General features: G+C 41.4%; 1 protein-coding gene across 2 annotated transcripts; it reads right to left on the minus strand.

Annotated features, from left to right (window-relative positions):
- Positions 1-19,113: 19,113 nt before the first annotated feature.
- On the minus strand, positions 19,114-114,867 carry waca (WW domain containing adaptor with coiled-coil a). 2 transcript variants are annotated; one of them, XM_078415899.1, is made up of 14 exons: positions 114,628-114,867; positions 114,323-114,356; positions 113,172-113,361; positions 109,211-109,317; positions 104,127-104,242; positions 103,925-104,040; positions 101,944-102,252; positions 59,877-60,122; positions 47,821-47,943; positions 41,772-41,920; positions 37,643-37,758; positions 24,350-24,527; positions 21,236-21,363; positions 19,114-20,544 (listed from the first exon to the last, which is right to left on the minus strand). In XM_078415899.1, the coding sequence occupies exons 1-14, from the start codon at positions 114,666-114,668 to the stop codon at positions 20,475-20,477; spliced, it is 1,923 nt and encodes a 640-aa protein (XP_078272025.1). In that variant the 5' UTR covers positions 114,669-114,867; the 3' UTR covers positions 19,114-20,474. The 2 variants fall into 2 exon arrangements, with proteins under 2 accessions (XP_078272025.1, XP_078272031.1); XM_078415905.1 differs by lacking the exon at positions 101,944-102,252.
- Positions 114,868-121,896: the final 7,029 nt, after the last annotated feature.

Here is a 121,896-nt window from a genome sequence, read left to right on the forward strand (position 1 = left end):
GTCACGCTGTGAAAACGGAGAGGATGAGACGGAGTTTCTTCCCACAGGCCATCAGGACTGTCAACTTTTATAACTCCAGAGACTAAATTTTTGTCTACACTATAGTAACTTATTAACTTTATTTATATGCTGTAACTGTAATTCTTTTTTGTGCACAATCCGCAGGCATTGCCACTTTCATTTCACTGCACATCGTGTATGTATATGTGACAAATAAACTTGACTTGACTTGACTTGAGGTCTCCCTTCAAAGTGAAAATAATAGAAAAAGCATCTTCAAATAACAGGAACGTATTCTAAAGATGCTTAGGACGACTGGTTTTGAGAATGTTATATGTATGTGTGTATTTACATTCTGACTTTGGACTACATTTAATACCCAACTAAAATACGTGCTTTGTCCTGAATGACCTCTCCATGTAATAGAGTGAAGAAAGAGCAATCTAATCACAAAGGTTACAAATATCCATGACCACTGACTACTTCCCTGTTCCCAATTGCCCTCAAGATAATTAAATTCCACCCCTGAACGACTAATTAAAAGAATTATGGTGGCACTTTCTTTTCTCATGCAGCCGATTTTCACAGTTTCAGGAGTGCTAATTCACACCAAATTAGTGGGTGGTGTTATGTTATGGACACATCACATGGAGCATTTTAATTCCATTCAGAACCTTTGAGGATGGCAAACCAAATGGATTGTATTCGGGAGCATCAGAGAAAACGAGATTTTGAAGTTTTTAAACCTACTTTAAATTCAAGTCTGTCTCCGCAAACTGTGATGTGACCATGTAACCTCCCATACAATCCTCACCTCCGCCTCACCGACTTATAAAGTCTGTAATGCAATGTAATGACTTAAGTGAGAACACGTTTTTCTGTAACTGGATGAAGCCTTGCAAAAAGAAAGCTAAAAAGGAATATTGCTTCATAAATACATTGTCGACAGTTCTCAAAATCAGAAGTGACTCTAAGTGGATTATTATTATGATTTCTTCCATCCAAGACAATATAATGGGTGTAAAAGTAGCTAACTTTGGTAAAGCTGAAACAAATTATAACCTCTGCCTTCTGGGTGGAAATGTAAAGTCACACAGTAAATGAACTTTGGAATTGTAAAAGAATTGCTTCACCTTTTCTAAATGTGCATGACAAATGCTAAAATTTAATTTGACACAATGTCAGAATATCTCCAACATCTCCTTCATTACATCTGCGGTTTGATTCCACAAATCTTCACTCAAGTATGAAGACATTTGGATCATTGGCCAAAGGATGGGGCACTGTATCCCTTGTTCTTAGCCTTTGAGGGTAACTTAACTCATGATGACATGGGAATTTCACACTGATGCCAAAATCTTAGATTTATTTTGAATGAAAAAAACGATGTAATGACATTTCATTTCTTTCCTTGGTTACCATTTTCTCTTAAAAACCAGTGTTGTTTCTTCCTTAATTAGAATGACCCCCTGTCTTCTTTTGCTCCTCTCACATCTTATATCTCTCCTTCCACAGTGTGCCATCAAATTTAACTCCACATCACTATCCCATCAGACTCTTCAAATACCAGTACCTTGCAGCTTTGGAACATAGAACAGTACAGGACAGGACAGGAACTGGCCCTTCGGCCCACAATGTTTGTGCCGAACAGGATACCATGTTAAACTGATCTCATCTGCATGTACACGATTCATACCCCACCATTCCCTGCACTTCCATGTGCCTATCCAAAAGCCCCTTTATGCCACTATTGTATCTGCCTTCACTACCACCCCTGGCAGCATGTTCCAGGTTTCAACCACTCTGTGTAAAAAATGTTCCTCTCTCAGCTTAAAGCTATGTCCTCTTGTATTTGATATTTCCATCCTGGAAAAAAGGAAGTGAATGCATACCCCATCTATGCCTCTCATCATTTTATAAATCTTTATCAGTTCTCCCTCGGCTTCCAACACTCTCCTTTGTCCAACTTCTCCTTATAGTTAATACCTTCCAATCCAGAAACAACCTTGTAAACCTCAGAAACTGATTGTAGTACTTATGAAACATTTTATCAGTTTCAAATTTTAAAGTCTGGTTGTAAAGATGATCCCAACTATCTTTTCTGTCAACCTTTGAAATATTTTTAATAATAATTATCACTAGAAAAGAGTTCTTTAGGAAGGAATCATATTGAACACATGGCAGACTCAATGATTTTTAAAACCATGAGGTTAAAAAATATATATTACAAAAAAAAGTGATCTTTCTTTGAAAGTATTTTTTCAAATATCTGCAGAACGGAATCAAAATTGATCATAAAATTATCAACTTCCATTTATACAACTTCTTTAACATAACAACTCTGAACGTTTGCAGATGATACAAATGTGGGTGGTTTTGCAGACAGTGAAGGTGGTTGTGAAAAACTGCAGGTTCTGGCCAGGTGGGCTGAGGAATGGTTTATGGCATTTAATACAGAAAAATGTAAGGTGATGCATTTTGGTAAGTCTAACATGGGCAGGACCTACAGCTTTGGGGAGTGCTGTGGAGCGGAGGGATTTAGGGGTGCAGGTGCATGGTTCCTTTGAAGGTGGAGTAGAGGTAGATATGGTGGCCAAAAAGACTTTTGGCACATTGGCCTTCATCAGTCAGAGTATTGAGTATAGAAGTTGGGAGGTCATATATAAGACATAGGTGAGGCCACAATTAGAATATTGTGTTCAGTTTTCATAATCATAATCATAACCATACTTTATTAGCCAAGTATGTTTTGCAACATATGAGGAATTTGATTTAGACAATAGACAATAGACAATAGGTGCAGGAGTAGGCCATTCAGCCCTTCGAGCCAGCACCGCCATTCAATGCGATCATGGCTGATCACTCTCAATCAGTACCCCGTTCCTGCCTTCTCCCCATACCCCCTCACTCCGCTATCCTTAAGAGCTCTATCCAGCTCTCTCTTGAAAGCATCCAACGAACTGGCCTCCACTGCCTTCTGAGGCAGAGAATTCCACACCTTCACCACTCTCTGACTGAAAAAGTTCTTCCTCATCTCCGTTCTAAATGGCCGTCCCCTTATTCTTAAACTGTGGCCCCTTGTTCTGGACTCCCCCAACATTGGGAACATGTTTCCTGCCTCTAATGTGTCCAATCCCCTAATTATCTTATATGTTTCAATAAGATCCCCCCTCATCCTTCTAAATTCCAGTGTATACAAGCCCAATCGCTCCAGCCTTAAACTGGCTTTCAATAAGATCCCCCCTCATCCTTCTAAATTCCAGGATTTGCCATACAGTCATACCAATAAAAAGCAACAAAATACACAAAATACATTTTAACATAAACATCCACCACAGTGACTCCTCCACATCCCTCACTGTGATGGAAGGCGGAAAACAAAAGTTCAATCTCTTCCCTTCTTTGTTCGGGGACCTCGAACCTTCCGTTGATGGGACAATCTCGGCTCCCGTAGCCGCCGGTCCGGCCCTCTGCGGTAGGGCGATCTAGCTCCCGCATCAGGGGGATCTCAGCTTGCTGCACCGGGCGATCGGAGACCGAGTCGGGACTGGTCAAACCTCTTGCGACTTTGGAGCTTCCCGACATCAGTCTCTACCCGAAACTGCGAGCTCCTCGGTGTTGAAACCTGCAGGCCACAGCTGGAGCGTCGATCCCAGGCAAGGGATCGCAGGCTCCGATAGTAAGTCCATGGCCCCGTGGTGGGGCTCAAAGTCAGTCTCGAGCAAGGGCCACCAGCTCCATGATGTTAGGCCGCAGAGCGACCGGAGATACGATCCGGAAAAAAAAATCGCATCTTCGGCAAGGTAAGAGATTGAGAAAAAAGTTTCCCCCAACCACCCCACCCCACCCCACCCCCCCCACATAAGACACGCCAGAGAACATTAACACATACTTTTTAAAACGCACTAAAAATAATAAAAAAGACGAAAAGACAGACAGACCGTTGGCGAGGCTGCCATCGCTGTCTGCGCCACCCAGTGGAACGGGGGACCATATAAAAGGAAAGATGTTGTCAAGTTGGAAAGGGTACAGAGAAGATTTACAAGGATGTTGCCAGGACTCAGGGGTCTAAGCTATAGGGAGAGGTTGGGAAGGCTGGGACTCTATTCCTTGGAGCGCAGGAGGATGAGGGGTGATCTTATAGAGGGTATAAAATCTTGAGAGGAATAGATAGGGTAGATGCACAGAGTCTCTTGCCCATAGTAGGGGAATCGAGGACCAGAGGACATAGGTTTAAGGTGAAGGGGAAAAGATTTATTAGGAATCCGAGGGGGTACCTTTTTCACACAAAGGGTGGTGGGTGTATGGAATGAGCTGCCAGAGGTTGCAGTTGAGGCAAGGACTATCCCAATGTTTAAGAAACAGTTAGACAGGTTTAGAGTAATGTGGGCCAAATGCAGACAGGTGGGACTAGTGCAGCTGGGACATTTTGGCTGGAGTGGGCAAGTTAGGCCAAAGTGCTAACTCCTGAGGTGCTTTATAAGGGTATTATTAAACAAAACTGGTACTGTGTCACACAAAGAGAGCACCTTTCTGGAGATCTAGGAGTACAGGTACATAGTTCCTTAAGTGGCATCACAGGTAGATTGGGTGGTCAAGAAGACTTTCGCTATATTGTCCTTCATCAGTCAGGACATTGAGTATCGAAGTTGGAATGTTAAGTTCCAAGAGAATGGTGAGGCTGCATTTAGAGTATTATGTTCAGTTTTGGTCACCTTGCTATTACAAAGAGTGCAGAGAAGATTTATGAGCATGTTAGAAACATAGAAACATAGAAAATAGGTGCAGGAGGAGGCCATTTGGCCCTTCAAGCCAGCACACCCATTCATTGTGATCATGGCTGATCATCCACAATCAGTAACCTGTGCCTGCCTTCTCCCCATATCCCTTGATTCCGTGAGCCCCGAGAGCTGTATCTAACTCTCTTTTAAATTCATCCCATGAATTGGCCTCTGCTGCCATCTGTGCCAGAGAATTCCACAAATCCACAACTCTCTGGGTCAAAAAGTTTTTTCCCATCTCAGTTTTAAATGGTCTCCCCATTATTCTTAGACTGTGACCCCTGGTTCTGGACTCCACCAAAATTGGGAACATTTTTCCTGCATCTAGCTTGTCCAGTGCTTTTATAATTTTATATGTTTCTATAAGATCATCACTCATCCTTCTAAATTCCAGTGAATACAAGCCCAGTCTTACCAATCTTCCTCATATGACAGTCCCGCCATCCCGGGGATTAACCTCCTGAACCTACTCTGCAATGCCTAAATAGCAAAGGATGTCCTTCCCCAAATTAGGAGACCAAAACTGCACACAATACTCCAGATATGTTCTCACCAGGGCCCTGTACAACTGCAGAAGGACCTCTTTACTCCTATACTCAAATCCTCTGGTTATGAAGGCCAACATGCCATTAGCTTTCTTCACTGCCTGCTGTACCTCAATGTCTACTTTCAGTGACTGGTGTACAAGGACACCCAGGTCTTGCTGCACTTCCTTTTTTCCTAATCTGACACCATTGAGATAATAACCTGCCTCCTTGTTCTTGCCGCCAAAGTGGATAACCTCACATTTATCTACATTATATTGCATCTGCCATGCATCTGCCCACTCACTCAACCTGTCCAAGTCACCCTGCAACCTCCTAGCATCCTCTTCGCAGTTCACACTGCCACCCAGCTTCGTGTCATCTGCAAATTTGCTAGTGTTACTTTTAATCCCATCATCTAAATCAATAATATATATTGTAAATAGTTGCGGCCCCAGCACCGAGCCTTGCGGCACTCCACTTGCCACTGCCTGCCATTCTGACAGGGACCCGTTTGTTCCCAATCTTTGTTTCCTGTCTGCCAACCAATTCTCTATCCATGTCAATGCCCTAGCCCCAATACCATGTGCTCTACTTTGGCCCTCAAATCTCCTGTGTGGGACCTTATCAAAGGCTTTCTGAAAGTCCAGATACACTACATCTACTGGCTCTCCTTCATCCATGTTACTTGTCACATCCTCAAAACATTCCAGAAGATTAGTCAAACAGGATTTCCCCTTCATAAATCTATGTTGACTTGGACCAATCCTTTTACTGTTATCCAAATGCGTCGTTATTACTTCTTTAATAATTGACTCCAGCATCAGACTCCAAACATATAAGATTATTAAGGGGTTGGACACGTTAGAGGCAGGAAACTATTGAGGCTAGTTAGCCATTAGAGGCTATTGAGGGCGTGCAGCATTGGTTTACTAGGTTAATTCCCGGAATGGCGGGACTGTCGTATGTTGAAAGACTGGAGCGACTAGGTTTGCATACACTGGAATTTAGAAGGCTGAGAGGGGATCTTATCGAAACATATAAGATTATTAAGGGGTTGGACACGTTAGAGGCAGGAAACATGTTCCCAATGTTGGGGGAGTCCAGAACCAGGGGCCACAGTTTAAGAATAAGGGGTAGGCCATTTAGAACAGAAATGAGGAACAACTTTTTCAGTCAGAAAGTTGTAAATCTGTGGAATTATCTGCCTCAGAAGGCAGTGGAGGCCAGTTCTCTGAATGCTTTCAAGAGAGAGCTAGATAGAGCTCTTAAAGATAGCTGAGTCGGTTGGTATGGGGAGAAGGCAGGAACGGGGTACTGATTGAGAATGATAAGCCATGATCACATTGAATGGTGGTGCTGGCTCAAAGGATCGAATGGCCTACTCCTGCACCTATTGTCTATTGTCTATCTTCCCCACCACCGATGTCAGGCTAACTGGTTTTTATTCCCCGTTTTCTCTCTCGCTCCTTTCTTGAAAAATGGGATAACACTAGATCCCTCCAATCCACAGGAACTGATCCTAAATCTATAGAACATTGAAAAATGATCACCAATGCGTCCATGATTTCTAGAGCCGCCTCCTTGAGTACCCTGGGAGGGAGAGATCAGGCCTTGGGGATTTATCAGCCTTCAGTCCCATCAGTCCACCCAATACTATTTCTTGCCTAATGCAAATTTCTTTCAGTTCCTTTGTCTCCCTTGATCCTCTGTTCTCTAATACATCTGGGAGATTGTTTGTGTCTTCCTTAGTGAAGACAGAACCAAAGTACCTGTTCAACTTTTCTGCCATTTCCTTGTTCCCCATAATAATTTCACCTGTTTCTGCTTTCAAGGGACCCACATTTGTCTTTACTAATCTTTTTCTCTTAACATACCTAAGGAAGCTTTTACTATCCTTCTTTATATTCTTGGCCAGCTTACCCTGGTACTTCAACTTTTCACCCCGTATTGCCCTTTTTGTTACCTTATGTTGTCCTTTGAATGTCACCCAATCCTCTGGCTTCCCGCTACTCTTTGCTGTGCTATACACCTTTTCTTTTAGTTTTATTCCATCCCTAACTTCGCTTGTCAGCCGCGGTTGCCTCTTACTCCCCTTAGAATCTTTCTTCCTCTTTGGAATGAAATGATCCTGCATCTTCCGGATTATGCCCAGAAATTCCTGCCATTGTTGTTCCACCGACATTCCTGCTTGGATCCTTTTCCAGTTGACCTTGGCCAGCTCCTCTCTCATGCCTTCATAATCCCCTTTGTTCAACTGCAACACTGACACTTCTGATTTAACCTTCTCCCTCTCAAATTGCAGATTAAAACTTATCATATTATGGTCACTACCTCCTAGCGGATCCTTTACCTTGACTTCCCTTATTAAATCTGGTTCATTAGACAACACTAAATCCAGAATTGCCTTCTCTCTGGTAGGCTCTAGTACAAGTAAGAACCCATCTCGGAGGCACTCTACAAACTCCCTTTCTTGGGGTCCAGAACTAACCTGATTTTCCCAGTCTACCTGCATATTGAAATCTCCCATAACCACAGTGGCATTACCTTTGTTACATACCAATTTTAACTCCTGTTGCAACTTGCACCTTATATCCAGGCTACTGTTTGGGGGCCTGTAGATAACTTCCATTAGGACGTTCGTACCTTTATAATTCCTCAATTCTATCCACAGAGACTCTACATCATCAGTCCCAATGTCACCCCTCGCAAGGGACTGAATTTCATCCCTTTTCAACAGCTACCCCACCTCCTCTGCTCACCTGCTTGTCCTTTCTACAGGACGTTTAACCCTGAATATTCAGTTCCCAGTCCCGATCATCCTGCAGCCATGTCTCTGTAATCCCCACAGTGTCATATCTACCAATCTCTAACTAAGCCTCAAGATCATCCACTTTACTTCTTGTACTTTGCGCATTCATATATCATACTTTTAATCCATTACTCACACCACCTTTCACATCGATTCCTATTTCACTTGGCCATATTCTCCTATCCCTTCGTGAGCTTTCTGTCCTGTTAATTCTGGTTTCTTTCTTAACTTTTCCTATACTCTCTTTCCCTTTAACTCAATCCTTGTATTTCCAATTTGTCTCCTCCTCCCCTATTATTTAGTTTAAACCCACCCGAGCAGCAGTGGCAAACCTGCCTGCCAGAATGCTGGTCCCCCACCTGTTAAGGTGCAACCCGTCCCTTTTGTACAATTCACCCTTAGCCCAAAAACCAGTGGTCTATGAATCTAAATCTCTGCCCCCTGCACCAGCTCCTCAGGCACACATTCAGATCATCTATCTCCCTGTTCCTGCCCTCACCAGCATGAGGAACTGGAAGCAAACTGGAGATAACCACCCTGGAGGTCCTGCTTTTCAGCTTTCTTCCAAGCTCTCTAAAGTCACGCTGCAGAATCTCTTTCCTCTTCTTCCCGACATTAATTGTGCCGACATGTTGCCGGGACTGGGAGAGGTTAGGCAGGCTTAATTTCTTGTCTCCCGGTTGCTAAACACTTTAATTCTCCTTCCTATTCCCATTTCTGTCCTTGGTTTCCTCCATTGTGAGAGTGCGGCTAAACGCAAATTGGAGGAACAGCATCTCATATTTTGCTTGGCAGCTTACAGCCACGTGGTATGAGTATTGATTTCTCTAACTTCAAGTAACCCCAGCATTCCCCCTCTCTCCATCCCTCCCCCACCCAAGTCACACCAGCTTCTCGTTTTCACCCAACAGACAGCCAACAATGGCCTGTTTCCTTTCTCATTGTTACTTTTTTGCATATCGTTCATTCATTGTTCTTGATCTCTCTACATCGTCTATATCTCTCATTTCCCTTTCCCGACTAGTCTGAAAAAAGGTCTCGACCCTAAACGTCACCCATTCCTTCTCTCCAGAAATGCTGCCTGTCCCACTGAGTTACTCCAGCATTTTGTGTATACCTTCGATTTCAACCAGCATCTGCAGTTCTTTCCTACACATCTGCAGTTTATTCCTTGGAGAGCAGAAGGCTCTATATCTTATAGAGATATATAACATCATGAAGGGAATGGATAGGGTGAATGCACAGAATCTTTTAATCAAAGTAGGGGAATCAAGAACCAGAGGCCATAGTTTTAAGGTGAGGGTGGAAAGATTTAATAGGAATCTGAGGGGCAACCTTTTTACATAAAGGGTGGTAGGTATATGGAGCTGCCGGATGAGGTACTTGAAGCAATTACAACATTTAAAAGACATTCGGATAGGTACATGGAAAGGATAGGAAGGGTTTAAAGGGATATGGGCCAAACATGGGCAGGTGGAACTAGCATTGATGGGGCATATTGATTGGCATATGAGCAGGTTTGGTCGAAGGGCCTGTTTCTATGCTGTATGACTCCATGACCAATTTTTTTGTCATCTGCCCTGACTGATGGACATTACAGCAAATGCCTTCTTGACCATCCTATCTACCTGTGACGCCACTTAAGGAACTATGTACCTGTACTCCTAGATCCCACTGCTCTATAACACTCCCTGGGGCCCTCTCATTTACTGTGAAGGTCTTACCCTGATATGACTTTGCAAAATGCAACACCTCGCATTTATCTACATTAAACTCCAATAACCATTCCTCAGCCCAGATGCCCAACTGATCGATATCCTGCTGTATGTTTGGATGACCAGCATTGCTGTCTACAATACCACCCACTTTAGTGTCCTAAACTATACACTTTGGTCAATACCATAAAGGGATAAAAGAGGAAAGAAACAAGAGATGGAAAAATTAAGGAACAAAATTTCAGAGCTTCTTACAGCCAAAGGCTCTGCCTCCAAAGGTGAAGTGATTAATGTTCTCCAGAGATGCCACCAGATCCACAGACTTACTCCAGCACTTTCTTTCTTTTTTTGGAGTGATTAAAATGAGGGCTACCAATGAGGCCAGGATTAGTGGAGCACAGATCATTTGATTTCGGGGCTGATGGAGGTGACAGAAAAAGGGAGAGGTAAGACTCGAGGAGGGAAGAATGAACTGGGCCAATTTAAATGGTACTTTTCATGTTAAATTCAGAATATCCCAAAGTACCTTGCAGTCAATTAAGTTATTTTGAAGCCTGATCTCTATGTGACAACCATTTTGCACAGAGCAAACTCCCACAAGAAACAACGTGCTACTAGGCAAGCAATGATGAACGACAGATAAATGTATGTCTGAACATTTTGGATTCATCAGATTTTCTTTCAAATAGTGGTCATGGCATGCAGGTGTCTTACACCTTCATGGTGGGGGGGGGGGGGGGGGCAGTTAAATGTCTCCTTGAAAAAATGGCCTGTTTTACCGTCTAGAGCTTCCCAAGTATATGCACACTTTAGCATTTTTAAATAACTGTTTTAGATTTTCTTAAAATATACAGCATCATCTTAGAAAGGAAATGTGAACACCTCTGTTTTCTCAGGAATTATTTACATGCGAATAGAACAGGTTTCCTTGGATCACAAGTTGTGGCAACCTGTCCTACACTGCCCCCAAGTGGATAAAGGGATGAAGTCAGAAATGTACTGTATTTTTCAATGCCACATTTAAAAGCAGAAGTTCTTTTTCAGAGTGAACATTTGCTGCAGCTTTTAAGTTATTTTATCCAATTTATTAAATTTAGTTGAAAAAAATTCAATTTCCTCCAGTTCCATTTATTGTTATCCAGTACCAAAAAAAAATTAGCACAAAAGTCTATGACTCTTAGATCATAGAGCTGTACAACATGGAAACAATCCCTTTGGACACATGTCTATGCCAAACAAGTTGGCATATTAGGCTAGTTCCATTTGCCTACATTTAATCTATATCGGTCTAAACCCTTCCTATTCATAATTTATGGAACTATTTTTTAAGGTCAGAAAGTTACTTTTGCAACATGCAAAAGTTGCATCCATTCCTTGGCCGTTAACCTCCTACATAGAAATGTGGAAATATTGGTTAAGGTCATTGCAGTCAAATCTAAAGCTGGCATTAACAACTATTTGACATTACACCTATCTTACCAGCAAAAGTGGAACTTGATTTATCCTGACTGCACTGGCACTGGAATGGCTGCATTCACAGGATATTCCAAGCGATGGAATAGGTTCCTTGAACACTATAGAGCATTCAATTTGGCTGATCTCTGTACTTGTTTGTCCCAAGAATAAGATGATCTTCATTTTGCAGTTGTATAGGATGTTGGTGAGGCCGCATTTAGAGTATTGTGTTCAGTTCTGGGCATCATGTTATAAGATATTGTCAAGCTGGAAAGGGTGCAGAGATTTATGAGGATGTTGCCAGGATTCGGCCCGAGCTATAGGGAGAGGTTAAGCAGGCTAGGACTGTATTCCTTGAGACTGCAGGAGGATGGGGGTGATCTTATAGAGGTGTACAAAATCATGAGAGGAATAGACCAGGTAGACACGTCTCTTGCCCAGAGTAGGGAAATCATGAACCAGACATACGTTTAACTTGAGGGAGGAAAGATTTAATAGGAACCTAACAGGTAACTTTTTCACACAAAGTGTGGTGGGTGTATGGACAAGCTGCCAGAGGAGGTGGTTGAAGCAGGTAGTATCGCAACATTTAAAAACATATGGACAGGTACATGGATAAGACAGGTTTAGAGGGATATGAACCAAACGCAGGCAGGAGGGACTAGTGTAGATGGGGCATGTTGGTCAGTGTGGGCAAGTTGGGCCAGAGGGCCTGTTTCCACACTGTATGACTCGATGATTCTATAACTATGGTCTCACCATAAAGAACATTTTTATTCTGTCCACACCTCTGCTCTTCTGTAGGCTCTTTATTGCCAGTTTACTGAGGGAATATAACATAATCAACATACAGGTGTGCATCTGCTTTACAATATGAAAAGACCACAGAACTACAACTAAATTGGTGTCTGAAATGTGAACATTTTTCTCGCTCCGCTAGTCAGTGGCATTAATGAAAAATGGCATGCTGGAGGATTTGTCAAAAGCATAGCAGATGAAGACATTTTATCAAGGAACTTAGTTTATTTTAATGGTTGTGATCAGTATTTTTCAGGAAGTTATTTTTGTTGAATCTTAAGTAAATTCACTACTTGGAAATAGAAAATTAATTCCTTGATGTGGCCTCAACAGTGGTTGCCATGAATAAGGCGCCAACCACAAAAAAAAACTCCCACATTTTAATACACTTCAGAAATACTTCAGTAGCTTGTGTTTTGAATCCTAAAAGGATAATTGAAGGATCCATTATAAATATCGTTTCGCTGAACACCTCTGCTCAGTCCGCCTTATCTACCTGATCTCCCGGTTGCTCAGCACTTTAACTCCCCTTCCCATTCCCAATCTGACTTTTCTGTCCTGAGTCAGACCTCCATGGTCAGAATGAGGCCCAGCGCAAATTTGAGGAACAGCACCTCATATTTCACTTGGGTAGCTTACACCCCAGAGGTATGAACGTTGACTTCTCTAACTTCAAATAGCCCTTCCTTACCCCCTCTCTCCATCCCCTCCCCCTTCCCAGTTCTCCCACCAGTCTTACTGTCTCTGACTACATTCTATCTGTCCCGCCCACTCCCCTGACATCAGTCTAAAGAAGGGTCTCGACCCAAAACTTCACCTTTCTCTCCAGAGATGCTGCCTGCCCCGCTGAGTTATTCCAGCATTTTGTGTCTACCTTCGATCCATTATAAATGCTGGCTTTGTTTTCTCTGTATGTTTTGAGGCTTGAATTGAGATTTTAAATTAAGGCGAGAACTTACACCTCACACACTCCAGGACTGGTCAGTCGTGCGTGGAAGTACTGGCTTTGACTCTTTGCTGCAATCCAGGGGTTAAACCAAAGGCAAGAATGCTACCAAATAAATCACAATGGGTCAGCAGGATGCAACAGCATTTTGGAAGAACTGTGGTGGGCTGAGGATGACAGTGTGTTCTGATGTTTGTTTTGTACCAATCAACACTTTCAGCAAACACTCTGATGAAGTTTACAATAGACAATAGGTGCAGGAGGAGGCCATTCGGCCCTTCGAGCCAGCACCGCCATTCAATGTGATCATGGCTGATTATTCTCAATCAGTACCCCGTTCCTGCCTTCTCCCCATACCCCCTGACTCCGCTATCCTTAAGAGCTCTATCTAGCTCTCTCTTGAATGCATTCAGAGAATTGGCCTCCACTGTCTTCTGAGTTTATATAAAGTGCCCTCCATAATGTTTGGGAAAAAGACCCATCATTTATTTATTTGCCTCTGTACTCCATAATTTGAGATTTGTAATAGAAAAAATCACATGTGGTTAAAGTGCACTGTCAGATTTTAATAAAGGCCATTTTTATACATTTTGGTTTCAACCTGTAGAAATTACAGCAGTGTTTATACATAGTCCCCCCATTTCAGGGCACCATAATATTTGGGACAGAGCAATGTCATGTAAAAGTAGTCATGTTTAGTATTTTGTTGCATACCTTTGCATGCAATGACTGCTTGAAGCCTGCAATTCATGGACACCACCAGTTGCTGAGTGTCTTTTCTGGTGATGCTCTGCCAGGCCTGTACTGCAGCCATCTTTAGCTTATGCTGGTTTTGGGGGCTAGTCCCCTTCAAGTCAAGTCAAGTCACCCATAGTCCAGCAATAGAGCAATAAAAATAAACAATTTCACACCCAATTACAACCAACACAGAACAAAAGAAAAAAAAAGAAACATCCATCACAGTGAGTCTCTTCCAGTCACCTCCTCACAAAGACCAGAATGTCTTTTTTCTTCCCCTACCGTCTTCTCCCGCGGTCAGGTTATTGAAGTTGCCACGTTCCAGGCCGCGCCGGACGGTGAAAGGTCCACAGCGGGCAGACCCAAACACCGCGATTCAGCATATAAAAGACCTGCTCAATTGGGTTCAGATCGGGTGATCATTGTTTAGCTTTGAAAAACTCATTTGTTGCTTTAGCAGTATGTTTGGGATCATTGTCTTGCTGTAGAATGAACCATCAGCCAATGAGTTTTGAGGCATTTGTTTGAACTTGAGCAAATAGGATGTGTCTATACACTTCAGAATTCATTATGCTATTACCATCAGCAGTTGTATCATCAATGAAGATAAGTGAGCCAGTACCTTCAGCAGCCATACATGCCCAGGCCATAACACCCCCACCACCGTGTTTCACAGATGAGGTGGTATGCTTTGGATCTTGGGCAGTTTCTTCTCTCCTCGATACTTTGCTCTTGCCATCACTCTGATATAAGTTAATTTTCATCTCATCTGTCCACAAGACTTTATCCAGAACTGTGGTTGCTCTTTTAAGTACTTCTTGGCAAACTGTAACCTGGCCATCCTGTTTTTGTGGCTAACCAGTGGTTTGCATTTTGCAGTGTAGCCCCTGTATTTCTGTTCATGAAGTCTTCTGCAGACAGTGGTCACTGACAAATCCACACCTGAAGAGTGTTTTTGATCTGTCGGACAGGAGTTTAGGGATTTTTCTTTATTATTGAGAGAATTATTGTGTCATCAGGTGTGGAGGTCTTCCATGGCCTGCCAGTCCCTTTGCAATTAGTAAGCTCACTAGTGCTCTTTCTTCTTAATGATGTTCTAAACAGTTGATTTTGGTAAGCTTAAGGTTTGGCTGATGTCTTTAAGAGTTTTATTCTTGTTTCTCAGCCTCATAATGGCTTCTTTAACTTTCATTGGCACAACTTTGGTCCTCATGTTGATAAACAGCAATAAAAGTTTCCAAATGTGATGGAAAGACTGGAGGAAAGACTAGGTGCTGAGAGCTCTCTTATTATACCTGCATTAAGTCAGCATTTAAACACACCTGAGCAATTACAAATACCTGTGAAGCCATGTGTCTCAAACATAGTGCCCTGAAATGTGGGGACTATGTATAAACACAGCTGTAATTTCTACATGGTGAAACCAAAATGTATAAAAATACCCTTTAATAAAATCTGACAATGTGCACTTTAACCACATGTGATTTTTTCTATTACAAATCTCAAATTGTGGAGTGCAGAGGCAAATAAATAAATGATGGGTCTTTGTCCCAAACATTATGGATCTCATTGAATGGCTCAAAGGGCTGAATGGCATCCTCCTGCACCTATTGTCTATTGGCACTATACATTTTCAATTACGAAAGTACAACCTTGAAGCAGCTATGCAATTGTCAGATTCACAAACTGGCTTAAAAAAACTTCAAAAATTTGGATCTAGAAATAGACATTTGTTCAATGTATACACCAAGAACAGAGTACAAAATGATACCCAGTATGGTATTCAATATGCTTTCTAGTGTGTTTAGTCCTTGTGGTTTAAACTACTGTAGTTGATTAGTACCGTACTGACCAGCCTTTGGAACGCATAAAATGGGATATTTAAAATCATTACGATTTTTTCATTGTATATTTCGGGCAAAAGCAGAATTCTAAAGTTAAAAAAAACATTTTTTGAATTCACATTTCTGGAAAAGCAAGCATTTGCTGACCAATCTAGCTGCCCTTGAGAGGACGGTACTGAACTGTAATCTGAGAGATGTACTTTACTGCTGTTAGATTGATAGTGATGCATGCCTGTTTTTCACAGATGGTGGCCTTTGCATGCACCTGATGCCCTTGTTCTTCCAACTGGCAGAGGTCAAAGGATTGGGCAGAGCTGTCGATGATCGTATAGAAGCTTCAGCAAGTAAATATTGTCCCTGCACAATAGGTATTCATTTATCAAATGGTCCAAATATATACAAGGTCATAAGGAATAGTAGAATTAGGCCATTCAGCCCATCAAGTCTACTTTGCTATTCAATCATGGCTGATCTATCTCTCCCTCCTAACCCCATACTCCTGCCTTCTCCCATAACCTCTGACACCTGCACTAATCAAAAATATACCTATCTCAGAATATAAGAAGCTGCACATCTTTTACTTCTGCCTCTCTTTTTGATCCAAATTTATCAGCTCCCAACTTGAAAGAGTCTTCTGCTGGAAAAATACAATGACTAAATAATTTTCTGGATGTCCACTTCCAGAGTATGCTCATCTCTTTATCTCGATGAACAATTTTACCCTGTTCAAGAAAATGACTCATCTGCAGAATAAGTATAAAACAACTAATCTTCAGTTTCATAGCATTAATATCTAACTTTTAAGGTAGGAAAATGACCCAAGTTGCTTCTGGTTCATTTTGACATCAATATTTAATCAGGTGACCAAAACATTACTTAAAGGAGTATATTTAGTTTTGATTATTAGGTGGTGCTCCAAAATTTCAGGTGTTACAGATGAGGTCTCTGCTGAAGAGAGCAACACTCGGAGAACACGAGATTTCCAAAGCTACTCCAGCACTTTGTCTTTTTTTTGTTAACCAGCATCTGCAGTTCCTTTTTTTAAAAACTTAAATAGCCAGAGTAGAACACAGAAATGGTGAAAGGCACGGTCTTGTCAGACCATATGTCAATTCTAGCCAGAGAGTGTGCGACTTTCTGTGAATACAGAGGAGGTTTGAATGAGCCCAATATTTCTGAAAATCTAAGGTGGGATTTCTATAAGGCTCCACAACAATCCAGTCCAGATATTTTCAACTGTAAATAAATGGGTTTGCAAGGATGGCAGCAGATGAAGAAAAAACTGACAAAGCTATGCAATTTGGCAACTGATATGTTTTGATCAAAAATAAAAGACTGCTCCATCATAGTACAAATTGGATTTTGCATCCAATTTTTCAATCTGACTGCATCCATCAAAGATATACGTCTCAACCCGAAACGTCACCTGTTCCTTTTCACCAGAGATGCTGTCTGGCCCTACTGAGTTACTCCAGCTTTTTGTGTCTATCTAAGGACATACGTCTCTTTGAGTTAAAAATGGATACTGGCTATGCTAAGAAAATAGTAAGTATTCAATTCAAGACAAAAGTGATAACGAAAGACAATATTCTTTCAGGTAATGAATGCTTTGTCCAAATGTCCAAAAATAAAAGACTGCTCCATCATAGTACAAATTGGATTTGATCAGCCATGATCACATTGAATGGCGGTGCTGGCTCGAAGGACCGAATGGCCTCCTCCTGCACCTATTGTCTATTGTTAGATCATATTAATTAGCATTTGCTTGCAATCTGCAAAAAGGATGAAATTTGTGGGATGAGTCAGGATATCGTGTATTAAATTCAAAACTGTCAGCAATAAACTAATGCCTTAATAAAAGTATTTGATTTAAATGGCAACTTAATGCCATAAAATTTGACAATTATCTTATTTTAGCCAGCTATTTTGAGATTTGGAACACATTTCATTTCCATGGGCTGCAATCAAAACCACATAGAACAGCAATTTCCAAAAGTATCTTAGAATTTTACAGATGATAGGTAATGCAGCAGACATCCAATAAAGCTAATAGCAAGAGCACTGTGGAACACCACAGCACAACACCCAAAATGTAGTTTTAGATACACAGGATATCATTGATAATTTCATAGTGATATAATGTACAAGTGAGATATTGGGCACCCAAACATGCATCACTTATGTTGTGCCAGCTGTGGGGCATAACAGAAGTAATGTACTCATTTGGTTCTGCTATCGTTATTTGAATATCAGAAAACAAATTCAATAATGATCAAGAAGTTGAAGCTATTCATCACTTTCCTCCTTACAAATCTGAGACATGTGTAATAAAACAATGTTTTAAACACTTAAACAAAAGGCTGTCTAAGTGCTTCTCTAAACTTTAAAAACACACATATTTTAAAAATGATTTAAAAAAGTGCTTATACTTCCCTGACAAACATTTTCAGTCATCAAGATCAAAAATCTGGGGAAATTGGTCAAATATGGTTGTAGGAGCCACTTATGCTTAATTCAGTTTTGTCATTGTGTTACGGCTGTTTTAATATTTCTAGTTTATGTCTTTTTTGCCTGCTTGTGGGTGTGACTTAATGCGTAATGGGGAGTGTCTAGATGGGAGGAGGCTAGCGTGTCGACAGAGGTTGTGGGTCAGTTTAGACTCGGAGGATGGTGAGCATACAGTTCTTTACAGAACTTTATTGTCATTCGGTACCGAGATACCGAACAAAATTACATTTCCAGCAGTCACATAACACAACAAAAAAGAAAAGAACAGGACACACGACCCCAACACAAACATCCATCTGATTTCAGTGCCCTTCTTAATATAACTTTCCAGTACATCAAGCTTTCAAGAATGATAAAATGAATTTTAAAAGAAGTAAATGGAGCAATTTACAAGTTAACAGACACAAATGATTTCTCTTTGTCGGATATAAAAAGACTAATGAAAATAACAACTGCTCCTGACAAAGCAATTTGAGAGAATTGGGTATTATTGAATAGTGTTATCAATTGAATACCAATAAAGATTCAATTACAATAGCAGTATTTTTAATTAGTACCTTGTGTTCAAATTGAATTAAGTAATAAAGTTAGCTGTGTAATGCAATCATAGAATTATAGTGCAGAGCCTCACACAAGTTCTAAATCAATTATAATTTATAACAAAGCCAACACTTAAGAGCAAGTTAAACTTCAGGAAAGAACAAGATAAACTAACATCTTAACCTTTATAGAAACGCTTCTCTGAATTCAATTCCTTCTATACCACCTTCAAAACCCTTGTTCAAAACCAAAATAAAGTTAAGTGCTGGCACAAGAGTTATTGACGGTTAAATAAACCTGAAAGACAGTCATATTTGCGAGATAAAAACCGTCTTCGTAAATTATATAATTCAATAGGTTTTTTCATTAATCAAACAGAAATTTTAGAAAATAAAACTGTGTGGTGAACCCCATGTAAACCTGCACATGAAAGAAAAGGGAACATATCCAGTGGTAGCATAGTTTTATTTTTTTTATATACTTTAGGAAACAATATACAAAGGTGAGCTCTACCACCATTTTCCAATGATGGTCACGTGCTCAAATTACACAGATCTAGCGTATTGTGATGGCAAAAGAACAGCAGTCAGCACCTTACTTGCACAGTTAGCTACAACACAAACATCCTTCAAATTAAATGTGTCATTATAGTAATACAGGTAAACCAAGACTTTACACAAGCCAATTACAGGCAAAGAATCCCAAATCCTTGTTGAAGTTCTTGTTTTAGTCACAGAATCACTTACAAAAAGAAAAAAATCTGTCATTCAATTTTGCACAAAATGGTCTCTTCTTGAAAGCCAGGGTTCTATACAAAGAAAAACAAGCATCCAACAAGGATTACTCCCAATCAGGTTTGCCAGAGCAGTTCAGCTTCCTATATGCAGTAGCTGAATAAAAAGAAGGGTACCCAGTGCTTTAAACAAAAGTTTACTTTATTTACATACATCTTCTCATGAATGACCAGCTTTCTCCCACCATCAACAATGTTAGTAATTAACATTGAGCTTGTCACTATTTGTGAGTGGCTTCAGCCGCTTAATAAATACACACATGCCCTGTATCAATCTTTCTCTGCTCCCATTTTTGTTTTAAAACAGGGCACAAATGCAAATACACAGCAATTAGGTAGGCATACAAGAAATCAATCTGTACTGTACCTACTGCAACAATCTGTATTTTATTCATACAACAGCACACAACTATGAACTGCTGTAAGGAGGAATGAAAAGTTGGTGAACCCAAGTGCCTTGGCCACAATGTCTTAAGGAAAAAAATTGTAATTGCCTTGCAATGAAGAAAGCTGCCTGCAGAGCTGTGCCTGACTGGGTCTGTGGAATCTGAAGGTGCTCCATGCTAATTTGTATACTGACCAAACTGTTCCAGTTGTTGCAGCCCGTGATGCACACTGGCTGGTGCCAGCATTCTAAGAAATGCGATTCACTGAATGATGAAAATTACCAAAGCTAGTTTGCAGACAAGTTAACATGTAAAAGGCTAGGTATTTAGCCACCTCAGCATTGATTAGTTCAGATGTCAAAGCTCTGATACACATGGCTTCCCATGGCTTCACTCTACAAAACATATTTACAACGTGAAGAATACATCTACAAGAAATCTACATTTCAAGGGTTTACAAATTAACCACTTTATCTCCCCTGAATCAGAACCCTCCTTGTCCCCCTCCCATTCCACCCTTTTGCCCAGACCCACGGTCCAAAGCCTTCTCAAACGCAGCTCAAATTTTAGTTTAAGATTAGGCAAGCGTTTACAGTCCCTGGCTTCAAACCATGTGCAATTTCTTCACAAGCCCTCACACCATAAAGGAATTTTGATTCTTCAGTTTTTCAAGCTCTTTAATTTGTTGTCTCAAAAACAGTATCCTGTAAAAATGGAAGCAAAGAACTGACAGTTACCAAATTGTCAATGCAATTACGCTGATTAAGTTTACAATCGCAGCCAACCGAAAAGGTTTCATATTCTTCTGAACATACTTGTGTCTCTTGTAAAAAAAAATCACATTCTGATCTCCTTTGAATGCTTGAAATTAATTAATTTTAAATGTTGGGAACATTAATTAATTCATCCAAGTTTGTCTTCATCAGAGTGAAGGCAAATTTGCAGCAGGGAGCATACAAGCTCTGATCTACCACTTTTCTATATTTTGAAATAAGATTTGCCTTCTTCTGGATTCCTATTTGAACAATAGAGGCGTGTTTACTTTGCAAAATGCATATTTACTGACGTGCAGAATCAGACAATTCAGAAGCAAGTTAAAAATGCCCATCAATTCTGTTGATTACAGGAAGTTATTAACAAAAAAATTATGTTTATAAGTATTATGGGTTTTAAGCCAATGCCTTAAATATGGATCTCCATTGAATTTGCAGTTCTGAAAATAATGATTTAGACCTATAATCTATTGCTTCATTTTGGTAATGAAACTACAAATGGGACAGACCAAAAATCATTGATAGCCACTCAAGAAACTGAAATTATCCCAATGGTCTTAAAATCTGTAACACGATGGGCTGAACAGTCTAATCATACGTTGCTTACGTATGTGTTGCTTACCTTTGCTCACGCAAAGTGGCTTGGATTTCACATACTCGGACCAAAGATCTTAAATTTTTGAGCTCAGTACAAATTTCAGATATGTGAATACTTCCCATGTTGTGTGCTTCTTCTCTCAGCCGTGATGCCTAGATATTAAATTATGAAGATAATTAATTAGGTATAAAATATCAGTAATTGACAGAGAACAATATTTACACTTTGATTTTCTAAAATCAATTTAGTGTCAATTTAGGATTTTAATTGTATTGAATTAACACATCAAACATATGTTTAGTGTTGATCTATATTTAGATAAAGGAATTTACAAATAAACACACACAGATAGTATGTGAGACCAGTTATGAGAAATAACTCCTTCAAATCAAACAAAACAGCTGCTGAGGTTCAAATTGGCAGCTCAGCATCATATCTGTGAAGGCAATTGGGGTGGCAATAAATGTTGGCTTTTCAGGCAAACCCCTAAACCAGAGCATGAATCATGCAAGAGAAATATAGGACATACGCATTGAATGGTAGGGACCTGGGGAGTGTTGTCGAACACTGAGGCGTTTCCCAAAAGTGGCAGCTCAGGTGGACAGGGTATGAAGAAGGCTTTTGATACACTGGACTGCATCAGTAAGCACTAAGCATTGAAGTAGGTCTGTTATGCTGCAATTGTACAGAAGTTGGTGAAGCTACACTTTAAGTATTGTGTTGAGTTTTGATTCTAAACGCTAGATGCCATTAAGCTGGACAGACCGAGGTTGGGAAAGATATGACTCTATTCCTTGGAGCTTAGGAAACCAAGGGATGATTTTACAGAGACACATAGATCATGGGGGGCATAAATACAGTGAATGCACACAGTCTTATACAAGTGTTGGGGAATAAAGAAAGAGCGGACATAGGTTCAGGCTGGGAGAGGAAAGATTTAACAGGATCCTGAGAAATAACTGCTTCACACAGAGGGTGGAACCTATATTAACAAGCTGCCAGACAAAGAACAGTACAGCACAAAAACATGCACATTGGCCCACAATGTCTGTGCAGAACATGATGCTAAGCTAAAACTAATTTCATCTTGTAAATTGTCCGTGCTGTGTAGGATAGTGCTGGTGTAGGGGGTGAACGCTGGTTGGTGCAGATTTGGTGGGCCGAAGGGCCTGTTTCTATGCTGTATCTCTAAAGTCTATAGCAAATCTGCCTGCAAATGATCTATACCCCTCTAGTCCATGTGCCTATTTTAAAGTATCATAAACACACAATGATAAATGTCTCTACCACCCCCGTGCAGCACAACCCCTTTCATCTTCAGATATGCCCGATGGTCTTAGACATTTCCAGCCTGGGAAAAAAGTTCTGTTCTATGATTGGTTTCTACAATGCAGGATTCGGTAATGATTTTCCGTATTACACATTCCTATTACAATGAATTAATTCATTATTGTATTTAGAATGCTTTCATTACAATTCAGCAAATCCAGGCTTCATATTATGCCACCATTATATCTACCTTTGGTTTTGAACAAAGCTACAAACCAAGCATTACAGCCTCTAAAGAAAGTATTCCATTCCCTGAAGACACCTTATCTAACAGAACTTCATTTCCTCCTGCAAATGAAATGCACTTACATGCAAAGTCACCTGTGACCTTCACAACAAGACCACTTCCTAATCAGCTCCTCATGTTACCTCTTCAATATTTTTTCTTTCTCCATTATCACTGGATTATTGGGTTTATCACTGCTTCATATTTGCTTAATTATTCAGTTACAGTTTAGAGATACAGCATGGAAATAGGTCTTTTGGCCCACCGACCAGCAACCAACGAAAATCTGACACACTCGGAACAATTTACAGAAGCCAATTAAACTACAAAACTATAAAACCATGTTTAAACCTACAAAACTGTACGTCTTTGGAGTGTGGGAGAAAATCCAGGCAGTCATAGGGAGAGTGTACAAACTTTGTACAGACAGGACCCTTAGTCAGGGTCGAATCGCTGTGCCACCCTAAGCAGTTTTCATCTGCTTTTTAATTAAAATCTTTCTCATGACATTCCACACTGACTCTTTCCTCCAATCATAAATATAATTAATGCTGTTTGGTGTCCAGTTATTTTTCATTCTAAGAAAAGCTTTGGGAATTAGAATTAATTTATGATTTACTTAAACGTGAGCATATAATTTAAAACTTCATCTAAGGAAACCATGTGAAGCAATTTAATGCTATGTCCCAAAGCGTATCCTTTTAAATGAATAAAACTCTACCTCCGCTATATCGACGACTGCATTGGTGCTACCTCTTGTTCACATACAAATCATTGGTATAGATGACAAATAGCAATGGGCTTTGAGACACACCACTAGTCATAGGCCTCCAGTCTGAAAGACAACCTTCCACCGTCACCCTCTGCTTCCTCCATGAAGCCAATTTTCAATCCAGTCCGTTAGCTCCCCTTGGTTCAATTGCAATCTAACCTTCTAGTCAAGCCTATCTCGTGCAACCATCTGTATTCCGAAAGTCCACCTACCATGCCCCACATTACTTAACTTTATTGGTTAGGAAATATAATGATCTACTTAAATATTTTCTTTAAAAAGTTGTATTTTTTCAATGCTCGTGTAGAGGGCAGTAAAGTTGTGTTTTAATGAGGGTAGCACAGCAACTGCAATACATAAGTTGTACTTCAAGTCTTTCCTGACTGTCAATTGAACTCGGTTGAGTTATTGAGTTGTTAGAAATAGTTTGCCGAAAGATATTATATTGCCTGCTCCAAAACAGATGAAGTAGCATTTTACATTTTGTATCTGATTGCAAACATTCTGTATCCCATGTAAGAAAAGAAAATCGCATCAGTGTAAGTCTGGGATGAGAATATAGCTGCCAGTTTGGATTGTCGGTAAAGCAAAACAGAGTTTATTGAATGTATTTGACTGGTCTATTGATTTGTGCTGTTAATTGCGTGTAAAAATATTTTAACTGTACGGAATTTCTGTCTGGGAAATATTCACAACAGAACTCACAGCAAGATCAAACCAAACATAATCCAAAATTCCGAATGTCAGCTTCCTTAAAGTAATCCCAACATTTATTTTGATAATTTCAAAACAAAATCTGATATTCACTTACTTGCTTTTCCGCATGATCAGCAGGCCAACCCTGAACATGTTTAATAAGATTTTCACTGAAATGTGCGACTAGCGTCGGCGTCAATGAACACGAAGAACGTGCAGTTGTTGTTGATGGTACTGAAGTTGCACTGCTGCTTGGGATGTGATTTGAACTTGGTGATGGGCTTCTCTGGTTGCTGCAAAAATATAAGTATATTTCACACCAATGTTAACTTCCAAATGCGTTAAAATAAAAGATTTCCCTTTTGAGTAAAGGATGCTAACTTGCAACTGAACTGAAGAAAAAGTAAAAATTCCGAAAGCAAAAGTTGCGAATTACTTAAAGTAGTTGAAAATCATCTGAAGCTCACTGAATCACAAAGCCGTGCGTTCCTCGATACTTTTTCAAAGGACAAGATAAAGTATCACTTTGTTCTGGTCAATATTTATTCTTCAATCAACCTGCAGAGATGACTTAGTCATTATCACATCACTGAGTGAGCAACTTTGAAAAGCACAAATCTACGGTTGATTTTCTGTTATTACACTTCTTCAAGCAATTCAGGTGATTGCAAAGGAATTTAGGTGTTTATATCATTGCATCTTTTTCCTACTGAACAGCTATGTTACGTAAATTGATACATATTAGCTATCCTGAAGAATATTCAAGCAAAAACCAAAGGTTGGGTAACCCTTTGCACAGTACTTATTTTTACAGACCTCATCAATGAATTAGTTTCAACGGTTCAGTTTGCATCCAAACTTGCCAATTCTGATGAAGGATATCTTTCATCTGAAATATCTTTTTTTCCTCTCTTCAGATGCTGCTTGACCTATTTCTAATATTTTCCATCTTTATATTTTGATTTCAGCAAGTAGATTTTGTTTGCTTTTCAGCTTAAATCAATCAAGCTCTCATGCCTGCCATTCGATCATTGACCTTCCCCTTTGTCCTCGGCATCAATTCTTCCCCCTTCTCTGTAAATTAAAACCTGTTTTGTTTGGAGTCAGGTAACTCAACCTAGGTGTGTCGTTTCCGATCAGATTAGATCGGGTGTATATTTTGCTGCAACAATTGGGTTCACGGCATGCCATGCCAGCCTGGCTCATACCTTATCTAGGTCAATTTGACTTGGTGTCACTTGATGGTAGCTCAGCCCAGGAGCAGACCACTTGACCTGTAATGGAGAGGATGATTTTCAGCTATTAATTTAAGTTTTATTTGCTACCCAAGGCAATGTGTAATACTCAGGCAGGTAAGGGAGGGTGGGGTTCAGCCAGGCAGAGAGCTAATTCTCATGTGCCTGCGAAAAGTATGGGTAGTGGCAGGGGAATGGTTCACCACTTAAGCCAAAAGCAATTGTGTCTACCTTCTCAATATTTAGAGGGAGAAATCTGTGGTATTCGGGCAATGACCGCAAGACAAACAGTTCAATAAATCAGAGACAAACCCACATTTTTCTCTGCAAGGAATAAACGGAATATCTGAATTATTAGCATCATATATAATTTACACATTTCAAAGACCATAGAAGAATATTTGGCTGTGTATTACAAAAGCACACCTTTGATCTTCATCAATCCTTTAATATTTTGGAGTTGATGCGAGTCTGACATGTCCAGGGTTTGATTCTCATTTTGTGAAGCATATTTTGTTTGATAACACTAGAATCTTTCAAATGCCCAAGGACACACAAATCAATTAAATAGAAAGCTTTCTCTTTTCACATTCCCTTCAGGTACACCTGCAATTTCCTGCTCCTGCCCCAAATTGAACATTTTCAGCAACTTTGCTTCCAATCTCTGTACCTGTGCTATCTTTCACATGCTCCGTTTTAAACTTTCTCTTTTTTTCTTCAGTCTCTATTTCTGGGAGCACACTAGCAGCTAATATCTATCATAAATGCACGGAATTCCATAGCTAATCTAATTCTTCTCACCCACTTTCTGTATGGATTTACTCCTGTCTCCTAATCTCCATCGGAATAGGAATACTTTATTGTCACATGTGACTAGGCACAGTGAGATTCTTTGCTTACATACACAATGTCTCCATTGCACCCATTCTCTCAAAAACACCTTCCAAACATTAACACTTCCAGAGAACAGCTAAGTTGTTAAAGCATTTTTAGTTTTTGTGTTGACAATAAGTCCTTTTTTCACTCAACCAATGGTTCTTCCCTGCCACTCGTTAACAAGAGAAGAGTATTTAATTGTCATATCTACCGACAACAGAACAAAGAAATTCTTACTTGCTGCAACTTAACAGAGTAATGTGTTGTGTTCCAGAGCCTGATGGGTACAGGGAAGAAAGTGTTCTTGAACTGGTGGCCACAGCTTTCAGGCTCCAATGCTACTTTGCTCATGTTAGTAACAAAATGATGGTGTGGCCAGAGTTTTTGATGATATTGGCTGCCTTTTGCAGCAGTGCGTACGAAAGATCTCTTTGATAGCGGGGAGGTCAGTGCCTGTGAAGGACTGAGCAACATCTACCACCGTCTGTAGTCTCCAGTGTTCCTGGGTGTTTAAATTGCCAAACCAGGCCTTGATGCAACCGTCAGCATGCTTTCTACCATACACCTGTACAGATTCAATAGAATATTCATCGACATGCCAAATATCCTCAATCTTTTGAGGAAGTAGAGGCACTGATGAGCTTTCTTTACGATTACATGATCAATATGATGCGCCCAGGAAAGATCTTCAAAGATAAAAATGCCCAGAAATCTGAAGTTGTTGGCTCTCTACGGTACCAACCCGTCGATAAGAAGATATGTTCATTCATCCCTAGATTTCTCTTCCCCAAGTCAACAATCAGCTAATTGAGAGCGATTATTGTTCTGGGATCAGAGAATCAGATTATCATTCTCTCCCCTGTGCTCCGACTCATCATTACCCTTTATTCGCCCAATAACGGTGGCATTGTCATCAAATTTAAAGATGGTGCTGGGGCTGTGTCTGGCTACATAGTCTTGAGCATAGAGAGAGCAGAGTCGGGGGCTGAGCACAGTGTCTGGAGGTGCTCCTGTGTTGATAATAGAGAAGGAAGTATTGTTGCCTGCATATACTGATTGTAGTCTGCAGAGCAGTACTTGTTCTTATTGTCCAAGTCGCCCAGTGAAGAGGAGAAGAGCTTGATAGATCACATCCCCCGCTGATGTGTAGTGACAGTAAGTGAATTGTTGTGGGCCCAGGTCCTGATGATCCTCTCCTTACAAAAAAAAATTGAAATGAGTTCTCCTGTTTTCATCTTTCACAGCATTAGCCTCAGACTCCTCCCAGAACATGCAATGTGATTCCACCACAAAACAGCTTATTCCCTTTCAGCATTCTGAATTAAGTAACCTCTCCAGCACACCAGAATCCATCCGAAAACACTACAATTTTCCACATTGTAATCCCTGTCCTCTTACTTTCTTCCTTCACACTATCAGGTTCCAAAAAGATTCTGTCCAACGAAACCAGCTAGGTACATACTTTGTTCATTTAGTACACTGCATCTGTTGTTTACAAAGTAATTTCCTCTTCTCTGGGGAGAACACATACAGACTGGTTTGTGTGCCGATATTACAAACTATGTAATCACATATGCCTATTTTATACCAGTCTACACTTTACTTAGCTAATGGGGCAAAGGTGAAGTGCGTACTCAAAATTATGGGTGATTTTGAGATTTTTTGTTAATGTCCTCTAGCAGCCTAGCTGCAGGTTACATATTTACTATAAAGCGCAGAATAATGAGGCGAGAAAAAGATTTTTTTTCACATTGTGAAGATATAGTCCAAATCTTTCAAAGTCTGGAAGTATAAATAAACAACACCTGTGATAAACGGTAAATGAACTTGAAGAGGATTAATTTGGTGAACCGTCTGAATAAGGCCTGGATTTATGACATAGTGCAGAGTTCTTTCAGAGCACTGAGCACAATGGAATCACCTCCTAGACCATATGATTTTATGATTCTTGACACCAGTGACAGCATTTATTTGTGCTGGACATTGGTATTGCTGCCGAGATGCAATCGGAGAGAAAAATAAAATAAAGTTGCAATAATTTGTAGCAGCAGCTTTTGAAAGCCAGGCTAGTCAGCCCATTTTCAATTTAAATTTTATATTTCCATTCCTCTGTTGATCACTCAAGAGAATCATAGATTTAAAAGCAGGCTTGAACTGTGCTTGGAAATGCTGGTATTTAATTTTGATCTAGTTGGTTTTGCTGATGAACTTCACAGAGTCCAGTAGTATAGCTCGATCTTACCAGATTCATCAGGATTTACTTGAGACAGCACCGAATTGATTTCAGGGGGATTGTAGGGCTGTAGATATGAAACAAATGGGAAAGTTCCTTCAGCTATTCCAATTTACTCTGCCGATGACTGCGTAGCCAGACACAACCCCAATACCATCTTTAAATTCACTGACGATATAATGTGTGTTGGATGAATGACGGATAATAACGAGTCATTGTATAGGAGGGATATTGATAATCTGGTTGAGCGATGACAGAACAATAATCTTGCTCTTAACCTTAGCAAGTTCAAGAAGCTGTTTGCCGACTTCAGTATGGGAAAGCCGAGGATCCATGAATCTGCCTTTATCAGCGGAACAGAAGTGGAGAGAGGCAACAGCTTCAAGCTCCTGGCAGTAAACAGGGCCCAGCAAAATGATGCAAGCACAAAGAAATCTCCTTAATGCCTCCACTTCCACAGAAAATCAAGATGATTTGGCACAACAATGGATATTTTATCAAACTTCTACAGGTGTACAGTACAGGGCATACAATCTAGTACAGTAACTCAAACACCCAAGAAAGAGGTTACAAATTGTGGACATTGTTGGTCCATCACACTATTGATGCGCCACTATCGAAATAGTCTACAAGAACTATTGCCTCAAGGTATTGCCTTCAAGAACAGCTTCTTCCCATTAATCATCTGGCTCTGGACAACCCAACGTCAGTAATGAACTACTATGAACTTTTTAAGGTTGCATTACAAACTCTGGCTTGCACTATTATGACCTGGTTATCTGGTATAATTGACAATTTGTTTATTTGTTTATTTATTTGTTGTTTTTTTTTTTGCAATAAAGTGCTTGCGGAGCTGAAGCAAGTATGTAATTCGTTGTTCCTGGTTTGTATGACAATTAAACACTTGATCTGATTCTCTCTTAACATCACAAAGTGAGAAGTTCGAAGATCATGAGTCAGTAATTGTGTTCCAAAGCAAATATTGGGTGCAAACAATTATTAGCTTTATTCATTCAGAACCACTTTACAACTGCAAGTTTTACACTCAGTCGGAATATGAAAATATACAGTGGAAGTGCAATATATGGCCAGGACTTCAGTATAATAGTAAATTTCAGAAAAGTCAATGCACCTTCCCACTCTTCCTCAATGTTTGGAACAGAAACTATCCTCTAGCATTTAGTTTGTGTCCATGTTGACATCAAGGATAAAATTAAAGAAGTGAGGCATCGCCATAGCCAAGATAAATGTCAGGCATTAGATTGCTGGTCTAGAAAAACTGTTTGCGTGATTTACAATCGTTTATTTCACTTGCCTTATGATTGAGGAGACCCAATCTTGCAAACTGCTGCACCATTTGAGTAATCTTTCAATGTCAAGAAAGAGCAAGTCTAGTTTTAACAAGTGAACCTATCCAATGAGTACTTGTACACATACTTTCAGCGCAACAGTGAACTCCCAAAACAAAAATATAACAGGACATTCACCACATGGACTGCAATGGTTCAAGACAGATGGCTGACTGTCACCTTTTCAAGAGCAATTACAGGTGAATGGTATGGTTTAAATATTACAGCCAATCGATGAGAGACCAATGTGAGATGATCCCAAGAACTGTTTTGTTTACTTCAGTGGGAGCAAATCAAAGTACATAATTTTTTTTGGCAGTAAATAAACTGAAATAATAAGTATATTAATAAGGTACGGGGTGAGCCTTTTAAACAATTCCTTTTTATTTTTATTTTGAACAACACCGTTGGAAAAGATTGAGCTTCTGATACCAAGTTTCTTGCTAAATTGTGTAAATGAGTAAATGCAAACAAAAACATTTGAAAGGATGTATTTCGTAATGTATTATCAAAATTATGGACACAAACTAGAGACGCAAGTTCCAAATAATCTATAATCTTAGCGAAGATTAAATAACACTGGCAGTAGAATCCCATCAATAACAGTGGTAAAGCTATCGATTGGAGTTGTCAAAAGCCATTTGCTATGCTTGCTTTCATAGGTCGCAGCATTGAGTATAACTGTCACAAAGTCATGATGCAGCTTTATAGGACTTTGGTTCGGGTGCATTTGGAGTATTGTGTGTGGTCCTGTTCACCCCATTACAGGACGGATGTGGAGGCTTTGGAAGGATTTACCAGAATGATACCTGGATTAGGGGATATTAGCCACAGAGAGAGTCTGTACAGACTTGGATTGTTTTCTCTGGAATACAGGAGGTTGCGGAGAGATTCGATAGAAGTATATAAAATTATGAGGCATAGATAGGATAGACAGTCAGAAACTTTTTCCCAGGATGGGAAAATCAATAAAAAGAGGACATAGGTTTATGGTTTAAAGAAGATGTGCAGAGGTAAGGTTTTGTTTTATCACAGAGGGTGATGAATGCCTGGAATGTGCTGCCAGGAGTGCTGATTGAAGTAGGGGCATTTAAAAGACTTTTGAATGAGCAAATGGATATGCAAGAAATGGTGGAATCTGGGTAATGTGCAGGGAAATAAGTGATGGTCTTGACATCATGTTCAGAACAGACATTGTGGGCTGATGTGCCTGCTTTTGTGCTTTACTGCTCTATGTACCAGGGATAAAAACTATCCATCCAAAGTGAGTTGTACGATGTTCAAACCATTGCTGTGGTGGAAAATCCTAAGTGAATAAACAAGTACAGGCTCTGAAGAAGAGTGGTTAAAGAGCGATTAGATAACAATCATTTTTTTCTAGTTGAGAGTCCGAGTTCGAAAACAAAGAAACAAGCCCACTGACCAAATAGTTCACGATAACCAAATTGATTACTCGAGTTAATCCCATTTGTCTGCTTTTGGTCCATACCCCTCTAATCCTTTCCAATCAAAACCTATCTAAATGCTTTCTAATTGAAGCATCTAAAAACAATAACCGTGGAAAAATTAATATTGTCTGTGGGAATTTACATAATAAAAGGAGGCCAGCATTCATTTTTTTCAAAGCAGTGTTTGATTATTCTGAATGAATTTTTTTGGATGAGATAACAGAGGAGGCCAATGAAGGGATGCAATACAGGCTATGTGCCTGTATTTTAAGAATGTGTTTAATCAAATCCCACACAAAAGTTTGGTTACAAAGTTGAGGTGCATTTAATTAATCAGCATGGAAAGGAATTGTCTTAAAAGTAGATGCGAGTACCTTTTCTTCAGACTGGAGAATGATAAAATAGTGGGTACCCAAGAGTTAGGGCTGTGATTTCCTTCTGTGCTAAAGCAACAACCAAAGAAGTTGTACCTATTTCCTTTGAATATAGAGGAATAAGAGGTGATCTTATTGTAACATACAATATCCTAAGGGGACATAACAGGATAACTGCTGAGATGTTTCCACTCTTGGGAAAATCTTGCATGAGGGGGATATAATTACAAGGGACTAGTCTTTTAAAAAAATAGTGCTTCAGGGTTTTCTTTAAGCAAACAATGGTGGATCTCTGTAATTCTTTACACATTGACTGTGAAGACCTCGTGCAGATCAGCCAAGATAATACTGAAAAGCAGGAAAAGGTTGAAGGATGAATTACTGCTCTCCTGCTTCTAGTTCCTTGTGTGTTCATATTGTTGAATAATTTCAATGATTGAATCTTATTGTCATCTACAATTCCAGTGACTGATTCTTCCAAGTCACATTTGTGTCTTGTTTCCCAGACATCTTTGGTGTCATCCAAAGAATAAGACCAGTTAAACCTGCCAGCAGACTAACCAAGCATCGGCTAGCAAGTTAATGACAAGTACAACAGTGGTCAGGTGAATAGCAGGTTGATTTTTGCCTCTTTTATTCCAGATATTATCAATTATTTTCCCTTTATTTCCTATTGTAGTCTTTGGTTGTACAGGGCCTTGGTGAGACCGCACCTGGAGTATTGTGTACAGTTTTGGTCTCCTAATCTGAGGAAAGACATTCTAGCCTTAGAGGGAGTACAGAGAAGGTTCACCAGATTGATCACTGGGATGGCAGGACTTTCATATGAAGAAAGACTGGATAGACTAGGCTTATACTCGCTGGAATTTAGAAGACTGAGGGGGGATCTTATTGAAACATATAAAATCCTTAAGGGGTTGGAGAGGCTAGATGCGGGAAGATTGTTCCCGATGTTGGGGAAGTCCAGAACCAGGGGTCACAGCTTAAGGACAAGGGGGGTCTTTTAGGACCGAGATGAGAACACATTTCTTCACACTGAGAGTGGTGAGTCTGTGGAATTCTCTGCCACAGAAGGTAGTTGAGGCCAGTTCATTGGCTATATTTAAGAGGGAGTTAGATGTGGCCCTTGTGGCTAAAGGGATCAGGGGGTATGGAGAGAAGGCAGGTACAGGTTACTGAGCTGGATGATCAGCCATGATCATATTGAATGGCGGTGCAGGCTCGAAGGGCCGAATGGCCTACTCCTGCACCTATTTTCTATGTTTCTACGACTAAAAAAGATACAAAGTGCTGGAGTATCTCAGCAGGTTAGGCAGCATCTCTGGAGAAGATGGAGAGGTCAGCACCCTTCCTTGGTATGACCAGTCAGATTGAATGGAAGCGTGGAGTGAATTCTTTCCCCACTTCGCTCCAGCTAAATTTGAGTGCCTGTGCTCTTTAAAACGAACTAAGGAAAAGGATTTGAGATTATAGAACATAATTTGAAGATGCCACATAACTAAAACATTGTAAACAAAGATGATTTTATGGATGTCAGAAACAAATGTGAAAAGGACAGATGAAATTTAACACAAAATTACAAATTTTGGAAGAACAGAGAAATAATTAATAAGGAGAAAAAACTACAGATGGCACATGCCGATGGATTTGGGAACTTGTAAATCTTTAAAGGTGAGAAGAAAAAAAGGACACTGATTCCTTAGTTTAGAGATTCCAACTGGAATATTGTGGTCAATTTACTTAAGTCTGACACCATACTTTAAGAATGTCTTAGACAATAGACAATAGGTGCAGGCCCCTCGAGCCAGCACCGCCATTCAATGTGATCATGGCTGATCATTCTCAATCAGTACCCCCTTCCTGCCTTCTCCCTATACCCCGATTCCGCTGTCATTAAGAGCTCTATCTAGCTCTCCCTTGAATGCATTCAGAGAATTGGCCTCCACAACCTTCTGAGGCAGAGAATTCCACAGATTCACAACTCTCTGACTGAAAAAGTTTTTCCTCATCTCCGTTCTAAATGGCCTACCCCTTATTTTTAAACTGTGGCCCCTGGTTCTGGACTCCACCAACGTTGGGAACATGTTTCCTGCCTCTAACGTGTCCAACCCCTCAATAATCTTATGTTTCGATAAGATCCCCTCTCATCCTTCTAAATGCCAGTGTATACAAGCCTAGTCGCTCCAGTCTTTCAACATATGACAGTCCCACCATTCCGGGAATTAACCTTGTAAACCTAAGCTGCATGCCCTCAATAGCAAGAATATACTTCCTCAAATTTGGAGACCAAAACTGCACACTGTACTCCAGGTGCGGTCTCACTAGGGCCCTGTACAACTGCAGAAGGACCTCTTTGCTCCTATACTCAACTCCTCTTGTTATGAAGGCCAACATTCCATTGGCTTTCTTCACTGCCTGCTGTACCTGCATGCTTCCTTTCAGTGACTGATGCACTAGAACACCCACATCTCGTTGTACGTCCCCTTTTGCTAACTTGACACCATTCAGATAATACTCTGCCTTCCTATTCTTACCACCAAAGTCGATAACCTCACACTTATCCACATTAAACTGCACCTGCCATGCATCCACCCACTCACACAACCTGTCCAATTCACCCTGCAACCTCATAGCATCTTCCTCGCAGTTCACACTACCACCCAGCTTTGTATCATCTGCAAATTTGCTAATGGTACTTTTAATCCCTTCATCCAAGTCATTAATGTATATTGTAAATAGCTGCGGTCCCAGCATCGAGCATTGCGGTACCCCACTAGTTACTGCCTGCCATTCCTGAAAGGGACCCATTTATCCCAACTCTTTGCTTTCTGTCTGTCAACCAATTTTCTATCCATGTCAGTACCCAACCTCCAATACCATGTGCTCTAATTTTGCCCACTAAACTCCTATGTGGAACCTTGTCGAAGGCTTTCTGAAAGTCGAGGTACACCACATCCACCGGCTCTCCCTTCAATTTTCCTAGTTACATCCTCAAAGAATTCCAGAAGATTAGTCAAGCATGATTTCCCCTTCGTAAATCAATGCTGACTCGGAACGATCCTGTTACTACTACCCAAATGCTGCGCAATTTCGTCTTTTATAATTAACTCCAGCATCTTCCCCACCACTGATGTAAGACTAACTGGTCTATAATTTCCCGTTTTCTCTCTCCCTCCTTTCTTAAAAAGTGGGACAACATTAGCTACCCTCCAATCCACAGGAACTGATCCTGAACCTATAGAACATTGGAAAATGGTCACCAATGCATCCACAATTTCTAGAGCCACCTCCTTAAGTACCCTGGGATGCAGATCATCAGGCCATGGGGATTTATCAGCCTTCAGTCCCATCAGTCTACCAAACACCATTTCCTGCCTAATGTGGACTTCCTTCAGTTCCTCCGTCACCCTAGGATCTCTTGCCACGAGAACATCTGGGAGATTGCTTGTACCTTCCTTAGTGAAGACAGATCCAAAGTACCGGTTCAACTCGTCTGCCATTTCCTTGTTCCCCATAATAAATTTCTCCTGCTTCTGTCTTCAATGGACCCACATTTGCCTTGGCTATTTTTTCCTCTTTACATACCTAAAAACACTTTTACTATATATTATTGGCTAGTTTACCCTCGTACCTCATCTTTTCTCCCCGTATTGCCTTTTTAGTTATCTTCTGTTGCTCTTTAAAAGAGTCCCAATCCTCTGGCTTCCCACTCTTCTTTGCTTTGTTGTACTTCTTCTCTTTTATTTTTATGCTGTCCTTAACTTCCCTTGTCAGCCACGGGTGCCTCTTACTCCCCTTAGAATCTTTCCTCCTCTTTGGGATAAATTGATCCTGCAACTTCTGCATTATTCCCAGGAATACCTGCCATTGCTGTTCCAGCGTCTTCCCTGCTAGGGCCTCCTTCCAGTCAATTTTGGCCAGCTCCTGCCTCATGCCTCTGTAATCCCCTTTGCTATACTGTAATACTGACACTTCCGATTTTCCCTTCTCCCTCTCAATTGGTAGAGTAAAACTTACCATATTGTGATCACTGCCTCCTAATGGCTCTTTTACCTCGAGTCCCCTTATCAGATCAGGTTCATTACACAACACTAAATCCAGAATTGCCATCTCCCTGGTAGGCTCCAGTACAAACTGTTCTAAGAACTCGGAGGCACTCCACAAACTCTCTTTCCTGGGGTCCATTACCAACCTGATTTTCCCAGTCTACCTGCATGTTGAAATCTCCCATAACCACTGTAGCATTACATTTGCAGCATGCCAATTTTAGCTCCTGATTCAACTTGCACCCTATGTCGAGGCGACTGTTTGAGGGCCTGTAGATAACTCCCATTAGGATCTTTTTACCCTTACAATTCCTCATTTCTATCCATACTGATTCTACATCTCCTGATTCTATGTCACCCCTTACAAGGGAGTGAATATCATTCCTCACCAACAGAGCGACCCCACCCCCACTGTCCACCTGTCTGTCTTTTCTATATGTTGTGTACCCCTGAATATTCAGTTCCCAGCCCTGGTCCTCTTGTAGCCATGTCTCAGCGATTCCCACAACATCATACTTGCCAATGTCTAACTGAGGCTCAAGCTCATCCACTTTACTTTTTATACTTGGCTCATTTAAATACAACACTTTAATTTCGGTATTCACCTTCACTCTCACACCAGTCACAATTGGCCCTGACCTTACTCTCTTATCCCTTCTAGAACTTCCCTTCCCATTTATTTGAGAGTCCTTTGCATTTTCTCCGGTATTCGCTTCCGCTTTAACTCCATCTTCATATTCCCAATTTGTCAACCCCTCCCTCCTACTACTTAGTTTAAAGCCACACGTGTAGCACTAGCAAACCTGCCTGCCAGAATGTTGGTAACCCTGCTGTTAAGGTGCAACCCGTCCCTCTTGTACATGTCACCCCTACCCCAGGAGATATTCCAATGAATTGGCAATGAAGATAGAAATAATTTACAAGTACAGCACTGGAGATGTGGGACTTCAGTATGGAAAAACAAAAGATAGGAGTGTCCTCGAAAGGCAAAGATCAAAGCGAATTATGATAGATGTGTTCAAAATAATGAACTTTAAAAATCATAAAAGGGTTTTAATGGGTAGAATTACAGATAAAATGCTTCACTCTTCACTCGCACAAACAAGATGGACGCCGTTAGTGGAGCTGCCCGCCCGCAATCAGGGGCTCCCCTCTCCTCTCCCCTCGCTTCTCTCTCCGGTCTCCCCCACAACCGCCGCGAGTAATCCCAGCTCGGATAGGCCACAGCCGCCGCGCTGCTCGTCTCCAGTAGTCCGCCGCTCCGGGAGAGTAAGAGTGGGGAGGACGGGAAGGGTGCGAGGAGGAGTGAATGGGTGTGGGAGGGAGAGTGGGACTGGGCAGGGGGACAGCGGGGGTGGGGAGTGGTTGGGAGTGGGGGAAAAGGGGGTGGTGGGGAAGAGGGGGGTGGGGGACAGTAAGAGTGGGGCTGGGGGAGGAGAGAATGGGGGGGGTGAGGGGAAGAGATAGTGGGGGAGGGGGAGAGAGTGAGAGTGGCGGTGGGGGAGGAGAGAGTGGGGAAAAGGGGGGTCGTGGGGAAAGGGGAGGTGGGGACAGTTAAAGTGGGGGTGGGGGAGGAGAGAGTGGCCTCAGTCACACCCTCTCCCCTTCCCTGCCCCCCCCTCTACAAGGAATGGGCCAGTATTTACTAAATACTTGGTCCAGTATTTACTAAAAGCAAGCAGATATGAACAGAAGGGTGAAAAAAATCATTCTGGCTGCTCTACTCTCATGACATTTGGAGAACAAAGATTATATTTACTCAGGTCCTGCACATGTTGCAAAAACTTAAGTAAACATCCAAGTCTCAATAAATTTTACCCTCAGCCATCCAGATCAGATATCCTTACCTTGACCGTTGAACATGGCGAGGGGATTCAGGCTCATGCCCATGTTTGTCAGCAGTTGGAGTTTGCTGAGATACTTGCTGTTGTGCTGGTCCTTGTTTCACAACTGAAGCACTAGACTGAACAAAGGCAAACACAAACTTTCACCTTGGTATAAATACAACGCAAAATAATCTAATATACCCTCAAATGATTGTAATGCTCTTTACAGATAACAACAGTGCATACGATTGGCAGAACCTGGTGCATGAATGAATAGATAAAAATGCACAATGCATTTTATGGAATGTGTTATGGATACAATCCTTCTGCAAAAAAGCCCACCAAATCCACTGGAAAGTTAAGTAAAGCTCTCTTAATATCTCCAGTGTTTAAGTTCTACTTAGACTGGTCAAATCCACCAATCAGGAAAGTTGTTTGCATAACTGACGTTTTGTTCTGAGCTGATACAGGAAGAGATTCCCAAAAGGATTGTGATAAAGATAGAAAGATGTGCTCAAAGTTTCCTTGAAAAAAACAACATTCCTGCTGACGTTTGAGAGTTCCTGGCTCATGACCCTCTAAGTATCCAAGAAACATTTGAGATGGTATTGAGAACGGCAAAGTGGCACAGCTGTGGAGTTGCTGCCTTACAGTGCCAGAGACTTGGGGTCGATCCTAACCACAGGTGCTGTTTGTATGGAGTTTGTACGTTCTCCCTATGACCTGCGTGTGTTTTCGGGTGCTCCGGTTTCCTTCCACACTACAAAGATGTACAGGTTTGTAGGTTAATTGGATTGGTCAAATTGTAAATTTCCCTAGTGTGCGTAGGATTGTATTCGTGTGTGGGGATCATTGGTCAGTGCGGACTCGGTGGGCCGAATGCCTGCTTCCGTGCTGTATCTCTAAACATGCATTGAATGCACAAGAAATCCCGAAAATACCGCAAAATTGCCAGAAGGATGACACCAATTCACAAACTACCCATCCACCAATCCTTCAGAGTCTGAAGAAGGGTACCAAGCCAAAACATTGTCGGTTCATTCCCTCCACAGATGCTCACTAACTGGCTAAGTTCCTCCTGCACTTTATGTTTTGTTGTAGTAGCAAGTCATCCCTGGATCCCAAGAACTGTCTGATAAGAAGAAACAATTTGACATGTTCTCTTCCTGGCGTCCACAAACTTAGAGGCTTTGATATTTGTTGATATCAAATGTTCCCAGGTGACCAACGCAGTTCAGTTACATGGTTTTTCTATAATTCCCACATTTTTTCTCTAGTACATCTCTTCAATTGTATTTTGAGCATTTTTTTTACATTTTAATTTGGATATGTCTCATTTGAGGATACATTATCCTCCAAAATGCATATTAATTATTGAGACTAAAGAGAGATAGAAAAAACAATAAAATAAATAAATAAAAAATTGCAATAGTCAAATTGCATGCATTGTCCAATTGTCATTCCATCAATGAAAAAAAGCCCATCATTTTAATATTCATTGCTGAGGACTAGAAAATATACATCTCTGATGACATATTTATGACAAAGATTCTACTTTTTAAAATCTGTATATGATGAAGAAAGAAGTTTTAAATTGGGAATTTCAGCCCTAAGGACTTAACATGCATGGACCATATCTTAAAAAGGGGAAATAATATTGAGTGAAATGACTGAATTAAGTGGAGGACTAATTATTGAGTGATAGAGTGTTGGATAGAGCTCTGGGGGCAAGTGGAATCAAGGGATATGGGGGGAAGTTGGGCACAGGTTACTGATTAAACAATAGACAATAGGTGCAGGATTAGGCCATTCGGCCCTTTGAGCCAGCACCGCCAATCAATGTGATCATGGCTGATCATGCACAATCAGTACCCCGTTCCTGCCTTCTCCCCATATCCCCTGCCTCTGCTATCTTTAAGAGCTCTATCTTGAAAGCATCCAGAGAATTGGCCTCCACTGCCTTTTGAGGCAGAGAATTCCACAGATCTACAACTCTCTGACTGAAAAAGTTTTTCCTCATCTCCGTTCTAAATGGCCTACCCCTTATCCTTAAATTGTGGCCCCTGGTTCTGGACTTCCCCAACATTGGGAACATGTTTCCTGCGTCTAATGTGTCCAATCCCTTAATAATCTTATATGTTTCAATAAGATTGTGGATGATCAGCCATGTCACAATGAATGGCGGTACTGGTTCATAGGGCCGAATGGCCTCCCACTGCATCTATTTTCTATGTTTCTAAACACAAGTGCGTTTGAAAAAGTGCATTAAGGGGAAGTGATAAAGCAATTATCAGAGCAGATTTCTGAAAGAGATTAGTCCAACTAGATGCCCATCGCAGTTTCTTAACCACCAGTCTCTGATATCAATATTAAGGCACAAAGGTTGAATAAAAAAACAGACCTTTCATTAATACTGGAATTTTACATCTTGTCAGCCTCATTTTCACACGAATGGCAAAATACACACAGTTTTATCTATTATAAAATAGCCCAGATGTACTTTTGCAACAGCAATAACATTTCCAATAGTAAATTTTATAAAATGTGAAATTGAATGCGTAAGTTTCATAAACAATATGGCACAGCAGTAGACTTGCTGCCTTACAGCGAATGCAGCGCCAGAGACCCAGCTTCGATCCCGACTACGGGTGCTGTCCGTACGGAGTTTGTACATTCTCCCCATGGCCTGCATGGGTTTTCTCCGAGATCTTCGGTCTCCTCCCACACTCCAAAGACGTACAGGGATGTAGGTTAATTGGCTTGGTAAACGTAAAAATTGTCCCTAGTGGGTGTAGGATAGTGTTAATGTGCGGGGATCGCTGGTCAGTGCGGACCCGGTGGGCCAAAAGGGCCTGTTTCCTCGCTGTATCTCTAAACTAAAATTAATCACCAGGAACACAGATCAAATTCAAAATAAATTCTTAACCCCTTCAACTTCAATGAAATTGTGCTGCTCATACAGAAAATTAAAAAAATTATACATTTATACTTAGAGTTGTGGAAATAGGCTATTTAGTCAAACATCCATGCCAACCAAGATGTTTATCTGAGCTAGTCCCATCTGCCTGTTATATCCCTTGAAACCTTTCTGCCCACAAACCTGTTCAAATGTTGTTTAAATGTTAATGTACCAGCCACCAGAGCTTAGGAGCTGCCTTGCTCGTTCCATATACCCATCACTACCTGTTTGGTAAAGGTCATCTCATTTTTAAAATCTTCCCCCATCCCCCACCTTAAATTTATGCCCGCAAGTTTTAGACTCCCCTATTCTAGGAAGGAGTCTATAACATTCCACCTTATCTGTGCCCCTCATAATTATATACATCGTTGAGTTCACCCTTTAGCCTTCTACGCTCCAGGGAAAAAAGCCACAGCCTCTCCATTACAAGCAGACTACCATGTTGGAACTTAAGAGCCCTGCTAAAATCCAAACAAGATATCTATCACCTTGCACTCATCAATCCTCTTAGTCATCTCTTCAAAAGGCTCAAAGAAATTTGAGGCGCCTGATTTCCCCACGGACAAAGCCATGATGACTATCCCTTTATGCAGGAAATATGTTCCTAATGTTGGGGGAGTCCAGAACCAGGGGCCACAGTTTAAGAATAAGGGGTAGGCCATTTAGAACGGAGATGAGGAAAAACTTTTTCACTCAGAGTTGTAAATCTGTGGAATTCACTGTCTTAGAAGGCCGTGGAGGCAAATTCTCTGGATGCTTTCAAGAGAGAGCTAGATAGAGCTCTTAATGATAGCGGAGTCAGAGGGTATAGGGAGAAGGCAGGAATGGGGTACTGATTGTGAATGATCAGCCATGATCACATTGAATGGCGATGCTGGCTCGAAGGGCCGAATGACCTACTCCTGCACCTATTGTCCATCTATTGTCTATCAGTCCTTGAATTTCCAAAAGTCACCATCCAGTCTTCTGGTAACTCTCCTCTGGCAAATATCTCTGCCATCCCTACTATTTCCACCCTAGCTTCCCACTATGGCCTCGATTTGCAATTCAAGTTAACTACAATTTAAAAGTTGACAGGGCTACAAAAACATGACAGCTTATATTTGACTTCAGCAACATATTATAAAACTACAATTAAAAGAAAGCCAAATATTCAGCAATTAAAATCAGACAAAAAGTGGCATTACATACCTTTGGCTGAGACGTTACTGGAGGCGTACTCATCAGCGGTTTAAGAGGAGCTGGATTAGTCTGCGGTGTACTAATCCGAGGGGACACATACGACCTTGGGGATGATGCATCTGATGCCAATGACATTGGAGACTGATTAGACTGAGGGGCTGCATTTAGAAAAAAAATCCATTTAAAATAATTTATCTGCCTAAATCTACTTTTTATCCAAAGGTTCTATTAAAGAAATAATAGGATATTAACTCTTTTGTAATACACTTAATCAAAGCTGTTCAAACTACAAAGTTTCTGTGAGTGCAGTTCCCTCAGCAGAAAAATTAAGCCCTATAGTTCAAAAAATCTTTAAAATAAAAATCTCAATATATTTAACTGCAATACATAAAATTGGTAATGATACCTGTCAGCATACCTTCGCTCACACATTTAAAGTAATCAGTGTAATTTTGAATGGCTGTCTATTTAGTTTGTTTTTCAGAAAGTGCTGACATGGAAGATGAGCAGACGCTATAAATTGAAAGTGTTTGTAAGTGCTGAGACTGAAGGATAGTAGTTTGAGATTCAACGGCAAGATATCTCAGAATTCATAATAAAACTTAATTTCAAATAAAAAGAAAATTAAAGAAAAACAAGGAAAACAAATTTCATAGCAATTTCTTTTCTTTGGAATAATACAACCTTTCTTTTCCCACTAAAAGGAGAACAAATGTAAAAGGGAATTTATTCACAAAATGCTGGAGTAACTCAGCAGGTGAGGCAGCATCTCAGGAGAGAAGGAATGGGTGACGTTTCGGGTCGATACCCTTCTTCAGACTGATGTCAGGGGGCGGGACAAAGGAAGGATGTTGGTGGAGACAGGAAGATAGAGGGAGATCTGGGAAGGGGGAGGGGAAGAGAGGGACAGAGGAACTATCTAAAGTTGGAGAAGTCGATGTTCATACCACTGGGCTGCAAGCTGCCCTGGCGAAATATGAGGTGCTGTTTGTATGGACTCTGGTTTCTGCCGAGGGCAGCCCGAGAGCAAGTGGCTTATCTGTTCCCATGGTTACAGGAATAGAACCACAAGAACAAAAGGCTGAACATTTTAGCAATTAACATGATTTATAATAATTCATTCCAAAGTTAAAGAGGGATAACAAAGAATTAGTGAGAAAGGGTGATAGATGCGCGACATTGACGTGGTGGGCCGAAGAGCCCATTTCCATGCTGCATCTTTCTTTCAATTCTTTAGTGTAAAATTTTAGAGTATCCGTAAAATTAATAATTGCTCAGCATGCCCTGGACCATTAACCTTCAAACAAGCCAACTATTTGTTTCCAAAAAAGCCCATTTACTTTGACGTTTTCCTGTAGATAGTCATACTGTGCAACACAGATGTCAGAACTGTAGTTTGTCTTATGAATTCATATGAACCTATTCTAATATTTATAATGTGTAATTCAAACGATGAAAAGGGTCAAGTGATGGAGTAGAGTTGCAAAAAACCGCAGATGCTGTAATCTTGTGTGGAACACAAAATGTTAGACTAACAGTATGTCAGGCAGCGTCTGTGGAGGGAATAGATAGGCAACATTTTGGGATACTACATTAGACTGATTCATCTTAACAAGGGTCCTGACCCGAAATGTCACCTATCTGTTCCCTCCACAAATATTGTCTGAAGTGATGGGGTAGGACAAGAATTGAGGACTGTTGCATTTATAAGAAATCATATCTAGCTCATCACAGTTCCATCGTGTTACCAAAACGTGTGATGGTTTGGCATGATCAAAGCAGCCAAAAACACACATGGACGTTGCTCAGGGATAGGAAGGGTACACGTACCATATGCAGGCAAATAGGATTTGATCAAATTTCCAGCATGGTCAGTGCAGATATGGTGGGCTAAAATATTATTCTATGTTCTATATAAAACCTATTATATGATATGTACGCTCATGACATTTTGTTTCATTACACTACCACCAGAGGGAGCTCTAAACTTAAACTGGCATATGCAAACTGAACACTGGCTTCAACCATGCCATATTCTTGAGAATTCTCACCTTGCAACCAATTTAGAAAAATAAAAATGTGAACTAGTGAGAATTAAGGGGGTCTATCGGACTGGTAAATCTAAGTATTGGTTAAGTGGATAGAAAATTGGCTACATGGAAGGAAGCAGAGGGTGATGGTGGAAGGTCGCTTTTCGGACTGGAGGTCTGTGACTAATGATGTACCTGGGGGTTTGGTGTTGGGCCCATTGCTGTTAGTCATCAAAATAAATTATTTGGATGAGAACGTACATGTTAGCATGTTTGCAGGCGACACAAGAGTGGGTGGTATTGTAGATAGTGAAGATGGTTGCCAAAAATTGCAGCAGGATCTTGATCGTTTGGGCAGGTGGAATGGGATGAGGAATGGTTGATGGAATTTAATCCAATTTTTGGAGCACTAACATGGACAGAACCTACACAGTGAATGGTAGGACTCTGGGGAATGTTGTAGAGCTGAGGGATCTCGGAGTACTGAAAGTGACATCTCAGGTAGACAGTGGTCAAAAAGGCTTTTGGCACATTGGCCTTCATCAGAGCATTCAGTTTCAAGAATCTATCTATCACTGCCTTAAAAATAGCCACTGACTTGGCCTCCACAGCCTTCTGTGGCAAAGAATTCCACAGATTCACCACCCTCTGACTAAGACATTTCTCATCTCCTTCCTAAAAGAACGTCCTTTAATTCTAAGGCCATGACCTCTAGTCCTAGACTCACCCACTAGGGGAAACATCCTCTCCACATCCACTCTATCTTAGCCTTTCACTATTCTGTATGTTTCAATGAGGTCCCCCCCTCATTCTTCTAAACTCCAGCGAGTACAGGCCCAGTGCCGACAAATGCTCATTGTCAGTTAACCTACCCATTCCTGGGATCATTCTTGTAAACCTTCTCTGGCCCTCTCCAAAGACAGCACATCCTTCCTCAGATATAGAATTTCTCACAATATTCCAAATGTGGCCTTACAAGCACCTTATAAAGCCTCAACATTACATCCCTGTTTTTGTGTACAAGCCCTCTTGAAATAAATGCGAGCATTGAGTTTGCTTTCTTTACTACCGATTCGACTTGCAGATTAACTTTTTTGGAATTCTGCACCAGCACCCCCAAGTCCCTTTGCATCTCCAATTTCTAGATTCTCTCCCCATTTAGAAAATAGCCTGTGCCTTTATTCTGACTACCAAAATGCATGACTACACACATTGCTACACTATATTCCATCTGCCACTTCTCTACCCACTCTCCCAACCTGTCCAAATCCTTCTGCAGAGTCCCTGCTTTCTCTACAGTACCTGCCCTCCCACCTATTTTCGTATCATCCGCAAACTTTGCCACAAAGTCTTTAATCCGCTCGTCCAAATCATTAATATACATCATGAAATTGTTCCGTCTTTTGGGAAGTCAAACCAGGACAGGACTTTCACAGCTAAAGCCCTGATGGGTGTTGTAGAGCAGAGCGATCTGGAAGTACAGGTGCATAGTTCCCTGAAGGTGACATCACAGAAGGATAAGGTGATCAAGAAGGCTTTTGGTACATTGGCCTTCATCAATGAGGTTTTGAGGATAGTGGTTGGGACATCATATTACGGTTGTACAAGACATTAAGAGTAATGCGTTCAGTTATTATAAGTCTGAAGAAGGGTCTCGATCCGAAACGTCACCCATTCCTTCTCTCCTGAGATGCTGCCTGACCTGCTGAGTTACTCCAGCATTTTGTGAATCAATGCGTTCAGTTATGTTCATCCTGCCGTTGAAAAGACGCTGTTAGGCTAGAAAGGGCCCAGATTTACAAGGATGTTGCCAGGACTTGAGGGGTTGTGCTATAGGGAATGGTTGGACAGGACGTAGAGTGCAGAAGATTGGGCAGGCTTGGACTTTATTTCTCGGAGTGTAGGAGGTTGAGAAGTGATCTTAGAGGGGTGTATAAAATCTTGAGGGGTATAGATAGAGTGAATGCACAGGTCTTTTATCCAGGGTAGGGGGTCTCAAAAACAAGAGGTCACATAATTAAGGTGAGAGGGGCAAGACACAACACGAACCCGAAGTGCAACGTTTTCACTCAGAGGGGGTGGGGATATGGAAGGAGCTGCCAGAGGAGATAGAGAATGAATGGTCTTTTCTGGGATGTTATATGCTGAGGTGTAGTCTTCATCACACAACAAACAGGCTGCAAACATTCATTAACACCTGCCTGAGGAGAATATTAAACATCTGGAGGAGATTCAAAGTAAGCAATGTGGACCTGTGGAAAAGAACAAGCCAGGATCCCATTGACTTACAAATTCGAAGGAGAAAATGGAGTTGGATTGGACACCCTCAGAAAACCTGCCACAAACATCACCCGGCAAGGCTTGAAATGGAACCCCCAAGGAAAAAGGAAAAGAGGTTGCCCCAGGAACAGCTGGAGAAGAGGTGTCCAAGCAGAAATGTCTGGGAGTGGGCTCAACTGGGGAGGTCTCGAAAGAACCGCCAACAAACGAGTGAGGTGGTGAACATTTGTCAATGGCCTATGCTCCCTAGAGGAGCAAAGGGCTGAAGAAGAAGAAGATATGCTGAGGTGTAGTCTTCATCTTCCAACCTCCCTCATGATGGGCCTTGAACATTTTCTCTGAAGCTGTATTGCTTTATGGCCTTACCACCCCATTGTGCACTCCGATATTTTTCTCTTTGCGCTACTTGTTGCAGTGTACTCATGGATAGTACGGGTTGATTGTAGAGCATGCAAAAATTTTCATGGTATTGGGGAGATGTGACAATAATAAAACAGTACCAATATCAAAGTATGGTCTCAGCAATGACGTGTGGTTACCACAACTATTCCCTTGATCAGTGAAGTCAAATGTACCAAACGCCTTCTTTGTCACTCTGTTTGCCCATGTCAAAGACTCCCAGGAATTATGTCCTCAAACTCTCAGTTCCACAAAAGTCTTGAGGACTCTACCATTTATAGTGCGAGCCCAGGCCCAGTTTAACTTTCCAAATTGCAACATCTAGCACTTCCGTCTGCCATTCCTTGGCTCATTTCCCCCATTCATCTAGATTCCAACATAACGTTACCAGACCTTTTGTATTGTCCACTACACCACCAATTTTGGTGTCTTCCTCAAACTTACTAACTATGTAAACAACTTTGTCATCAAGATCATTAATAAATACATGACAAACAGTGGAGCCAGAACCAATCACTGTGGTAGACTACTTGTCACACATTTGGTGCCTCTATTTTTCGTCGACTTTACATTCCAGTTACCTTTTAGGTAGGGTTAGGGAATGACTGTCAATAGAAATATCTGCAAAGAAAATACACCAACATATACAAATTTGTCCAAAGGAAGATCATAAAGATGGGCGCAGCGGTAGAGTTGCTGCCTTACAGCGAATGCAGCGCCAGAGACTCAGGTTCGATCCTGACTTCGGGCGCCGTCTGTACGGAGTTTGTACGTTCTCCCCGTCACCTGCGTGGGTTTTCTCCGAGATCTTCGGTTTCCTCCCACACTCCAAAGACGTACAGGTATGCAGGTTAATTGGCTGGGCAAATGTAAAAATTGTCCCTAGTAGGTGTAGCATAGTGTTAGTGTGCGGGGATCGCTGGGCGGCGCGGACCCGGTGGGCCGAAGGGCCTGTTTCTGTGCTGTATCTCTAAATCTAAATCTAAAGATCTCAAGTCTTGATGTCTCAACAGAGTATGGTAAAACAGTTTAGCCTCGTACTTGACGAGGAAAGCAAAAGTTAAATGCAGAACCTGGAGATTCATTTAGCTATTGTATAGCTGATGTGAAATGGTCAAATTACTGATACATGTAGGAAAAGGACCACTTTTCTAATTAGGAAATCATTCAGCTAATGGGAACATAAATTAAAATGCAAAAATCAGTTTCCAAAATAACCAATACAAAACAACATAAGTGATGGATTCAAAATATTTTCATTCCATCTTGGCAGTGTGCAGTGGCAGAGTCAGCTTGGCAATGCATTCTGAACTACTAAATAATGGCAATAGACCTTTTTTGAATCTTACCCTGAGAAGACAACTGTGCAGCTTGGGAAAGGAGAGTTGTAATGCTTAAAGCTGATGGTCCAGTCGTGAGGAGCTTATGAAGCATCGATTGCAAGGAAGCTTGTGTGACAGCAGCTGTAAGGACTGTAAGACAAAATTAATAAGTGCTTTCTTAAAATTCTGCTTTGCAATAGTAACACTTAAAATAAGTATAGTAGGTTAAGTAAAATTAAATTTCTTGAACCATATTATGATTTCTTGGGCTTCAACCCAATAACTTCAGCAAACGATCAATCCTGTCCCAATACAAAAATCCAGTTTAAGCCACATTATGATTATTGCTTGAGGCACAGAAGTCATTCGAAATACAACTCCACCTTCCCAAAGAAAGGCAATCAACTAAGAAAGTGAAAAGGCACACAGAGAAATAATGTAAAAACTCAAGACACAATGTTTGCAGACGTTGGAGTTGAGAAAAAATACTAAAGTAACTCAGATCAGGCAGCTTTTGCAGAAGGAAACGTTGAGCATTTCGGGTCGTAGACTGTCAATGGAGAATTGTAACGGGTCCTGATGAAGGCCACAAAAAAAAGATAAGTTACATGATGCTATTTCCCTGTCAAGTCATAGCTTCATAATAATAGAACAATCAACAAAACCATCTGGAACAACTTTAAAAAATAGATCAAGTTCATAAGATATTGTCTGACAATCAAGAGTCATTAAGGAAAACAGTTGTCAAGAATTCTTTGCTGATTTCTCCTCTTAAAATATAAAGCCTGTGTGTACTTTTCTGAAACTTAACATATTCATACCAAATTTGAACATGTGCACATTTTTTTAACTTTCCATGAACCCTGCTGTACGGTTCTACACTGAAAACTGTACGTTCTTAGCATCTTAAAACTCTCTTAAGGGCTGCAAGTAAACTGAATTGTTTGTTCCAAACTTCTATAAAGTTACAAGCACAACGACTCAATGCAGCATGACAATGGCTGGTGAATTATTTGCAATTAATGCATCTGGAGCTTGTCAAGCCAGTTTAATAGATCAAACACAACAACATTTAAGAAAAATCTCAGAAAAACAGTCATTTCTGAATTAAACCAGTTAAGTTAAACGCTGTGCAACTGTCACACTAACTGCTAAAATCCAAGGTCATGCAGGTTTCAAGACAGTTTGTGAACATATTGCTCGACATGAGATTGTTTGAAGTATTTGCGTTCTATTTGATTGAGAAAGTTATGGTACCAGAAGTTCACCAGGGTGCTAATCTCAGCGTTCCCTTGAACTCATGAGGTCCCAGTTCCCTCCCTTTGAGTATCAACCACCCACCCTACCATTAAACTCATTAAGGCATTATTTCACGTGCTACTTTAATGTAAGTGGGTTCACTGGAAACATTATAGTACCATGTAACATATAAAAATAAATTAATTTAAAAATTGTTGTATAATTGGAGTAATCTCTCATTCAGCAGATCTGTCTATCTGGTACCACCAGTCTTAATTAAGTATGCAAGATCATTGAAGTTTTACTGTAGTTTAAAAAAGACATCTGTAGTGCTCTGTGCTACAGTGTGAGGAAAGTTGCACGAATAATCCCTGTCCTCCTTGTTGCCACTTATTACTGTGCCAGGAACTTGGTGCAAATGGCTGCTCCACATTGGTACACCCTCAGCATTGAATTACTCAGAAGTTATTTGCCAGAGAAAGGATCATCAATGTCGCTGCTTACCAGAGATGTTGGGGTCTGAGCTGAACCCTGGTTGGCATGGCAAGCATGAGCCACAGGTGGGGACATGCATTGACAAGTCACCCATATCTATGGTCTCACTCATCATCTGGCAGATGTACCAGGTCCCTTCTTCAGAGATGCTGCCTGACCCGCTGAGTTATTCCAGGATTTTGTGTCTATCTTCGGTATAAACCAGCTTCTGCAGTTCCTTTTGACACAGGTTAACAATGCCGTAGCCCAAACTGGAGGACTTTAATTATGGGGAGAAATTGGACAGACTGGGGTTGATTTCCCATCACAGTAGCAGCTCAGGGGTGCTTTTATAGAGGTTTATAACATTTCTGGGTCGGCAGTAGAGAGAGGAAGCAACTTCAGATTCCTGGGCGATAATATCTCAGATAACCTGCTCTGAACCCAACACATAGATGTAATCATGAAGGCACACAAATATCTCTACTTTTTTAGAAGTTTAAAGAGATTCAGCATGTCATCAAATATTCCAACAAACTTCTACAGACGCACTGTAAAGGATCTTGACGGGTTGCATCAAACCCTGGTATAACAATTCTAATATTCAGGAACTCCAAGAGACTGCAGAGGGTAGTGGACTCAGCCCAGTCCATCACAGGCACAACTCACTCCATCCCTTCTACATGAGACGCTGCTTCAAGAAGGCATCTACAATCAAGGATACCCACCAACCGGCTCTGTACCTCTCATGACACGCTGCTACTATCAGGTAGGAGGGTATGGAAGCCTGAACTACCGCGCTACCAGGTTCAGGAAGAGCTACTTTCCTATAATTATTCAGTTCTCGAACAGATATGCAAAACCCTAATCCTACCCCAGCAACGGAACACTAGGCCCATCTCTTGCACCACCATTGACATGAAAATTATGGACTAATGTCTTTTTTGCAATTTTTTTTTGCTGCCTTGGAAGATTTATGTTCTTGTGTGCCATCTGTTGCAAGCAAGATTTTCACTGTACATCACCATATTTGTGCATATGACAATAAATGACTTGAGTGATAAATGGAAAGAATAATTTTCCCCGTGGTATCAAGAAGAAAGATTAAGTTTGTAGGAGAGAGGAAGTATTAATGGAAATTTATGGAGAAAGCTTTGTTTATTATCTGGTTGATCTATGGAATTCCTGCCTGAAAATCTGGTGGAGACAATCACTATGTTTAAGAAATATTTAGACTGACACTTAAATATTCAAGGCATAGAAGCTTGCAGGCAAATGGGTGAGTGTAGATGGGACAAGGTCAGTCTGAAGGGCCTGTTCCAATGCTGCACAATTCGACGACTCAGTACTAAGCAAAAGCATCAGTTACACAGCCCTAACAGGCAGCCTCACCCTTCCAAACCTTGGGCAACTCATCGCTGGATTTACACAAAAATGAAGGCACCATGTCACACAGGAGTGGAGGTTTGGCATGTCCCAAGCTTACTATTCTCAGCACAGTGCTCTCATTAACACATTTTTATAAAGACTGCAATAATAAGGCGTGTTGGCCTTCATAACGAGAGGATTTGAGGACAGGAGCAAAGATGTCCTTCTGCAGTTGTATACGGCCCTGGTGAGACCATATCTGGAGTATTGTGTAGTTTTGGTTTCCTAATTTGAGGAAGGACGTCCTTGCTATTGAGGCAGTACAGTGTAGGTTCACGAGGATAATCCCTGGGATGGAGGGACTGTCATATGAGGAAAGATTGGAAAGACTAGGCTTGTATTCACTGGAGTTTAGAAGGATGAGAGGGGATCTTATAGAGATGTATAAAATCATAAAAGGACTAGACAAGCTAGATGCAGGAAAAATGTTCCCAATGTTGGGGGAGTCCAGAACCAGGGTACACAGTCCAAGAATAAAGGGGAGGCCATTTAAAACTGAGGTGAGAAGAAACATTTTCACCCAGAGAGTTGTGAATTTGTGGCATTCTCTGCCACAGAAGGCAGTGGAGGCAAATTCATTGGATGATTTTAAAAGAGAGTTAGATAGAGCTCTAGGAACTAGTGGAATCAAGGGATATGGGGAGAAGGCAGGCACAGGTTACTGATTGTAGATGATCAGGCATGATCACAATAAATGGTGGTGCTGGCTGGAAGGGCCAAATGGCCTCCTCCTGAACCTATTTTCTATGTTTCTATGTAATAACCCCTTTTAGTTCTGATTCCATCAGTACTCTCATTCCTTGGATCACATTCTGCAAGCTCATCAAGGTACAAGTGTAGCTCTAGATGACATTTATTTCTCTTTGATCCACACCATGCATACGAACAGAAATGACAATTTTTCCATGGAAATGAAATAATTCACTTTCCATGGAGAGTCTGACACTTTACAACTTCTAGCATTAATTACTGTTAAGGAATACACTTCTCCACCACAACCAGTCATCTTTGATACTACACAAAAAAAAACCAGAATTTAAGCTGTCTGCAGATCCATCGCCCGTTCAAGTTCATGATTAACTTTTTTTTTCTGATTTCACAGTGGATCTATTTACCACAAGCATCCAATACAAATCAAATTGAAGATCACTTAAAGCAGGTATCTACATTACAAAAATAGCAACAGTTTGAGGCCATGCTTTACAAATACTGCTTAAGGTAAATATTTGCCACAAATATAATACTTTTCAACATTATCTTTTTAAACAAAATAACTTGTTTGATGAGAGATTTGGACCAGGTAAATTGGAAATCAAAAATGAGCTGCCAGAAGTGTAAAGCAACAATGACTATAACATTAATGAAGACTTGGAGATAGACAAGTCTGAAGAAGGATCTCGACCCGAAATGTCACCCATTCCTTCTCTCCAGAGATGCTGCCGGACCTGCTGAGTTACTCCAGCATTTTGTGCCCACCTTTGATTTAAACCAGCATCTGCAGTTTTCTTTCCTACTAATGAAGAATTCGATTTGGGGAGAGAGACCACTATTTCTAAACAATGATAAATAAAATGTGATCCTGACGTGCAACAAATTTATTTATGACCTTCTAAAGGCAACAGGAATGCCAATTGAAAATCCGACAATAAGGAAGCAGTCCAGACTACCACACAGACACCTATCAAGTGGGGCAATACTTGCATGCTCTAATGGGGCACAAAGCAAAGTCAGGCAGAATTTTGGCAACAACACATCTCTCCCCAACAAGCTCAATGATCACACCGAACATGTCAGTGTAAATAATGTTACCCGAAACGTGGACCTTTGCTGCACCTTCACCCACAGTCACTGTCACAGACATCAAATTGGCCAGAGCCCGCAACAAGCGACTAGTTGAGATGGAGCCACTGGTCATGTTCTCAGAACCCATGCAGACCAGCGAATGACAATCATTCGTAATGTTATATCTTGCACAAATGTTGTGCTCAATGTTATCTTGCACTAAATGTTGTACCTTTGTCTGTGCACTATTAACCGTCTGATTGTATTCATGTATCAGCTTTTCTTTGACTGGATAGCGTGCAAACAAAAAGCTTTTCACTGTGCCTCAGTACATGTGACAATAATAAACTAAACATTTTTAATCTCCCCCAACTCCAACCTGGGATTTCAACCTGCTTTAAGACCACTATCAGCCTAGTGTCGAAGCAAAGTATCATGCCTTGATGACTACATCTGGTGGCTCTGGTAGACACCATAATGAATTGTTGAGAGGCTGGTCATAAATTGATTCACTCAATTTACTTAATGCCACAATAGGTCCACAATACATGCAATTGCCCTGGCTCTACGTTCATCTCTGGAACATCTGGATAACAAGGACACTGAAATCAGACTCATATTTATTAACTACTAGACGACCCGTGGAGTCCAAACCTCTCCTGCATTCCTCTAGCACCCTCCTCTCCCCCACTCCAAAAGCTCACAGCAAGATCCCAGGGAATATCTTTAAAACCTATCCCCTTGACAAAGCATTTTTAGAAGTCATGTAATTATAAATTATTACAAAACATTTAAATTAACTTAATTCAAATAAAGCACTCTGTTTTCCTTTCCACTGGCAGCTGATTTCTCCCATTCATTTTAACGGGAACGACCTGTGAACCAGTTGGGTTCCCGTTGTGACGCAAGATGAACATGGAAGTGGGTTCCCTTTGTGACCGGGCCAGCGGCGAGGCGGGTCGTCCGGGCCAGCGGCGAGGCGGGTCAGTACGGGCCAGCGGCGAGGCGGGTCAGTACAGGCCAGCGGTGAGGCCGGTCGTCGGGGCCAGCGGCGAGGCCAGTCGTCTGGGCCAGCGGCGAGGCCAGTCGTCTGGGCCAGCGGCGAGGCCAGTCGTCGGGGCCAGCGGCGAGGCCAGTCGTCCGGGCCAGCGGCGAGGCCAGTCGTCCGGGCCAGCGGCGAGGCCAGTCGTCCGGGCCAGCGGCGAGGCCAGTCGTCCGGGCCAGCGGCGAGGCCAGTCGTCCGGGCCAGCGGCGAGGCCAGTCGTCGGGGCCGGCGGCGAGGCCAGTCGTCCGGGCCGGCGGCGAGGCCAGTCGTCCGGGCCGGCGGCGAGGCCAGTCGTCCGGGCCGGCGGCGAGGCCAGTCGTCCGGGCCGGCGGCGAGGCCAGTCGTCCGGGCCGGCGGCGAGGCCAGTCGTCCGGGCCGGCGGCGAGGCCAGTCGACCGGGCCCGCGGCGAGGCCAGTCGCCCGGGCCAGCGGCGAGGCCAGTCGCCCGGGCCAGCGGCGAGGCCAGTCGCCCGGGCCAGCGGCGAGGCCAGTCGTCCGGGCCAGCGGCGAGGCCAGTCGCCCGGGCCAGCGGAGAGGCCAGTCGCCCGGGCCAGCGGCGAGGCCAGTCGCCCGGGCCAGCGGCGAGGCCAGTCTTCCGGGCCAGCGGCGAGGCGAGGCCGGGCGAGGTGAGCGGTGGGGCGGTATGTGTTTTGCGGAAAAATGTGAGGTGAAATCGGAATGGTGGAAATGAAATAAGAAAGTGGAAACTTTCCGCCAAGTTCGGAAGGGTTGGGAGGTCTGTAAGTGGGTCAAGAATCTGACACCTTGTTATAGCTACAACTGATAAATCCCAGAATGCCCATTGTTAGTAAAGGAAATTGACTTGTCTTGCAAACCTAACAGAGTGTCATCCAAATACAGAGATATTTCAATTTGTAACCCATGAACTTCTTCCAAGACATCTACAACAAACAGTTGATAACAAATCTTAGGTTTGATAAAAGATAACAAGATTGGCAGCAGTTATTACATTTTTGTAGACTTCTAATTTTAAAACATCAATCCTCAAACTATATTGTTATTTTTTTAAAGGAAGTATTACAGGGATAGTGATTACTACCAGCAGATTCATTCACAAATGAATGAAGAACCCAACACACCTGACAACGAAAGTATTTTACAGCTTTGGAAAATCAGATTTGCTTCTGAAGAACTCATTGATGGACAACTCCATTGCAATACAAAGGGATCAACCAATATATTAATTTGCATTCTAGACATGCACGAAGCTCTTACGCACTATGGATGATGACCATGTGAACAATGGGGCTTTCTACTTCAGCAACAAGCCAATAACATGACAGTAAATACACAAAACAATCAAACAATCACATTCATAATTGAACAGCAAGATATAAGAGTCTGATGAAATTATATCACTATAGTTTTATGGTTTGCTAATGACTTCTGCATGTATTAAATTATATCATTTAATTTCCTCAATTGCTTCAAACAGATGTGATGCGCATGATTCCATTTTAAGTTATATATTTACGGGTCCAAACATTGGATGATTTAAGAAATATATAACAAAAAGATTATGGTATATCAACTTTTGAAAATTCCAGGGCATCAAATATCCTATTTCTCATGTTAATTATATGAATTTGGATTCAAAACGCACAATTTCAAAAACTACAACTCACATAGAACATGCAAATATGCTAAATCTCAAGGAACAGACTAGGTTTTTGGGTAGATTGCAAGATGGGAGATAAAAATAATGCGGATAGGTTGACATTCCCCATCATATCTACAAGCGGACGGAGGGGAAAAAAATCACATCGTTGAAAGTGACACAAGATAAGGAAACGTTAAAAATATGTACAGAATTCTGTACTTTTTCCCAACTAAAAGAGAGCACAAAAAAGCAAGGAACATGCTTAACATTTTTGTAAATTATGGATTAGCCTTCAGCTGGAGTATCATGTCAATTTCTAGACAACAGGTTTTAATGGAAGATGTCATATTTTGGAGTGTCTGCAAAATGAATGTATCAAAATACCAGTTTCACTTACCCTGTGAGATTGGCAAAATTGAGATTACCCTCTCTGAAGAACAGATTATGCCATAAACTTTAGTTAAAATTGATTTACTTGCATAGATGATGTAAGCTTCTCTGGCTTGCCAGCATTGACGACCCATCCCTAAGGGTGGCACAATGGCAGAGTTGCTGCCTTACAGCACCAGAGATGTGGGTTCGATCCTGACCATGGATGCTGTCTGCACATAGTTTGAACGTTCTCCCTGTGAGCATGTGGGTTTTCTCCAGTGCTCCAGTTTCCTCACACATTCCAAAGACATGCTGGTCGGTAGGTTAATTGCCTTCAGTAAATTGTCCCTAGTGTGTAGGATAGAACTAGTGTATGGGAAAATCACTGGTCAGCATGGCCTCAGTGGGCCAAAGGGCCTATTTCCGTGCTGTATCTCCAAACTAGTGTACAAGTGATTGAGAGTTTGTGTGGACTCGGCAGGTCAAAGGGTCAGTTTCCACATTGTATCTCTCAACTAAACTAAACTGTCCTGAAATGTATGGGTTGCCTGGGGATATTATCGGGAAGTTAAGAAATTACAATCTAGTGGTCACACAGGCCAAATCAGGCAAGGACTGCAGATTCACTTATTGGAAAGACATTAGTGAACTTATTTTATTAAACTACAACTCTGTAATTTCATGGCCACTGTTGCAGATCACCAATCTGGAATAAAAAGCTTGCATTTATATATCCCATTTCCCATTGTCAAATTAGCTAAATATGTTTTCACTGACAGAAACACAAAGTGAAAAGGGAACACAAAGTGAAAATGTAAGGGATTTGGGGAAAGAATGAGGGGAGTGGTCAAATGATTATGGCCTGTGATATAATGTTTGAAAGTATGTGGGAAAATAATTCAAAAGGTAAAGAGCCAACAGAGAACAACAAACATGCAAGGGTCTGAAAAGCTCTTTCAATAAACTAACACATGCCTTAAGGGCCAATTGCCTCAATTTCCATGCGGTAAGATTCTTTCATGGAAATATTAATGGTATTGGTTTATCATTGTTACGTGCACCAAAATAGTCAAAATCTTGGTTTTGCCTGTCTCTCAGGCAAATCAGACCATACATGAGTATATCAGGTAATGCAAAAAGAGGAAGGATATAAAAGTGCAAGTGCTGTAACAGGGTAGAGAGGTCCATTCAAGAGTTTGATAAAAGCAGGGCAGAACCTCTCCTTGAATCTGGTGATACATCTTTCAAGCTTTTGTATCTACTGTCCAACAACAGAGGGAGAAGGGAGAATAAGCACGGTGCAAGTAGTCCTTGTTTAGGTTGCCTACTTTCCCGAGGTAGAGTCAATGGGTGGGGGATTGGAGGGGGGAACTGGTTTGTATGATGGATTGGGTTACATTCACAGCTCTTTGCAATTTTTCTTCTGCAGAGCAGTTGCTGGACTTGACCCATTCAGCAGCAGATTGGACACGCTAGAGGCCGGAAACATGTTCCCGGTGTTGGGGGAGTCCTGAACCAGAGGCCACAGTTTAAGAATAAGGGGTAGGCCATTTAGAACGGAGATGAGGAAGAACTTTTTCACTCAGAGTGTTGTGAAGCTGTGGAATTCTCTGCCTCAGAAGGCAGCGGAGGCCAATTCTCTGGATGCTTTTAAGAGAGAGTTGGATAGAGCTCTTAATGGTAGCGGAGTCAGGGGATATGGGGAGAAGGCAGGAACAGGGTACTGATTGTGCATGATCAGCCATGATCACGGTGCTGGCTCGAAGGGCCGAATTGCCTACTCCTGCACCTATTGTCTATTGTGGGGAAGTTTTGTCAAAGAAGCCTCAATAGTTGGATTCAACCTATTTCTGCCCTCCCCCTCCTGCTAGACTCCTTCACAATTCACAACTCTTCAATCCGTCTGTCTCACATCCTCTGCCTTTTAATCTCTGGCCTTTGTCCACCCATCTGTCCATCAAAGCTCCCCCCCACACACGCTTTGTCCTGCCCCTCCTCTCTATCGGCTTTCTTCGTTCCCCACCCCCCACCCCATCCCACCCGCACCACAATCAGTCTGAAGAAGTGTTCCAACCCAAAAACCATACTTATGTTCATCAGAGATGCTGTATGACCTGGTAAGTTACTGTGGCACATGATCTTCTTTTTATAAACCAACATCAGCAGTTCCTTGTTTGAAAAGTTCAAAATAGCGATTAATGAGGGTGAATTCAATATTCATGCCTTGTCATGACTATTAAGCTTGTAATTGAATTATATTTCCTGATGTAGGAATGCCATAGAGTCATACAGCATGAAAACAGGCCCTTGCCCACACCGTACCAACATGTCCCAGCTACACTAATCCCATCTGCCTGCATTTGGCTCATATCCCTTCATCCTGTCCGATCCATATACCTGTCTAACTGTTTCTTAAACACTGGGATAGTCCCTGCCTCAACTACCTCCTCTGGCCATACACCCATCATCCATTGTGTAAAAAGGTGACGCCACTGATTCCACGATTCATCTACTCTGGGCAAGAGATTCTGTACATCTACCCCATCTACTCCTCTCATGATTTTATACACCGCCATAAGATCACCCCTCATCCTCCTGCGCTCCAAGGAATAGAGTCTCAGACTACTCAACCCCTCCCTATAACTCAGACCCACTAGTCCTGGCTAAATTCCTCGTAAATCTTCTCTATACACGCTCCAGCTTGACATCTTTCCTATAACATGGTGCACAGAACAGTACACAATACTCCAAATGGGGCCTCACCAATTTTTATACAACTACAACACGACCTCCCAACCTCTACACTCAATTCTCTGACTGATGATGGCCAATGTGATCTACCTGTGACTCCACCTTCAAGGAACCATGCACTTGCAATCCTATGTGAAGCAAGTCATTTGGCAGCGAACAAGGCCTGATTGACATCCCACAATGCAACACCTTGCACATATCTGCATTAAACTCCACTAAACATTCCTCAGCCTACATGCCCAACATATAGTGTCATCTGCACACTTTTCCAATCGCTTACCTCGACGGAGATCCATATCGTATCACCGTCCGCACTGCGGCGTAACATCGAGGAGTTGGCAGCTTTTGCTGGAGACCAACTTCTGAGAGCTCCACCGCGGTCGCCTGCGGACTTACCATCGCGGTACTCGCTATCCCTTTGCCAGGGGTCGACCTTGGAGCTCCAACGGTGGGTGCTTGTGGACTTAACATCACGGAGTCCACGGTCTCTGGTCAGAGACCGACTTCTGGACCCCAAGCCGCCGGAGTTTCGACCGCCCCGACGCGGAGGCTTCGACCGCCCCGACGCAGAGGCTTCGACCGCCCCGACGCAGAGGCTTCGACCGCCCCGACGCAGAGGCTTCGACCGCCCCGACACGGGAGCTTTGATCGCCCCGACGGATGGTTCGACTGCCCCGACCGCGGGAGAATAAAGAGAATTGTTTTTTTTGCCTTCCATCAGTGAGGAATATGGGGAATCCGCTGTGGGGGATGTTTTATGTAGTTGTGTGCCTTGGTGCTTTTTTTTTCGTATGACTATATGGTAATTCGCATATCACTGTATCTTACCTGACAATAAAACTCCTTTGAAACATTTGAGAAATACTCATTGAGGAAGGTGATCACTTCTGCAATCACAAGGATTTCAAATGAAATTTAATACCCAGCCATAAAGAGATACAAGGGCAGATAGCAAATAAAATTGATCACCAGCTGTAATAAACACCTCGACGGAGGAAGGTTAAGTGATGGAGAGGTTTGGGAAGAAAATTACAGAAACATGGTACAGAGATGAATTAAATTTGGGGATCCCTCAAAACGTTAGAATCAGAAAAAAAGTGCAAATATCATGAAAATTGAAGAGGTTTGGCTGTGGAGGGATTGGAAAACAAGGACGAGGCTATACATGGATAAGCAAGGCAAAAGCAACATGCCTGCAAGTCCGCCTACGGAATTGGAGTATGGTGGGATGAAATCCATCAAAGCATAAATCACCATGTTTACCAGTAAATTTTATGACTAAAAAGGCATAAATTGTCACATCTAACTTTCAAGTTTAAAGTTGTTTACCCTACCAAGCTTTTTAAAAAGTTATTCAAAGCTGACACATACCTTCATTTATTTTTGACATATCCACATTAGCATTGTTAAGTTGCAAAGTGGCCTGTAAAGCAGGAAGTAGTTGCCGCAAAAGATTTGGATCCTGAAGCAGAGGAGGAATAGGTGACTGAGGAACAGGCGAAACAGGAACAGTAGATGTTGTGGCCGATGGCGTCTGAGAAGCTGGAGTCATTCCAGAGGATGACGATGAAGGAGTAGCACATGAATGAGATGTTGGCTTGTCAACCGAAGTTGTTTCTGGAGAAGGGGAAGAGGAAAAAGGTCACAATGTTGTAGTTTATACAGAAATTAAAGAAAAACACGAGAGGAAAAGCATGCAATTTCAAATTGTGTTTTTAATATTTTACAAAATAATGATAATTCACATGCTCCCATGGAGTATTCTCTGAAAATTACTTTAACGGAGGCTACGAATTGGGAAGATATACAAATTAGGATGGTATACAACAAGGTTAAGTCAGCAAATATGTAACATGCAAGGAAGTTTTGTAGAAGATTTAAATAAAACTTCCATTAACCAGTATTACTGCAGGATGACTGAAAGGTTCTCCCCAAGTCCTGGTGAACGGTTCTCTTTTTGTTGATTCCATCCTATCTGAACTGCAAAGGTATTATTCTAAACTGGTTCATCAGAAGATACAATACTGACTGATGTAGCACAGGAGAATCAGTGACATAAAAACTATTAATTAAAAATACACAATATTATTCTTAAATCCCAGGAGTCAAATGTTATACACACCAACAACGATCAAATTAATACACTGATGATTACTAGGGATAAGAAACACAGCTTTTCCAACACCCAGGAAAATAAACCAACTGAAGATAAGATATGTAGGGCAGCACTGCAGTTATTTTAATTCTTAACCAATTAAAGTATTTTGTTTGCTGCAATGCAATTTAGAAAAAACAAGATATACAAAATTTTCCCCACTCACCCAAGTGAGAATTGACGATTTCAAAACTGTTTAGTAAGAGGGGAAAAAAAATGTTAATTCAATACTATTACTGTGCAAGTAAATGAACTTTTGAAACACAGAAAATTAGGTGCAGGTGTAGGCCATTTGGCCCTTCGAGCCAGCACCGCCATTCAATATGATCATGGCTGATCATCTAAAATCAGCTGCCCATTTCTGCTTTTTCCCCCATATCCCCTGATTCCTTTACTAAACTTTGCTAAAGCCAATATCAATCACTGCCTAAAAAGTTAATTTTTCAAAAGCTAAGCCGCCATTCACAAACACATTGAACTCCCAAAATTGAATTTATCCATTACTGAGACAGAAGAACTTGACTGCATAGAAATTACTTTTTGAAGAACATTTTATGATAAGCATTGTCACTGAGGAACTCAAGATAACTGAACACGAGGCAAGGAGATCTCTCAAATAGCATCAAATAACCGACTTCACTGAAGACAATTTTAAACCATATTTTCTTGGAATTCAATCATTGCTGGCAAGGCAAGCTTTTGTTGCCTATCCCTATTGCTTGAGAAATTGGTGGTGAGCCATACGCTACCTGTTCGAACTGCCATAGATTTTAAGAATGGTAGTTTTGCAAATGGCATTTGCTGGGAAGTTCCAGGATTTAAATCCAGCAGCAATAAGGAACGAGCAATAAATTTCCATGTCAATGTGGCACAGAATTTGGGGGCAAATTTATATGCATTAACATACACTTCCTCCATTTGTCCTAGCATTGGAGATGGCGATAAAGTCAGGATGGTGAACAGGCATCAATGAAATAGTCTGTTTCGTCACAAAGGACAGAGCTTCATGAGTATTGCTGCAGTTATTCCAAGAAAATGAGCAGTACTTGTGTATTATAGTTCATGGGAAGGTTTTCAGCAGTTACGAGCAGAGTCAATTATCAGTCGGCTCCCAATTTCATGACTGTTCAGAAGGTCACACTAAGTGTCCAGCCGGGTCACTTGATCCTCAGATCATTTGTGACCTCGACAATGTTGATGCTGCCAAAGGTATTATCATTAAATATCAAGTGTTGGGTGGTTACATATGCTCTTGATGAAGATGTTCCTTTCCTGGCACTTACGTTGCATTCACTGCCCGTTCTTGTGAAGGTAGGATGGTCATGGATGGAACAACTGAATGCAGGGAGGTCTGGCATAATGACCGAAGAAAGTCCTGCAGTGATGTCCTGAAGCTGAGATGATTGATCCCTGAAAACCTCATCTATGTTCTTTCCACAAGATACCAATGCAACCATTGTCATGTTCTCTTGCAAATTCCCTGGGCTCCTCAATCCAACATAAGGTCAAACGTTACCTAGATGCCAATGGTCACTTTCATCTCACTTGTGAAATTTAGGTCTTTTGTTGATGTTTGAACCAAAGCTGTGATGAGACTGGAACCAAGAAGTTCTCTCAAAACCTCACTGATGCCTAGCACGTTATTGATAAATGCCATTTGATAACAATAATCAAGAATAGGCCGACTGTGTAGAAAATAGTTGAATTGCAATTTTTTTATACTGCCATTCAATCGATTCAGTCCTTTCTTGATATCACATGAATTGAAATAGCTTGAAAAAAACTTCCACAACATTGAAGATCTTAAAGGAAGCGGAAATAGTCAGGTCATAAGTGATAGGAATAGAATTAGGCCCTTCGGCCCATCGCCTACTCCGCCATTCAATCGTGGCTGATCTATCTCTCGCTCTCAACCACATTCTCCTGCCTTCACCTCATAACCGGACACCTGCACTAATCAAGAATCTATCTCTGCCTTATCCACTGGCTTGGCCTCCACAGCCTTCTGTGGCAAAGAATTCCATAGATTCACCACCGTCTGACGAAAGAAATTTCTCTTCATCTCCTTCCTAAAAGAACGTCCTTTAATTCTGAGGCTATGACCTCCACTCCTAGACTCTCCCATTAGGGTAAACATCCTCTCCACATCCACTCTATCCAAGCCTTTCACTATTCTGTATGTTGAAACACAGAAAATAGGTGCAGGAGGAGGCCATTCGGCCCTTCGAGCCGAATGGCGTCAATGTTTCAATGAGGTCCCCCTCATTCTTCTAAACTCCAGCAAGTACAGGCCCATTGCCGACAAACGCTCATCATCGGGTAACCTATTCATACCTGGGATCATTCTTGTAAACCTCCTCTGGACCCTCTCCAGAGCCAGCACATCCTTCCTCAGATATGGTGCCCAAAATTGCTCACAATGTTCCAAATGCGGCCTGACCAGCGCCTTATAGAGCTTCAGCATTACATCCCTGTTTTTGTATACAAGCCCTCTCGAAATAAATGCTAGCATTGACTTTGCTTTCTTTACTACCGATTTGACTTGCAGATTAACTTTTTGGGAATCCTGCACCCGCATGCCCAAGTCTTTTTGCACCTCTGATTTCTGGATCCTTTACCCATTTAGAAAATTGTCTACGCCTTCATTCCTACTACCAAAATGCATGGCTCGACATTTTGCTACACTATAATTCCATCTGCCACTTCTTTGCCCACTCTCCCAACCTGTCCACGTCCTTCTGCAGAGTCCCTGCTTTTTCTATACTACCTGCCCGTCCACCTATCCAAACCTGGCCACAATGCCTTCAATCCCCTCGTCCAAATCATTAATAAATAACGTGAAGAGTAGCAGCCCCAGCACCGACCCCTGCCATACTACATGAGTTACTGGCAACCAACCAGAAAAATCCCCCTTTATTGCCTCTCTTTGTCTTCCGCCATCCAGCTAACCTGCTATCCATGCGAGTATCTGCCCTTTGATACCATGGGCTCTCATCTTCCTTAGCAGCCTCACGTGCGGCACCTTAAAGGCTTTCTGAAAATCCAAGTAAACAACATTTACTGACTCTCCTTTGTCTGTCCTGCTATTTATTTCTAAATGGATATTCCATTCGGTATATCTGGCGGAAAATTGTTGAAAATGCTTCAACACTGTCTTATGCAAATGTACTTTGGACCAAAGATTGGGATGCCATTGTTCTTCAACGTTGCAGCTGATTAACTGTCCACCACCATGCTCATACTTGGCAGACCTCGGAATTCTAATTTAATCCATTGGTTGGAGGATCACTTAGCTCGGTCTTTTGCACATTGTTCGCATTTATCTGCCTGACGTATTGCAGCTTTGCCAGGATGATACCTTTAGGAATGCCTGGTGCTGTTCCTTCTGCAATCTTCATTGAATCAAGATTGATCCCATGGCTTAATAATAGTAATAGTACACTGAGTGAAAGGCAGGGCATGAACGGACATAAATTTCTGTCGCTGCTGTTGTTCCTTGTCCCCCAATAAATACCTTGATTTAAGCTCCCAAATCTGTTCTGATTTAATCCCATTTAACACAATGATAGTTCTACATAACATGGGGCGAGTATGGCCTCAGAGGGAATATGGTGATCAGCCCTACAACTACTTTCAAGAGAATGCATCTGCAACAGGTAGAGTGATTATGGTAATGACAGTGATGTCAAGTTCCTTGTGTTGCGGATTTACTAACAAGATGCTGTAAACCCCGTTGAGAAACTACATCCTTTAGTGACAGAATACCTGGTTGAATGGTGCTCCAACAACAAACGCTCGCCCATTGTCAACAAGACCAAGGAAAAGGCAAGCTGGGAGACAATGTGCCAGATTACACAGTGATGCTTCCAAGCTGCTCGAAGACGGACACTGAAGTCTATCACCATTGTGCATCCTTGCTATTCTGTGCCACTTAACATGCACAAACTTCATTATTCACATTTGACCTCATACAATGAAGCTTCACAAAGCTAGTAGTGAGATCAACTCTTCCACCTGAATACCTTTGTATTACCAGGTCATTCAAAGGTCATCCAGGGAATGGGATCATGGAGTCCAACGCATTGTTGTCAATGTCCAATTCTGTGATTGGGACGAAGCCAGTCTGTTCCTTCCTTTGAGGATAGCTCTCTTAACGAGGCATTATAGTCATTGTGAGGTACACCACAGAGACAGGCCCTCCATCTATCTAGTTTCCACTGACCAACCAGATGGTATTATTTGCAGTGTCCGATATCAACACATGGTGATCCATTTTTAATTAATTGGTGTTTTTTTTCTGTATAAGCATATTATCCACTGAGCAAGTTGCTGAATACCTTCAGAAAGAAGTTTAGTTGTCCACGTTGTTGCAGGTCACATACACACCAGGAAAGAGCAATTAATTCAAATGTTACATGCAAGGCCCATGATCTAGTTCTCTGTACTCCATTTGCAATAGCAACCTTGACTTCCTGATTAGAATTTTAGAATTCTATTTTGCAATTAGTGAGGTTCAGTCACATCTCAACCATTAACACAGGTGCATGTCAAGGTTGCTTGCGAATCACCCTGTTCTTCTCTCTTTACTCTATAATCGTATGACAAAGCAAAACTCCAATACCGACCGTATAATTTACCGACAACCCCACTGTGGTGGGCCTGATCACTGATGGCGGCGTGTGGCGGCGAATCACATGTGGCGGCGCCTAACGGCTGCGGCTCGCTGGCAGTCTGTTTCTCTTTTTTCCCTTTTTGTTTGTGTGTTGGTGTTGGGGTGGTTTTTGTTTTTGGCTGTGTATGTGTGGGGGTGGGGGAAACCTTTCTTTTTTCAGGTCTCTTCCTCGGGGCGAGGAAGTACGGCTCGGCAGCGGTGCCTTCAATCGCCCGGTACGGCCACGGGACATTTCAGCGCTCGGTGCGGCTCGGCCGCGGGGACTTCCATCTCCTTGCAGGGGCTGTGCGGGTCGGTCGCCTCGGTTGGGGTCGAGCTGTCTGTCCGTGGGCATGGGGGAAGAGAGAGGAAGTTTTTTTGCCTTCCATCACAGTGAGGGGGTGTTTGGAGTCACTGTGATGGATGTTTGTGTTGGGGTCGTGTGTCTTGTGTTCTTTTTTTTTTTTTTTTGTGTTCTGTGACTGCTGGAAATGTAATTTCGTTCGGTATCTCGGTATCGAATGACAAAAAAGCTCCGTATTCCTGTATGTATTATAGGTCAGTATACAAGAGAGCGAAAGAACCCCTGGTCGAGTGGTGCCACAACAATAACCTCAACGTCAACAAGACCAAGGGACCAAGCACCGACTTCAGAAAAAGAAAGTCAGGAGACTGCCATGCCAGTTTTCATTGGTAAAACTTTGACGAAGAAAGTTTTTTTGCACACATCAAAATTCCTGGGCATTAACATCTTGGATGACTTATCCTGGTCCCAGCACCCAAGTACAATCACGAAGAGGGTGCACCGGTGACCCTACTTTCTCAGAAATTTTAAATGCTTCGGCATGTTCCCAAATACCCTAACAAACTTATACAGAGTATATCCTGACTGGTTGCATTACGGCAATCACAATGCACAGCAATGCAAAAGGATGCAGAGAGTGGTGGACTCCGATCAATCACGGGTACAACCCATCCCACCATCAAAAGCATCAACCCGAGTTGCTGGTTAACGAAGGTGGCGTCCGTCATCAAGGATCCTCACCATTCTCTTGTGCTCTTTTCACTACTACCACTGAAACCTAAAGTCCCATACCATCAGCCCAGCTATTCTCCAACAGCCGTCAGGTTCTTGAACCTAATGACGGGGTAGAGTCACTGTGGATAGAGTTGAGGAATTGTAAAGGTGAGACGACACTGATTGGAGTTATCTACAGACCCCCAAATAGTAGCCCGGATATAGGGTGTAAGTTGCAGCAGGAGTTGAAACTGGCATGTAACAAAGGTAATGCCACTGTGGTGATGGGCGATTTCAATATGCAGGTAGACTGGGAAAATCAGGTTGGTTCTGGACCCCAAGAAAGAGAGATTGTAGAGTGCCCCCGAGATGGATTCTTAGAGCAGCTTGTACTGGAGCCTACCAGAGAAAAGGCAATTCTGGATTTAGTGTTGTCCAATGAACCAGATTTGATAAAAGGTAGTGATTAGTTTTCATCTGCAATTTGAGAGGGAGAAAGTTAAATCGGAAGTGTCAGTGTTGCAGTTGAAAGGGGACTATGAAGGCATGAGAGAGGAGCTGGCCAAGGTTGACTGGAAACAGATCCTAGCAGGAATGACGGTGGAACAGCAATGGCAGGAATTTCTGGGCATAATGCAGAAGATGCAGGATCATTTCCTTCCAAAGCGGAAGAAAGATTCTAAGGGGAGTAGGAGGCAACCGTGGCTGACAATGGAAGTTAAGGATGGAATAAAACTAAAAGAAAAGATGTATGACACAGCAAAGAGCAGCAGAAAGCCAGAGGATTGGGAAACTTTCAAAGGATAACAGAAGGTAACAAAACGGGCAATACGGGCTGAAAAGATGAAGTACGAGGGGAAGCTAGCCAAGAATATAAAGGAGGACAGTAAAAGCTTCTTTAGATATGTTAAGAAAAAAAGATCAGCAAAGACAAATGTGGGTCCCTTGAAGTCAGACACGGGTGAAATTATTATGGGTAACAACGAAATGGCAGAAGAGTTGGAAGACACAAGGAACTCACAAACAATCTCCCAGATGTACGAGAGGACAGAGGATCTAGGGGGATAGAGGAACTGAAAGAAATTTGCATTGGGCGAGAAATAGTATTGGGTAGACTGATGGGACTGAAGGTTGATAAATCCCCAGGGCCTGATGGTCTGCATCCCAGTAAATTCGGGAGGTAACTCTAGAAATAGTGGACGCAACGGTGATCATTTTCCAATGTTCAATAGATTCGGGATCAGTTCCTGTGGATTGGAGGATAGCTAATGTTATCCCACTTTTCAAGAAAGGAGCAAGAGAGAAAACGGGGAATTACAAACCAGTTAGCCGACATCGGTGGTGGGGAAGATGCTGGAGTCAATTATTAAAGAGGTAATAATGGTGCATTTGGATAGCAATAAAAGGATAAGTACAAGTCAGCATGGATTTATGAAAGGGAAACCATGCTCGACTAATCGTCTGGATTTTTTTGAGGATGTGACAAGTAAAATGGATGAAGGGGAGCCAGTGGATGTTGTGTAACTAGACTTTCAGAAAGCCTTTGATAAGGTCCCACACGGGAGATTGGTGAGCAAAATTAGAGCACATGGTATTGGGGGTAGGGTGTTGACATGGATAGAGAATTGTTTGGCAGACAGGAAGCAAACCGTAGGACTAAACGGGTCCTTTTCAGAATGGCAGGCAGTGGCGAGTGGAGTGCCGCAAGGCTCGTTGTTGGAACGGCAACTGTTTACCATATATATTAATGATTTGGTGAAGGAATTAGAACACTAGCAAGTTTGCAGATGACACAAAGCTGGGTGGCAGTGTGAACTGCGAAGAGGATGTCAGGAGGTTGCAGGGTGACCTGGACAGGTTGAGTGAGAGGGGCAGATGCATGGCAAATGCGGTACAATGTAGATAAATGTGAGGTTATCCACTTTGGCGGCAAAAACAAGGAGGCAGATTATTATCTCAATGGTGTAAAGTTTGGTATGGGGAAAGTGCAGCGAGTCCTGGGTGTCGTTGTACACCAGTCACTGAAAGTTGGTGTGCAGGTACAGCAGACAGTGAAGAAAGTTAACGGCATGATGTCCTTCGTAATGAGAGGATTTCACTATAGAAGTAAAGAGGTTCTTCTGCAGTTATATAGGGCCCTGGTAAGACCACATCTGGAGAAGTGTATACAGTTTTGATCTCCTAATTTGAGGAAGGGCATCCTTGTAATTGAGGGAGTGCAGCGTAGGTTCACGAGATTGATCCCTGGGATGGCAGGACTGTCACATGAGGAAAGATTGAAAAGACTAGGCTTGTATTCACTGGAGTTTAGAAGGATGAGAGGGGATCGAAGAGACATATAGAATTATAAAGGGACTGGACAAGCTAGATGCAGGAAAAAAGTTCCCAATGTTGGGGGAGTCCAGAACCAGGGATCACAGTCTTAGAATAAAGGGGAGGCCATTTTAAACTGAGGTTAGAAGGAACTTTTTCACCCAGAGAGCTGTGAATGTGTGGAATTCTCTGCCAGAGGGCAGTGGAGGCCAAATCACTGGATGAATTTAAGAGAGTTAGAGAGAGCTCTGGGGGCTGGTGGAATCAAGGGATATGGGGAGAAGTTGGGCACGGGTTGCTGATTGTGGATGATCAGCCATGATCACAATGAATGGCGGTGCTGGCTCGAAGGGCCGAATGGCCTCCTCCTGCACCGATTTTCTATGTTTCTACCTGCACACAATCCTAACCCTGCCTCCTCAACATAGTACTTTGGTTCACCTTTTGCACTGCTGTGGACTTGCTTTTTTCCCCAACTAAGTTTTTGCACTAATTTGTTCATGTTGCAGTCTTTTTAGAAATATCATGTGCAATTTATGGACAATTCACATATAATTTGGTTTTGTTTCCTCGTCTCAGTCTATGAGCCTGTGATGCTGCTGCAGACAAACATTTTAATTATGCCTGTACCTCACAGAGAGACCTGGTTCAATTTCAAACAAAGTTATCTGATATCTGAAGTTCTCCTGATGATTGTTTCCAGACAGGAGGAGCAGCAGGGTAGAGCAGGGTATTATAGCGACATAAAGGTTTAAGAGTATTTTGAGGTACGCCTTGAAGCCTGGCTCAAGAGCCAAAGGCCAAATTTGCCAAGCTGATCAACTGCAATGAAACCATCTGATTAATAAATTAATGAGAGACAACTTGAACAAAGGAATATAAAGGTTGTGAAATGCAGCAAGGTTGTGAAATTCCTAACTTATTAGGTCGTGCAAGTGGAAAAAATAAATTGTGCAGATAGATGACCTTAACAGACAAGTTAGATCGAATACAGACGGGGTCCCTGAAGTTGTAGAAATTTCGTACCACATCCGGAAGTCTTCAATCTGGTTGGACAGTGGCTGTTCCTCGACTTATGCAGGACTTTATAACAGTCCAAGAAATCACAGAGTGAGAGTAGAATGGTGAATGCAAATTAGAGGACTGAGAATTAAGCTCGCAGGCTTAATCCTGAGGTCATCCTTGCAGCCACGTAGTGAGCACTGATTGTAGAAAACTAGGTTGGAAAAAGTGCAAGTTAAAGTGCAAGGGAAGCTAGAATGTGTGTAGTTGAGGTAGCTGTGGGAGACTGTGGACTTGCAATGGACCTTTGTTAGCTGGGTGGAAAGGGTGCAGATGGATGACCTTTAACAGACAAGTTTGATCTGATAGACGAGGTCCCTGAAGTTGAAGAGATTTTGTACCACAACCGTAAATGTGGTTGGACAGTGGTTGTGGGAACAGGGTGGAAAGTGACACCAAATGTACAATATTTTTTGAGTTCAATATGAATACAGGAAGCAGGACCTATGCAGTCAATATATTAATAAAAGGGTTGAGGGAGGGGTTCCAAGTAGGATGTAGGGTGGTTCTCGAAGCTGTTCCTTTTCTATGTCATTCAAAATGAATGATATAGATTGGTACAATCTTTTAACAGACAACCAAATTTCTAAATGGAGGCATAACCACAATTTTGTCCAACACATTATCTCGTCTGTTATTTCATTTTTCCCCACATTTTCTTTCTAAATGCAGATTTTTAGGAAAGATGTTATTTTTAATTTTTACAATAGACAATAGGAGCAGGAGTAGGCCATTCAGCCCTTCGAGCCAGCACCGCCATTCAATGTGATCATAACTGATCATTCACAATCAGTACCCCATTCCTGCCTTCTCCAGAACCCCCCTGACTCCGCTATCTTTAAGAGCTCTATCTAGCTCTCTCTTGAAAGCATCCAGAGAATTGGCCTCCACTGCCTTCTGAGGCAGAAAATTCCACAGATTTTCAACTCTGACTGAAAAGCTTTTTCCTCATCTCCGTTCTAAATGGCCTCTTCCTTATTCTTATCCTGGTTCTGGACTCCCCCAACATTGGGAACATGTTTCCTGCCTCTAACGTGTCCAAAGCCCTAATAATCTTATGTGTTTCAATAAGATTCCCCCTCATCCTTCTAAATTCCAGTGTATACAAGCCTAGTCGCTCCAGTCTTTCAACATACGACAGTCCCGCCATTCCGGGAATTAACCTAGTAAACCTACGCTGCACGCCCTCAATAGCAAGAATATCCTTCCTCACATTTGGAGGCCAAAACTACACACAGTACTCCAGGTGTGGTCTCACTAGGGCCCTGTACAACTGCAGAAGGACCTCCTTGCTCCTATATTCAACTCCTTTTGTTATGAAGGCCAACATTCCATTGGCTTTCTTCACTGCCTGCTGTACCTGCATGCTTCCTTTCAGTGACTGATGCACTAGGACACCCAGATCTCGTTGTACGTCCTCTTTTCCTAACTAAACACCATTCAGATAATAATCTGCCTTCCTATTCTTACCACCAAAGTGGATCACCTCACACTTATCCACATTAAACTGCATCGGTCATGCATCCGCCCACTCACACAACCTGTCCAAGTCACCCTGCAACCTCATAGCATCTTCCTCACAGTTCACACTGCCACCCAGTTTTGTGTCATCTACAAGTTTGCTAATGTTACTTTTATTCCCTTCATCCAATTCCTTAATGTATATTGTAAATAGCTGTGGTCCCAGCACCGAGCCTTGCGGTACCCCACTAGTCACTGCATGCCATTCTGAAAGGGACCCATTTATCCCCACTCTTTGCTTTCTGTCTGCCAACCAATTTTCTATCCATGCCAGTACCCTACCCCCTATACCATGTGCTCTAATTCTGCCCACGAATCTCCTATGTGGGACCTTGTCAAAGGCTTTCTGAAAGTCAAGATACACTCCAACAACCGGCTCTCCCCTGTCTACTTTACTAGTTACATCCTCAAAAAATTCCAGGAGATTAGTCAAGCATGATTTCCCCTTCGTAAATCCATGCTGACTCGGAACGATCCTGTTACTGCTATCCAAATGCTCCGCAATTTTGTCTTTTATAATTGACTCCAGCATCTTCCTCACCACCGATGTCAGACTAACTGGTCTATAATTTCCTGTTTTCTCTCTCCCTCCTTTCTTAAAAAGTGGGATAACATTAGCTTCCCTCCAATCCACAGGAACTGATCCTGAATCTATAGAACATTTACAAATGGTAAATTAGTGGCTTTTAATACCATGTTTTATATTTCAGAAGTTGATTTAAAATTCAGCTTTTGGCTCCAGGTTTTCAACCAAAATCACTTGAATTTAAGGAAATCAACCAGTTTGTCAATGCTGCTTTTGGGTATAAAGGGCTCTTGTTGGTGCTGATTTTGGATACAAAGAGGAAGTTCTCATCACAAATCAAAATAGGTGTTTCACTGCTGATTACAAATCTAGGGGATAGAATAAATCAGAATAAATTGATAACATGGAAAAGCTGAACAGGTCAGGCAGATGTGGAGAGAGAAACAACAATTTGTGGATACGGTTCATAACCTTTCACTTGAACTGTTCATTGACATCGTATGAATAGAGTTTCTCTCTTTCTCTTTCTACAGCATTTCAGTTTTTTGAAAGACAGTCATACGGTAGTCACGAATAGAAAAAGACGTCGAGATGATAAAACATCGAAGTCAAACAAGCACTTCAAACAAGTTCAGATTATCAAAATTGAGCAAGGTGGGCAAAAAGAATGAAATGGATATCACTGTATACGTGTGACAACTGACACTGTATTTTCATGTGAATGAGAGACAAACCACTTTATTGAGAAGCGAAACATACAAACGAGAAAGAAGAGGGGGGCCAAGGTTGGTTCCTTGCAGGACACAAGATGTAAAGAGGATTTCATAAGTTCATAAGTGATAGGAGCAGAATTAAGCCATTTGGCCCATCAAGTCTCCTCATGGCTGATCTATCCTTCCGTCTTAACTCCATTCTCCTGTTTTCTCCCCATAACCCCCGACACCCGTACTAACAAAGAATCTATCCATCTCTGTCGTAAAAATATCTATTGACTTGGCCTCCAGACTTCTGTGGCAATGAATTCCACAGACTCACCACCCTCTGACTAAAGAAATTCCTTATCTCCTTCCTAAAGGAACGTCCTTTAATTCTGAGGCTATGACCTCTGGTCCTCGACTCTCCCACTAGTGGAAACATGCTCCCCACAGAAATAAATGCTAGCATCGTGTTTGCCTTCCGAATAGCAATTTGACTTGCAAATTAGCTTTCGGGGAAATTTTCCACTAAGTTGAATATTATCTACCTGCAGAAAATCTTTTCGGTTTTTCACTTTCACATACTTTAAAATCACGTGTTTACATTAGAGTAAATTCTCCTCTGCCTCAGCAAGGCCACCAGCATAATCAATGACGAATCACACACCGGCCACTCCCTCTTATCCCCTTTCCCATCGGGCAAAATGTATAGAAGTGTGAAACGCACACCTGCAGATTCAGAGACAGTTTTTTCCCAGCTGTTATCAGGCAACTGAACCATCTTACCAACATCTAGAGAGCAGTCCTGAGACCCAATCTATCTCATTGAAGACCCTCAGACTATCTTTGATCAGACTAAACATTATTCCGTTGATCATGTATCTGTACACTGTGGATGGCTCGATTATAATCATGTATTGTCTTTCTGCTGACTGGTTAGCAAGAAACTAAAGCTTTTCACTGTATCTCATGTGACAATAAATAAAAATCATTCTATTTTCTACTTCATTCCTTAGAAGTGCAGAAGCTTACCAAAAATTATTGCTTTGTAAATCTTTTCCCACTTGCTAAATTGCCTTTTCAACTCCAACTGCTTGTTAGTCAATCACGAGCAAAATTGCATTTTCACTTCATGGTCCTTTTAATAGCTGACAAGCCAATAACTTGGGTGATGGCACCATAGGTATGGTTACTAAGTTTCCCCACAAGCAAGAAAGCAAGTTTTGAAGAGGATGCAAGAAAACTGCACAAAAATACATGAATGAACAAAGATCTCACAAATGAAGTCATAAATTTGGGAAAACGTGAAATTATTTGTTTTGGCAGTACCTCAAGGAATTCAGAATGCTAACAAAATTTGATCATTCATTGCTGGGGAAGTGAACACAAAAGCAAGAAATTAATGCTTCAGTTGTCTAAGATGTTGGTAAGTTCAAAGGTGGGGAATGATAATAATAATAATAATAATAATAATAATCCATTTATTTTATATAGCGCCTTATCACATGCTCAAAGCGCTTTACAAAAACAATTAACATAGAAACAAACAGACAAACTATCCTGACGGAAAAGCGGCGAATACTCAACGCCAGCGTCCTCTCACGTCAGGGTCCGGCAGTAGACATTAAAAAGCACAAGACACACAGATATAATTTTTTACACAAAACAGCCATCACAGTGATTGCTCTAGGCATACCCTCACTGTGATGGAAGGCAAAGTCTTATCTCCTCCTCATTCTTCTCCATCCCATGATGTACCTTAGCAGTATTTCTTTAAGGAAGGAGCATGGTGCACAGGGATAAATTCAGAGGAGGTTTACTGGACAAAAGCAGAAATGAGCTAGAGACATAAGGAGTGGTTGGACAGGCTCTCAGCACCTCCACAGCTGTTTGGTAAAATGAGAAGTAGCTTGATTGAAACTTGCAAGCTTCTCAGGATTCTTGACAAGAATTTTCTCTTCTGAACACCTATAGAATGAAAGGATTGCGATTGTTAAGACTGAGGCAGTGATTAATCAAAAGGTCTGTGGAAGCAGTGTCTTTCAAGACGGCAGTAGTAGAGATTTTTGAGAAGCAAAAGGAGTAAAGTGTTACTGGGGCAAGTGGGAATGTGGAATTAAAATTACAAACAGATCAGCTGTAATCTTACTGAATGATGGAGCAAACTGAACGTGTCGAGTGCCTTGTTGCTGTTCTTAATTTGTATGTTTAATTGAAATGGCAGTTTTGTTATAGAAGCTTGTTGTTATCATAAGATGTACGACACAGCAGATGCAATTACAAGAATGGGTAATCAAGACCAATAAAATCAATGCACTGTGGCATCAAACTATGACCATTCAATCAATAAAACTGTTATTATAAATTAAGTATTTTTTAATCTTAATCAAGACTTTTCTTCAGTAAGATAAAGAGCAAGAAAGAGGCAAGAGTGGACTTGAGCGCTGGAGAATGATGCAGAAGTGATAATCGGGAATAAAGAAATGGCAGAGACGTTGAATAACTTTTTTGCATCAGTCTTCATAGTGGAAGACACCAGAAACGTGCCTGAAATTCAAGAGAGTCAGGGGATGGAAGTTAGTGGAGTGGCTATTACTAGGGAGAAGGTGCTTGGGAAACTGGAAGGGCTGAAGATGGATAAGTCACCTGGACCAGATGGACTGCACCCTCGGGATCTGAAAGAGGTGGCTTTAGAGATTGTGGACGCATCGGTAGTGATATTTCAAGAATCACTAGAGTCAGGAGTGGACCCAGATGATTGGAAAATTGCCAATATTACCCAGCTGCACAAGGAAGCAAAGCATAAAAATGGGAACTGTAGGTCGGTTAGTCTGACTTCGGTGGTTGGTAAGATTTTAGAGCCAATTATAAAGGATGAGGCTACGGAGTATTTAGAAGTTCATGATAAAATAGGCCAAAGTCAACAAAGCTTTGTGAAGGGGAGATGTTGCTTGACAAATTTGCTGGGATTCTTTGAAGAAGTAAATAGCAGGACAGACAAAGAGGAGTCAGTAGGTGTTGTTCACTTAGATTTTCAGAAAGCTTTTGATAAGGTGCCACACTCACGTGTGCTAAGGAAGATGAGAGCCCATGGTATCAAAGGGCAGATACTAGCATGGATAGCAGGTTGGCTGGATGACAAAAGACAGAGAGAGGAAATAAAGAGGGCATTTTCTAGTTGGCTGCCAGTGACTAGTGGCGTTTAGCAGGGGTCGGTGCTGGGGGTGGAGGGGGGCGCGCTACTCTTCACATTGTATATTAATGATTTGGACGAGGGGATTGAAGGCTTTGTGGCCAAGTTTGTGGATGATACGAAAATAGATGGAGGGGCAGGCAGTGCAGAGAAAACAGGGACTCTATAGAAGGACTTGGGATAGGTTGGGAGTTTGGGCAGAAAAGTGGCAGAAGGAATACAGTGTAGCAAAATGTGGAATCATGCATTTTAGTAGTAGGAATAAAGGCATAGACTATTTGTTAAATGGGGAGAGAATCCAGAAATCGGAGGTGCGAAGGGACTTGGGAGTGCTGGTGCAGGATTCCCAAAAAGTTAATCTGCAAGTCGAATCGGTAGTAAAGAAAACAAACTCAATGCTAGAATTTATTTCAAGAGGGGTCGTATACAAAAACACGAATGCAATGTTATGGCTCTAAGGCGCTGGTAAGGCCGCATTTAGAATATTGTGAGAAATTGTGGGCACCATATCTTAGGAAGGATGTGCTGGCTCTCGAGAGGGTCAAGAGGAAGTTGAAAGGAATGATCCCCGGAATGAGTCGGTTAACCAATGATGAGCCTTTGTCGGCACTGGGCCTGTACTCATTGGAGTTTAGAAGAATGAGGGGGGGACCTCATTGAAACATACAGAATAATGAAAGGATAATGAAATAATGAGGAGAAATTTTCTGAGTCAGAGGGTGGTGAATCTGCGGAATTCTTTGCCACAGAAGGCTATGGAGGCAGTCAGTGGATATTTTTACGGCAGAGATAGATAGATTCTTGATTCATACAGGTGTCAGAGGTTATGGGGAGAAGGCAGGAGAATGGGGTAAGAGGGAAAGATAAATCAGCCATGATTGAATGGCAGAGTAGACTTGATGGGCCGAATGGCCTACCACATATCAAGTGTGATTCAATGACATATCAAATTCACAACTGACTCCTGAAAAATAGGTTTCTGATCTGTCGGACAGGTGTTTGGGGATTTTATCTTTATTATAGAGAGAATTCTTCTGTCATCTGCTGTGGAGCCAGACCATCTTTTATCTTAATGATGTTCCAAACAGTTGATTTTGGTAAGCCTAAGGTTTGGCTGATGTCTCTAACAGTTTTATTCGTGTTTTGCAGCCTCATAATGGCTCCTTTCACTTTCATTGGCACAACTTTGGTTCTCATGTTGATAAACAGCAAAACAAGTTTCCAAAGGAAAGACTGGAGGAAAGACTAGGTGCTGAGAGCTCTCTTATACCTGCATTAAGGAGGCATTTAAACACCCCTGAACAATTACAAACACCTGCGAAGCCATGTGTCCCAGACATTATGGTGCCCTGAATTGGGGGTACGATGTATAAACACAGCTGTAATTTCTACATGGTGAAACCAAAATGGAAAAAAATACCCTTTAATAAAATCTGACAATGTGCACTTTAACCACATGTGATTTTTTTCTATGACAGATCTCAAATTTTGGAGTGTAGGGGCAAATAAATAAATGATGGGTCTTTGTCTAAAACATAGAGGGCATTGTAAGTTATGTTATAATCCTAAACAAAAAGGTTGTTGCAATAAAGATAAACTAGATTGTCATTGAAATCAATCAGCTAACTCGGCTCTCAACGACATGGTTAACAAATGACCCTCAAATGCAGCAAACTAAATGGTGTATGTGAACACAGTAAAAGCAAGATTTAACCTGCCCAACATTCACCTCCGTTCTGGGAAGAATTACGGGAAAAATCCTCACATTAAAATAGAATTATTATTTCATAGGCCACTTTCTTAGTACACAGAGCTTACAGCCAATGTCCTATTCTTCTCCCACTAATAATACCATCAAGACTGATCTACTGGCAATAGCGCAGCTTTGCATTACTGCGAGGGAACAGAACAATCCATAACAAAAGAGAAATGCTGATAAGACTGAGCAAGTCAAGCAGCATCGATGGAAAAAAATAAGTGCTAAAGATTCTTTTTCAACCTGAAATGTTCTTTCTATTTCCCCTCTCATAGATGCTACCTGATCTGCTCAGTCTGTCTAACATTTTCAGTTTTTATTTCAGAATTCCTACATCTAGTTTAAAAAATATATTTTTATTACCTACAAATCCACAATATTGGCTCTCGAACTGACAAAGACTTAGGCATCAGGTTCACAATAGATGAAAAATAACAATTTGCCTTAGTTGATCAATAGGTAGTTCTCATTCAATACAGAACAGCTCTCAGAAGCAGTAACAAATGCACTGAATGTACTCCAGGCGGAGACTTAGGGTAAGAAAATAATTGCAGATGCTGGTACAAATCGATTTATTCACAAAATGCTGGAGTAACTCAGCAGGTCAGGCAGCATCTCAGGAGAGAAGGAATGGGCGACATTTCGGGTCGGCAAACGCAGGCTCGGCGATCACTTCGCTCAACACCTGCGCTCAGTCCGCATTAACCAATCGGATCTCCCGGTGGCCGAGCACTTCAACTCCCCCTCCCATTCCCAGTCTGACCTTTCTGTCATGGGCCTCCTCCAGTGCCACAGTGAATCCCACCGGCAATTGGAGGAACAGCACCTCATATTTCGCCTGGGCAGCTTGCAGCCCAGTGGTATGAACGTTGACTTCTCAAACTTTCAATAGTTCCTCTGTCCCTCTCTTCCCCTCCCCCTTCCCAGATCTCCCACTGTCTTCCTGTCTCCACCTATATCCTTCCTTTGTCCCGCCCCCCTGACATCAGTCTGAAGAAGGGTCTCGACCCGAAACGTCGCCCATTCCTTCTCTCCTGAGACGCTGCCTGACCTGCTGAGTTCAGCATTTTGTGAATAAACCAGGCGGAGGCTTACTTCCAAGCGGCTTAGTTGCCCCAATAACAAAGATTTAAGGAATATATTTGAAATAGTATGCAAGGAGATAATCAACATTAAAGATAATCCTCCTTTATTAAATCCTCACCTCCATATATGTATGTTCATGGCAGTATTGATGAATGGCTACGAAATACTTCACAAATAGACAAATCATAACTTGCCAACTCTGCCTGCCATTCATGTTAAACAGCAATACCATACCTCAGTTCACAATTGTCAATATCATTGATCTAAAAGATTTCCCAAATGGTGATGGATCTTCATGAATGTCGGTGGAGTTGCATTAATTCAGACATATGGAGAGTTGTCCATTGCACTTCTGGATTAAAACATGAAAGCTTTTCACGGTTCATCTGTACAGGTGACAATAACCTAAACTGATGAGAAATAGAGGCAGCAGTTGCTCCTCAAGCCTGTTCCACCACCCCATATGATCAAGGTTGACATGATCCACACTCCCAATTTTCTACCTATTTTTCATAAGTCTGAATGCCCGAAAAACAAATGATTAACGTTGAGGTCACCCAGATCCCTCACTGCCCTTCTCCATTCGAAGCTGTTTTCAAAAGGCATAACCTCATATTTCAACTCGGTACAAACCAACATAAAAATTTTGCCCATGCTTTTAACCAATCCATACTCTTTTGCAACTACTTTGCATCATTTTCTTAACTTGTTTGCCAACCCACCTTTGCATCCTCAGTGAATTATAATACAGTCATTTATCTAATACAAAGCCAAATCATGAATCTTCATTCCATCCTAAGCAAGAGGTCAAAATGGTCACAGAAAATTGCCACAGGTTCAAAAGCCCATTTGCAATTCTCACCCATTGCAGCAAAATCTGGACAATAATGATGGGAATAAAGAATTGAGCGGCAAATAACCTTTCTGGCAATAGCCACTCCAAATATTACCCTAACTACCTTCTCGGCACCAAAGTCAAGACATCCTGCTGTTAATATTTGGTGGTCATCACTGAACAGAAATAACCACATAAATACTTGCTCTACAAATGATTGTCTGGGCCTGTACAAATGCTTGTACAGGGCCCTAGTGAGACCACACATGGAGTACTGTGTGCAGTTTTGGACTCCAAATTTGAGGAAGGACATTCTTGCTATTGAGGGAGTGCAGCGTAGGTTTACTAGGTTAATTCCCGGAATGGCGGGACTGTCGTATTGTTGAAAGACTGGAGCGACTGGGCTTGTATACACTGGAATTTAGAAGGATGTGAGGGGATCTTATTGAAACAGAAAAAGATTATTAAGGGATTGGACACACGAGAGGCAGGAAACATGTTCCCAATGTTGGGGGAGTCCAGAACCAGGGGCCACAGTTTAAGAATTAGGGCAGGCCATTTAGAACGGTGATGAGAACAAAGTTTTTCAGTCAGAGTTGTAAATCTGTGAAATTCTCTGCCTCAGAAGGCAAAGGAGGCCAATTCTCCGGATGCTTTCAAGAGAGAGTTAGATAGAGCTCTTAATGATAGAGGGGGCATGGGGAGAGGGCAGGAATGGGGTACTGATTGTGGATGATCAGCCATGATCACATTGAATGGCAGTGCTGGCTCGAAGGGCCGAATGGCCTACTCCTGCACCTTTTGTCTATTGCCAAAATGCCTTGCAGTGAGTGCTGCATTTGCTGGCTTCTCAAATCATTTTCACATGCTGAAATGAAGTGTGATGAAACAGTTTTCACTTGCCTGTATGACAGAAGCTCTAACGAAATTCAAGCTAGATGTATCTGAGACAAAATATCACATTTGATTGGCACCCCAACCATATATCTGGTGGGACAACTGTAGCTGGGACGTTGGCCTGTGTGGGCAAGTCGGGCAGAAGGGCCTGGTTCCACACTGTATCACTCTATGACTCTGACGGAAGTCCCCCTTCCAACCACACAGTACAATCAAAATTTGATGTCATCACCTTCAGGACTCATCAGTTGCCAGCTAAAAGAGGCAGAGTGTGGCTAAACAAACAAGGAGCACCCTGTGCAAACAACAAATAGTATTTGTGGTTCAGAATGCCAACTCTTCAAAGAAGATCAGTACTATTACTGGGGGGCTGTCGTATGTTGAAAGGCTGGAGCGATTGGGCTTGTATACACTGGAATTTAGAAGGATGAGGGGGGATCTTATTGAAACATACAAGATAATTAGGGGATTGGACACATTAGAGGCAGATAACATGTTCCCAATGTTGGGGGAGTCCAGAACAAGGGGCCACAGTTTAAGAATAAGGGGTAGGCCATTTAGAACGGAGATGAGGAAGAACTTTTTCAGTCAGAGGGTGGTGAAGGTGTGGAATTCTCTGCCTCAGAAGGCAGTGGAGGCCAGTTCGTTGGATGCTTTCAAGAGAGAGCTGGATAGAGCTCTTAAGGATACCGGAGTGAGGGGGTATGGGGAGAAGGCAGGAACGGGGTACTGATTGAGAGTGATCAGCCATGATCGCATTGAATGGCGGTGCTGGCTCGAAGGGCTGAATGGCCTACTCCTGCACCTATTGTCTATTGTCTATTATCCAGAGAGACAGAAGATACTGCACATGTTGGACTCGAGTAAAGTTGGACTCGAGTAAAGTAACAATAAACTGTTGGAGCAGCTCAGGTCAAGCAGCATTTGTGGAGGGAAGTGAACAAATTACATTTTGTATCGGTATATATTTATAAGTCCTATTCATAAATTCCTTGAAATATCACTGTTCTGTGGTGTAAAATTGCTCCATTCACAAAACTGTACTGAAAGCCCTTTGCACTTCTTGGCAACAGTTAAAATCTACCAGCAGAATCTGATTTGTGAGTCTGCCCTGTTGCATTGTTCACTCTCTGCACTCTTGAATAAAGTAACTACCTTGAATTTCTTCAGCAAAAGGGGTACAGCAACACACAAAAGTGGCTAAAGCCCCAAAAAGATTAGAAGAATTAAACCTGTTTGCATTTTGTAATGTCTGGTCAACTTAAAACAAGTAAAAGGATTTCAATATTGGCTTTTTATATTAGATATTTTTTCCTGGATTCAGCACATTTTCTAGATGAATCCTGATCTGTGATTTTCAGTGATATTAAGTCTCCGTGGAATGGTTTCACAGAAAACCATTATATTTGTACCTGTAAAGCCAAAGTATACAATTTAAAGGTGTACAAGTTAAACCAGGCAAAATAAGAGCTTGATATTGAATGAATACTGATTGTAGTGTATTTGTTGCATTTGCCCAAAATTGATTCCAAGAATTTCAAAAATGTTATAAATAACATGAGCTGCATATTACAATAAAACCTGTCAAGTAATGGCACATCTTAATAAGTCAGCACCAGTAAAAATGATCAGTCAGCCTTCCCTGAATGACTTGTAGCATTGCAATGCCCAAAACCTGCAGTTACAGTGTCCTCCATAATGTTTGGGTCAAAGACCTATCATTTATTTATTTGCCTCTGTACTCCACAATTTGAGATTTGTAATAGAAAAAAATCACATGTGGTTAAAGTGCACATTGTCACAATTTAATAAAGGTCATTTTTATACATTTTGGTTTCACCATGTAGAAATTACAGCAGTGTTTATACATAGCCCCCCCCCCCCCCCCCCACTTCAGGGCACCATAATGTTTGGGACACAGCAATGTCATGTAAATGAAAGTAGTCATGTTTAGTATTTTGTTGCATATCCTTTGCATGCAATAACTGATTGAAGTCTGCGATTCATGGACATCGCCAGTTGCTGGGTGTCTTCTCTGGTGATGCTCTGCCAGGCCTGTATTGCAGCCATCTTTAGCTTATGCTTGTTTTGGGGGCTAGTCCCCTTCAGTTTCCTCTTCAGCATAATAAAAGGCATACTCAATTGGGTTCAGATCAGGTGATTGATTTGACCACTCAAGAATAAACAATTTTTGTGCTATGAAAAACTCCTTTGTTGCTTTAGCAGTGTGTTTGAGATCATTGTCTTGCTGTAGAATGAACCGTCGGCCAATGAGTTTTGAGGCACTTGTTTGAACTTGAGCAGATAGGATGTGTCCATACACTTCAGAATTCATTATGCTGCTACCATCAGCAGGTTTTTTTTTTTAAAGAGAGATACAGCGCAGAAACAGGCCCTTCGGCCCACCGCCGTCCAGCGATCCCCGCACACTAACACTATCCTACACCCACTAGGGACAATTTTTGCATTTGCCCAGCCAATTAACCTACATACCTGTACGTCTTTGGAGTGTGGGAGGAAACCGAAGATCTCGGAGAAAACCCACACAGGTCACGGGAAGAACGTACAAACTCCGTACAGACGGCGCCCGTAGTCAGGATCGAACCCGAGTCTCCGACACTGAATTCGCTGTAAGGCAGCAACTCTACCGCTGCGCCACCGTGTCGCCTCACAGTATCATCAATGAAGATAAATGAACCAGTACCTTCAGCAGCCATACATGCCCAGGCCATAACACCCCCACCACCGTGTTTCACAGATGAGGTGGTATGCTTTAGATCTTGGGCAGTTCTTCTCCCCTTCATACTTTGCTCTTGCCCTCACTTTGATATAAGTTCATCTTCGTCTCATCTGTCCACAAGACCTTTTTCCAGAACTGTGGTTGCTCTTTTAAGTACTTCTTGGCAAACTGTAACCTGACCATTCTATTTTTTGCGGCTAACCAGTGATTTGCATCTTGCAGTGTAGCCTCTGTATTTCTGTTCATAAAGTCTTCTGCGGACAATGGTCATTGACAATCCACACCTGACTCCTGAAGAGTGTTTCTGATCTGTCGGACAGGTGTTTGGAGATTCTTCTTTATTATAGAGAAAATTCTACTGTCATCAGCTGTGGAGATCTTCCTTGACCTGCCAGTCCCTTTGCGATTAGTAAGCTCACCAGTGCTCTCTTTCTTCTTAATGATGTTCCAAACAGTTAATTTTGGTAAGCCTAAGGTTTGGCTGATGTATCTAACAGTTTTATTCTTGTTTCTCAGTCTCATAATGGCTTCTTTGACTTTCATTGGCACAACTTTGGTCCTCATGTTGATAAACAGCAATAAAAGTTTCCAAGACTTTTGATGGAAAGACTGGAGGAAAGACTAGGTACTGAGACCTCTCTTATACATGCATTAAGGAGGCATTTAAACACACCTGAGCAATTACAAACACCTGTGAAGCCATGTATCCAAAATATTATGGTGCCCTGAAATGAGGGGGACGATGTATAAATGCAGTTGTAATTTCTACATGGTGAAACCAAAATGGAAAAAAATACCCTTTATTAAAATCTGACAATGTGCACTTTAACCACGTGATTTTTTTCTATTACAAATCTTAAATTGTGGAGTACAGAGGCAAATAAATAAATTATGGGTCTTTGTCCCAAACATTATGGAGGGCACTGTATATATGCAGCAGACTTGAAGTGCATTTGTCTTCTCCAGTTAAGGTCCTGGTGACGCCCTGGTTTTTACTCCAGCACCATTGGTTACTGGAGTAACTCAGCGGGACAGGCAGCATCTCTGGAGAGAATGGTTGACGTTTAGGGTTGAAACCCTTCCTCAGCATTTTGTGTCTCCGCTGAGTTACTCCAGCATTTTGTGTCGACCTTCAATTTATACCAGCATCTGCAGTTCTTTCCTACACTATTGGTTACTGGACGCGTTAACAAAATCTAACAAGAGCAAGGTTTGGATTGTGCTGGGCTTCAACCAAAGAACAAAGAAGCCAACAGGAACACCATTTTCTCGGCCAAGTGATAATTTTTTTTTTAGAAAGCTTGGAGAGCGAGTTTCAAACTTTTCTATCCAATATCCATTTGCAAAAAAACCCACCAGGAAAGCAATTATTTTATTTATAAAAAGCCGTGCATCAATGGTTAATTAATTTTGATAATTACTCCTAAACACATTATATATATATTTAAATCTCTGTTGTTCTTTGCACAGATATTGCCTAACCCACTTAAGAGTTTCCTGCATTTTATTTTGTCTTGAGATTTCTGCTTTGATAGCATGTGTAAGCATATCTTGGAAATGCACAAAGTTTAGGAAGCTGAAATCGGAACAGGGCACACAAGGAATACAAAGGAAGTAGAAACAACTTTAATTGGGAATTAGGAGGGTTAAAGGAGCAATGAAATGTCCTTGGTGAATAGGATTAAAGAGAATCCCAAGGCATTCCATACACATATTGAAAGACAAGCTAGGAACAAGATAGAACTAGTCAAGGACAAAAAATAAAATTTAGGCCTGGTGCCAGATGAATTGGGCAAGGTACTAAATGAGCATTTCACCATGGAAAAGACAGAAGATAGCAAGAACAGGGGGGGGGAGAAGTATCCCGATATTCTAGAGCATATTGATACCAAGGTGGTGGTGGTGTTGGATTTCTTGAAGAATATGTTGGGTGTAAAAGTTCCTGGCACCGAAACGGATCTATCACAAATTATTGAGGGAAGCTAGAGGGGATTGCCTGTGCCATAACAGAGATATTTGTTCCTTTTTCAACCACAGAAGAGACCCCAAAGGAATGTGTTCCAGTGTTTAATGGCAACAGGGACAAACCAGAAAATTGTAGGCCTGTGAGAATTACATCATTGGTCAGGATATGACTTGATAAGATTATTAGGGATAGCACCTACTCAGACATGGAAGAGCTTCGATCTACTTGGGATAGTCAGTACGACTTTGTGTCAGGGAGGTCATCCCTGACAAACGTGATTGAGGTTTTATTATTGAGGTGGTGGCAAAGACAATTGATGAAGGTATTGTATACATGGGCTTTCGTGAGGATTTGACGACCCAAGATTGGCTGATCCAGAAGTTTAAGCAACACAGACTTGGTAGATTGGATTCAAAATTGGCTTGGCCACAGAAGACAGAGGGTAGTGTTGGAGTGAAACGATTCCAACTTGACACCCATGACCAGAGGTGTTCCACGGGTATCAGCTGTTTCTCTGCTGTAATGTGCTATGCTCCATGCCCGATTTTTAAAAATAGATCCTTTAAGTATTTATTTTGATAATTGAAGCTAAATTTGGAATATTGAGAAGCATAACCAACCCAAAATTGCTTCAAAAAGATCATAACTGACTGCAACTTGACACAAACATTAGATTCAAGATTTAACGTTTTGAGTTAAATATGGTAAGAATTATTTGAAATATTCAAATATGTCAAGCTGAAATATCCAAACAAACTACAAACAGAAAATTATAGATTTACAAATGGATAATCAGACCACTGGACAAAAAGTCTCACAACAATTATTCCAATGAACTGTATTGGTTATTTCATAATAGAAAACAGGAACATATCCATGACGTTTTCACAATAATGCAAGTCCCAGGTTTTGGAGGGATATGGATCAAACACAGGCAGGTGGGACGAGTGTAGCTGGGACATGTTGGGCGGTGTGGGCAAGTTGTGCCGCATAGCCTGTTTCCACACGGTCACTCTGTGACCCCATGAAAGAATTATATGAAAAGTAACATTAAAAGATTTGTAAAATATAAGCTACTGATCTGATTTTCACTTTATCAGCCTGGAAGGAAACTGCAGAGCTTTCTCAATAAATACATAAAAGTTGTGATTATACATGAATATCTAATTCCAACATCCTCCACCATCACAAACTGCTTTCTACAAAGGAGGGAAGGTTAAAAATTAATTTACATTTCATTACCATCTACTGGAAGAGTGGAGTTTCATAGCATTTATCTGTGATGTTAATGATAATGATGTTATTCCCCAACTTCTAATCTCAGAACAGACATCTCATCTTCCGTTTCAGCACTTAACAGTCTTCTGGGCTCAATATCAAATTTCCCAACTTCAATCAGGCTATTCATTTTTCCTATTGTACCAGAACTGGGGAGTTACATTTCAGTTACATGCCCACAGACAACGAGGGACTGCACCCACACACAGAGGAAAAGACTGAGCAACCAGGATAAACCAGAGACCACCATGGACACCTCTTTTAGTCAAAAGCTGAGCCGGCTGGATAAGTTTATAAGCTTGAGACCGCCAACACCTCCTCTCGAGGCAAGAGTGAACTGCAGGGGAAAACCCGAGATTACCACGCCTCCTCCATAGAGACCAGGACTGAGCAGTTTGATTAACTGCGTGCCGCATTGTTGCTCCCAATCATGTATTACCTAGTTTGTGACCACAAGAGACAAAAAATTCTACTGTTCACACTTTTTACTTTTCTCACTTTTGATAGCAAGACATCCCCATGGCTCTTGGTCCAGATTATATCAATGAATGTCGCAGTGACAGCAATGAAATGCATCAGGTCAAGAACAATAATCTCCAATAAATAAGATATTGTAAAAACATGCGGAAAAGCATGCAAAAATCCTGCAAATGGATGCAATTTGCTGTAATCCAATAGTGTACATTTTTGTTCATCAATGTCAGAATTTGAACAAACATTACTTAAGCAGAAAAATAATGCACTCGCATCTGGTGTTCAACTGAAGCCAACAAACTAAAAGACAAGAACAAAAGAAACACAAGTAGGAGCTAGGCCCGAAAGCCTCCCTCACCACTTGAATCAGAATCAGAGCAATATAGTATGGAAGCGGGCCCTTTGCCCTAACTCGTTTACGATCGTCACATTTCCCATATTTGGCCATATCCCTAAAATTCTTTCCTATCCATTTAATATGATCATGGTTTGGTTTGGTTTGTTTTATTATTTTCACGTGCATCATCTAACAGTGAAAAACGTGATCTGTTCAAATGCCCTGTGCTCTTCCTCCCTCTCCCCCCCCCCCCCAATAGAGATGCAACAACGAATTTATCATGACAAAACTTCACAAAAAAAGGATGAACCTACACAGTTGTAACGGAGCAGCTCAACTTGCTGCACCACTGTGACATCCATAACTTTACACTTTCTGGACTTTAACTAACTAAGAACAGGCAATAATATTTACAGATTTAACGGTCATCAATGTGACTATTATTATGCAGCATTAGCTCTTGAAATTTTTTAATTCAAATGGTGCCAATAAACAGATTTACACGGGTTCCAAGGATACAAGAAAATTGTTATGGACACAAGGAACTGCAGATGGGGGTTTCCAAAAATAACAAAGTGTTGGAGTAATTAATAAGGTCAGACAAATTTCAAACCACCCTCTGCGTGAAAAGGTATTTACTCAGATCCCCTCTAAACATTCTACCCTTTGCACGTAAATGGGTTCTTCTCGTTTAATAACACAAAATATATTTCAAGTGGAACCTGGGTTAGCAGAATCACTTTTGGCCTCGTTCAGAATTCATAGCTGCTCCCCATTTGAAACTAAACTAAAATGACGATTCAATTAAAAAGCTTGTTCTCACAGAACATAAATCCACAAAAATGTAAAACTACCACTGGCAAAGATAATAATCTCATTCTGGGTGTTGCTCATAAACAGAAAAATAATTCGCTGTTCAAATTTGGCCAAGATGGTATTAATGTTTGCCAAGGAATTAATACTGCCTTCATGGCCAATTTTTTTTGTCAGTTCCAGCGGCTAGAACCAAACTTGAAACGTGATTCCATTTGGGATTTACATAGTTGGAGGATGACTTCTCCCCCTACCTGCATTTTCCCCCCAATATCTCAAGATCAGCATTCCACGAGCTTTTTACTTATTTTTCTGTACATGTCCATAATATATTCATGACCAAGAACAACATCTGGAGCACTGTGGGGGGAGGGAACTCTCGTTTAGAATCCTCTGCCCAGGGGATAAGTCTGCGTTCATTCGTTTGTTTGTTTATTTGTTCTGGTGAAGGTGCTGTGCACACGACAGCCAGCCAACAGTCACTTGTCTTTTTCTTTTTGTTTTCACTTTTAACTTCAAGTTTTCATGAACCATGTGTTGTGACCATTGGCAGACCAATTTCCCTCCAGGGATGAATAAAGTTTTATCGTATCATATTTATTCCTAATTTTTCTTCTCTATTAATTTTGCTGCCAATTTTAATTTAAGCCTCAAAATCTCTTCTCTTCTAAACAGTGCTTTAAAAAACAGGCACAAAAAATAAACATAGCACAAAAAGTAAGGAAATTTGTGTTTGGTAGATTATTTCTTTGTTGTAACAATGCTTCTTGGCAATAAATCTTATACCTTTGGAAAGCCTGTTTATTTCCCTTTTAAATGGTGCCACATTTGCAAGGAACATGCATTTGTGGGATGAGCAGCAGAGCTGAGTATATGGGTTGCGCCCATGAAAAATGTGCCAAATCTTCTCTGCCAAGGCCAAACAGCTTATTCTGCTGTTGCTATTGACTCTTGTTTTGAGCTTCTGGTACCCCCAGGTGCTGACAATCAGGTGCCTCGTTGGCTGACTTGCGACAAATGCTGGTTGAAGAATGGGATGCCATCCCACAACAGTGTGTGACCAGGCTGGTGACCGGCATGAGGAGGTGCCAGGCTGTTGTGGCTGTGCATGGTTCTTCCACACGCTACTGAGGCTCCTGTTTATTAAATTAATAAATTGTTAAATTGCCAATATGTCTTGTTTCTTCAGACTTCAATCATCCAATCCACCAAACAACACCGAACAAGAGTCAATGGCAGAATAAGCTGTTTGGCATTGGCAGAGAAGATTTGGCAGATTTTTCATGGGCGCAACCCACATACTCAGCTCTGCTGCTCATCCCACAAATGCATGTTCCTTACAAATGTGGCACCATTTAAAAGGGAAATAAACAGGCTTTCCAACGGTATAAGATTTATTGCCAAGAAGCATTGTTACAACAAAGAAATAATCTACCAAACACAAATTTCCTTACTTTTTGTGCTATGTTTATATAAATGAGCAAAAGCCACAAGTTCATAATTCCAAAATATTAAAAAAATGTTGACTTACTGGCAGCATATCTACATGTCAGAAGGGCATGAGTCCAGGTCCGAATTCAGGGACTTCAAGATCATAATTTAGTCTGTCAAGAGCATTTAGATGAAATGCAACAATGAATGCTTATATTTTAAGCTTTGCATTTGGAATAAAATTATTAAGGTTTTCTTTGAAATGCAAGAGAAAATCAATAGTTACAGCACAGAATGGCAATTTGATTCACAGAACCATTTATTCTATTTTCATAATATGGGCATTCCTGGTGAGGATAACTTTGCTGAGCAAATTGACAGACAGTCTCAATCACAATAGTTCTGCTGCAAAACAAGGGGGCTCCGGGCTGGAGCTTTTCAGACTCGCGACAATAAAGTTAATTTCCTCACAGGATTTTCAAAAATAAAGATATTTTCATGATTAATAAGTTTAATTTTTGTACTGCAAGCTAAAAATACTAATGACTGTATATAATAGTTCAATAGATTATCATTGCACAAGTGGCAATAGAAGTGACTGCTTGTCAGTCTGAATGACCACACGCAGTTACAGTACCAGCTTCACAGTTACAGTACCAGCTGTATTCTCAAGAGACAATTGTATCTGATTACTGCAATAAGGCTACATGGACAGATACATTTTCCCCTCCATTGTTTAAAACCAAGATAAATTCCCTCCCCCCCTCCTTGTCAATTTCCAAAGAAAATCACCTTGTAATCAGACTCGTAGTAATTCGATCCATATAATGCAAATCGTCTTTCTTGATTCATCACTTGTGTTAAATCTAATTCATGTTAAAGAAACACCCGTAGTAGCAGAATTAGCTATATTTATCAATATTAAGACAGTTTTAAATCTGCAATGGGAGAATCACTACTGCCATCATCTCCACAACACAACACAAAAGCACACAACACAGTGAGCTGGAAGATAGATGGCTTCAGTTAGGCCCCAAAACATCTTGCTGTTAGAATACAGCTTATAAAATGTAGATTGTTCACAGAAGCCAGCCGAATCACATCTGTTTTTTACAAATGGCAGTGTGGCATTGCTGGTTGCCGACAGTACCAGAGATACAGTTTTGATTTTAACTTGAGTGCTGTGTCGGTGGAGATTGCCATTTTTTCCCTACAACCATTTGGGTTTCCTCTGAAGATGAACGCAAAGTTCATCTGAAGTAACTCAGTGGGTCAGGCAGCATTTCGATCACAAGATCATATGATCATTTCTGGACAAAAGGAGTAGGTGCTATTTTGTGTCGGAACTCTTTCTTCAGAAAGTAGGGGTGGGGTAGGGGAAATAAACTGGAAGCAAGAAAAGGCCAGAACAAATGGGCCATTGTTGGCTGGGGAACGAGAGATACAAGAGGTATATTTGGATGCAACCAATGGACAGGTAGGACGACTAAGGTAGGAGAGGGGGAGAGAGAGGGAATGCAGGAGTTACTTGAAATGAGAGAAATCAACGTTCATACCGCTGCGTTGTAAGTTGCCCAAGCGAAATACGAGGTGCTGTTCCGCAAATTTGCCTGTGGCCTCACTCTGGTAGTGGAGGAGGTCCAGGACCGAAAAGTCGGTATGCAAATGGGAATTAGAATGTTCAGCAACTGGGAGATCGAATAGGCCAAGGTGGGCTGATCATAGGTGTTCAGCGAAATGACACCCCACGATCGCCAAGTCTATGCTTGATGCTGATATTTAGGAGCCCACACCAGGAAGACCAGATACAGTGAAGGAGGTTGGAGATGCAAGTAAACTGCCTCACCTGAAAGGACTGTCGGGAGAGGAGGGGGGGGGGGGAGGGGGGTTTGAGAGCTACACAACGAGAATTTCTGATTACCACATTTATTTCCACTTTGATGACAAACATATTGCTTATTGATCTTTAGAAAATAGAAACATAGAAAATGGATGCAGGAGTAGGCCATTCGGCCCTTCGAGCCAGCAGTGTGGTCCCACCAGGGCCCTGTACAGTAGGACTTCCTTGCTCCCTTACTCAAATCCTCTTGTTATGAAGGCCAACATGCGATTTGCTTTCTTCACTGCCTACTGTACCTGCATGCTTACTTTCAGTGACTGATGTACAAGGACACCCAGGTCTTGTTGCACCTCCCCTTTTCCTAATCTGACACCATTCAGATAATAATCTGGCTTCTTGTTCTTGCCAGCAGTGGATAACCTCAATATTTATCCACATTATGCTGCTTCTGCCCACTCAACCAACGTACCCAACAGGTACAAATACTCATAGAACTTGAATTGGTTAAAATGTAAACCAATATTATCTGAAAATATTGTTTCAAAAACAGACATGAGGAAAGAATATACGATAAGTTTCTTCTTTAATTAAAGTCAATGAAATATACAGAATAGGAGTTCCATTAGAACAGGAGCCTGCTGCACCATTCAATGTAATCAAGGCATACCATCCATTTGAACATCCTGAGAACACAGATCAGTGCAACACAGGAAGAGGCACTTCAGCCTACGATGGCTGTTCCAAACACAATGCCAAATTAAACTATTCACTTCTGCCTGCATATGCTCCATATCCCACCATTTCCTGCTTATTCATGTGCCTATCTTTAACCCTCCGAAGTTGACCTCACGGCCCTTGACAACAGCACATTGCACGGGCTACAGCGCCTGGAGGGCGTTACATAATTTCTGCTGCCTCAAACGCAAGAAGAAGCCTCCGAAGCACCACAATTGGAACTGCTGACATCACCACCGCAGGCAGCTATTCCAGGCACCCACCAATGTACAAAAAACCTGCCCCATTCATCACTAAACTTTTCCCACCTAATCTTAAAGCTACACCCGTGTATTTTTGACATTTCCACCATGGGGAAATGGTTCTGACTGTCTACACTATCTATGCCTCTCATAATAGTGTATAGCGATCAAAGAACGATCATACAGCACAGGAAGATACTTTGGCCCACAATGTCTGGGCTAAAAGTGATGACAAGCGAATATAATTTCATCTGCCTACACTTGATCCATACCCCTTCATTCCCATGTGCGCATCTAAAAACCTCTTAAACACCATATATCCTCTGTGTAAAATTAAAACATGCCACGCACATCTCTTTTAAACTTTGCCCCTCTTATCTTAAATATATGCTCTCTAGTCTTTGACATTTCCACACTGGGGAAAAAGGCTCTGATTGTCTATGCCTCTCAATTTTAAACATGTCTCCAGAAAAAAAAACAAAGTTTGTCCAACTTCTCCAATAGCAGAACCGTAGATGCTGGTTAATACACAAAAATACACAAAGTGCTGGAATAACTCAGCAGGTCAGGCAACGTCTCTGGAGAACATTGATCTCAACCCGAAACCTCGAATGTTCTCCAGAGGCACTACCTGACCTGCTGAGTTACTCCAGCACTTTTGTCCTTTCTTCAGTCTGCAGAAGGGTCTCGACCCAAAACATCACCCATTCCTTCTCTCCCGAGATGCTGCCTGACCCGCTGTTTGTTACTCCAGCATTTTATGTCTACTGTAATCTAGGCAGCATTTCTGGTCAACTTCTTCTGCACCCTATCCAAAGCTTCCACAAGCTTCTTGTAATGGAGCAACCAGAACTGTAAGCAATACTCCAGATTTGGCCTAACCAAAATACAATAAAGTTACACTGACTTACTGATTTTTATACCAATACCTCAACATATGAAGGCAAGCATACCACACACCTTCTTTACCATTCTTTCTACTTGTGCTGTCACTTCAAGGTACCTATGGACTTGGACCCCAAATTCCCTCTGAACATTGATGCTGTTACAAGTCTTGCTATTAATACTATACTTTACCTCTACATTCAATCTCCCCAAGTGCAACACGTAACAGTTCATGTCTTCCCTTAGCCTTCGACATGCCAGAGAAAACTATTCTGAATCCACTGCATTCTGGGGTAGAGAATTCCACATTTTGTTCCAGATCTGATCTAAATGGCATTCACTGTAGTATCCTCATACTGTGACCGTAGCTCCTGGACTCTCCAGAATTCAGAACATTCTCTTTGTATCTAGTCCCATTAGAAGGTTATTAGTTTCTTTGAATTCCCTTTTCTATTCCAGTGACTTTTGATCTAATTGACCCAATTTCACATCATACATCCATCTGTCTGGTCTATTTAAAAATCAAATCTGGTAAACCTTTGTGGCATTCCCTTCCTGGCAATAATATGCTTCCTCAGGAGACCATAACTGCACCCAAAAAAAAAATCCAAGCAAATTGGTCCTCAAAGGTAGCTCTTTACAGGGCGGTCGGTCTCAATACCAAGTAAAGTCTCTCCACTGAAAATAATTAATTAACTGTACCAGAAAGTGTGACAGCCAACTTGGTCACAACTCCATGCAAAACTTTAACCATTATAGATGTCTCTGGGGTTCACAAGGTTTCAAAAACAATTGAAAAGGATATCAAATGATAGTCAGGATTTGAATCCTTGAAAAATTCAGCAGATAAATGTCAGTTCGAGTATAAACTGGACAAGCTAATATAAGAAAATAACTGCAGATGCTGATACACATCGAAGGTATTTATTCACAAAAAGCTGGAGTAACTCAGCAGGTCAGGCAGCATCTCAGGAGAGAAGGAATGGGCGACGTTTCGTGTCGAGACCCTTCTTCAGACTGATGTCAGGGGGGGGCGGGACAAAGGAAGGATATAGGTGGAAACAGGAAGACAGTGGGAGATCTGGGAAGGGGGAGGGGAAGAGAGGGACAGAGGAACTATCTAAAGTTGGAGAAGTCAATGTTCATGCCACTGGGCTGCAAGCTGCCCAGGCAAAATATGAGGTGCTGTTCCCGGGCGCAGATGCGGCGTAGACGGAGGAATTGGGAGTAGGGGATAGACTTTTTGCAGGGGACCGGGTGGGAAGAAATGTAGTCCAGATAGCTGTGCGAGTCAGTGGGTTTATAGTAAATGTCCGTCACTAGTCTGTCTCCTGTGATGGAGATGGTGAGGTCCAGAAACGGGAAGGAGATGTCAGAGATAGTCCAGGTATATTTAAAGGCAGGATGTAAAATGGAAGTGAAGTGTATGAAGTCAGTGAGTTCTGCATGGGTACAAGAGGTAGCCCCAATGCAGTAATCGATGTAGCGGAGGTAGAGTTCGGGGATGGGGCCGGTGTACGCCCGGAACAGGGATTGTTTGACGTACCCGACAAAGAGGCAGGCGTAGCTAGGGCCCATGCGTGTGCCCATAGCTACGCCTCTGGTTTGGAGGAAGTGGGAGGAGTCAAAGGAGAAGTCTACGCCGCATCTGCGCCCAGGATGAGGTGTTTCACACTAGGGCGTCAGAGATGTCCTCATTCTTCAGGAAACGGGGCTTCCCCTCCTCCATTATAGATGAGGCTCTCACTAGGGTCTCTTCTACATCCCGCAGCTCCGCTCTTGCCCCCCTCCCCCCACTCGCAACAAGGACAGAATCCCCCTCGTTCTCACCTTCCACCCCACCAGCCAGCAGATCCAACAAATCATCCGCCAACATTTCTGTCACCTACAACGGGACCCCACCACCGGCCATATCTTCCCATCCCCTCCCCTCTCTGCGTTCCGCAGAGACCGTTCCCTCCGTAACTCCCTGGTCCACTCGTCCCTTCCTACCCAAACCACCCCATCCCGGGGCACTTTCCCCTGCAACCGCACGAGATGCAACACCCTCAACTCCATCCAAGGACCCAAACAGTCTTTCCAAGTGAGACAAAGGTTCACCTGCACCTCCTCCAATCTCATCTATTGCATCCGCTGCTCTAAATGTCAACTTATTTACATCGGCGAAACCAAGCGCAGGCTCTGCGATCGCTTCGCTCAACACCTGCGCTCGGTCCGCATTGACCAAACTGATCTCCCGGTGGCCGAGCACTTCAACTCCCCCTCCCAATCTGACCTTTCTGTCATGGGCCTCCTCCAGTGCCATAGTGAGGCCCACCAGAAATTGGAGGAACAGCACCTCATATTTCGCCTGGGCAGCTTGCAGCCCAGTGGTATGAACATCGACTTCTCCAACTTTAGGTTGCTCCTCTGTCCCTCTCTTCCCCTCCTCCTTCCCAGATCTCCCTCTATCTTCCTGTCTCCACCTATATCCTTCCTTTGTCCCGCCCCCCTGACATCAGTCTGAAGAAGGGTCTCGACCCGAAACGTCACCCATTCCTTCTCTCGCGAGATGCTGCCTGACCTGCATTTTGTGAATAAATAGCTTGAATGTGTCATCACTTGGATATTGTGGTTAAGAGGGTGCACAATATGCTTGCCTTCATTGCCTTCATTGGCTGCCACAATATGCTTGCCTTCATTGGCTGTCACAATATGCTTGCCTTCATTGGCTGCCACAATATGCTTGCCTTCATTGGTTGGAACACTGAATATACAAGTCTGGAAGTATGAAATTTGGACAAGGTCACATTTGGACAATTGTGTGGAGTTCTGGTTGCCATATCATAAGAAGGATGTAGAAGCATTTGAGTGGATGCAGAAAAAGTTTACCTGGATGTGACCTGGATTGACATATATTAGCTGTCAGAAATGTAAAATCATGAGAGGCATATAGGGTAGAGTCCGTCTTTTTCTTTTGCGTGATAATGTCAAACAAGGGGGCTTACGTTTAAAATGAGAGTGGTGAAATTTAAAGTAGGTGCACAAGGCAAAAAATTTATATCCATAGAGTGGTAAGTCTCTGCAAAGCGCTGTACGGGGTAATGGGAGAAGTAGATATGATAATATCTACTATAGCAAGATGCATTTAGACACACACATGAACAGACAGGGAATAGATGGAAATGTACCACGTGCATGAAAAAGATGGAATTTGTGCAAATAGTCATCATGATCAGTGCAGACACAGTAGGTCTAAGGGCCTGTTCCTGTGCTGTACTGCACCAAGAGTATCAAAAGAAATATAACGGGGCAGAAAAATGCAAATGAGAAAGACCAACCATAATCTGGCCTGAGGTTCAATTAATCTAGGATACCATTGCTAAAATAGAATATTTCTAAAGACCTTAAAAACTATTTACTGGATTTAAGATAATTATGTTTGCTACATTTCCTACATGGAAAATATCTGACAATACAGGAATCGGTTTTATGATTAAACTGCCATTGTAAGCCTTGGGATTACCCTTAATAATGTTATTTATTTTCTCAGAAAAGTTAATTGTAAAAAAACATACACATGCATTAATTAGTACATTTTAAAGTATTTTATCTAAGTTGGTACCTCTAGTCTCCAAATGGAATGATGCTAAATAACTTGGGACTGGAAGCCAGGACAACGTACCAGTGGGACTGATCTTCTTTCCTCTATTTACTTAACTTGATCCAGGAAAAGATTTCAAAACCCATCTTTCCCAAATTTTGAAAATCTTGATTATGAAAGAACAGCTCTTTATTGCCAAGCAGGAATAAAGCGACCATTTCTTTAACTTTCTTTGCCACGTAGTCATAATATCTTTCAAGAGCAAAAGTAACTTTTCCTGAAAGTCACCACACACCTTTTTGGAGTGGCAATATAAAAAACACTTCAATATTTTCGTTATGTGATGTCACAGGCAGATTCCAGAAAACACAAAAAAAGATGGCTACAAACATTTTGTGCTACTCATATTTGGGTGCGTCAACAATTTAAAGAAAAACCCCCAGCCTTTTTAGCTGTTTAACTGGCTAGCTTCAGTCATCTTCTTCATAGAAACATAGAAAAATAGAATAGGTGCAGGAGGAGGCCATTCGACCCTTTGAGCCAGCACCGCCATTCATTGTGATCATGGCAATCAATACCCCGTGCCTGCCTTCTCCCCATATCCTTTGATTCCACTAACCCCTAGAGCTCTATCTAACTCTCTTAAATCCATCCAGTGATTTGGCTTCCACTGCCCTCTGTGGCAGAGAATTCCACAAATTCACAACTCTCTGGGTGAAAAAGTATTTTCTCGCCTCAGTTTTAAATGGCCTTCCATTTATTCTAAGACTGTGGCCCCTGGTTCTGGAGTCGCCCAACATGGGGAACAGTTTTCCTGCATCTAGCTTGCCCAGTCCTTTTATAATTTTATATGCTTCTATAAGATCCCCTCTCATCCTTCTAAACTCCAGTGAATACAATAGACAATAGGTGCAGTAGGCCATTCGGCCCTTCTAGCCAGCACCACCATTCAATGTGATCATGGCTGATCATTCTCAATCAGTACCCCATTCCTGCCTTCTCCCCATACCTCCTGACTCCGCTATACTTAAGAGCTCTATCTAGCTCTCTCTTGAATGCATTCAGAGAATTGGCCTCCACTGCCTTCTGAGGCAGTGAATTCTCTGACTGAAATGTTTTCCTCATCGTTCTAAATGGCCTACCCTTTATTCTTAAACTGTGGCCCCTGGTTCTGGAGTCCCCCAACATTGGGAACATGTTTCCTGCCTCTAACTTGTCCAACCCCTTAATAATCTTATATGTTTCGATAAGATCCCCCCTCATCTTTCTAAATTCCAGTGTATACAAGCCTAGCCGCTCCATTCCGGGAATTAACCTATTAAACCTACGCAACACGCCCTCAATAGCAAGAATAACCTTCCTCAACACACAGTACTCCAGGTGCGGTCTCACCAGGGCCCTATACAACTGCAGAAGGACATCTTTGCTCCTGTACTCAACTCCTCTTGTTATGAAGGCCAACATTCCATTGGCTTTCTTCACTGCCTGCTGTACCTGCATGCTTCCTTTCAGTGACTGATGCACTAGGACACCCAGATCTCGTTGTACGTCCCCTTTTCCTAACTTGACACCATTCAGATAATAATCTGCCTTCTTATTCTTACCACCAAAGTGGATAACCTCACACTTATCCACATTAAACTGCATCTGCCATGCATCCGCCCACTCGCACAACTTGTCCAAGTCGCCCTGCAACCTCATAGCATCTTCCTCACAGCTCACACTACCACCCAGCTTTGTATCATCTGCAAATTTCGCTAATGGTACTTTTAATCCCTTCATCCAAGTCATTAATGTATATTGTAAATAGCTCCCAGCACCGAGCCTTGAGGTACCCCACTAGCCACTGCCTGCCATTCTGAAAGGTACCCATTTATCCCCACTCTTTGCTTTCTGTCTGTCAACCAATTTTCTATCCATGTCAGTACCCTACCCCCAATACCATGTGCTCTAATTTTGCCCACTAATCTCCTATGTGGGACCTTGTCAAAGGCTTTCTGAAAGTCAAGGGACACCACATCCACTGGCTCTCCCCTGTCAATTTTCCTAGTTACATCCTCAAAAAATTCCAGAAGATCAGTCAAGCATGATTTCCCCTTCGTAAATCCATGCTGACTCGGAACGATCCTGTTACTGCTATCCAAATGCTCCGCAATTTCGTCTTTTATAATTGACTCCAGAATCTTCCCCACCACTGATGTCAGACTAACTGGTCTATAATTTCCCGTTTTCTCTCTCCCTCCTTTCTTAAAAAGTGGGATAACATTAGCTACCCTCCAATCCACAGGAACTGACCCTGAATCTATAGAACATTGGAAAATGATCATCAATGCGTCCACAATTTCTAGAGCAACCTACCTTAAGTACACTGGGATGCAGACCGTCAATTTATAGAGCAACCTACCTTAAGTACCCTGGGATGCAGACCATCAAGCTCTGGGGATTTATCAGCCTTCAGTCCCATCAGTCTACCCAACACCATTTCCTGCCTAATGTGAATCTCCTTCAGTTCCTCCGTCACCCTAGGATCTCTGGCCACTAGAACATCTGGGAGATTGTTTGTATCTTCCTTAATGAAGACAGATCCAAAGCACTGGTTCAATTCATCTGCCATTTCCTTGTTCTTGTTCCCCATAATAAATTCCCCTGCTTCTGACTTCAAGGGACCCACATTTGCCTTGACTATTTTTTTCCTCTTCATTACAAGCCTAGTCTTTTCAATCTTTCCTCATATGTCAGTCCCGCCATTCCAGGGATCAATCTCGTGAACTTACGCTGGACTGCCTCAATTACAAGGATGTCCTTCCTCAAATTAGAAGACCAAAACTGTACACAATCACTGTTCATCACTGTTACTTTTTTGCATATCTTTTATTCATGTTCTATATCTCTCTTTATCACCATCTATACCTCTTGTTTCCCTTGCCCGACTCGCAGTCCGAAGAAGGGTGTTCCTTCTCTCCAGACATGCTGTCTGATCCTCTGTTACTCTAGCTTTTTGAGCCTATATATTACCTCAGCCGTCAGGTGGGATGCACATTTAAACACAATACACCAGCACTTGCGCAAGAATCCATAAATTGGACATAAAAAGGCGCTACAGGACTCTCCGTTCCCGGATCTGCAGGTTCAGGAACAGCTTATTTCCTGCGGTCGTTACCTTACTTAACATATATAATATATATAATAACATATATAACAACTACAGCATGGAAACAGGCCTGTCCGGCCCTACCAGTCCACGCCGACCATTCTCCCTGACCTAGTCTCATCTACCTGCACTCAGACCATAACCCTCCAATCCCCTCCTATCCATATACCTATCCAATTTACTCTTAAATAATAAAATCGAGCCAGCCTCCACCACTTCCACCGGAAGTCCATTCCATACAGCCACAACCCTCTGAGTAAAGAAGTTCCCCCTCATGTTACCCCTAAACCTTTGTCCCTCAATTCTGAAGCTATGTCCCCTTGTTGGAATCTTCCCCACTCTCAAAGGGAAAAGCCTACCCACATCAACTCTGTCCGTCCCTCTCAAAATTTTAAAAACCTCTATCAAGTCCCCCCTCAACCTTCTACGCTCCAAAGAATAAAGACCCAACCTGTTCAACCTCTCTCTGTAGCCTAAGTGCTGAAACCCAGGCAACATTCTAGTAAATCTCCTCTGTACCCTCTCCATTTTGTCGACATCCTTCCTATAACCAGAACTGCACACCATACTCCAGATTCGGCCTCACCAATGCCCTATACAATTTCAACATTACATCCCAACTTCTATACTCGATGCTCTGATTTATAAAGGCAAGCATACCTGCGCTTCGGTGATTGCTGCCATCCCCCCTCCCCCCGGGCACGCCTCCCATCAGTGACTGATCTCGCTCACCGGAATTTCCACTACCGCTACTGAATTACTGTATATATTATATGTTTTACTATTCCATCGCATGCACTCTGGTTAAGATGCTAACTGCATTTCGTTGTCTCTGTACTTGTACACTACACAATGACAATAAAGTTTGTATTGTATTGTATAAACAAAAGAAATCGGCTATTTAGCCTCTCTAACTTCGCAAATCCATATCATGCTCTCCTCTATATCGATTAGGTCAACGGTAGTAATGTGCACTTACATTTTAGAAACATAGAAAATAGGTGCAGGAGGAGGCCATTCGGCCCTTCGAGCCAGCACCACCATTCATTGTGATCATGGCTGATCATTCACAATCAGTAACCTGTGCCCAACTTCTCCCCATATCACACTGCCTCAATTTCAAGGATGTCCTTCCTCAAATTAAGAGGCAAAAACTGTGCACAATACTCCAGATGTGGTCTTACCAGGGCCCTATACAACTGCAGAAGAACCTCTTTACTCCTATGCTGAAATCCTCTCGTTATGAAGGCCAACATGTCATTAGCTTTCTTCACTGCCTGCTGTACCTGTATGCCAACTTTCAGTGACTGGTGTACAAGGACACCCAGGTCTCGCTGCACTTCCCCCTTACCTAACCTGACAGCATTGAGATAATAATCTGCCTCCTTGTTTTTGCCGCCAATGTGGATAACCTCACATTTATCTACATTATACTGCATCTGCCATGCATCTGCCCACTCACTCAACCTGTCCAGGTCACCCTGCAATCTCCTAACATCCTCTTCGCAGTTCACACTGCCACCCAGCTTTGTGTCATCTGCAAACTTGCTAGTGTTACTTCTAATTCCTTCATCCAAATCATTAATATAATTCCTTCATCCAAATCATTAATAAATTTATTAAATAGTCTCCTGTTTAAACTTTTAACCTATTCGCACAAAAAAATGACAAACCTTGCCTCTACGATAATTTAATTTCGTGAGCCTATTACAAACAAAATCACAGATGCTCTATCAAATGTTCTCCCTAAGTTTTCGCAGTTGACTAGCAACTACATGAATATAAGCTCGAATGCAATTGTGAATAATAACAAGTATCAAAAACCAACTCTGCAAAATGCACACGAACATGCACAAATTCCAGAATTAATGTACAAAATATGACTCAATTAAAAGGAGCAACTGCATTATTCAGATATGGACTGCAGTTGTAAATTCAAATAATGAGCAATATCACAAAAATGCATCTGTTCGATTACTTAATTCTTCAGTTTGGCATTAAAATTTTCACCTCAATGGATGTTCATCTACCCCAGATGTTTTGCAACAATTTTGCAAACAGATATTAAGTTAATATTTTAAATATAACAATAAAGATGCTCAATATTGAGATCTATTTCATTAGTCCAGACACTTTAGAAGGGAGATTATTTTTCATATTTCAATTCTGTTTTTTTCATTGTTTAATAATGAGCTTTAGTGTCACTAGTGAACTAAAAACGTGCATAGAAGTCAAATATACCCCATCATACGTACCTTTCTTCTCCGTCTTCTGGTTGGGGATGGAAGGTGTGGGTGTAGGCACTTTCGGTACAGTAGCTGCTCCATTAGCATCAAAGGATTTCTTTGGATGATGCTCAGGCTGTAGACTAAAAGGACTAGAAGGAACAGTGCTTGGGTTTGTTGTTGGGAGAACCACTGGTTTGACGGGGTGCTGCACTGGGGCAGCTTCACCAGGAGTCTCTGTTCTGGGCAGTCTGTAGTCTCTGTCATTGTGTCTGTTTGTCTGGGACAAAATATTCTGGGAGAGCATACTACCGGCACCGCTGGAATGCTTGTCTTCCACTTTTCATGATTCACAAAGGAAATGTGGCAAAAAAAAATAAAAGGGGGAAATGATGAAATTAGAATTATTAGACCACTATTGGCTAATTTATTAACAGTCCCATTAATTGTTCATAATCAATGTTTTAAAATGCAAGAGTTGTTGGGATCAAAACATCTTCTCAGGATACATTAGACCTTGTATCTTTTGGTGTCACACCTGTAACATCATCCATTTGGTTCCATTTATGTATTCTGCAGCAGCAAATTTTGCAAACATTTTAACTCCAAAACAATGTCATTTAAATTAGGATAATATAAACAACGATTGTGAATCTCAGCAATTTTCCAAAGCACATGCACTCGTTAGTGCATGCTTCAGAATTAAACCGTAAGTGTTCAGCACGTGTCCTGGGCTGCACAGGTGTGAATGTCAATGCAAGAGAGACCCAATTCTGAACAAAACTCAATCTCCAAATAGGAACTGGGCAGTAGGAAATCATATCAATCTATTCTGTACATTTATTGAAAACCCAAATTATTGATGTTGGCATTGCAAATGTGCAGAATCCTTTTAGCTGTTCAACAGATGAAGATTCAGGGTCATTAGTTCCCGAGGAGTTGCTGTGGCAAGTTGGCAACTCTTGCAGACTACTTTCACCCCCAAACCAAAAATGACTTGGTCTAGAAAATAGGTATTTAACATGAAATCAGTAGCCAAAACCAAAAATCTCACATGGATTCCTATTTTCCAACAGTTCCGAAAGTAATATATACATTACATATAATTTAACATCACTCGGAAAATCATTTTATTTGTATGACCGTTTGACTTAAAACTTTCAGAAACCTTACTGCAGGCCAGAATTTCATCACCAAAACCTGGCACTCAACATCAATGAGACAGTTTTTTCACATATGACTGCTGTACTTTGATGAACATAGCGTCGACCGTACCCCAACATTCAATAAGATCACAATTGAATTAATTGCACAATTTCATCTTTACATGCTAACCCAACAACATTCAATTCCCACTATGAACAAAAAAAACTTTTAGCTTGGAGCACCAACTTAAAACGTATTTGATGCCAAAGCAGCAGTTGCTTTCTAACATAATGATGAAATTTCTTAATTCTTCAGCATCAAAATCTGCTGTAACCCCGTAGAAGACTCGATCCAAGAGACATCTTCCCAACATCAGCCCTTCAAGTAGTTATTTATTTCAGTAAGATCACCTCTCATTCTCCTACATGCTTGGAAAAATAAACTAAATCCACTCAATCTCATCGAAAAAGACGACATCCCATCCCAGCAATGTCTAGCAAACCTCAGCTGCACCCACAATTAAAGCATAAACCTGCAGATAAGCATACTTAAACTATCGTTATTGTATTCCAATTAATCATTCTTTCAATCCAATTCTTAACAAGCAAAAGTTTACATACAAGTGCCTTCCTAATTATATGCTTCACCCTGCATATGAACTTTATGTAGTTTCTGAGAATCAAGCCCTCCACCCCAAATTGTTTGTATTTATGCCGACCAAATGATCTTCATAAATATTATTCATCAATTTATTTACAATAAAATGCATGCAAATTCAAGAGATTCCAAGTTTGCATGCTAAATGAATCCTGTGAAAATAAATTTGACAATGTATTGTTTTTATCTTAAGTCTCCTGTTACTTACTTCCACTTGTAAATCCACTGCCAGTAGTTGCTTGCAAGGTTTCCCTTCTGTAATCTCGATCTCTTGGGAAGCTGTTAACAACCCCAACTTTACTTGCTTCTTTTTGTCTCTGCTCTCTACACACAAAAAAGAAACTGTTGATGCTGTGATCCATTAAAACAACTGTATAGTCGACAACATTTCTGAAAAACTGGACTTGCACCTTTCAATCCATTCTTTGGGTTTCTCCCATTGAGAAACTTCTGTCCTGCAGTTGTAGTAGTATTTTTTGCCTGAAGAGCTGATGTGCTCTGACCAGTCATCGGCTGGTTCATAAGGCTATATTAAGACAAAAAGAGTTAAATCAAAAGAGAAAATGTAAGGTAAGTGATCTGAATGGGTTCACTGCACAGCAAATCAATGCTTATTTCTACCACAATGATACAATTCGAAATCAGCTAAAAATGATAGTTAAATTTGTTTCACATTTAAAACTTGATTTAATAGTGATTCAATTTTCATAATACTTGATACAATGACAGAAGAACACAAGTATCATTTAATATGGCACATAATCCATTTAATTACACCCACTGTATTTCCACAGCCAGAGAGATTTTTGTGCTTCATGCAAAAGGTTCTGTCATTCAAAAGGCAAACAGAATAGCTCCAACTGTAAAACAAATGTCATGGACAGCCGTTATGGCAGCTTGGCCCAGTTGGTAGCACGCAACTCAGTTAGAATTTGATGGATGGAATTTGAGCAGAGAATCCAGGTTGACAGTTTGTGCAACATGGAGAGACCATTGCATGCTGGTTGCGGCTTCAGATAAATCTGCATGCTGATGAAAGGTATCAAGCGACAATCTAAATAACAATCTAAATTAAATTGTCTCACCCAAAATAAATTAACTAATCATTGCGTTCTCTTTATCATTTGTGGGCTTATTAGATTACCTCAGGCAGGTCTCTGTCTTCATTTTATTGTGAACATGGTGCAAAGCATTTTTATAACTCCAGATGTGGTCTCACCAGGGCCCTATACAACAGCAGAGGTCCTTCTGGTCTCCTAATCTGAGGAAGGACACCCTTGCTATTGAGGCAGTGCAACATAGGTTCACAAGGTTAATCCCCAGGTTGGCAGGACTGTCAAATGAGGAAAGATTGGAAAGACTGGGCTTGTTTTCACTGGAATTTAGAAGGATGAAAGGGGACCTTTAACGTATTAAATTATAAAAGGACTGGACAAGCTAGATGCAGGAAAAATGTTCCCAATTTTGGGAGAGGCCAGAACCAGGGGCCACAGTCTAAGAATAAAGGGGAAGCCATTTTAAACTGAGGTGAGAAAAAGCTTTTTCACCCAGAGAGTTGTGAATTTGTGGAATTCTCTGCCACAGAAGGCAGTGGAGGCCGATTCACTGGGTGAATTTTAAAAAGTTAGATAGAGCTCTCGGGGCTAGCGGAATCAAGGGATATGGGGAGAAGGCAGGCATGGGTGACTAATTGTGGATGATCAGCCATGATTGCAATGAATGGCAGTGCTAGCTCGAAGGGCCAAATGGCCTCCTCCTGCACCTATTTTCTGTTTCTATAACGTAAGATTCGTCATGATTTTCAAATTGCAATCAGCTGACAAAAATATCAGTTATTGCAATATTGTACTGAAATTGCTAATGGCCTATTAGCTGATATAAATTTAAATGTTAATTAATTAATGGTATCCATAGCTATGATTCAGTACAAAAGGACATACAGTACAATCACAAATCACACAGAAAGTCAAAGCATGAACTGTGCTTATCATCATCTATAGTCTTAACATTTGAAATACATTTGTTCTCCAAAAGCTATATAGCAATATTTTAAATATTCAGTGGATATATGAACCAGATTACAAAGATGAAAGCTTAAAATTTATATTTAGGAAAATATTGTAGATATTAAATGGAAACTTTTCGCACCAGAAATGGTGCTATGGTAAAACTCCCAGAATTGAATGACAATCTACTGCAGAAATTATACTTTGTAACATGATATTCTTCTGTAGGCCTGGATTCAGCCAGGAAACTTGTATGTCCTGCATGTAACAGCCTATCTCTACTAACAGCATCAACATTCAGAACGTTGTGTTTTGAACAGAAGTACTTTCTGCTGTCTTTTATTCTGCATGCTCCAAATATCAATTTTTAGGTGGGAAAGAAATTCGGCAATCATTACGCATCAAAATGAATTAAAGCAATATACTCTGTTAAAATTATGCCACACTACCCAAAAATTTAATTTGTATTTCTAAAATGAAAACAAACTCTTCAGAATACTAACTGCAATATTTTTTAAAATACTTTAAAATGACAAAATAGTTTACATTAAGGTTTCTCTCAATGCACTTTATGCTTTAATAGCAAAATATAGTACTTCATTCATTTCAAATAAACTTATCTGTTGTGTTCAGGAATTACAAAATTATGTGCTGACGATACACATAAAATAAAACCACCTATATAAAAGCATGAGATAAATTTAAAATTCACTCAATCCCAACATTTCAGGCCGTGTTAACGAAAGAAATGTTTTGAATTACAAATAACGCGCATACAAAAGTTTTTTGACATCTCATATCATGATTGTCATTCCTTTCGCCATAGAGAATTTATTTGCTTTACTCTTCCTGTGATATTAAATTGCTAATATTTAAAATAAAACTAAATTGCCATTTATGAAACACTCCTTTGAAATTAATGTTCAATGACAACAAAATACATCATATTGAATCCTCAGAAGAATAAAGTCATAGAGTCAGAGTGATACAGTGTGGAAACAGGTCCTTCGGCCCAAATTGCCCACACCAGCCAACATGTCCCAGCTACACCAGTCCCACCTGCCTGCTCATGGTCCATATCCCTCCAAACCTGTCCTATCCATGTACCCGTCTAACTGGTTCTTAAACATTGGGAGAGTCCCAGCCTCAACTACTTCCTCTGGCAGTTGTTCCATACACCCACCATCCTGTGTGAGAAAAAGTTACCCCTCAGATTCCTATTTTATCTTTTTCCCTTCACCTTGAACCTATGTCCTCTGGTCCTCGATTCCCCTACTCTGGGCAAGATTTTGTGCAACTACCCAATCTATTCCTCTCATGATTTTAAACACCTCCATAAGATCACCCCTCATCCTTCTGCACTCCATGGAATATAGACCCAGCCGACTCAACCTCTCTCTATAGGTCAGACCTCCTAGTCCGGGCAACATCCTCGTAAATCTTCTCTGAACCCATCCAAGCTTCACAATGTCTTTCCTATAACATCGTGCCCAGAACTGAACACAATACTCTAAATGTGGCCTCACCAATGTCTTATACAATTGCAACATGACCTCCCAACTTCTATACTCAATACTCTGACTGATGAAGGCCAACATGCCAAAAGCCTTTTTGACCATCTTATCTACTTGCATCTCCACTTTCAAGGAACCATGCACTTGCACTCCTAGATCCCTCTGCTCTACAACACTCCCCAGTGGCCTACCATTCATTGTGTAGGGCCTGCCCTTGTAATACGTCCCAAAATGCAACACTTCACATTTCTCTGTATTAAATTCCATCAACTTTTCCTCAGCCCACCTGGCCAATGGACCAAGATCCTGGTGTAATCTTTCACAACCATCTTCACTTTCTGCAAAACCACCCACTTTTGTATCATTAATATTTGACTGTGAACTTCAGTAGGAATGAAAGATGATTGCCATTTGTACACCTCCTGAAAAAATCCCCCCTCTATCCCCTGTGCCCACCTGAATTAGCATCCATATCCTCACATCCCCTTCCACCTATATTTCTTCCTCTCGCCTCACAGTTCACACTTCTATCCTCATTTCACACCTTTTGGCTTTTAATCTCTGGCCTTTGTACAACCATCAGCCAATTAACCCCCCCCCCCTCCCCCTCACGAGCCAAGTTTTATCTTGCCCCATCTCTGATCCAGCTTTCTCCCCCACCACAATCAGACTCAAGAAGATTCCCAACCCAAAGTATCACCTAACCATGTTCTTCAGAGATGCTGCCTCACCCACTGAGTTACTCCAGTACTGTGTCTTTTTTCATAAACCAGCATCCGCAGTTCCTTACATCTCCATACCTGGTGAACTTTTTACCCCATATAAGGGGTAATATGAGCCATATAATAAGAATTCAACATGTATAAATAGCATTCAATGTAGAAATATTTTTTTAAAATCTAGATTCCCACAATTATTGAACTGCTTTTGTTCCTGCAAGAATCAAGAACATGGCTTCTTAGGTATTGATTTGGTATTTGGTCGGGCTGCATTTGGAGTATTGCATGCAGTTCTGGTCGCCCTGTTAGAGGAGGGATGTGGAGGTTTTGGAGACTTTGCACAGGAGGATTATTAGAATAATGCCTGGATGCGAGGATGTGAGCTGTAGTGAGAGGTTGGACCGACTTGGATTGTTTTTAATGGAATACCAGAGGTGGAGGGGGAGACTGAAGAGAAGTATATACAATTATGAGAGGCATTGATAGGTTCAAAGTTTAACTTGGGGCAAGATTTTTTTTTAAATGCAGAGTGGCGAATGCCAAGAACTCGTAAACACATTTTAGAGACTTTATAGTTATGCACGACAGTTATACACATGGAGATGCAGGGAATTAAGAGATACGCATTATGTGCAGACAGATAAGATTTGGTCTTCGCATGTGTTTGGCACAGATAGTGTGGGCTGAAAGGCCTATTTCTGTGCTGTACACTGTTCTATGCTGGACTGTTCTTATAACTCCACAAGTATCAAGATCACAAATTCTAATGCTATTATCCAGCATTAGTTGGCAAGATATAATGTTATACCTGTAAACAAGTTCAAGGAAATTATTCCACATGTTGAAAGATTTGCAATTTGATTATATTACAATATACTAATACTAACTTTATAGTTTCCTGCATTAGATATTTGAAGCGATTTCACTCCATGCAAAAGGAATTATCATGCAAAATCTCAGATTACTTTACATAGCTTTCTGCATGCAAAATGGTTTAATGTGAGCTATGAAGTATTCTTAAAATATTCTGGTAGCCCTCAATTCCGCTTGAAATATTATCACATTCAAAATTAATTTTTCAAAATATCCACTAGATTATTCTGCAAATAGAAAAACAAAAAAGGCAAATTTCCAGTTTTCAGATTGCTTTATTTTTCCAGCTATCAGGTTGTTTTAGTTTTCTAAGACAGAAATATATAACTCCCATTATGTTAATGAAATATCTTTATTACTTAATTGAAAAAGAAATACTTACTGCATCTGAAGTTTTACTTGGATTGTTACTAGGATTAGAAGAATGCGAATTTGAGCTATGATGGGTACTGTTATTATGTGAATTCTCCTGTGGAGAAAAGCTGGTCCCTGAAACAAATATAGTAAACTTCTTACAAACATATATAAACAAAGTAGGTTATCCTGAACAACAATATACTTGTTTGAATAAAAAGGTCCGGCATCAGCAAAGATCACACTTTTTATTACTACTTTTCTCCCTCCCAGCAGCACCATCATCAATCCAGCCAAAAATAAATCAATTCCTTCCTGGATTTGAGCAACACAAACATTTAGCACCCTCTAATAAATCGTCCAAATGGCAATTAATCAAATGATTGACAATTATAACCATAGTTCTGTGGACAACTGGCGTTCCCTACTTTGTTCATTGTCCATTAGTTAGGAACTAATTTCGGACAAGCGATGTTTCAACAGTCTTTGCCCCAGTTTCCTATTCATTATGCAGAGGTAATGGCACAGACACAACAGGTAAAGGCAAAGATTAATTAAAAAATCAAGATGTCTATGAAATTAAATTGACTAGAACTAGAATTTCCTGAGCAAAGGATCTGTGATAATTCCCCAGTAGATATCCAGTGCAAAGAAATGATTTAAATGCTATTTTGTTTCAGTAACTTAAATGTATCAAATCAACAGCTGTGTTTATGATAATTCAATGATGGGCGGCCAATGAAGTCTGGGAAACATTAAGAAGAATCCTGCAAAAGCAGACATTTTTGGTCCTTTATAATCGTAGAATAATGCTACAGTGGTCATGGGAGATTTTAATATGCAGGTTGACTGGGAAAATTAGGTTGGTACTGGACCCAAGAAAGGGAATTGGTATAATGCCTCCGAGATGGATTCATAGAGCAACTTGTAGTGGAGCCTACCAGGGAAAAGGCAATTCTGGATTTGAATTATGTAATGAACTGGATTTGATAAGGGAACTCAAGTTAAAAGAACCATTAAGAGAGAGCGACCACAATATGATAAGTTTTAATCTGCAATTTGAGAGTGAGAAGGTGAGAACTGACGTGTATTGCAGCTGAGCAAAGGGGACTACAGAGGCATGAGGGAGGAGCTGGCCAAAGTTGACTGGAAAGGGACCCAAGCAGGGATGACGATGGAACAACAATGGCAGGAGTTTCTGGGAATAATTTGGAAGACGCAGGAAAGAGAAAGAAAGATTCTAGGGGAGAAAGAGGCGACCATGGCTAACAACAAAAGTCCAGGGCGGTATAAAACTAAAAAAGAAGGCATATAGCATTGCAAAGATTAGTGGGAAGCCAGAGGATTGGGAAGCTTTGAAAGAAAAACAGAAGGTAACTAAAAAGGCAATATGGGGAGAAAAGATGAAATACGAAGGTAAGCTAGCCAATAATATAAAAGAGGATAGATAGCAAGAGTTTCTTTGGTTATATAAAGTGTAAGAAAGAGACAAGACAGGATGTTGGAGTGCTGGAAAATGATGCAGAATTGATAAAGGGAAACAAAGAAATGGCAGAGGAATTGAATAACTTTTTTGCATCAATCTTCACAGTGGAAGACACCAGCAACATGCCTGAAATTCAAGAGAGTCGGGGGTGGCAGTTTGTGGAGTGGCTATTACCTGGGAGAAGATGCTTGGGAAGCTGAATTCTTTGACGAAGTAAATAGTAGGACAGACAAAGGAGAGTCAGTGGATGTAAATTTCCCCGGTGTGGGACGAATAAAGGAATATATTGTTTACCTAGATTTTCAGAAAGCCTTTGATATGGTGCCACGCAGGCGGCTGCTAAGATGAGAGCCCATGGTATCAAAGGCAAAAAGTGGCAATAAATGGGGTCTTTTCTGGTTGGCTGCCAGTGACTAGCAGAGTTCCGCAGGGCTCGGTGCTAGGGCTGCTGCACTTCACTTTGTATATTACTGATCTGGATGAGGGGATTGAAGCCATTGTGGCCAGGTTTGCGGATGATACGAAAATAGGTGGAGGGGCAGATAGTGTAGAGAAAGCAGGGACTCTCCAGAAGGACCTGGACAGGTTGGAAGAGTGGGCAGAGAAGTGGCAGATGGAATATAGTGTAGCAAAGTGTGGAGTCATGCATATTGATACGAATAAAGGCGTAGATTATTTTATAAATAGGGAGAGAATCCAGAGGTGCAAAGGGAGTTGGGAGTGCTGGTGCAGGATTCCCAAAAAGTTCATCTGCAAGTCGAATCAGTAGCTCAAGAAAGCAAACACAATGCTACCATTTATTTCGAAAGAGCTTGTGTACAAAAACAGGGATGTAATGCTGTGGCTCTATGAGGTGCTGGTCAGGTCACATTTGGAATATTGAGAGCAATTTTGGGCACCAAATATATTTGCCACAGAAAGCTGTGGAGGCCAAGTCAGCGGATATATTTAATGCAAAGAATGATAGATTCTTGATTAGTACAGGTGTCAAAGATTATGGGGAGAAGGCAGGAGAATGGGGTAAGGAGGGAGATAGATCAGCCATGATTGAATGGCGGAGTAGACTTGATAGACTGAATGGCCTAATTCTGCTCCTATCACTTATGATCCTTTAAATAATGGGGAAAAAAGCATTGTTTGCAATGTTCAGTGCAGTTTCCATTCAGATGCAATAGCAGACCATCTGCATCACCCTCTGAACATTGGGGACAATCACGTACGAGATGTCTGAAGTCCATGTAGATTTAAGTTTTATACAGTACCAAGAAACATTCAGCAAAGATTTCAGGATCGTATACATTAAAGATTTCATGATGAACAAAATCCAAGTAAAAGTTAGTGCAGCCAAAAACTATTTTTCTGCTAATTCATCTTATTGTCTGTTTGTTGAATTTGCAAAATGATTGAAATGTTAATTAACAGTTTAAGATCACAAAAAACAGTTTGATGAATTTGAACAGTGTCAATTGAAATGCTGTATAATCCAACTGATATTCTCCAAAAACTGTCAACAGATTTAAATAAACTAATATAATATTGTGTTCAGGGAATGGACTACATTTATGTCCAAAATCAGTTGTTAAACTGCTGGTAAGAGGGTAACAGCCTCTTTCTACTGCATGGATTGAATTTCTGAAAAGTACTGACAGTTTAATTGGCCCAATTCGTTGATTGTCAATGCAAAAATTCCATCAATTTTACTATAGAGCACAAGAGGATGTCTAACTCCGATATTATTGGTCCAGTCGGAGTATTCTTATTGCAGAATGGAAAATAAAAAGTTCCTTTTTCAGATAATTCGACAAACTAAAGGGCAGCTACCAAGTTATTTTGCAGTGGCACAAAGTTTTAAATTTTATCTTAAAACTGTGAATCTTGCAAAATATCTTCTTTAATCACCCACTCTAAATAAATAGAAATTTGTGACATATCTTCTAAAATCACCAATTATATCTTCGAGTTGTAGAAAATCCAAATTTTGTGTTGCTTTATTATGTAATCAATTCAATTCATGAAAAATGCTGTCAATAAATGTGTGTGTATAAACATAAATGATTAGAGTAAGAACATAAACAGTCACTGCAGTAAAAAGAAAAGCCAAACCAACTATGACACTCATAGTTTCAGTCAATAGACACGAGTTGGCAAGTATCTCTGCATAGTCCATATTGTTGGTGGAATTTTCTCCAGAGGAATTTCATCAACTGCATTATCAATGCATTTATAAATTAAATAGCTTTATTGCTGAATGCAAACCTACAATTGATATGAATGCTTCCTGATTCGAGTCCAAACTTTGAGATGGCGAGTTTAGCAGCTGATCCAAACACATTAGTTGTAATTGCTGTTGGGATATTGTTTGGGAAACTATATCAAAATACTTCCAACAAACAAAGCTTTACAAATATAATAAAACTATGTTTCCCACAACAGAGCAAGCAAAATATTAAGAAATTGTACAGAAATGTTTGGGTTTCTGTGTGCTGTCTGCACAATAACTTACCTCCATCTCGTTCTCTGGCTCGATGCGAGTGCACAGTTTTACTCTTGTGTCCTGTACTATCACTATGTTTATTTTCAGGACTGTTAGAACGACGCAGCATTTTACAGGGTGATGGATCTCCTGATTCTCTAGCCTTGTCATGACGATGATCACTGCTGCTTGCATGACTCTTCGATGGGTATTTAAGAGTCTGAAATAAATATATAATGAAGGAAAGTTAATTGGGACAGCTATGTACAACAAGTAAATCACCTAATCCAAGTGTTTCTCCTACACACGCAAGTTCCATGGATTTCCAAATTTGTTTTGGCAAGAGAGAAACAACAATCAAGTAAACATAACCTATTCTAGTAAACATCGACACAATGTTCTGGAGTAACTCAATGGGTCAGGCAGCATCTCTGGAGAAAAGGGATCGGTGACATTTCGGTTCGGGACCCTTCTCCAGATTGGTCTGAAGAAGGGCCCCGACCCAAAATGTCACCCATCCATTTTCTCCAGAGATGCTGCCTGATCCCGAGCTACTCCAGCATATTGTTTCTATCTTTGATATAAACCAGCATCTAGTTTCTTGTATTCTAGTAATATTATTTAAACAAGGTCTGTCTGTTTTCACACAGTACTGACATTTTAAAATAATTGTTATTTTTGTATTTCTTAATGTTTTCTTTTAAACAAATGACATTTGCTTCCAGAATGACACTGAATTTAGCATTTAAAAGCTGCAAAAATACAAACGGGGCAAACGGTTCTCCCAATCAACCAATTTTAATATGTTCACTGCAGAATGATAGGAATTTTAAGAAATTATACAATGCTTCAATTTGTATTTATGGCGAGTGAAACAATTTCTTTCGTCTTGTAAAACCGTATGACCAAAAGAAAATCTGCAGATAGAAACCTACAGATGGGGCCTAGCAATAGTTCAGCATCAATTTTCATGCTCGATGAACTCAAAACTATACAGAAACTATAAAAGTCAACGGAATAAACTGAGAAATCGAAACATAATTTCCGGGTGAAAGTTTAAAACGATATTTCGTTTTATTTTTCCCTCTTCTTACGATCTTGTTGTGGAGAGTTGAGGCCTGTTTCAGACGCACAAGCCTTCGTTAAAGTAAATGCCATTCGTTTCACTATGCGAAATATACCTGATAGGGCTGGGATTCCCTCCTGTCGTGACACCTGCAAAAATAAAATCAGAAAATAAACAGATCAGTAGTAGCGCGAGACATTTTTTTAAACTTTTAGCTAGAAAAACGGTAAATATATAGATATTTTAGAAAACCTTCCAGAGAGTAAAATGGTCACCAGAAGGGGAGGAAATTAATTTCCTCAAGTTTTTACTTATTTAGGTTTACAACAAAAATGGCGGATTGTCAAAAGAGAAGGGACATTCGAAAGAGGGAAAAAAGAGATTTGAAGAATAACAAGTAAAAAACACTAAATATCTTACCCATCATTGAGTCTCGGTTGTTTCCTTGCATACATTACCATCAATGCTGTTGTATGTGGAGTGGATCAAAACGTAAATTAGATTTTTCTAAAGGGACCAGAAATATACAGAAAAACGGACCCTTCTTATTTTTTTTAAACAGTGACGAGACTACCAACTCTGGGGATCCATCTCACACACACAAACCAACACTGAGGAGGACGAGGCCCATACTACATACGGGTAACGCGTCAGCGGTCGGTAACAGCCGACCCTCCCGCCGACGATCGGTCCTTTCCGGAAACCTTTCGGGACTTTCCGGTCAATAGACGCTCAGCAGCCAACAAAAAGCAAAACTTCAAAGACGAGGCGAGAAAAACAAGAAAAAACAATCGGATTCGTGTTGTTATTTCCGCTTCTAATTTTGTGAGCGTTATGTGTGTGTTTTATTAAGCGGCATGCTGGGAGGCAGGGTCACGTGACGGGGGCTGCGCATCGGAGGAGTGTTTACAGCAGAAAAGTCTGGTCGCTGTGGTGAAGAGGCTGTGGCTTTGTCAGTCGTTGTCAGATTAGTGATTGGAAACAAGGGGACATTTTAAAAATGAAGGGTAAATACAGATCCTGAGCGGTAATGGGGCAGTGGAGTTATGTGCATGGTGGATGTGCTGTCGTATAGGGTGTGTCAGGGAGGATAATGGCAGGTTGGGCCTGCAGGGTGTCCATGGTCATTAAACGTGCGGCATCTAGAAAACAAACAGCAGGGAATACGTGTGTGCTGGAGTTTCAGACCCGTTCCATGTAATGTTGGCATTGGTTTTTTGGCTGATGAAAAGTGTCCATAATTGCATGCATTTTTTAATTTAAAATTAATAAAGTTGGTGCACATTGAGGCACAGAAGAAAAATAGTCCCCTGACATTTTTCAGGAATTTACTAATGCTCAGTAATAGATTTTGGGAAAGGGGACGTTTCATTCGCAACCAGTGTTACATAAAAGTAAAAATCTTTCAGTTGGATAAAATTCTATTCCTACACCACGTTAGCACATGCTAAACATTGTTAACTGCAGAGTTTAAATCAACAATATTGCATATTAAAAGGAAATTTAAAAAAAAATGTGATCCCTGTAACACCGATAAAAAAATCAGATAATTGTCAGTATTTCAATCTGTACAGAATAATAAATGGGAGGGCATTATGCATAAAATGTTCATATCAAGTAATTAGAAAATTAATCAATGCCATACCTTGGATAAAATGGGAATGGTCTATTTTTTAGCCTTTGTCTTCCCTGTCTGTTGAAAAGGTGCAAACGCTGTTTGCAGAAAGCTTATGGTTGCCTAATTGTTTTGTACAAATTTATCAATGCATTCCATTTATATTCAAGCACTCCTTTCCTCTAAAGTTGCTGTTGACCAATTTTAAAGGCTGTATTTTCCTGTATGTTGGGTCTACAGCTGAATGTGTATTTGGAGCCTGCAGTATTTTCCATATCTGTCAAATTCTTACATATGTGCTACTGTCAAAGTCAATTAGCTTTGCTTGTTCATGCCAGTAAGCCACTTTGGGAACAAAACAGTGCATATTAACATTGGCATCTAAGCCCCTTACAGATGATCAGATGATATGACATGAAAATGGAGATAAATTCAGGAAAGTGAGCAAAGACAGGCATGTCTAGTTTATTTATTTTTGGATTGTAGGTATTTCTGTCAGGTGATCCTTAATTTTCACCTTGCAGTTAATTTAGGGAGCTATTAGATAAAACTGGATGCCCAACTAAGTCACATAAATGCATGTTAGGGTTATTGGGTCTCATGTTTGCTCTAGTGAAATTCAGAAAAGATAACAGTCTTGCCGAAAAGGAAATTACTGAGCAGGTTTAATGATAATTTGACGGCTTCAAGGTCACTTTTACTGATCCAGTGTCTTTAAAAACAAGTGCTGGAGTACCAGTGGGTCAGGCAGCATCTCTGGAGAACATGAAAAGGCGACATGGTGAGTCAGGACCTTTCAGACTGATTGGGGGAGGGGGAAAAAGCTGGAAAAGATGGGGATGGGACACAGTCTGGCAAGTGATGGGTAGATAGAATTGAGGGGGGGTTTGAATGGCAGATGGTTGGACAAAGCCAGAAATGAAAATACAAAAAGTGTGGGATAAGGATAGAAGAGGCACGAAATGTGAAGGAAAAGGAATACAGGTGGAAGAGAAAAGAGGAGAAAGGAAGTAATGGATCCAGATGGGGCACAGGGAAGATAGGGGGAAAACAGGGGAGGCATGTTTTTAGGTTAATTATTACATAAAATTGGAGAATGTAATGTTCATACAGTTGAATGGTAAGCTACCCAGACGGAATATGAGGTGCTGTTCCTCCAGTTTGCATGTGGAATCACTCTGGCAATGGATGAGGCCCAAAACAGAAAGGTCAGTAAGGGAAGGGCAGTTAAAATGGTGCACAACAGTGAGATCCAGCAAGCCTGAATTCTCCAATTTCAGGTAACTAACCTACAAACACCTTTCTCCTTTTTCCTTCTCTTCCCTATTCCCCACCTGGATGAGTGCCTATTTCATCTTTTCCCATTCGTCCCCTTCCACCAATGTTCCTTCCTTTGGCATCTCATTTTGTGCTTCATCTATCCTTGTCTTTTCATCTCACGCTTCTTGTCTTTTCATCTCAGGCCTTTGTCCAACCATCTGGCAATCAACCCTGCCCCCCTCACCTGTATCCATCCACCTTGCCAGACTTTGTCCCACCCCAACATCTCTTCTAGTTTTCTCCTCCCCAACTGCAATCAGTCTGAAGAAAAGTCCTGACCCGAAAAGTTGCCTATCCATGTTTTCTGCAAATGACCAGCTGAGTTACTCCTGCACTAGGTGTCTTTATTTGAAAACCAACAAAGGCAGTTCCCTGTCCTCAAAAAGAAAGCCTAATTCTAATTGCTAGATGGCTGAGTGTATTTGTACTTGTATTTCCTCAGCTGCTCAACCAAAATTATAATTCTGTTCATTTTTCACGAGGATTTTAAAGATTGGATTGTAGAATTAACAGTAGGACGGTAGAGTTCTGCTAGTAATTGCAGAACCGATATGGTTTTTCAGTAACCCCTAGTCAGAAATGAAGCATCTTCGAGGGAGGGTAGAAGAAAAATGGAAGGATTTTTAAATCATAATTTTCAAGTTGGAGCAGAATGAAAATTGGTAAATTGGGTTTTTAAAATGGCAAACTTTGAATGGATATAAAAGTGCAGCATTCTACACACCTCTGCCTGGACATTAGAAATTGAGAGAACAGTCATGACAAGTCTGGAAATATTAATGAATATACAAATTATATTTCAGTGGCAGTAAACACATGTCATAGATCAGTTTTGGTGATTACAGTATATAGCATAAGGTCCAGTGGCACAGCAAGCTTACAATGTTATTCAGTCTGAGAAGCAAAAAGAAAGCACATGTTAATTGCTATGTGAAAATTGGGGACAAAAATGATGGAAAATTAAGGACTGACAGAAGTCATAATTTCCGTGCCACTCAAATTGTGGAATTATTTAGCTTGTACAAAGGATTCAAAGGACATTTATTGTCACATGTACCAATTAAGGTACAGTAATATGCGAATTACAATAGCCATACGAAAAAAACCCCAACAAGAGACACAACTACATAAGTTACCATAAACATCCACCATAGCAGATTCCCACATTCCTCACTGTGATGGAAGTAAAAAAAGTCCAATCTACTTCCTCTTTATTCTCCCGCGGTCGAGGCAGTCAAACCATCCGTCGGGGGGGATCAAAGCTCCCGCAGCCGGCAGTCAAAACTCCTGCATCAGGGTGATCGATACTCCCGCGTCGGGGTAGTCGAAACTCCTACGGCTTGGAGTTCCTGATGTCGGACCCTAACTGGGCTCTGATTTTAAGACCGCAAACACCCATGGTTGGAGCTTCGAGGTCGATCCCTGGCAAAGGGATCGTGGGCTCTGTGATGTTAAGTTCGCAGGCGCCCGTGGTGGAGCTCTTGAAGTCAATCTCCAGCAAAGGCCGCCAACTCCTCGATGTTAGGCCGCAGTGAGGACGGAGATGCGATACGGGAAAAAATCGCATCTCCGTCGAGGTAAGAGATTAGGAGCATGCAAAGAAACGTCGTGATTCCATAATGATATGGAAAGGCAGAGGACTCAAGGGGCTGTCTGATATGTTCCGAATAATTCTCCTACCTTCCTGTGCTTGCCATTATTGGCCAAGGCATGGAATACTGGTTGCCCAAATTTATTCCCTTATTCTGCATCTATGGACTGTAAATGGCTCGACTGTAAACGTGTGTTGTATTTCTGCTGACTGGTTAACACGCAACAAAAGCTTTTAGTTGTACACATGGCAATAAACTATACTGCTACTGCTTTAAATGCCTCATCTATGTCCTATGACTTGCAAACATCTGCAGATCAAGATTCCTCTGTACTGCTTAGTATCATGTATATTTGTCATGTATTGCCTTATCTTGTTTGCCCACCCTACTTTTATCATATCATATCATATATATACAGCCGGAAACAGGCCTTTTCGGCCCTCCAAGTCCGTGCCGCCCAGCGATCCCCGCACATTAACACTATCCTACACCCACTAGGGACAATTTTTACATCTACCCAGCCAATTAACCTACATACCTGTACGTCTTTGGAGTGTGGGAGGAAACCGAAGATCTCGGAGAAAACCCACGCAGGTCACGGGGAGAACGTACAAACTCCTTACAGTGCAGCACCCGTAGTCAGGATCGAACCTGAGTCTCCGGCGCTGCATTCGCTGTAAAGCAGCAACTCTACCGCTGCGCTACCGTGCCGCCATCTACCATTTAACTTATCCATTTAACTTTCTTCTTCACTGTTAAACACGCTGCCAAAATTTCTCAACAGCAATTCCAAAGATAATTGTTGCCCTTGATATCAAGACAGTACTTTACCATGGCTCTTTGTTGACATCCAGATGTATCAGAAGGAAAATTAGTGAATGCTGTCATCAAATCTCAATAACAAGAAAATGATTCTGATCTGCAGAAATTAAATATCTCCGGTATATAAGGACAAGAAGCTAGTGAAAGGGCCAGGGATTCTGAGACAGAGGTGACATGTACAAGAGGGATGGGTTGGTCCTGAACTGGTGGGGGATCAATATCTTGGGACGGAGATTTGCTTGTGCTACTCAAGAGGGTTTCAACTAATTGATATAAGAAGATAACTGCAGATGCTGGTACAAATCGAAGGTATTTATTCACAAAATGCTGGAGTAACTCAGCAGGTCAGGCAGCATCTCGGGAGAGATGGAATGGGTGACGTTTCGGGTCGAGACCCTTCTTCAACTAATTGATAGTGGGGTAGTCATTGAACAGAAATGAGGCAGATGCGATGGAGGCAAATATGTATTCAACAGGGGCATGGCAAAAAGAAAGACCGGTGGTTGCACTGCATTTATTTCAATGTGAGAGGCTTAACAGGCATTGCAGAAAAGCTTGGTGTGGTTTGTCTCGGGGAACTACAAAAATAAGTGGCGGCACAGCGGTCGAGTAGCTGGCTTTCTGTGCCACATACCCAGGTTTGATCCTGACTGCGGGTGCTCTCTGTACGGAGTTTGTACATTCTCCCTGTCATCGTGTGGGATTTCTCCGTGTGCTCCAGTTTCCTCCAACTTTCCAAATCCGTACAGGTTTTTAAGTAATTTGGCTTTGGTAAAAATTGTACATTGTTCCTAGTGTGTCGGACAGTGTTAGTGTACGGGGTGATTACTGGTTGGTGCGGACTCGGTGGACCACAAAAGGTTTCTAAAGAGACTATCTCTAAAGTCTAAAGTTATAATAGAAACATAGCTGAGAGAAAGGCAACACGGGAAGGTCAATGATAGAGATGGAGGTAAGAGATGAGTGGGGAAGGGGATGTTACTTTTCAATAAGGGAGGACATAATGCTTTGAGATAATCTTGGGGGAATTGTCCAGTGAGAAGATCATAATCACTGATGGGACTATTATGTGCCACAAAAAGTCAGCAGGAATCAGAGCTAATGCGTAGGGAGATTACAGATGACTAAGACTCATGGGGTAGTATTGTTGGGAGATTTTAATTTCCCTATTAGTGACTGAGTCTCACAGACTGCGAAGAGCTTGGATGGAGTGGAATTTGTTAACATGCGTCAAATAAAGTAATATATATATAGAGGACCTTATGAGAGAGGTCGCAGCACTGGACCTCCTCTTGACGTAATCCAATTGATTGCAGTGTCATTGAGGAGCATTTTGAAACCAGTGACCATAATACCAATCATTTTAAATAGTTATGGAGAAATATGACAGGTCCACAAGTTAAGGTCGTAAATTTTGGAGGAATTAGGTGGGGACTTGCAGAGGTCGATGGGTGAGACTGTTCGCGGGTAAATGAACATCTGGCAAGTAGAAGGCTTTTAAAAGTGCACAAGCAATAGTTCAGGAAAAGCATGTTCCTCTTGGGATGAAGGGCAAGGATCTTAAGTTTAGGTAGCCCTGATTGATGGAAGATATTGGTTCTGATCAGGAAACGGGGCATACATCAAGTTCAGGATCAAGTGAATCCCTCAAATAGAAGTGTAAGAATACACTCAAAGGAAATCAGGAGGCCAAAAGATGGATCTAACAGACAAGCTAAAGGAAAACCCCAAGAGATTTCACAGGTATATTACGATTAGATCCCCTGAAAATCAACATGGATGGCTATGTATGGAACCACAGGCGATTTGTGAGGTTTTAAGAAATAGTTCTCATTGGTTTTTACTGTGGACAAGCTCATGGAAACTAAGGAATTGAGACAAATGAGTTGTGATGTGGTTCATATATGAATGCACAAGAGAAGTGGGGGCAGTTTGAAAGCACATTAAGGTGGATAAATCCCCAGAGTGTGACCAAGTGCATGCTTGGAAATTGTGAGAAGCTCGGGAGGAACTTGCAGAAACCCTTGCAGAGGTAGTTGTGTCACGTTTAGTCACAGGTGAAGTTCCAGAAGACTGGACGGTGGATAATGTGTAGTATTATTTAAAGGGGAAAGCCAGGAAATTGCAGGCTTTGAGCCTGTCATCAGCATGGGTGGGAATTTTGAGCAACAGAATATACCAGCATTTGGATATACAAGGACGAATTGGGGAGAGTCAGAAGTAGATAGATTCAAAGTGTTGGAGTAACTGAGGCAGCCTCTCTGGAAAAAAAGGAGAAGTGATGTTTTGGATCGGAACAGTGTATGACTTCCCGAGGCAACAATCGGCCCTATCAGGGCA

This window comes from Rhinoraja longicauda, chromosome 2, assembly GCF_053455715.1.
Source record: "Rhinoraja longicauda isolate Sanriku21f chromosome 2, sRhiLon1.1, whole genome shotgun sequence".
In the NCBI taxonomy this organism is placed as follows: domain Eukaryota; kingdom Metazoa; phylum Chordata; class Chondrichthyes; order Rajiformes; family Arhynchobatidae; genus Rhinoraja; species Rhinoraja longicauda.

Excerpts from the sequence above, each read along its gene's own strand:
- waca (XM_078415899.1), bottom strand. The coding sequence starts at position 114,668 with ATGGTAATGTATGCAAGGAAACAACCGAGACTCAATGATGG. Across the intron at positions 47,944-59,876 it reads TATGTCAAAAATAAATGAAG|TCCTTACAGCTGCTGTCACA; the intron begins GTATGTGTCAGC and ends TTTGTCTTACAG. Across the intron at positions 41,921-47,820 it reads TGCACAGTTGTCTTCTCAGG|CCCCTCAGTCTAATCAGTCT; the intron begins GTAAGATTCAAA and ends TTCTAAATGCAG.